The 134,620-nt window shown below is 39.1% G+C and overlaps 25 protein-coding genes, 5 long non-coding RNA genes, 1 other non-coding gene and 2 pseudogenes across 45 annotated transcripts in view; 19 read left to right on the forward strand and 14 right to left on the reverse strand.

The window, feature by feature from the left end:
* Window positions 1-259: 259 nt before the first annotated feature.
* LOC147918629 (uncharacterized) lies at window positions 260-1,488 on the reverse strand. Its single transcript, XR_015593656.1, has 4 exons — window positions 1,330-1,488; window positions 875-955; window positions 690-770; window positions 260-593 (listed from the first exon to the last, which is right to left on the reverse strand). It is a non-coding gene; the product is annotated as an uncharacterized LOC147918629 (long non-coding RNA).
* A 7,663-nt stretch (window positions 1,489-9,151) lies between these two features.
* On the reverse strand, window positions 9,152-10,402 carry LOC147918630 (uncharacterized). Its single transcript, XR_015593687.1, has 4 exons — window positions 10,221-10,402; window positions 9,766-9,846; window positions 9,582-9,662; window positions 9,152-9,485 (listed from the first exon to the last, which is right to left on the reverse strand). It is a non-coding gene; the product is annotated as an uncharacterized LOC147918630 (long non-coding RNA).
* A 4,435-nt stretch (window positions 10,403-14,837) lies between these two features.
* LOC147918631 (uncharacterized) lies at window positions 14,838-17,289 on the reverse strand. Its single transcript, XM_087503611.1, has 3 exons — window positions 16,310-17,289; window positions 15,973-16,155; window positions 14,838-15,909 (listed from the first exon to the last, which is right to left on the reverse strand). The coding sequence occupies exons 1-3, from the start codon at window positions 17,287-17,289 to the stop codon at window positions 14,838-14,840; spliced, it is 2,235 nt and encodes a 744-aa protein (XP_087359737.1).
* Window positions 17,290-18,070: 781 nt separating this feature from the next.
* LOC147918632 (uncharacterized) lies at window positions 18,071-19,343 on the reverse strand. The gene is made up of 4 exons (XR_015592537.1): window positions 19,140-19,343; window positions 18,685-18,765; window positions 18,501-18,581; window positions 18,071-18,404 (listed from the first exon to the last, which is right to left on the reverse strand). It is a non-coding gene; the product is annotated as an uncharacterized LOC147918632 (long non-coding RNA).
* Window positions 19,344-26,966: 7,623 nt separating this feature from the next.
* Window positions 26,967-28,188, reverse strand: LOC147918633 (uncharacterized). The gene is made up of 4 exons (XR_015593639.1): window positions 28,036-28,188; window positions 27,581-27,661; window positions 27,397-27,477; window positions 26,967-27,300 (listed from the first exon to the last, which is right to left on the reverse strand). It is a non-coding gene; the product is annotated as an uncharacterized LOC147918633 (long non-coding RNA).
* A 2,825-nt stretch (window positions 28,189-31,013) lies between these two features.
* On the reverse strand, window positions 31,014-31,427 carry LOC147918634 (uncharacterized). The gene has a single exon (XM_087503612.1). The coding sequence runs from the start codon at window positions 31,425-31,427 to the stop codon at window positions 31,014-31,016; it is 414 nt and encodes a 137-aa protein (XP_087359738.1).
* Window positions 31,428-33,306: 1,879 nt separating this feature from the next.
* On the reverse strand, window positions 33,307-33,995 carry LOC104770205 (classical arabinogalactan protein 25). Its single transcript, XM_010494595.2, has one exon. The coding sequence runs from the start codon at window positions 33,889-33,891 to the stop codon at window positions 33,529-33,531; it is 363 nt and encodes a 120-aa protein (XP_010492897.1). The 5' UTR covers window positions 33,892-33,995; the 3' UTR covers window positions 33,307-33,528.
* Window positions 33,996-34,961: 966 nt separating this feature from the next.
* Window positions 34,962-41,366, reverse strand: LOC104770206 (serine/threonine-protein kinase RUNKEL). Its single transcript, XM_010494596.3, has 11 exons — window positions 40,634-41,366; window positions 40,446-40,535; window positions 40,162-40,214; window positions 39,993-40,068; window positions 39,857-39,918; window positions 39,685-39,763; window positions 39,539-39,595; window positions 37,782-39,410; window positions 36,776-37,645; window positions 35,220-36,353; window positions 34,962-35,136 (listed from the first exon to the last, which is right to left on the reverse strand). Exons 1-10 carry the CDS (start codon window positions 40,679-40,681, stop codon window positions 35,226-35,228), a joined length of 4,092 nt encoding a protein of 1,363 aa, XP_010492898.2. The 5' UTR covers window positions 40,682-41,366; the 3' UTR covers window positions 34,962-35,136; window positions 35,220-35,225.
* A 1,420-nt stretch (window positions 41,367-42,786) lies between these two features.
* Window positions 42,787-43,688, forward strand: LOC104770208 (uncharacterized). The gene is given in 2 exon segments (XM_010494598.3): window positions 42,787-42,816; window positions 42,818-43,688. Coding segments are annotated over 2 exon segments (702 nt in total). The 3' UTR covers window positions 43,490-43,688.
* Window positions 43,689-43,938: 250 nt separating this feature from the next.
* Window positions 43,939-46,620, forward strand: LOC104770207 (uncharacterized; annotated as a pseudogene). Its single transcript, XR_015593148.1, has 2 exons — window positions 43,939-44,076; window positions 44,175-46,620. The product of XR_015593148.1 is annotated as an uncharacterized LOC104770207 (transcript).
* Window positions 46,621-48,045: 1,425 nt separating this feature from the next.
* LOC104770210 (uncharacterized) lies at window positions 48,046-50,659 on the forward strand. Its single transcript, XM_010494601.3, has 2 exons — window positions 48,046-48,225; window positions 48,637-50,659. The coding sequence occupies exon 2, from the start codon at window positions 48,701-48,703 to the stop codon at window positions 50,492-50,494; it is 1,794 nt and encodes a 597-aa protein (XP_010492903.2). The 5' UTR covers window positions 48,046-48,225; window positions 48,637-48,700; the 3' UTR covers window positions 50,495-50,659.
* LOC104770211 (uncharacterized) lies at window positions 49,486-54,842 on the forward strand. Its single transcript, XM_087506574.1, has 3 exons — window positions 49,486-50,612; window positions 50,903-51,023; window positions 51,246-54,842. The coding sequence occupies exon 3, from the start codon at window positions 51,292-51,294 to the stop codon at window positions 53,953-53,955; it is 2,664 nt and encodes an 887-aa protein (XP_087362700.1). The 5' UTR covers window positions 49,486-50,612; window positions 50,903-51,023; window positions 51,246-51,291; the 3' UTR covers window positions 53,956-54,842.
* On the forward strand, window positions 53,965-54,468 carry LOC147918635 (uncharacterized). Its single transcript, XM_087503613.1, has one exon. The coding sequence runs from the start codon at window positions 53,965-53,967 to the stop codon at window positions 54,466-54,468; it is 504 nt and encodes a 167-aa protein (XP_087359739.1).
* An 8,488-nt stretch (window positions 54,843-63,330) lies between the features above and the next one.
* LOC104770212 (uncharacterized) lies at window positions 63,331-66,001 on the forward strand. The gene is made up of 2 exons (XM_087505894.1): window positions 63,331-63,564; window positions 64,001-66,001. The coding sequence occupies exon 2, from the start codon at window positions 64,074-64,076 to the stop codon at window positions 65,763-65,765; it is 1,692 nt and encodes a 563-aa protein (XP_087362020.1). The 5' UTR covers window positions 63,331-63,564; window positions 64,001-64,073; the 3' UTR covers window positions 65,766-66,001.
* A 1,052-nt stretch (window positions 66,002-67,053) lies between these two features.
* LOC104772355 (uncharacterized) lies at window positions 67,054-67,410 on the forward strand. Its single transcript, XM_010496982.1, has one exon. The coding sequence runs from the start codon at window positions 67,054-67,056 to the stop codon at window positions 67,408-67,410; it is 357 nt and encodes a 118-aa protein (XP_010495284.1).
* Window positions 67,411-73,763: 6,353 nt separating this feature from the next.
* Window positions 73,764-80,882, forward strand: LOC104770213 (uncharacterized; annotated as a pseudogene). The gene is made up of 5 exons (XR_015592240.1): window positions 73,764-73,892; window positions 74,216-75,956; window positions 76,415-76,431; window positions 76,987-77,881; window positions 78,977-80,882. The product of XR_015592240.1 is annotated as an uncharacterized LOC104770213 (transcript).
* Window positions 80,883-81,048: 166 nt separating this feature from the next.
* LOC104772358 (uncharacterized) lies at window positions 81,049-88,691 on the forward strand. The gene is made up of 8 exons (XM_087503614.1): window positions 81,049-81,138; window positions 81,419-83,404; window positions 84,232-84,242; window positions 84,652-84,694; window positions 84,779-86,163; window positions 86,207-86,229; window positions 87,581-87,758; window positions 87,856-88,691. The coding sequence occupies exons 2-8, from the start codon at window positions 81,467-81,469 to the stop codon at window positions 88,475-88,477; spliced, it is 4,200 nt and encodes a 1,399-aa protein (XP_087359740.1). The 5' UTR covers window positions 81,049-81,138; window positions 81,419-81,466; the 3' UTR covers window positions 88,478-88,691.
* Window positions 88,692-88,890: 199 nt separating this feature from the next.
* LOC104770217 (uncharacterized) lies at window positions 88,891-92,469 on the forward strand. Its single transcript, XM_087505893.1, has 3 exons — window positions 88,891-88,952; window positions 89,271-90,704; window positions 91,821-92,469. Exons 2-3 carry the CDS (start codon window positions 89,320-89,322, stop codon window positions 92,467-92,469), a joined length of 2,034 nt encoding a protein of 677 aa, XP_087362019.1. The 5' UTR covers window positions 88,891-88,952; window positions 89,271-89,319.
* A 2,378-nt stretch (window positions 92,470-94,847) lies between these two features.
* LOC109131161 (uncharacterized) lies at window positions 94,848-94,995 on the reverse strand. The gene is given in 2 exon segments (XM_019241832.1): window positions 94,848-94,946; window positions 94,948-94,995. Coding segments are annotated over 2 exon segments (147 nt in total).
* Window positions 94,857-98,248, forward strand: LOC104770218 (DNAJ heat shock N-terminal domain-containing protein). The gene is made up of 2 exons (XM_010494610.3): window positions 94,857-95,006; window positions 95,285-98,248. The coding sequence occupies exon 2, from the start codon at window positions 95,333-95,335 to the stop codon at window positions 98,048-98,050; it is 2,718 nt and encodes a 905-aa protein (XP_010492912.1). The 5' UTR covers window positions 94,857-95,006; window positions 95,285-95,332; the 3' UTR covers window positions 98,051-98,248.
* Window positions 98,249-98,411: 163 nt separating this feature from the next.
* TRNAP-UGG (transfer RNA proline (anticodon UGG)) lies at window positions 98,412-98,483 on the forward strand. Its single transcript has one exon. It is a non-coding gene; the product is annotated as a tRNA-Pro (tRNA).
* Window positions 98,484-98,625: 142 nt separating this feature from the next.
* Window positions 98,626-101,489, reverse strand: LOC104770219 (uncharacterized). Its single transcript, XM_010494611.3, has 8 exons — window positions 100,965-101,489; window positions 100,365-100,730; window positions 100,156-100,276; window positions 99,636-99,948; window positions 99,487-99,559; window positions 99,236-99,326; window positions 99,049-99,128; window positions 98,626-98,955 (listed from the first exon to the last, which is right to left on the reverse strand). Exons 1-8 carry the CDS (start codon window positions 101,061-101,063, stop codon window positions 98,821-98,823), a joined length of 1,278 nt encoding a protein of 425 aa, XP_010492913.1. The 5' UTR covers window positions 101,064-101,489; the 3' UTR covers window positions 98,626-98,820.
* Window positions 101,490-103,353: 1,864 nt separating this feature from the next.
* On the forward strand, window positions 103,354-105,159 carry LOC104772361 (F-box/FBD/LRR-repeat protein At5g18770-like). The gene is made up of 4 exons (XM_087503615.1): window positions 103,354-103,752; window positions 104,099-104,485; window positions 104,595-104,729; window positions 104,860-105,159. Exons 1-4 carry the CDS (start codon window positions 103,354-103,356, stop codon window positions 105,157-105,159), a joined length of 1,221 nt encoding a protein of 406 aa, XP_087359741.1.
* Window positions 105,160-107,946: 2,787 nt separating this feature from the next.
* LOC104772362 (F-box/FBD/LRR-repeat protein At5g18770-like) lies at window positions 107,947-110,016 on the forward strand. The gene is made up of 3 exons (XM_019241833.2): window positions 107,947-109,175; window positions 109,286-109,429; window positions 109,563-110,016. The coding sequence occupies exons 1-3, from the start codon at window positions 108,282-108,284 to the stop codon at window positions 109,860-109,862; spliced, it is 1,338 nt and encodes a 445-aa protein (XP_019097378.2). The 5' UTR covers window positions 107,947-108,281; the 3' UTR covers window positions 109,863-110,016.
* Window positions 110,017-110,054: 38 nt separating this feature from the next.
* On the reverse strand, window positions 110,055-110,838 carry LOC104770220 (uncharacterized). Of its 2 annotated transcripts, XM_019242085.2 has the most exons (2): window positions 110,755-110,838; window positions 110,055-110,478 (listed from the first exon to the last, which is right to left on the reverse strand). In XM_019242085.2, the coding sequence occupies exon 2, from the start codon at window positions 110,420-110,422 to the stop codon at window positions 110,213-110,215; it is 210 nt and encodes a 69-aa protein (XP_019097630.1). In that variant the 5' UTR covers window positions 110,423-110,478; window positions 110,755-110,838; the 3' UTR covers window positions 110,055-110,212. The 2 variants fall into 2 exon arrangements, with proteins under 2 accessions (XP_019097630.1, XP_087359530.1); XM_087503404.1 differs by lacking the exon at window positions 110,755-110,838 and having other exon boundaries at window positions 110,055-110,389.
* LOC104770222 (Cox19-like CHCH family protein) lies at window positions 110,824-112,591 on the forward strand. The gene is made up of 3 exons (XM_010494613.3): window positions 110,824-111,036; window positions 111,178-111,392; window positions 112,236-112,591. The coding sequence occupies exons 2-3, from the start codon at window positions 111,205-111,207 to the stop codon at window positions 112,366-112,368; spliced, it is 321 nt and encodes a 106-aa protein (XP_010492915.1). The 5' UTR covers window positions 110,824-111,036; window positions 111,178-111,204; the 3' UTR covers window positions 112,369-112,591.
* A 65-nt stretch (window positions 112,592-112,656) lies between these two features.
* On the reverse strand, window positions 112,657-115,201 carry SCL28 (SC35-like splicing factor 28). Of its 3 annotated transcripts, XR_015592096.1 has the most exons (8): window positions 114,895-115,201; window positions 114,712-114,789; window positions 114,305-114,469; window positions 114,129-114,187; window positions 113,986-114,025; window positions 113,292-113,559; window positions 112,996-113,202; window positions 112,657-112,870 (listed from the first exon to the last, which is right to left on the reverse strand). XR_015592096.1 is itself a non-coding variant. In XM_010494612.3 (7 exons), exons 1-7 carry the CDS (start codon window positions 115,071-115,073, stop codon window positions 112,864-112,866), a joined length of 735 nt encoding a protein of 244 aa, XP_010492914.1. In that variant the 5' UTR covers window positions 115,074-115,201; the 3' UTR covers window positions 112,657-112,863. The 3 variants fall into 3 exon arrangements, 2 of the variants coding, with proteins under 2 accessions (XP_010492914.1, XP_087359529.1); XM_010494612.3 differs by lacking the exon at window positions 113,292-113,559; XM_087503403.1 differs by lacking the exons at window positions 112,657-112,870; window positions 113,292-113,559 and having other exon boundaries at window positions 112,992-113,202.
* A 143-nt stretch (window positions 115,202-115,344) lies between these two features.
* On the reverse strand, window positions 115,345-116,169 carry LOC147918636 (uncharacterized). The gene is made up of 2 exons (XR_015592565.1): window positions 115,917-116,169; window positions 115,345-115,641 (listed from the first exon to the last, which is right to left on the reverse strand). It is a non-coding gene; the product is annotated as an uncharacterized LOC147918636 (long non-coding RNA).
* A 305-nt stretch (window positions 116,170-116,474) lies between these two features.
* On the forward strand, window positions 116,475-117,651 carry LOC104770223 (glycine cleavage system H protein 2, mitochondrial-like). Its single transcript, XM_010494615.3, has 3 exons — window positions 116,475-116,772; window positions 116,914-117,176; window positions 117,367-117,651. The coding sequence occupies exons 1-3, from the start codon at window positions 116,691-116,693 to the stop codon at window positions 117,493-117,495; spliced, it is 474 nt and encodes a 157-aa protein (XP_010492917.1). The 5' UTR covers window positions 116,475-116,690; the 3' UTR covers window positions 117,496-117,651.
* Window positions 117,652-121,267: 3,616 nt separating this feature from the next.
* LOC147918637 (uncharacterized) lies at window positions 121,268-121,784 on the reverse strand. The gene is made up of 2 exons (XM_087503616.1): window positions 121,635-121,784; window positions 121,268-121,558 (listed from the first exon to the last, which is right to left on the reverse strand). Exons 1-2 carry the CDS (start codon window positions 121,782-121,784, stop codon window positions 121,268-121,270), a joined length of 441 nt encoding a protein of 146 aa, XP_087359742.1.
* Window positions 121,785-123,017: 1,233 nt separating this feature from the next.
* LOC104770224 (chaperonin 60 subunit alpha 2, chloroplastic) lies at window positions 123,018-126,008 on the forward strand. Of its 2 annotated transcripts, none has more exons than XM_010494616.3 (9): window positions 123,018-123,239; window positions 123,335-123,485; window positions 123,584-123,705; window positions 123,820-124,027; window positions 124,113-124,258; window positions 124,340-124,646; window positions 124,738-124,988; window positions 125,102-125,305; window positions 125,390-126,008. In XM_010494616.3, the coding sequence occupies exons 1-9, from the start codon at window positions 123,189-123,191 to the stop codon at window positions 125,678-125,680; spliced, it is 1,731 nt and encodes a 576-aa protein (XP_010492918.1). In that variant the 5' UTR covers window positions 123,018-123,188; the 3' UTR covers window positions 125,681-126,008. The 2 variants fall into 2 exon arrangements, with proteins under 2 accessions (XP_010492918.1, XP_010492919.1); XM_010494617.2 differs by having other exon boundaries at window positions 123,072-123,239; window positions 123,584-123,719.
* Window positions 126,009-127,059: 1,051 nt separating this feature from the next.
* On the forward strand, window positions 127,060-132,101 carry LOC104770225 (squamosa promoter-binding-like protein 7). Of its 9 annotated transcripts, none has more exons than XM_010494618.3 (10): window positions 127,060-128,156; window positions 128,620-128,795; window positions 128,929-129,158; window positions 129,232-129,306; window positions 129,408-129,515; window positions 129,783-129,900; window positions 130,020-130,155; window positions 130,376-130,529; window positions 130,605-131,180; window positions 131,397-132,101. In XM_010494618.3, the coding sequence occupies exons 1-10, from the start codon at window positions 127,561-127,563 to the stop codon at window positions 131,697-131,699; spliced, it is 2,472 nt and encodes an 823-aa protein (XP_010492920.2). In that variant the 5' UTR covers window positions 127,060-127,560; the 3' UTR covers window positions 131,700-132,101. The 9 variants fall into 9 exon arrangements, 7 of the variants coding, with proteins under 7 accessions (XP_010492920.2, XP_010492921.2, XP_087359533.1 ...); XM_010494619.3 differs by having other exon boundaries at window positions 127,062-128,156; window positions 128,932-129,158; XR_015592098.1 differs by having other exon boundaries at window positions 127,147-128,156; window positions 128,932-129,158; window positions 130,357-130,529.
* A 2,273-nt stretch (window positions 132,102-134,374) lies between these two features.
* The window catches only part of LOC104770226 (sugar transporter ERD6-like 16), a 3,489-nt gene continuing 3,243 nt past the window's right edge, over window positions 134,375-134,620 (forward strand). The window contains exon 1 of the mRNA XM_010494620.3: window positions 134,375-134,620. This exon is cut by the window's right edge and continues 24 nt beyond it. Coding sequence (XP_010492922.1) covers window positions 134,462-134,620 — 159 coding nt within the window. The 5' untranslated portion in view covers window positions 134,375-134,461.

The following is a 134,620-nucleotide window of genomic DNA, read 5'->3' on the forward strand; positions in this document are numbered from 1 at the left end:
TAGAAAAGCATTGTATAACAATTTTTATTGTTATTTTGTATTTTTTAATGGCTATTGTACGTTGCTATAACATCGTTAATAATAGCATATGGGAAATGCTGTTGAATATTGTTTGTTATTTTGTTTTCGTGATATGATATACATTGTACTGGCTTATGTAATATTTATCATGGCACTAAGAAAATGCTGTTTAACTTGCAATGGTATTTAGATCTATATTGAATTGCATCAAATATAATTTGTCATTTGAAACATTGAATAAAATGTAATTTGCTTTAATTTATGAAAGACAATGATATTATAAAATATCATATTACATAAAGTTTTAAAGTTAACAAAGTCTAAACATAACATGAACTCTAAGAGTGATTGCTACCATGCCATTATTCTTCAAGGAGCGTTGCCTCCTGAGGACCCTCCTTTTTCTACTTTTGGGCGTTTCATTGGAGTGGAGTTGAGTGCATTGTTTTGGAGGTTTCGGATGAACAGTGGATCTTCTTGATCTTGCTCACCTTGTTGTGTGAGTTTTGGTATAACGTTCATCGCGGGGATGCAGCATACAATTTCTTTAGCTTCCATTGAAACAACTGTTTCTGCATTAATAATAATGATAGTTGTTTAGATAGGTTTCTTTTTATTGATCAACAACAACAACAATTTTGGGTATAGATCTTCTTGATCATGCTCACCTTGTTGTGTGAGTTTTGGTATAACGTTTCTTGCGGGGATGCAGCATATGATTTCTTTAGCTTCCATTGAAACAACTGTTTCTGCATTGATAAATATGATAGTTTTTTTAGATAGGTTTCTTTTTATTGATCAACAACAACAATCAACAACAATTGTGGGTATAGATCTTCTTGATCTTGCTCACCTTGTTGTGTGAGTTTCGGTTTAGTGCTCATTGCGGGGATGCAGCATACGATTTCTTTAGCTTGCATTGAAATAACTGTTTCTGCATTGATAAATATGATAGTTGTTTAGATAGATTTCTTTTAATAAATCAACAACAACAACAATCAAAAGAAAATTGTTTCATTCAATCAAAAATTATAACTTTGGCTTGAATGAAAAAATGTGTTAGAACATGTTACTATGATTTTTAGCTCCTAACTTGAAAACGAGAAGATCTATTACAATTGATTATACAAAGAGGAAAACAAATGAAGATCTATACCCAAAATTAAACGATTGAACAAAAAGGGAAAAAAGAAAGATCTATACCCAAAAATTAAACGAGAAGATCTATACCCAAAATTAAACGATTTGGGACTACAATCGATTGAACAAAGATCTGATTCGGCAGAAAGAGAGAAAAAGGAAGAAAACCTTTAGATTCGGCAGAGATGATCAAAGGGATTCGAGTTTTGCAGTAGATTTAATTGGCGATTTGATACTTCAAGCGTCAATTAAGCTTCCTGAATCCAGAGTTTATTGGATTTGCATCGTCCTTATCGATTAAGTAGACAACAAAAAAGATATCGAGATGTATAGAAGTAAAAGGATAAGATTATTTAAGAGTTGATTGATGATCGTTAGATTTCTTCTAATCAACGATAGATATGAAGAATTTGGTGATCCGCACCTTAATGAATTAGCCAATGAAATAATTGTTTAAATATTTATATGTTAATAGTAGAATATTTTGTTATTTTTCTTTGTATTTATTTTGGAATATGGTGTAAAAATAATATAAAAATTGAAGTTTCATATTTAAGATTTTTTAGAGACTTGTCATTCTGAGAACTTGGACTTGCTGAGTTTGTCGAAGATACTTGAATATGAGGAGATTTAGAAATTACAGGAGACATTTCATTATGAGATCTTGTACTTGCTGCTTTAGATGGAGATGATTGACGAACAGGAGATTCATTCGTTGTTGTCTCAAACACAAATCTATTTACAGGCCATGCTACAAAACAAATTAAAGAATCATGCAAAGTTCTCATGTCTACTGTAGGCCTCCATAGGTATTGTAACTCCCCCGAACCGTTTTATGGCCAGACGGCCACAGACCGCCCCGGGATGCTACTATGGAGACGTTCACCAACGATCCGGTCGAGGTTCAAGAACACATCAAGATCCTTACCCAGTCCGTTGGTGGCGTTCCCGACCGCATGGAACATTTTTTAGGCTTTGCAACCCTTGAGACATCCGAGGCGTTGAGCCGACTCAGACAAAGTCTATATTAGTTATGACTCGTACGAATAAGAAATCCGAATATATTAAATACTTAAAGAGTTTATTACAAAACGGTAACCATAAGGTTTAAGGAGTTCGAGTTTAAGGCTTAGAGCCAAAGGTTGTTTACAAAATAACATACTTTATTTTACAATAGACACACAAACTACACCGGGTTCCTACTCGTTCACCACGCCCTCTAGTTCCCTCTAGGATTTCCTGCAAGGCAAACACAGTTCCGTAAGTAATCATAAAGATTACTTAGTGAGCTCAGGATTCCTGCATAATTATAATAAATCCCAAACCCCAAACCCCATCACAAACGATCAAGCAAGCATGCAAGCCACAAGCAATAAAGCAATCAAGCAGGCAAGCAAACAATCAAACAATCAGAGATAGCACGCGGAAGATAATTAGCTAAGCAAATTAATCTAGCGAGCAATCACAACAGCACAACAACAACAACAATAAACTTGAATAAAATCAAAGAGTTTTAGACAAGTTTTAATTTATGGGCCCGGTATGCTTCCTCTCCTCAACACCCTTTTTGAACAACCACACTGCAACCACAAAGGCATGCAACCGGACTTCACTTAGAGCTACACCGTCGTGTAGACAGCTTAGGCCAGGGTAGCGAGCCCAGTAACCTCCGGGCTCTTCGTTCCAGACCCCACAACTCACGACATGGGTTACATGCCGCGGCTGCATGCTGGTACGGAAATAGTCTGAGGACAGCCATACCCTAGTCTTACTACGCTAGCCGGACTTTGTCGCGGACTAAACGCATTAAGACTTCAACAAAGTTGATACTTAAGTTCTTATGGTTTTTAAGCACATAAATTTACAAGTATCCAACCTAGTTACCACCCTTGTTACTAGAACATTTTGAACTAGCAACCGGTGTAACCTCACAACACATGCATTTAGACAAGAAAATCAAACATGAAATTCAAGTAAATACAACTATATGCTCATGCAAATCGTGCACTAAATGGAAGTATTTAATCCCCATCTAGCCCGGCAAAATGTGCCTGAACTCACAGAAAATCGGCGATCTCTTGTAAGGAGTGGTCGGACTTTCTTGATAGCGTTCCTTTCGCGGCAACACTTTGGATCCTTTCCCTTGCTGCAATCGATTTCCTTCCCGATGCAACACTTGATGGTGGTCGATAGTCTTGTCTTGAACTCTACTTTCTTCATTCTCTCTTCCTCACCCTTTCTCTCCTTTCTCTCTTCCTCACCCTTTCTCTCCTTTCTTTCTTTTCTCTTCTTCTTCTTTTGGTTTTGCGAAAATGAGAAAGGGGGGTGAGCTTCTTTTATAGGGAGTTTGGGACGTTTGGCGAGCCAATGCGTGTGGAACGAGTGTTCCTCTTTGGTGCCACCAAATTGCTTGTTTTACACTTGTCCAACAAAATCTTCTTTGTTCCCACTTACTCGCGCATGAAACGTCATTGGCCGCTTTTAGAAAGGGGAAATGATGGTGTCTCCCACTCTCCCTTGCATGAGATGGGAATTCCCACACCCAAAAAGGTGATAGTGATTTTGTCTCCCACTATCTTGCATGAAATGCGATTGGTCAATTAGAGGAGACAAAAGCTCCCAAAAATCCGGAAGTTTGTCTGGTCGTGTCGGCGGTACCACGATACGGTCGGTGGTACGTGGCACGGTCCGTCTCATCCGTGACTTCTCTGTCCAGTCCTTACTTGGTCATTCTTCGGCCATCGTCCGAAATTTCTCGGTCCTTCGGTAATTCCTCGGACACACTTCGGCAATTCTCGGTCTTTCGTCATTGCCTTCTTTCCGAGATACTTCCCAGGCCTTTTGGTCCTGGGTTTTTATTTGGTTTCTACCTTGTAGTGAGGGTCACTACATTCCCCCCCCCCCCCTTAACAGAATTTGTCCCGAATTCCATAAGGATCTGACGGCCCTGCTTCATCTTCTTCGACAAACAACTAAGGATTTTTGGCTCGAATCCTATCCTCATCTTCTCAAGTGGTGATCTTGCAGTTCTGCTTTCCCCATAATACTTGTATTTGAGGAATGCTCCTGTTCTTTAACTTCCACGTTCTTCGTTCTCCGATTCAAAACGGTCCTTTGGGGTATGTGAGATTTGACTCCAATTCCTCGATAGGCTCGGGTATAATCATAGTAGGATCGTGTACATGCTTCCGTAGTTGTAAAACATAGAAGACTTTGTGTAATCGCATAACCTCTGGCATAGATAGCCGGTAGGCTATCTCTCAAACTCTCTTCTCAATCTGGTATGGTCCAATGAACCTTACCGCGAGCTTTCCCACTTTACCAAACCGATCCTTCCCTTTTTGTGGTGCGACCTTCAAGTACACCATGTCTCCAACTTCAAATTCCACTTCTCGCCTTTTACAATCTGCGTACTTCTTCTGGCGATATTGAGCTTTCTTCATGTTTTCTCGAATCAACTTGATCTTTTATGTGGTCTCATCAATGAACTTGTGATTGAAACTCGTCCTTTCCCCAACTTCCGTCCAACAGAATGGCGTTCGGCAAGGTCTTCCGTACATAGCTTCGAACGGTGACATGCCGATGCTTGAGTGATAACTGTTGTTATAGGCAAATTCAACCAACGGTAGATTCTTCTCCCAATCAGAAGACCACTCCAATGCACATAGTAAAGGCATATCTTCTATGGTTCGGATAGTTCTTTCTGTCTGTCCATCGGTCTCCAGGTGGAATGAGGTGCTCATGTGAACATCCGTTCCCAATGCTCTATGTAAATCCTGCCAAAACATCGATGCGGATTTTGGATCACGGACGGAGACGATGTTTGCTGGCACTCCATGCAGCTTCAAAATCTCATTGATATACTTTTCCGCTAAAATCGGTGCTTTATCTGTACTCACTGGAACCAAGTGGGCTACCTTTGTCAAACGATCGACCACTACCCATACTGTGTCGTTCATTCGTCATTTTCTTCTTGGTAGACCGGAGATGAAATCCATCGAGATAGAGTCCCATTTCCATGCTGGTATGGGCAAGTTGCGTGGTAAACCTGCTGGCACTTGATGCTCTACCTTGATTCTTTGACATGAGTCACATTGGCTTACCCATCTTGCTACTGCTCTCTTCAATCCAGGCCAATGGTAATACCTGCCCACGTCCTTGTACATCTTCGTGCTTACAGGGTGAATACTCAATGCTGAGCTGTGGGCTGCTCTTAGTATCTCCTCTCGCAGTCCACTCCGGTCAGGTATTGTGATTCTTCCATTAAGTAGTAAAGTGCCATCATCTGCTATGTGGTAACCACTAGCATTTGGTCCGTCTAAAATCTTCAACTCCCCAATGATCTTCTTCAGGTTCTCGTCCTTGGGCTGCTTTTCACGGATTCGTTGTACTAAACTAGCTTGAGTTACAGCTTGTAGACCCAACGGCTCACTAGATTCTCCTTCTAAGGCTAGAAGCCTTACCTTCTTCAGCTTCTCCATATAGATATAATCTCCATATCCTTAATGCAAACACCACGGCTTCCATCTCTAGGTCATGTGTGGGGTAATTCTCTTCATGCTTCCTTAACTGTCTGGAGGCATAGACAATTACTCTGTCTCCTTGCATCATAACGCATCCGACACCAACTCTTGATGCATCTGTGTACATGGTATATGGCTGATTTGGCTCTGGTAGAGCTAAAACTGGTGTCGTTGTCTGTGCTCCCTTTAACTTTCTAAAAGCTTCTTCCACCTCGTCACTCCAAATGAAAGGTACTCATTTACCGGTGAGTCGCGTCAAGGGTTTCGCAATGGATGAAAACCCCTTTACGAATTTCCGGTAATAGCCTGCGAGGCCTAAAAAACGTCTAACCTCTGACACGGATGTTGGCTTCCGCCAATCCTGAATCGCGATAATCTTCTCTGGGTCAGCGGACACGCCTTGCTCCGAGACTCGGTGTCCTAGGAACCCAATTTCCCTTTGCCAGAACTTGCACTTGCTAAACTTGGCGAACAGTTTCGTCTCCCTTAGTCTCTCTAACACCTTCCTCAAATGGTCTTCATGTTCTTTAGCACTCCGTGAATATATAAGGATGTCATCGGTGAATATTATCACGAATTGATCCAAATAATCATCAAATACCTCGTTCATTAGTCGCATGAATGCTGCTGGGGCGTTGGTAAGTCCAAACAGCATTACTACGAACTCATATTGGCCATATCTTGTTTGAAAGGCTGTCTTCATCACATCTGGTTCTGCAATCGAGATTTGGTGGTAGCCGAAGGCTAAGTCAATCTTCGAAAACAAGCTTGCTCCACTGAGTTGATCTAACAGCTCATCAATCCGTGGCAATGGATACTTGTCCTTGATGGTAATGTTATTGATTCCTCTGTAATGAATACACAAACGCATGCTCCCATCTTTCTTCTTAACAAATAGCACTGGGGCTCCCCAAGGCGAAGAACTTGGTTGAATAAACCCTTTTTCCAACAAGTCTTCTAGCCGAGTCTTAAGTTCAGCTAACTCGCCTGGTGCCATGCGATACGGTGCTTTAGCAATTGGGGTTGCTCTAGGCTCAAGACTTATGGTAAAAGGATGACTTCTCGGCGGAAGCAATCCTTCTAACGGCCTGAATACATCTTCGTAGTCCTTGACAACTGTGATGTCCTGAACTTCCAGATTTTCTTTGTCATCTCCTCCAGTGGCGGTAAGAGTGACTAGATAAACACTCCCTTCATCGAACGATCTCCCAATTCTTATCGTTGATGCGAAATATGCCTTTTTGCTTGGGCTAATTCCGTAGAAAACTAGAGGTGTCCTTCCACCATTTTCAAATATGACTCTGCTCCTACTGCAGTCTATATGGGCTTGGTGTTCCGATAACCAATCCATCCCTAATATAGCATCAAACCTCTCCATCGGCATTACAAGCTGATTTACTGGGAGATTTTCATCTTGCAAGATTATCGACACATCTCTGAACATTCTTCGATTCTTTAGAAGCGGTTGATTACCAGCAGTGTAAACGTTGATATTCACTTCCTCTTCTTCACACAAGTCTCCAAACTTGTCGGCCACTTCAGGAGTCACAAAACTATTGGACGCTCCCGAATCGAACAATACATGTGTGGGGTTACCACCAACAAGTAATGTTCCTAAACGCAAAACAATTATAAAAATGCAATGCAAAAAAAAAACTAAACACGCAATCACACAATCACACAATCAATCATAAGAGAGTTAGAACCCAATCAAACCTATTATAGGGCCTTTCGCAGGCTTTGGAGATTTGGGTGGCTCTACTCCTAAAGCAAAAACATTAGCTTGAGTCGCTTGTTTCTTTGTTGGGGCTTCCTTCACTTGCTGTACTGGTTGAGCACGGTTCAGAGTTTGGGCGTTCAGTTTGGTCGGCCTTAATGGACATGAGGTCGCATAGTGTCCTATTTCACCACAGTAGAAACATGTGACGAACGACAAATTGGAATTCTTAGCTTCTGCAACTGTTGGACAAGCTCGAGCAAAGTGTCTAAGTTGACCACACATAAAGCATCCTCTAGGATCAAGGTTGCTCATTGTACGTCCTCCTTTGTTGACAGTCATATTGACTTTACCATGGTTCGCACTCAGGTTCCGCCCTGCTACTTGGTTCACCCTCCGAAGATTCACGATCTTGTTCTGTTCTACTGGTTCCTTCTTTTTCTCTCGGGCCGTAACTTCTTTCTCCAACTCTATACCTTCCTCAACATTAACTGCTCTCTCCTCCACTTCAGCGACGCTTCTGTATGTCACGGCGTGTAACCTTCCTTTTATCTCTGGCCTAAGCCCGTTAAGGAATCTACGGACTATAGCCACTTCATCATCAATGCCTTGGTACAAATACCTCCTAAGTCGGGTAAAGATTTGTCCATAGGCTAGAACGCTCATATCTCCTTGCTCTAGACGCAGGAACTGATTCTCTAATCGATCACGAGACTCTGGTGGAAAGTACTTCTGCTCAAATTCTCTCTTAAAGATTTCCCATGTTATGGGCTAGTAGCGGTAGCGAGTAACTACGGTGTTCCACCACGCACGGACATCCTCTTCCAAGATGTTGATCGCGATTGCTCTCTTGAACTCTTCCGGGCATCTTGATGTTTCGAAATTTGTCTCCAATTCTCTTATCCATCTGTCTGCAAACACCGTGTTCTACTCTCCCTTGAACTTGCGGAGTCCTAAGTTTCACATCATTATTACCAACTTCAGAAAGTTATCTGATGGGGTTTCAGCTGGCTGGTTTCCTTGGTTCTATTGTTGTTGTTGGATCATGTGGTTTAAAAGGTTTTGTATCATCTTCAGTGTTTGCTGGGTCTCTGGTACACTCTGTTCATTCGGGTCTCCTCCACGACCTTGGTCTCTCCTTGGCATACTTGGATTCAGGTTGGTAGCAAACGGTCCAACTGGCGAATACTCTCTAAAAGGCTGGTACACGTACTCAGGTGTATTTTACCGAGTAGAACTTGTTGGTGAGTACCTCGGCATCGCACCAGGCACATCCCATTCAGGCATATACATGTTTGGTTCGTAAATGCCTGCAAACGACTCATCTCCTTGCTCATCTCCAAAACGCGGACCCCATTCCTCCGGACCCCATCTCCAAATATTTTAAGTTGTTTAATATATTATAATGACACACTCGATGTGTTGTTGGATATTGTTTCGTGACATTATGGTTCTCGAATTTAACCCTATAGTAGCACAAAAAGTTTGCTATAGAAAAGCATTGTATAACAATTTTTATTGTTATTTTGTATTTTTTAATGGCTATTGTACGTTGCTATAACATCGTTAATAATAGCATATGGGAAATGCTGTTGAATATTGTTTGTTATTTTGTTTTCGTGATATGATATACATTGTCCTGGCTTATGTAATATTTATCATGGCACTAAGAAAATACTGTTTAACTTGCAATGGTATTTAGATCTATATTGAATTGCATCAAATATAATTTGTCATTTGAAACATTGAATAAAATGTAATTTGCTTTAATTTATGAAAGACAATGATATCATAAAATATCATATTACATAAAGTTTTAAAGTTAACAAAGTCTAAACATAACATGAACTCTAAGAGTGATTGCTACCATGCCATTATTCTTCAAGGAGCGTTGCCTCCTGAGGACCCTCCTTTTTCTACTTTTGGGCGTTTCATTGGAGTGGAGTTGAGTGCATTGTTTTGGAGGTTTCGGATGAACAGTGGATCTTCTTGATCTTGCTCACCTTGTTGTGTGAGTTTTGGTATAACGTTCATCGCGGGGATGCAGCATACAATTTCTTTAGCTTCCATTGAAACAACTGTTTCTGCATTAATAATAATGATAGTTGTTTAGATAGGTTTCTTTTTATTGATCAACAACAACAACAATTTTGGGTATAGATCTTCTTGATCATGCTCACCTTGTTGTGTGAGTATTGGTATAACGTTTCTTGCGGGGATGCAGCATATGATTTCTTTAGCTTCCATTGAAACAACTGTTTCTGCATTGATAAATATGATAGCTTTTTAGATAGGTTTCTTTTTATTGATCAACAACAACAATCAACAACAATTGTGGGTATAGATCTTCATGATCTTGCTCACCTTGTTGTGTGAGTTTCGGTTTAGCGCTCATTGCGGGAATGCAGCATACAATTTGTTTAGCTTCCATTGAAATAATAGTTTCTGCATTGATAAATATGATAGTTGTTTAGATAGATTTCTTTTAATAAATCAACAACAACAACAATCAAAAGAAAATGGTTTCATTCAATCAAAAATTATAACTTTGGCTTGAATGAAAAAATGTGTTAGAACCTGTTACTATGATTTTTAGCTCCTAACTTGAAAATGAGAAGATCTATTACAATTGATTATACAAAGAGGAAAACAAATGAAGATCTATACCCAAAATTAAACGATTGAACAAAAAGGGAAAAAAGAAAGATCTATACCCAAAATTAAACGAGAAGATCTATACCCAAAATTAAACGATTTGGGACTACAATCGATTGAACAAAGATCTGATTCAGCAGAAAGAGAGAAAAAAGGAAGAAAACCTTTAGATTCGGCAGAGATGATCAAAGGGATTCGAGTTTTGCAGTAGATTTAATCGGCGATTTTTTTTTTTTTTTTGACGATCAATCGGCGATTTGATACTTCAAGCGTCAATGAAGCTTCCAGAATCCAGAGTTTATTGGATTTGCATCGTCCTTATCGATTAAGTAGACAAAAAAAAGATATCGAGATATGTAGAAGTAAAAGGATAAGATTATTTAATTGTTGATTGATGATCGTTAGATTACTTCTAATCAACGATAGATAAGAAGAATTTGGTGATCCGCACCTTAATGAATTAGCCAATGAAATAATTATTTAAATATTTATATGTTAATAGTAGAATATTTTGTTATTTTTATTTGTATTTATTTTGGAATATGGTGTAAAAATAATATAAAAATTGAAGTTTCATATTTAAGATTTTTTTAGAGACTTGTCATTCTGAGAATTTGGACTTGCTGAGTTTGTCGAAGATACTTGAATATGAGGAGATTTAGAAATTACAGAAGACATTTCATTATGAGATCTTGTACTTGCTGCTTTAGATGGAGATGATTGACGAACAGGAGATTCATTCGTTGTTGTCTCAAACACAAATCTATTTGCAGGCCATGCTACAAAACAATTTAAAGAATCATGCAAAGTTCTCATGTCTACTGTAGGCCTCCATAGGTATTGTAACTCCCCCGAACCGTCCTATGGCCAGACGGCCACGGACCGCCCCGGGATGCTACTATGGAAACGTTCACCAATGATCCGGTCGAGGTTCAAGAACACATCAGGATCCTTACCCAGTCTGTTGGTGGCGTTCCCGACCTCATGGAACATCTTTTAGGCTTTGCAACCCTTGAGACATCCGAGGCGTTGAGCCGACTCGGACAAAGTCTATATTAGTTATGACTCGTACGAATAAGAAATCCGAATATATTAGAGTTTATTACAAAACGGTAACCATAAGGTTTAAGGAGTTCGAGTTTAAGGCTTAGAGCCAAAGGTTGTTTACAAAATAACATACTTTATTTTACAATAGACACACAAACTACACCGGGTTCCTACTCGTTCACCACGCCCTCTAGTTCCCTCTAGGATTTCCTGCAAGGCAAACACAGTTCCGTAAGTAATCATAAAGATTACTTAGTGAGCTCAGGATTCCTGCAAAATTATAATAAATCCCAAACCCCAAACCTTATAACAAACGATCAAGCAAGCAAGCAAGCCACAAGCAATAAAGCAATCAAGCAGGCAAGCAAACAATCAAACAATCAGAGATAGCACGCGGAAGATAATTAGCTAAGCAAATTAATCTAGCGAGCAATCACAACAACACAACAATAACAACAATAAACTTGAATAAAATCAAATAGTTTTAGACAAGTTTTAATTTATGGGCCCGGTATGCTTCCTCTCCTCAACACCCTTTTTGAACAACCGCACTGCAACCACAAACGCTTGCAACCGGACTTCACTTAGAGCTACACCGTCGTGTAGACAGCTTCGGCCAGGGTAGCGAGCCCAGTAACCTCCGCGCTCTTTGTTCCAGACCCTACAACTCACGACATGGGTTACATGCCGCAGCTGCATGCTGGTACGGAAATAGTCTGAGGACAGCCATACCCTAGTCTTACTACGCTAGCCGGACTTTGTCGCGGACTAAACGCATTAAGACTTCAACAAAGTTGATACTTGAGTTCTTATGGTTTTTAAGCACATAAATTTACAAGTATCCAACCTAGTTACCACCCTTGTTACTAGAACATTTTGAACTAGCAACCGGTGTAACCTCACAACACATGCATTTAGACAAGAAAATAAAACATGAAATTCAAGTAAATGCAACTATATGCTCATGCAAATCGTGCACTAGATGGAAGTATTTAATCCCCATCTAGCCTGGCAAAATGTGCCTGAACTCACAGAAAACCGGCGATCTCTTATAAGGAGTGGTCGGACTTTCTTGATAGCGTTCCTTTCGCGGCTGCACTTCGGATCCTTTCCCTTGCTGCAATCAAGTTCCTTCCCGATGCAACACTTGATGGTGGTCGATAGTCTTTTCTTGAACTCTACTTTCTTCATTCTCTCTTCCTCACCCTTTCTCTCCTCTCTCTCTTCCTCACCCTTTCTCTCCTTTCTTTCTTTTCTCTTCTTCTTCTTTTGGTTTTGCGAAAATGAGAAAGGGGGGTGAGCTTCTTTTATAGGGAGTTTGGGATGTTTGGCGAGCCAATGCGTGTGGAACGAGTGTTCCTCTTTGGTGCCACCAAATTGCTTGTTTTACACTTGTCCAACAAAATCTTCTTTGTTCCCACTTACTCGCGCATGAAACGTCATTGGCCACTTTTAGAAAGGGAAATGATGGTGTCTTCCACTCTCCTTGCATGAGATGCGATTGCCCACACCCAAAATGGTGATAGTGATTTTGTCTCCCACTATCTTGCATGAAATTCGATTGGTCAATTAGAGGAGACAAAAGCTCCTTAAAATCCGGAAGTTTGTTTGGTCGTGTCGGCGGTACCACGATACGGTCGGTGGTACGTGGCACGGTCCGTCTCGTCCGTGACTTATCTGTCTGGTCCTTACTCGGTCGTTCTTCGGCCATCATCCGAAATTCCTCGATCCTTCGGTAATTCCTCGGACACACTTCGGCAATTCTCGGTCTTTCGTCCTTGCCTTCTTTCCGAGATACTTCCCTGGCCTTTTGGTCATGGGTTTTTATTTGGTTTCTACCATGTAGTGAGGGTCACTACATTCCCCCCCCCCCCCCCCCTTAATAGAATTTGTCCCGAATTCCATAAGGATCTGACGGCCCTGCTTCATCTTCTTCGACAAACAACTAAGGATACTTGGCTCGAATCCTATCCTCATCTTCTCAAGTGGTGATCTTGCGGTTCTGCTTTCCCCATAATACTTGTATTTGAGGAATGCTCCTGTTCTTTAACTTTCGCGTTCTTCGTTCTCCGATTCCAAACGGTCCTTCGGGGTATGTGAGATTTGACTCCAATTCCTCGATAGGCTTGGGTATAATCATAGTAGGATCGTGTACATGCTTCCGTAGTTGTGAAACGTGGAATTCTTTGTGTAATCGCATAACCTCTGGCATAGATAGACGGTAGGCTACCTCTCAAACTCTCTTCTCAATCTGGTATGGTCCAAAAGAACCTTACCGCGAGCTTTCCCACTTTACCAAACCGATCCTTCCCTTTTTGTGGTGCGACCTTCAAGTACACCATGTCTCCAACTTCAAATTCCACTTCTCGCCTTTTACGATCTGCGTACTTCTTATGGCGATCTTGAGCTTTCTTCATGCTTTCTCGAATCAACTTGATCTTTTATGTGGTCTCATCAATCAACTTGTGATTGAAACTCGTCCTTTCCCAAACTTCCCACCAACAGAATGGCGTTCGGCACGGTCTTCCCTACATAGCTTCGAACGGTGACATGCCGATGCTTGAGTGATAACTGTTGTTATAGGCAAATTCAACCAACGGTAGATTCTTCTCCCAATCAGAAGACCACTCCAATGCACATAGTCAAGGCATATCTTCTATGGTTCGGATAGTTCTTTCTGTCTGCCCATTGGTCTCCGGGTGGAATGAGGTGCTCATGTGAACATCTGTTCCCAATGCTCTATGTAAATCCTGCCAAAACATCGATGCAAATTTTGGATCACGGACGGAGACGATGTTTGCTGGCACTCCATGCAGCTTCAAAATCTCATTGATATACTTTTCCTCTAAAATCGGTTCTTTAACTATACTCCTCACTGAAACCAAGTGGGCTACCTTTGTCAAATGATCGACCACTACCCATACTGTGTCGTTGATTCGTCCTTTTCTTGTTGGTAGACCGGTGATGAAATCCATCGAGATAGAGTCCCATTTCCATGCTGGTATGGGCAAGTTGCAAGGTAAACCTGCTGGCACTTGATGCTCTACCTTGATTCTTTGACATGAGTCACATTGGCTTACCCATCTTGCTACTGCTCTCTTCAACAAGGCCAATGGTAATACCTGCGCACGTCCTTGTACATCTTTGTGCTTACAGGGTGAATACTCAATGCTGAGCTGTGGGCTGCTCTTAGTATCTCCTCTCGTAGTCCACTCCAGTCAGGTATTGTGATTCTTCCATTAAGTAGTAAAGTGCCATCATCTGCTATGTGGTAACCACTAGCATTTGGTCCGTCTAAACTCTTCAACTCCCCAATGATCTTCTTCAGGTTCTCGCCCTTGGGCTGCTTTTCACGGATTCGTTGTACTAAACTAGCTTGAGTTACAGCTTGTAGACCCAACGGCTCACTAGATTCTCCTTCTAAGGCTAGAAGCCTTACCTTCTTCAGCTTCTCCATACAGATATGATCTCCATATCCTTAATGCAAACACCACGGCTGCCATCTATAGGTCATGTGTGGAGTGATTCTTTTCATGCTTCCTTAACTGTCTGGAGGCATTGACAATTACTCTGTCTCCTTGCATCATAACGCATCCGACACCAACTCTTGATGCATCTGTGTACACGGCATACGGCTGATTTGGCTCTGGTAGAGCTAAAACTGGTGTCGTTGTCAGTGCTCTCTTTACCTTTCTAAAAGCTTCTTCCACCTCTTCACTCCAAATGAAAGGTACTCATTTACCGGTGAGTCGAATCAAGGGTTTCGTAATGGATGAAAACCCCTTTACGAATTTCCGGTAATAGCATGCGAGGTCTAAGAAACTTCTAACCTCTGACACGGATGTTGGCTTCGGCCAATCCTGAATCGCGACAATCTTCTCTGGGTCGGCGGACACGCCTTGCTCCGAGACTCGGTGTCCTAGGAACCCAATTTCCCTTTGCCAGAACTTGCACTTGCTGAACTTGGCGAACAGTTTCTTCTCCCTTAGTCTCTCTAACACCTTCCTCAAATCGTCTTCATGTTCTTCAGCACTCCGTGAATATATAAGGATGTCATCGGTGAATATTATCACGAATTGATCCAAATAATCATCAAATACCTCGTTCATTAGTCGCATGAATGCTGCTGGCATGTTGGTAAGTCCAAACAGCATTACTACGAACTCATATTGGCCATATCTTGTTTGAAAGGCTGTCTTCATCACATCTGGTTCTGCAATCGAGATTTGGTGGTAGCCGGAGGCTAAGTCAATCTTCGAAAACAAGCTTGCTCCTCTGAATTGATCTAACAGCTCATCAATCCGTGGCAATGGATACTTGTCCTTGATGGTTATGTTATTGATTCCTCGGTAATGAATACACCAACGCATGCTCCCATCTTTCTTCTTAACAAATAGCACTGGGGCTCCCCATGGCGAAGAACTTGGTTGAATAAACCCTTTTTCCAACAAGTCTTCTAGCTGAGTCTTAAGTTCAGCTAACTCGCCTGGTGCCATGCGATACGGCGTTTTAGCAATTAGGGTTGCTCTAGGCTCAAGACTTATGGTAAAAGGATGACTTCTCGGCGGAGGCAATCCTTCTAACGGCCTGAATACATCTTCGTAGTCCTTGACAACTGTGATGTCCTGAACTTCCAGATTTTCCTTGTCATCTCCTCCAGTGGTGGTAAGAGTGACTAGATAAACACTCTCTTCATCGAACGATCTCCCAATTCTTATCGTTGATGCGAAATATGCCTTTTTGCTTGGGCTAATTCCGTAGAAAACTAGAGGTGTCCTTCCTCCATTTTCAAATATGACTCTGCTCCTACTGCAGTCTATATGGGCTTAGTGTTCCGATAACCAATCCATCCCTAATATAGCATCAAACCTCTCCATCGGCATTACAAGTGGATTTACTGGGAGATTTTCATCTTGCAAGATTATCGACACATCTTTGAACATTCTTCGATTCTTTAGAAGCGGTTGATTACCAGCGGTGTAAACGTTGATATTCACTTCCTCTTCTTCACACAAGTCTCCAAACTTGTCGGTCACTTCAGGAGTCACAAAACTATTGGACGCTCCCGAATCGAACAATACATGTGTGGGGTTACCACCAACAAGTAATGTTTGTAAATGCAAAACAGTTATAAAAATGCAATGCAAAAAAAAAAACTAAACACGCAATCACACAATCACACAATCAATCATAAGAGAGTTAGAACCCAATGAAACCTATTATAGGGCCTTTCGCAGGCTTTGGAGATTTGGGTGGCTCTACTCCTAAAGCAAAAACATTAGCTTGAGTCGCTTGTTTATTTGTTGGGGCTTCCTTCACTTGCTGTACTGGTTGAGCATGGTTCACAGTTTGGGCGTTCAGTTTGGTCGGCCTTGATGGACATGAGGTCGCATAGTTTCCTATTTCACCACAGTAGAAACATGTGACGAACGACAAATTGGAATTCTTAGCTTCTGCAACTGTTGGACAAGCTCGAGCAAAGTGTCTAAGTTGACCACACATAAAGCATCCTCTAGGATCAAGGTTGCTCATTGTACGTCCTCCTTTGTTGACAGTCATATTGACTTTACCATGGTTCGCACTCAGGTTCCGCCCTGCTACTTGGTTCACCCTCCGAAGATTCATGATCTTGTTCTGTTCTACTGGTTCCTTCTTTTTCTCTCGGGGCGTAACTTCTTTCTCCAACTCTATACCTTCCTCAACATTAACTGCTCTCTCCTCCACTTCAGCGACGCTTCTGTATGTCACGGCGTGTAACCTTCCTTTTATCTCTGGCCTAAGCTCGTTAAGGAATCTACGGACTATAGCCACTTCATCATCATTGCCTTGGTACAAATACCTCCTAAGTCGGGTAAAGATTTGTCCATAGGCTCGAACGCTCATATCTCCTTGCTCTAGACGCAGGAACTGATTCTCTAATCGATCACGAGACTCTGGTGGAAAGTACTTCTGCTCAAATTCTCTCTTAAAGATTTCCCATGTTATGGGCTGGTAGCGGTAGCGAGTAACTACGCTGTCCCACCACGCACGGGCATCCTCTTCCAAGAAGCTGATCGCGATTGCTCTCTTAAACTCTTCCGGGCATCTTGATGTTTCGAAATTTGTCTCCAATTCCCTTATCCATCTGTCTGCTAACACCGTGTTCTGCTCTCCCTTGAACTTGCAGAGTCCTAAGTTTCTGATCATTATTACCGACTTCAGAAAGTTATCTGATGGAGTTTCAGCTGGCTAGTTTCCTTGGTTTTGTTGTTGTTGTTGGATCATGTGGTTTAAAAGGTTTTGTATCATCTTTAGTCTTTGTTGGGTCTCTGGTACACTCTGTTCATTCGGGTCTCCTCCACGACCTTGGTCTCTCCTTGGCATACTTAGATTCGGGTTGGTAGCGAACGGTCCAATTGGCGAATACTCTCTAAAAGGCGGGTACATGTACTCAGGTGTACTTTACCGATTAGAACTTGTTGGTGAGTACCTCGGCGTCACACCTTGCACATCCCATTCAGGCATATACATGTTTGGTTCGTAAATGCCTGCAAACGACTCATCTCCTTGCTCATCTCCAAAACGCGGATCCCATTCTTCTGGACCCCATCTCCAAATATTTTAAGTTGTTTAATATATTATAATGACACATTCGATGTGTTGTTGGATATTGTTTCGTGACATTATGGTTCTCGAATTTAACCCTATAGTAGCACAAAAAGTTTGCTATAGAAAAGCATTGTATAACAATTTTTATTGTTATTTTGTATTTTTTAATGGCTATTGTACGTTGCTATAACATCGTTAATAATAGCATATGGGAAATGCTGTTGAATATTGTTTGTTATTTTGTTTTCGTGATATGATATACATTGTCCTGGCTTATGTAATATTTATCATGGCACTAAGAAAATACTGTTTAACTTGCAATGGTATTTAGATCTATATTGAATTGCATCAAATATAATTTGTCATTTGAAACATTGAATAAAATGTAATTTGCTTTAATTTATGAAAGACAATGATATCATAAAATATCATATTACATAAAGTTTTAAAGTTAACAAAGTCTAAACATAACATGAACTCTAAGAGTGATTGCTACCATGCCATTATTCTTCAAGGAGCGTTGCCTCCTGAGGACCCTCCTTTTTCTACTTTTGGGCGTTTCATTGGAGTGGAGTTGAGTGCATTGTTTTGGAGGTTTCGGATGAACAGTGGATCTTCTTGATCTTGCTCACCTTGTTGTGTGAGTTTTGGTATAACGTTCATCGCGGGGATGCAGCATACAATTTCTTTAGCTTCCATTGAAACAACTGTTTCTGCATTAATAATAATGATAGTTGTTTAGATAGGTTTCTTTTTATTGATCAACAACAACAACAATTTTGGGTATAGATCTTCTTGATCATGCTCACCTTGTTGTGTGAGTTTTGGTATAACGTTTCTTGCGGGGATGCAGCATATGATTTCTTTAGCTTCCATTGAAACAACTGTTTCTGCATTGATAAATATGATAGTTTTTTAGATAGGTTTCTTTTTATTGATCAACAACAATAATCAACAACAATTGTGGGTATAGATCTTCTTGATCTTGCTCACCTTGTTGTGTGAGTTTCGGTTTAGCGCTCATTGCGGGGATGCAGCATACGATTTCTTTAGCTTCCATTGAAATAACTGTTTCTGCATTGATAAATATGATAGTTGTTTAGATAGATTTCTTTTAATAAATCAACAACAACAACAATCAAAAGAAAACAGTTTCATTCAATCAAAAATTATAACTTTGGCTTGAATGAAAAAATGTGTTAGAACCTGTTACTATGATTTTGAGCTCCTAACTTGAAAACGAGAAGATCTATTACAATTGATTATACAAAGAGGAAAACAAATGAAGATCTATACCCAAAATTAAACGATTGAACAAAAAGGGAAAAAAGAAAGATCTATACCCAAAATTAAACGAGAAGATCTATACCCAAAATTAAACGATTTGGGACTACAATCGATTGAACAAAGATCTGATTCAGCAGAAAGAGAGAAAAAAGGACGAAAACCTTTAAATTCGGCAGAGATGATCAAAGGGATTCGAGTTTTGCAGTAGATTTAATCGGTGATTTGATACTTCAAGCGTCAATGAAGCTTCCAGAATCCAGAGTTTATTGGATTTGCATCGTCCTTATCGATTAAGTAGACAAAAAAAAGATATCGAGATGTACAGAAGTAAAAGGATAAGATTATTTAAGAGTTGATTGATGATCGTTAGATTTCTTCTAATCAACGGTAGATATGAAGAATTTGGTGATCCGCACCTTAATGAATTAGCCAATGAAATAATTGTTTAAATATTTATAGGTTAAAAGTAGAATATTTTGTTATTTTTATTTGTAATTATTTTGGAATATGGTGTAAAAATAATATAAAAATTGAAGTTTCATATTTAAGATTTTTTAGAGACTTGTCATTCTGAGAACTTGGACTTGTTAAGTTTGTCGAAGATACTTGAATATGAGGAGATTTAGAAATTACAGGAGACATTTCATTATGAGATCTTGTACTTGCTGCTTTAGATGGAGATGATTGACGAACAGGAGATTCATTCGTTGTTGTCTCAGACACAAATCTATTTGCAGGCCATGCTACAAAACAAATTAAAAAATCATGCAAAGTTCTCATGTCTACTGTAGGCCTCCATAGGTATTGTAACTCCCCCAAACCGTCCTATGGCCAGATGGCCACAGACCGCCCCGGGATGCTACTATGGAAACGTTCACCAACGATCCGGTCGAGGTTCAAGAACACATCAGGATCCGTACCCAGTTCGTCGGTGGCGTTCCCGACCGCATGGAACATCTTTTAGGCTTTGCAACCCTTGAGACATCCGAGGCGTTGAGCCGACTCGGACAAAGTCTATATTAGTTATGACTCTTACGAATAAGAAATCCGAATATATTAAATACTTAAAGAGTTTCTTACAAAACGGTAACCATAAGGTTTAAGGAGTTCGAGTTTAAGGCTTAGAGCCAAAGGTTGTTTACAAAATAACATACTTTATTTTACAATAGACACACAAACTACACCGGGTTCCTACTCGTTCACCACGCCCTCTAGTTCCCTCTAGGATTTCCTGCAAGGCAAACACAGTTCCGTAAGTAATCATAAAGATTACTTAGTGAGCTCAGGATTCCTGCATAATTATAATAAATCCCAAACCCCAAACCCCATCACAAACGATCAAGCAAGCATGCAAGCCACAAGCAATAAAGCAATCAAGCAGGCAAGCAAACAATCAAACAATCAGAGATAGCACGCGGAAGATAATTCGCTAAGCAAATTAATCTAGCGAGCAATCACAACAGCACAACAACAACAACAATAAACTTGAATAAAATCAAAGAGTTTTAGACAAGTTTTAATTTATGGGCCCGGTATGCTTCCTCTCCTCAACACCCTTTTTGAACAACCGCACTGCAACCACAAAGGCATGCAACCGGACTTCACTTAGAGCTACACCGTCGTGTAGACAGCTTAGGCCAGGGTAGCGAGCCCAGTAACCTCCGGGCTCTTCGTTCCAGACCCTACAACTTACGACATGGGTTACATGCCGCGGCTGCATGCTGGTACGAAAATAGTCTGAGGACAGCCATACCCTAGTCTTACTACGCTAGCCGGACTTTGTCGCGGACTAAACGCATTAAGACTTCAACAAAGTTGATACTTAAGTTCTTATGGTTTTTAAGCACATAAATTTACAAGTATCCAACCTAGTTACCACCCTTGTTACTAGAACATTTTGAACTAGCAACCGGTGTAACCTCACAACACATGCATTTAGACAAGAAAATCAAACATGAAATTCAAGTAAATGCAACTATATGCTCATGCAAATCGTGCACTAGATGGAAGTATTTAATCCCCATCTAGCCCGGCAAAATGTGCCTGAACTCACAGAAAACCGGCGATCTCTTGTAAGGAGTGGTCGGACTTTCTTGATAGCGTTCCTTTCGCGGCAGCACTTTGGATCCTTTCCCTTGCTGCAATCGAGTTCCTTCCCGATGCAACACTTGATGGTGGTCGATAGTCTTGTCTTGAACTCTACTTTCTTCATTCTCTCTTCCTCACCCTTTCTCTCCTTTCTCTCTTCCTCACCCTTTCTCTCCTTTCTTTCTTTTCTCTTCTTCTTCTTTTGGTTTTGCGAAAATGAGAAAGGGGGGTGAGCTTCTTTTATAGGGAGTTTGGGACGTTTGGCGAGCCAATGCGTGTGGAACGAGTGTTCCTCTTTGGTGCCACCAAATTGCTTGTTTTACACTTGTCCAACAAAATCTTCTTTGTTCCCACTTACTCGCGCATGAAACGTCATTGGCCGCTTTTAGAAAGGGGAAATGATGGTGTCTTCCACTCTCCCTTGCATGAGATGGGATTTCCCACACCCAAAAAGGTGATAGTGATATTGTCTCCCACTATCTTGCATGAAATGCGATTGGTCAATTAAAGGAGACAAAAGCTCCCAAAAATCCGGAAGTTTGTCTGGTCGTGTCGGCGGTACCACGATACGGTCTGTGGTACGTGGCACGGTCCGTCTCGTCTGTGACTTATCTGTCTGGTCCTTACTCTGTCGTTCTTCGGCCATCATCAAAAATTCCTCGATTCTTCGGTAATTCCTCGGACACACTTCGGCAATTCTCGGTCTTTCGTCCTTGCCTTCTTTCCGAGATACTTCCCTGGCCTTTTGGTCATGGGTTTTTATTTGGTTTCTACCTTGTAGTGAGGGTCACTACATTCCCCCCCCCCCCCCCCCCTTAATAGAATTTGTCCCGAATTCCATAAGGATCTGACGGCCCTGCTTCATCTTCTTCGACAAACAACTGAGGATACTTGGCTCGAATCCTATCCTCATCTTCTCAAGTGGTGATCTTGCAGTTCTGCTTTCCCCATAATACTTGTATTTGAGGAATGCTCATGTTCTTTAACTTCCACGTTCTTCGTTCTCCGATTCAAAACGGTCCTTCGGGGTATGTGAGATTTGACTCCAATTCCTCGATAGGCTCGGGTATAATCATAGTAGGATCGTGTACATGCTTCCGTAGTTGTAAAACATAGAAGACTTTGTGTAATCGCATAACCTCTGGCATAGATAGCCGGTAGGCTACCTCTCAAACTCTCTTCTCAATATGGTATGGTCCAATGAACCTTACCGCGAGCTTTCCCACTTTACCAAACCGATCCTTCCCTTTTTGTGGTGCGACCTTCAAGTACACCATGTCTCCAACTTCAAATTCCACTTTTCGCCTTTTACAATCTGCGTACTTCTTCTGGCGATATTGAGCTTTCTTCATGTTTTCTCGAATCAACTTGATCTTTTATGTGGTCTCATCAATGAACTTGTGATTGAAACTCGTCCTTTCCCCAACTTCCGTCCAACAGAATGGCGTTCGGCAAGGTCTTCCGTACATAGCTTCGAACGGTGACATGCCGATGCTTGAGTGATAACTGTTGTTATAGGCAAATTCAACCAACGGTAGATTCTTCTCCCAATCAGAAGACCACTCCAATGCACATAGTCAAGGCATATCTTCTATGGTTCGGATAGTTCTTTCTGTCTGCCCATCGGTCTCCGGGTGGAATGAGGTGCTCATGTGAACATCCGTTCCCAATGCTCTATGTAAATCCTGCCAAAACATCGATGCGGATTTTGGATCACGGACGGAGACGATGTTGCTGGCACTCCATGCAGCTTCAAAATCTCATTTATATACTTTTCCGCTAAAATCGGTGCTTTATCTGTACTCACTGGAACCAAGTGGGCTACCTTTGTCAAACGATCGACCACTACCCATACTGTGTCGTTGATTCGTCATTTTCTTCTTGGTAGACCGGAGATGAAATCCATCGAGATAGAGTCCCATTTCCATGCTGGTATGGGCAAGTTGCGAGGTAAACCTGCTGGCACTTGATGCTCTACCTTGATTCTTTGACATGAGTCACATTGGCTTACCCATCTTGCTACTGCTCTCTTCAATCCAGGCCAATGGTAATACCTGCCCACGTCCTTGTACATCTTCGTGCTTACAGGGTGAATACTCAATGCTGAGCTGTGGGCTGCTCTTAGTATCTCCTCTCGCAGTCCACTCCGGTCAGGTATTGTGATTCTTCCATTAAGTAGTAAAGTGCCATCATCTGCTATGTGGTAACCACTAGCATTTGGTCCGTCTAAACTCTTCAACTCCCCAATGATCTTCTTCAGGTTCTCGTCCTTGGGCTGCTTTTCACGGATTCGTTATACTAAACTAGCTTGAGTTACAGCTTGTAGACCCAACGGCTCACTAGATTCTCGTTCTAAGGCTAGAAGCCTTACCTTCTTCAGCTTCTCCATACAGATATAATCTCCATATCCTTAATGCAAACACCACGGCTTCCATCTCTAGGTCATGTGTTGGGTAATTCTCTCCATGCTTCCTTAACTGTCTGGAGGCATAGACAATTACTCTGTCTCCTTGCATCATAACGCATCCGACACCAACTCTTGATGCATCTGTGTACATGGTATATGGCTGATTTGGCTCTGGTAGAGCTAAAACTGGTGTCGTTGTCAGTGCTCCCTTTAACTTTCTAAAAGCTTCTTCCACCTCGTCACTCCAAATGAAAGGTACTCATTTACCGGTGAGTCGCGTCAAGGGTTTCGCAATGGATGAAAACCCCTTTACGAATTTCCGGTAATAGCCTGCGAGGCCAAAAAAACTTCTAACCTCTGACACGGATGTTGGCTTCGGCCAATCCTGAATCGCGATAATCTTCTCTGGGTCGGCGGACACGCCTTGCTCCGAGACTCGGTGTCCTAGGAACCCAATTTCCCTTTGCCAGAACTTGCACTTGCTGAACTTGGCGAACAGTTTCTTCTCCCTTAGTCTCTCTAACACCTTCCTCAAATGGTCTTCATGTTCTTCATCACTCCGTGAATATATAAGGATGTCATCGGTGAATATTATCACGAATTGATCCAAATAATCATCAAATACCTCGTTCATTAGTCGCATGAATGCTGCTGGCGCGTTGGTAAGTCCAAACAGCATTACTACGAACTCATATTGGCCATATCTTGTTTGAAAGGCTGTCTTCATCACATCTGGTTCTGCAATCGAGATTTGGTGGTAGCCGAAGGCTAAGTCAATCTTCGAAAACAAGCTTGCTCCTCTGAGTTGATCTAACAGCTCATCAATCCGTGGCAATGGATACTTGTCCTTGATGGTAATGTTATTGATTCCTCGGTAATGAATACACAAACGCATGCTCCCATCTTTCTTCTTAACAAATAGCACCGGGGCTCCCCAAGGCGAAGAACTTGGTTGAATAAACCCTTTTTCCAACAAGTCTTCTAGCTGAGTCTTAAGTTCAGCTAACTCGCCTGGTGCCATGCGATGCGACGCTTTAGCAATTGGGGTTGCTCTAGGCTCAAGTTTTATGGTAAAAGGATGACTTATGGTAAAAGGATGACTTCTCGGCGGAGGCAATCCTTCTAACGGCCTGAATACATCTTCGTAGTCCTTGACAACTGTGATGTCCTGAACTTCCAGATTTTCTTTGTCATCTCCTCCAGTGACTAGATAAACACTCCCTTCATCGAACGATCTCCCAATTCTTATCGTTGATGCGAAATATGCATTTTTGCTTGGGCTAATTCCGTAGAAAACTAGAGGTGTCCTTCCTCCATTTTCAAATATGACTCTGCTCCTACTGCAGTCTATATGGGCTTAGTGTTCCGATAACCAATCCATCCCTAATATAGCATCAAACCTCTCCATCGGCATTACAAGTGGATTTACTGGGAGATTTTCATCTTGCAAGATTATCGACACATCTCTGAACATTCTTCGATTCTTTAGAAGCGGTTGATTACCAGCGGTGTAAACGTTGATATTCACTTCCTCTTCTTCACACAAGTCTCCAAACTTGTCGGCCACTTCAGGAGTCACAAAACTATTGGACGCTCCCGAATCGAACAATACATGTGTGGGGTTACCACCAACAAGTAATGTTCGTAAATGCAAAACAATTATAAAAATGCAATGCAAAAAAAACACGCAATCACACAATCACACAATCAATCATAAGAGAGTTAGAACCCAATGAAACCTATTATAGGGCCTTTCACATTCTTTGGAGATTTGGGTGGCTCTACTCCTAAAGCAAAAACATTAGCTTGAGTCGCTTGTTTATTTGTTGGGGCTTCCTTCACTTGCTGTACTGGTTGAGCATGGTTCACAGTTTGGGCGTTCAGTTTGGTCGGCCTTGATGGACATGAGGTCGCATAGTTTCCTATTTCACCACAGTAGAAACATGTGACGAACGACAAATTGGAATTCTTAGCTTCTGCAACTGTTGGACAAGCTCAAGCAAAGTGTCTAAGTTGACCACACATAAAGCATCCTCTAGGATCAAGGTTGCTCATTGTACGTCCTCCTTTGTTGACAGTCATATTGACTTTACCATGGTTCGCACTCAGGTTCCCGCCCTGCTACTTGGTTCACCCTCCGAAGATTCACGATCTTGTTCTGTTCTACTGGTTCCTTCTTTTTCTCTCGGGCCGTAACTTCTTTCTCCAACTCTATACCTTCCTCAACATTAACTGCTCTCTCCTCCACTTCAGCGACGCTTATGTATGTCACGGCGTGTAACCTTCCTTTTATCTCTGGCCTAAGCCCGTTAAGGAATCTACGGACTATAGCCACTTCATCATCATTGCCTTGGTACAAATACCTCCTAAGTCGGGTAAATATTTGTCCATAGGCTCGAACGCTTATATCTCTTTGCTCTAGACGCAAGAACTGATTCTCTAATCGATCACGAGACTCTGGTGGAAAGTACTTCTGCTCAAATTCTCTCTTAAAGATTTCCCATGTTATGGGCTGGTAGCGGTAGCGAGTAACTATGCTGTCCCACCACGCACGGGCATCCTCTTCCAAGAAGCTGATCGCGATTGCTCTCTTGAACTCTTCCGGGCATCTTGATGTTTCGAAATTTGTCTCCAATTCCCTTATCCATCTGTCTGCTAACACCGTGTTCTGCTCTCCCTTGAACTTGCCGAGTCCTAAGTTTCTAATCATTATTACCAACTTCAGAAAGTTATCTGATGGAGTTTCAGCTGGCTGGTTTCCTTGGTTCTGTTGTTGTTGTTGGATCATGTGGTTTAAAAGGTTTTGTATCATCTTCAGTGTTTGTTGGGTCTCTGGTACACTCTGTTCATTCAGGTCTCCTCCACGACCTTGGTCTCTCCTTGGCATACTTGGATTCGGGTTGGTAGCGAACGGTCCAACTGGCGAATACTCTCTAAAAGGCGGGTACACGTACCCAGGTGTACTTTACCGAGTAGAACTTGTTGGTGAGTACCTCGGCGTCACACCGGGCACATCCCATTCAGGCATATACATGTTTCGTTCGTAAATGCTTGCAAACGACTCATCTCCTTGCTCATCTCCAAAACGCGGACCCCATTCCTCCGGACCCCATCTCCAAATTTTTTTAAGTTGTTTAATATATTATAATGACACATTCGATGTGTTGTTGGATATTGTTTCGTGACATTATGGTTCTCGAATTTAACCCTATAGTAGCACAAAAAGTTTGCTATAGAAAAGTATTGTATAACAATTTTTATTGTTATTTTGTAATTTTTAAAGGCTATTGTACGTTGCTATAACATCGTTAATAATAGCATATGGGAAATGCTGTTGAATATTGTTTCTTATTTTTGTTTTTGTGATATGATATACATTGTCCTGGCTTATGTAATATTTATCATGGCACTAAGAAAATGCTGTTTAACTTGCAATGGTATTTAGATCTATATTAAATTGCATCAAATATAATTTGTCATTTGAAACATTGAATAAAATGTAATTTGCTTTAATTTATGAAAGACAATGATATCATAAAATATCATATTACATAAAGTTTTAAAGTTAACAAAGTCTAAACATAACATGAACTCTAAGAGTGATTGCTACCATGCCATTATTCTTCAAGGAGCGTTGCCTCCTGAGGACCCTCCTTTTTCTACTTTTGGGCGTTTCATAGGAGTGAAGTTGAGTGCATTGTTTTGGAGGTTTCGGATGAACAGTGGATCTTCTTGATCTTGCTCACCTTGTTGTGTGAGTTTTGGTATAACGTTCATCGCGGGGATGTAGCATACAATTTCTTTAGCTTCCATTGAAACAACTGTTTCTGCATTGATAAATATGATAGCTGTTTAGATAGGTTTCTTTTTATTGATCAACAACAACAACAATTTTGGGTATAGATCTTCTTGATCTTGCTCACCTTGTTGTGTGAGTTTTGGTATAACGTTTCTTGCGGGGATGCAACATATGATTTCTTTAGCTTCCATTGAAACAACTGTTTCTGCATTGATAAATATGATAGTTTTTTAGATAGGTTTCTTTTTATTGATCAACAACAATAATCAACAACAATTGTGGGTATAGATCTTCTTGATCTTGCTCACCTTGTTGTGTGAGTTTCGGTTTAGCGCTCATTGCGGGGATGCAGCATACGATTTCTTTAGCTTCCATTGAAATAACTGTTTCTGCATTGATAAATATGATAGTTGTTTAGATAGATTTCTTTTAATAAATCAACAACAACAACAATCAAAAGAAAACAGTTTCATTCAATCAAAAATTATAACTTTGGCTTGAATGAAAAAATGTGTTAGAACCTGTTACTATGATTTTGAGCTCCTAACTTGAAAACGAGAAGATCTATTACAATTGATTATACAAAGAGGAAAACAAATGAAGATCTATACCCAAAATTAAACGATTGAACAAAAAGGGAAAAAAGAAAGATCTATACCCAAAATTAAACGAGAAGATCTATACCCAAAATTAAACGATTTGGGACTACAATCGATTGAACAAAGATCTGATTCAGCAGAAAGAGAGAAAAAAGGACGAAAACCTTTAAATTCGGCAGAGATGATCAAAGGGATTCGAGTTTTGCAGTAGATTTAATCGGTGATTTGATACTTCAAGCGTCAATGAAGCTTCCAGAATCCAGAGTTTATTGGATTTGCATCGTCCTTATCGATTAAGTAGACAAAAAAAAGATATCGAGATGTACAGAAGTAAAAGGATAAGATTATTTAAGAGTTGATTGATGATCGTTAGATTTCTTCTAATCAACGGTAGATATGAAGAATTTGGTGATCCGCACCTTAATGAATTAGCCAATGAAATAATTGTTTAAATATTTATAGGTTAAAAGTAGAATATTTTGTTATTTTTATTTGTATTTATTTTGGAATATGGTGTAAAAATAATATAAAAATTGAAGTTTCATATTTAAGATTTGTTAGAGACTTGTCATTCTGAGAACTTGGACTTGTTAAGTTTGTCGAAGATACTTGAATATGAGGAGATTTAGAAATTACAGGAGACATTTCATTATGAGATCTTGTACTTGCTGCTTTAGATGGAGATGATTGACGAACAGGAGATTCATTCGTTGTTGTCTCAAACACAAATCTATTTGCAGGCCATGCTACAAAACAATTTAAAGAATCATGCAAAGTTCTCATGTCTACTGTAGGCCTCCATAGGTATTGTAACGCCCCCGAACCGTCCTATGGCCAACCGGCCACGGACCGCCCCGGGATGCTACTATGGAAACGTTCACCAACGATCCGGTCGAGGTTCAAGAACACATCAGGATCCTTAGCCAGTCCGTCGGTGGTGTTCCTGACCGCATGGAACATCTTTTAGGCTTTGCAAACCTTGAGACATTCCAGGCGTTGAGCCGACTCGGACAAAGTCTATATCAGTTATGACTCGTACGAATAAGAAATCCGAATATATTAAATACTTAAAGAGTTTATTACAAAACGGTAACCATAAGGTTTAAGGAGTTCGAGTTTAAGGCTTAGAGCCAAAGGTTGTTTCCAAATAACATACTTTATTTTACAATAGACACACAAACTACACCGGGTTCCTACTCGTTCACCACGCCCTCTAGTTCCCTCTAGGGTTTCCTGCAATGCAAACACAATTCTGTAAGTAATCATAAAGATTACTTAGTGAGCTCAGGATTCCTGCAAATTATAATAAATCCCAAACCCCATAACAAACGATCAAGCAAGCATGCAAGCCACAAGCAATAAAGCAATCAAGCAGGCAAGCAAACAATCAAACAATCAGAGATAGCACGCGGAAGATAATTAGCTAAGCAAATTAATCTAGCGAGCAATCACAACAGCACAACAACAACAATAAACTTGAATAATATCAAAGAGTTCTAGACAAGTTTTAATTTATGGGCCCGATATGCTTCCTCTCCTCAACACCCTTTTTGAACAACCGCGCTGCAACCACAAAGGCATGCAACCAGACTTCACTTAGAGCCACACCATCGTGTAGACAGCTTCGGCCAGGGTAGCGAGCTCAGTAACCTCCGCGCTCTTCGTTCCAGATCTACAACTCACGACATGAGTTACATGTCGTGGCTGCATACTGGTACGGAAATAGTCTGAGGACAGCCATACCCTAGTCTTACTACGGTAGTTGGACTTTGTCGTGGACTAAACGCATTAAGACTTCAACAAAGTTGATACTTGAGTTCTTATGGTTTTTAAGCACATAAATTTACAAGTATCCAACCTAGTTACCACCCTTGTTACTAGAACATTTCGAACTAGCAACCGGTGTAACCTCACATCACATGCATTTAAACAAGAAAATCAAACATGAAATTCAAGTAAATGCAACTATATGCTCATGCAAACCGTGCACTAGACGGAAGTCTTTAATCCCCATCTAGCCCGGTGAAATGTGCCTGAACTCACAGAAAACCGGTGATCTCTTTTAAGGAGTGGTCGGATTTTCTTGATAGCGTTCCTTTCAAGGCAGCACTTCGGATCCTTTCCCTTGTTGCAATCGAGTTCCTTCTCGATGCAACACTTGATGGTGGTCGATAGTCTTGTCTTGAACTCTACTTCCTTCTTTCTCTCTTCCTCACCCTTTCTCTCTTCCTCACCCTTTCTCTCCTTTCTTTCTTTTATCTTCTTCTTCTTTTGGTTTTGCGAAAATGAGAAAGAGGGGTGAACTTCTTTTATAGGGAGTTTTGGCAGTTTGGCTAGCCAATGCATGTGGAACAAGTGTTCCTCTTTGGTGCCACCAAAATTGCTTGTTTTACACTTGTCCAACAAAATCTTCTTTGTTCCCACTTACTTGCGCATGAAACGTCATTGGCCGCTTTTAGAAAGGGAAAATGATGGTGTCTTCCACTCTCCCTTGCATGAGATGCGATTGGCCACGTCCAAAAATGTGATAGTGATTTTGTCTCCCACTATCTTGCATGAAATTCGATTGGTCAATTAGAGGAGACAATAGCTCCTTAAAATCCGGAACTTTGTCTGGTCGTGTCGGTGGTACCGCGGTACGATCGGTGGTACGCGGCACGGTCCGTCTCGTCCGTGACTTCTCTGTCCGGTCCTTACTCGGTCATTCTTCGGCCATCGTCCAAAATTCCTCGGTCCTTCGGTAATTCCTCGGACACAGTTCGGCAATTCTCAGTCTTTCGTCCTTACCTTCTTTCGAGATACTTCCCAGGCCTTTTGGTCATGGATTTTCATTTGGTTTCTACCCTGTAGTGAGGGTCACTACATTCTCTCTCCCCCGCTCCCCCTTAATAGAATTCGTCCCGAATTCCATAAGGATCTAACGGCCCTACTTTATCTTCTTCGACAAACAGCTGAGGATACTTGGCTCGAATCCTATTCTCATATTCCCAAGTGGTGACCTTGCGGTTCTGCTTTCCCTAGAATACTTGTATTTGAGGAATGCTCATGTTCTTTAACTTCCGCGTTCTTTGTTCTCCGATTCCAAACGGTCCTTCAGGGTATGTGAGATTTGACTCCAATTCCTAGATAGGCTCGGGTATAATCATAGTAGGATCGGGTACATACTTCGTAGTTGTGAAACGTGGAAGACTTTGTGTAATCGCATAACCTCTAGCATAGATAGTCGGTAGGCTACCTCTCTAACTCTCTTCTCAATCCGGTATGGTCCAATGAACTTTACCGCGAGCTTTCCCACTTTACCAAACCAATCCTTCCCTTTTTGTGGTGCGACCTTCAAGTACACCATGTCTCCAACTTCAAATTCCACTTCTCGCCTTTTACGTTCTACGTACTTCTTCTGGCGATCTTGAGCTTTCTTCATGCTTTCTCGAATAAACTTGATCTTTTCTGTGGTCTCATCAATAACCTTGTGATTGAAACTCGTCCTTTCCCCAAATTCCGTCCAACAGAATGGCGTTCGACAAGGTCTTCCGTACATAGCTTCGAACGGTGACATGCGGATGCTTGCGTGATAACTGTTATAATAGGCAAATTCAACCAACGGTAGATTCTTCTCCCAATCAGAAGACCACTCCAATGCACATAGTCAAAGCATATCTTCTATGGTTCGGATAGTTCTTTCTGTCTGCCCATCGATCTCCGGGTGGAATGAGGTGCTCATGTGAATATCCGTTCCCAATGCTCTATGTAAATCCTGCCAAAACATCGATGGGAATATTGGATCACGGTCGGAGACGATGTTTGCTGGCACTTCATGCAGCTTCAAAATCTCGTTGATATACTTTTCCGCTAAGCAGAAGATCTGGCTGATGAGATGTGATTACCTTTTAATGTTTGAAACAATCAAGAAATCAAATACTAGTAAACAGTCAAGAAATCAAATACATCAATTGAATGTCGTATACCTTTCAGGTGGACAAGATCGGCTGAGTTTGAAGCTACTGAGATAGATATTGGCTGAGTTCGAGGCTACTGAGACAGAGACGGCAAGAGACGGAGATCGGCTGAGCTACTGAGACAGAGATGGCAAAAAACAGAGATCAACTGAGCTATTGAGACAAAGACATAGGTGGAGAGAAAGAAAGATAGATAGACAGAGAGTGATGGAGAATCGAGTTTTCGTCAATGGTAATTTTAGGAAATGAGTATTGAGATTTCACGATGGGAATCAAAAACTTGAGATTGCGATATAGAATTGATGTAATCGGATGAGAATTTTAAAAAGCTTTTTTTATTTATTTTGGCAAAATGTAAAATCCCCAAACAACTTTCCGACAATGTATTGAGAATCGATATTTTTTTTGGTTGGTCAGAAAAACCCAAATATTTTGCTTTCAAACAACTTTTCAGCTACAATCGTTATTTTTATATTTCCGCATAGTAAAAAATATTTGTTAGCGTTAATCTAATGCTACAAAATATTTGACATCCAATTTTTGTACTTTTAATTGCAGTTAGTAAATTCATGGTACAACAATCTGCTATCGAAGCTCATATTTTTTTTGTAGTGTATACATGTTTATACCTTTCATATTGCTCCCACAAAGGACAAACCAAGTGGGCATCAACACGACATTTTAGCTAGTGATTATACAATCTGTCACGCACAAACCTTAAATTATAAAACTCTTATGTATATATACATCAATCAAATTAATAGTATAGTGTGATTTGACAACGAGGTTTAAAAAGCAACTCAAAGTGTGAGACAGGATAATAAACACTTTTATGCTTTGGAATCGTCAGGACAGGAGCTACTCACATGCATACTCGCTCTAACCCGAAAAATGCAATTAGTTGATTATTTTTGTATGGTTAAATCTCATATATGATATTTTTGTTAATAAAAGCGCACATTCTTTACCAATTATCATCAATATGCATTTCCATATTCTTTTTCCATTTTCATGTGAATCATATTAGTACACATATATCTTATTAACTAACTTTACAAGAGTAGTTAATCTATGTACGTATAGAGATTCTCATTTGTCTCAAAGAATTTATCATATGAACAAGATCTTATCTTTATAATTTATATAGTTTAATGCACTCATCACGTCGTAGTTAGGTATTCAAATCCTTAAAGTATGGATTATTTTAAAACATGATTTAAACTTTTTAAAAAGGTAAAAAGCAAACATCAGAAACAGACAAATGAAGTTCACCTAAAACATAAGATTCTCTTACTTAATATCATAAATTAATTCTGTTTATATAGGTAAATAAATATATTAGTACATACTTCATACGATCATAAAATTCATCTAAATAAGAAATAATTGGTTGATTTCTGATATAAAATTTCGTCCGTCAAATCAATTAATTGGTTGACAAAACGTTAGCACATTGTGAACTATCAAATGATATCATCGTTGTTATAAATACATGCATATTATTATTGTTTAATGGAGATGATTAAAATCGACTCACATTGTCAAGACTCAAGAGGGGCAACACAAAAAGATGAAGAACTATAGTTTACAACGAACTAACATTTTTAATTATTCGAGAATGATATACATTTGGACAAACACACACGTGGAAACCAAAACGTTCGTTTGATGTATATAAGTGAAGTGAACTCTATAGTAGTGTTACAACGCCACGTAGGCGGAGGAGAGGATAACGGTGAGGAGTAAAACTCCGGCGGAAGGATAAGACGACGGAGGAGCTGGAGAAGAAACCGGCGGAGACGCGAAGGGAGCAAAGGCCAAAGGGTCAGGGTAGGAGCCGTCGTTAGTGTCGGGATCAGGAGGGCTTGGAGAAGCTGGGATTGTGCCGCCGCCGTCGTCGGAAGGCAGAGAGTCACCCGGGGAAGGAAGGAGAGGGGCGATATCCGGAGAAAGCTGTTGGAAGGGAGAGATGGTCGGAGAAGATGGCAAAGAAGAAGAGAGACAAGAAGAGGAGAGTGAGATCAAAAAGATGATGAGAAGTGTTTTGAGAAAAGAGAAAGCCATTTTTTTTTGTTTTGTTTAAATGATGAAGGAAATCAAAGTTGAGTTCTTTTTTGTTGTTGGATGTGTCTTTCTCTATCTACTGATCGGAGTGCAATTTGAGTTGTAATGATGATGTCTCTATATAAAAGAAGCTTTTACTCTTTTGTAAAATAATAATATAAAACTTTTGGATGAAAAAGAAGACTAATAAAGAGAAGAAGACCTTCTTTGCAAAACTAAATAGTAAATACTGTATATCAATTTTCAATTTCTAATCCTAATCAAGTACTTTTTTTTTTGGTTCACACCACCAATTGAGAACTACATTTTTTTTTTTTTTCAATCATGATGTATTAATAGAATTTAGTTTTGGTTTTGTTGCTCTCTGTAATAGCCAATAATAGAATATTTTTTTTTCTTTTTTTTGCTTCCAGATCCCTGGCCTATATTTTTTTTAAATCCCAATTTTCTTCTACATTTTATTTTAAAATATTTTAAATTTAGCTATTACTTACAGACATTGAACATATATATGCAGAAACATATATAGCGACTGGATTCTTACACAAAGGATTGTAAAGTTTCACAATAATGCAGCTAATAGTACTGTGTAAAAGAGCATTTGAGTTGTAACTCTATAGTCTATAGTATTGGTCATTGGAGTTGGTTCAGTGGGAAGGGAAGTGGTTTCTTTTTTTTGTTAACTAGGTGTCGAGATGTAAATGGTTGATGTGTTTGGAGGCTATAATTGAAGACTTGAGAGGTTTTTTTTTTTTAAAGAAAAGCTAAGGGCTTTCCACAAGGATTGATTGTGATTTCATTTGGTTTATTCTTTTACTGTAAAGAATACAGACACCATGATATTATAATTGAACTATTTTTTCTATCAACACATAAAAGTCATACTAATAATTAAGCAATATCTAAGAATAGGACCCTAAGATTTCACTCAAACGAATATCTCACTTTTTCTTAGATCAGCACATGTTTTTCTTCTTCTTCTATAATTGTCAGTCTATTCTAATCTTTTTTAACCATGCATTAGTTTCTAGAATGTAGAGTTGCTTACTATATCTCAAACATTCAATAAATGGTAAATCTAAAAGAAGATAATATTAAGGAAGTAGTGGTACAAATATTGTAATTGAGAGAAATATACACATTACAAAGAGACAAATAGATATTGATTCTCAATGTCACATGGTTTTGAGTTTGTTTACCTCGTACATACTGAAAATCTACAGCTCAACGTCATTGTCGTTAATCCTGGTTCAACAACAAGAGATTACGAACATGTAATAAGACTTACCAATGATGAAAAAAACTTAAATTATCATTAAGCTTGTTACCTTAGTTCAACGAGGTAATCTCTGCAACTCCATAGCAACGAGGGAAGCGACGCTATTAAGACCAGCCGCATCTGAGTTCTTGATCTCAGAGACAATGGCGTTGATCTTAGAGACATCGTGTCCTGATATCGACAAAATCATCGCCTGCGATAGATACTGCTTGCAAGCGTAACCTAAACAATGCAAGATCCTTTTCAGAACCAACGAGTGTTCCTCCGTGCTCTTCCTCCTGTGCCACGAGTCAAGAATCTGTGTGATCTTCGGAAGATTGGTTAAAAATCCCGTCGTGGCTTCTCTCGATGCCGCTTTAAGTAGCAACACCACGCATTCAGAGGCAATATCTGCAACTCCGATGTCATCATCTGAAGTCGCTAGGTGCAAGAATAGGCCAATGTTGCTGCCGAAATCTGCAATATCTCTTATACATTCCTGTGGATCGACCTCGAATGTAAAAAATGTCTCTGATAACAGCGTTGGCTCTTTCGTGTAGTTGGAGCTGAGACCTTTCTTGTTCCCAAGTGACCGTAGCAAAAAAGCTCTGCAGAGACTTAAAGTGGGTTCAAGAAAATCTTCCATGTCTTTGGCATTCACGAATTCCAACAGATTTCCGATTCTCCTCACTACTTTGAGCTGAGAGAGCAATTTACTTTCCATCTCTGGAGCTGAGGCTAAGGCAAGACAGAGCTTGACGTTGTTCACACTCGCGCTTGATAAGTCTCCGAGAAGAAACTCGAAGCATTGTGAAACTGTATTATGATGCAATAAGTTGGAGATTTTGATGTAGTCAAACTCAACGAGCATGACGAGGAGCTTTTGTGCGTAAGCTGGGATTGGATCTTCGTCTTGGATCAATGCAGGGTAGAGTGGGAGGAAATGAGAGTTGGATATTGATTTCAAATCCTCAGATGTTTGTTGCTCGATTTCAGTGCACTCGGTTAAGAGAATTGTCATTGAATCAAACCAGATCTTCAAACAGAGAAACCGAGCATCCCCGTCTTTGTTCCCATTGTAGATGCCAGCTAGAGACGGGAGAATCTCACGAATAATGATCTCAGCATTTTGTGTAACCAGAAGAGCATCTTCCGCTATGCATTCTAGAACTTGAAGAAGGGTTATGCGGAAGTCATCTCTTCCCTGCAAATTGTTAACAAGTCATCAGAATTATTTTATGAACGATTAATGAATGAAGCTTTTAACATCTTAAGCAATCTCAGAGTGAAAAGAAGAGATGAGTATCTATGAAGTATTTAGCAACTTAAACAATCTCTATATTAGAAAAAGAGGATATGAGTATCTTCAAGCATCTTAAACATATATCTAGAGTGAACAGAGGAATGAAGTAATTTAGTAGGAAGTTCCGGAATCAGCTGTATGAAAATCTTCATCTTATACTATAAGAAGCACCACTAACCATATAATTCTATCATAACGAAGTAAGAAATTTAAAGGCTGACGAGCAATTGACCAGTCCTATTAATGCAAAATAAAATAGCAGAGCATTTCGTTTGAGCTAGAGTAATAATGTAAAAGGGGATCGTAAAGTTGCAAATACTGACCTGAAACGATGCTTCCACAAGTTTTGTAAGATTTGCCAACTGCCTTAGGACTTGTGGAGTTACCATCTTGTTCTTAAACGAAGAGCTTCCGAGAAGATGAAGAACCACAGGGAACAGGTGTACATTAGTCTTTAAAGGAGCTCGACTGTTAAGGGGGGAGACAGGTCCATGGCGTCTTCCTGTCATCAGTTGTTGGATATCACTGGTTATTGTATCCAGCAAGCCTGGTATTATGGAGGCGATGACATTCACAAATGCCTCAAGACATTGTTGCACATAACTGTCTTTTTCTTTAGCTAATCTGTCCACCACAGGGAGAAATCTTGCATTGCAGAAGAAATTTGTCAGCCAACGCCTACTGTGTTTGCAGAGAAATGCAACAAAGAGAAGAGCTTTGCCCCTCAGCACTTCCGTTCCTTGCTCTATGATGGAGAGTAAACTAGGGAAAAGATTTTTCTCCTCTGTCAATGTCACGAGATGCCTTCCAAAGCTTGTGAATGTATGACTTCCAATCATAGCCATGTTCAGAAGATTTAAGCAGACTTGCTGCTCTCTTGCGCTGCCTTTGACAAAAGATGAAGCTAGTTCCTTCAATGAAAGCTTCTCCACAACCGTCTGAATGCAAGGAGGGTTAAAGCGAGCAAGACGAACTAAACATGATCCAGCAGTCTGCCTCATGCTCTCCTGTTTCCCAGTTGCCCTGTAGATATAGCAGAGGTTACTAATCAAATCTTGGCTGGAGAAACGAGTGGCCCAATAAGCTCCTTGGCTGCAGATGTTTTCTATCGTCCTTAACGCATAGAGCTGAGTCAGGTCGTCTTCTCCTTTTCGTAAGACAGATGACACAAGAGAGATCAGGGCATTTGAAACCTAGTTTAAGAAAATAAGAATCTGTTTAGATAGGAAACAATGGTAAAATAAACCATTCAGATTAAGCAATGGAATACCAGAAACATTAAAAGTCAAATGATCAACAATTTAAGAGTAATAATTCAGAGATGCTGACCTGCCAACCCGATGCAGACCGGATTTCTTTTGAAGGGGATTCTGGTGGTTTGAAATCCTTATGCTCATTTTGAGTTGAGATGTAGAATAGCAATTCACCTAGAGCTGCCATAGAGAACCTTCTCACTTTTTCATGCTTGTCTCTGAGGCCGTTCGTAAGAGAGTCTAAAATACCAGAATTTGCCAAGTCATCTTCGATTGAGGTAGAATGCCGAATTAACAAACCAATTAGTGAAGCAATTTGTACACGAAACGCTGGGGTCTTGGATAATCTCAAAACTTTAACAAGCACAAGCATTATTGGCCCGTTTGTCAGGATGTTGGCTGCATCAGCATTGCTACTCAATGTTTCGAGGTATCTGATCAAATTCTGTTTCTCTGACAGGCCAGAACTGCTCCCACTTAGCACCGTTATGATCTTATTGTTAAGCGGTTCTAATTCTTGCTTTCCCATCTTACCAAAATCAGAAGGCTGTGGTGTTTCGAATGAGAGAGAATGCACAGCTTCTTTGTCAGTTTTTTTGCTGGGCATGACAGGCCTAACAGAAAGATCAGATAAATGCCAAAGGACGTCAGTGAGGCTAGTAGGTGTTTTAGATGAGTCATGATTAACAGCAACTCCAGAAACTTCTCTTCCTCGGTGAGTTTTAAGTTGAGGACTAGCACTAGGTGGCGCAGCTGACACGTCCATTGGCTCAGACTGCTCTTCATGGCAATCTCTTGCTTCAACCGAGGTTAGTGTTTCATTTGCAGACGAGTTCTCATCAGGCACATTACTGCTTATAACTCCTTGTCTTCTGTGACTCTCATTTTGGTTCATAGCTCTTTCATCTTGTGCACAAGAGGCGTTCTCGGTTCCTTCTGATTCATCAGGTCCCTCATCGTCATTGTTTTCATCAAAATCAAGTTCCATATCAGTGTTCTCAATCTTCACTTCAGCACAATTCTCGTTGCTATTAGGTAAGGGTCTCCTGTAGTTTTCCTTCTCATTTTCCTTTTGGAGATTAGCCTTTGCTATCCTTGACAATCTTAAAATATTCACCTGTCTGTTAGCACCAGGACGACCTCCATGCTTTTCCTCACTTGCTTTACTAGGAAGCTTTTGAGCTTTAGAACCACCAGGCGTTCCCTTTACAGGCGTCTCATGGCCTTTTGAACCTTGAATGGAGTTCTCATTGTGCTTTGTACCTCCTTTTGGATCTTTCTCCCGATATTTCGGAGGGGTCTTATTTGGTCTGTCTCCGTTACGCTCAGAAAGGCATGGCTTTGTGTATATGCCAATCATATTATCAAAAGCAGGCTGAGTAGGCAACTGAATTAAGTTAATCTTACTCTTCCAAAAGGCATGACCACAGAGGTCTGCCCATTGTATTCTTTGAGCTGGGTCTTTGATAAGAAGAGACTCAATGAGATTGACAAATGAACGGCTTGCATTTCCAGGGAGTGGAGGAGTTGGATCTGAATGAATCGATTTCACAAGCTGGGTAAACTCTCTTGCCACAAAAGGAGGTCTTCCTGTGAAACATTCGTATAGAACACAGCCAAGTGCCCATAAATCAGAAGCAAAAGAATGGATCCCCCCATCTTCATATAACTCTGGAGCCATATAATACGGGGTACCACGTTTTCCCTGATACAAATTATCACAAGAGATATAAGTACCAACGACATACAGTTGCCAGTGTAATTTAAGATCATAAAATTTCACTATTACTGTAAAGCTTATATAGAAAAAGGAAAACGGACAAAACTGTTTACCGTGGACGGAGATTTAGAAATATCATCTAGCTTCCTTGACAACCCAAAATCGCACAACTGCAACACAGTGATATGAGTCCATTAAAACGAAATAAACAATCATCATAAACTAGACACCTTCATAGAAACCACAACAACAGACGTACCTTAATATGACCGTTTTCATCGAGTAAGATGTTTGATGGTTTCAGATCACAATAGATAATTCCCTTCGAATGTAAATATCTGAGAAATTCAAGCAAAGAAAAGTCCATAAGAGAAAACATTTTCTACATGCACCTAGAAGTCCTGCCAAAATGGTTAAAAAAAGGATCTTACAGCAGGGCTATAACAAGATCATAGGCAAGACCATAGATCGATTCTTCTGGCAGTTTACAGTCCTACAGAACGAGTGACTTTCAGAAAACCTGTGACCATATATAATCTAATAATATAGCCACAGTACAAACGGTACCTGCTGCAATAACGTCCTGAGATCACCCCCAACACAATATTCCAGAACTAACCACATGTGAGCAGAAGTTTCATACCTGAGACATCATTAAGAAGACGATAATTAATTAGAAGCAAACAAAATATAGAGATTCAGATAATTGTTTACAAATTAGCTAGTAAAGTTTTACCAAGCATGGAACTTGAGTACGTTTGGATGATTTAGCGAGTGGAGAATCCTGACCTGAAAAGGAAGTGAATAATTACCAAATTTGTCCTTACCCAAATCACCTCAAACATCAATTCGACCTTTCAACTCACAAACATCATACAGAAATAGAAACCTAAAAGCATCGATTTGACAAATCTAGAGTGAATCCGTCACAATCCCAGAGAGAAACTCCTTTAAATCAAGCGGTTTAAAGGTAACCCAAGCATAAATCGCTAATTTCACAGATCTGATGATTATTGTTACCTCTTGAAGAACCTTGTTCTTCCGCGACTTATCAACACTCTTGCAAGCAAAATACTCAATCGTCTTCTTCTTCCTTCCTTTATACACAGTCTGCGAACCGATTTGAACAAAAAATTTACTAAACAAACCACTTCCGAAACAAACAAAAAAAATCTCGGGGAAAATGCCAAAGCAGATTCAAACTTTACCGAGCATTTGCCATGTCCAATAGCTTCGTAGATGTGGTACTGATTCATCGTCGGAGCTTTCAAGTCGTCTGAGATCCGATTCGGATATCTCGAAGCTCTAATGAGAATCAATGGCCGTTGCTGAACGGATTTGGGAAGAGAGAGAAACAGAGAGGGGGAAAATGGTAGAGAGAGAAGGAACTGAACAATTTCAAAATTCAAACCCTAAGGAAGAAGACCGGACAAATTTAGGATAATTATTATATTTTGATTTTGACTATAAGGAAACTATTTTTTTATTTGTTTATTTATTTATCAAAGGAGGTAGCATATGAAATTTAAAAGTGATAAGCTGGGCTTATTGGGCCTGTAATGATCGTTTGGCCCATTTATCCTCTTCTCGGTGAAACGTTTTCCCGCCTAAACTAATTAGCAAAATAGGGCTTTTTACCGCCTGGGAAAGGTAAGCGGGGTAAATTTGGCAGAGTAAAGTGAAAAAGAGTTGTCGTTTTGTGTTCGTTCTCTTACAGAGAGAGAGAGAGACGACGTAACCTTCGCCGGAACCACAATTCTCTCCGACGTCGGTCTCTTAGACTGAGTAAGCTTCCTGATCGGCTCTAATTTTGTTTTCCTTATCCGGCTAAACTCGCTGTATCTGATTATCTTTGGGTATTGTTCTCTCTATCATGATACATAGCTAGGGATTTGGTGGGGTTTTGGGAATTTTTTTTTTTTTTTTTCTTCTTTCAAATGTGTTTCAAACTATGATAAAAGTGGGTTTTCTATAAAAAAAATTTAAAAAGGGCTCTTTGTTGTTTCCACCTGATTTTGGAAATTTTGAGTTGTTAACTTTATTATATCTTGGATTTTTGAAAGTCTTGCCTCTTTTAATCTCTTCGTTGATGTTTGATTGTTTGAAAATGTGACCGATGTATTAATGCTTAGAGCAGTTAATCTTGTGCAAACTATTTTGACGTTTGCTTGGTTTTGAGCTTTATTTGTTCATTGTTGTTGATGTAAAAGGACTGACCCTGATCAATTTGAGATCATATTGGAGGAGGCACCCAAGAGTAAAGCTGTGATGGAAGAGACTAACCCTGATGGTGCTCGAAAGCTTACTCCATCTGACAATCAGAAGTCTGTTCTTCAGACATTCTCTTCTGCTGCAAACACTGGTGAGAAGAGAAAGAGGGAAGGATTAGTGAGAAGTGAAGGAGAAAGCAGAAACAGCAGCGATAGTGAAGAAGTTATTATTGTTGGTAACACTACAGCTATAAAAGATCTTGGTTTTGATGGAGGAGAGCAGTCTCAGGGGTTTGTGTTTAGCAAGCGACAGGCTTCCGATGTACAAAGCAACATAAATGGTAACAGGTCTTTGGAGAAGGAGGAGGCAGGAGAAAAACTAGAGAGAGCGAAACAGGTTTTAAAATTTAATGAATTTGATAAGCTGAGGGAAGTAAGCAAGTTTGCAGTTGGCCAGACCTGGGCTCTCTATGATTCAGTGGATGGGATGCCTAGATTGTATGCTCAGATCAGAGAAGTTTCAGTTTCTGGTTTTGATGTTAGTGTCACATGGCTTGAGCCTGATCCATATGAGGAGGAGCCAATTCAGAGGTACGAACAAGACTTGCCTGTTTCTGTTGGTAGGTTTAAACTTGGGAAAGATGAGACTATTAAAGATCACTCAAGGTTTTCTCACGTGGTTCATTGCAACGAAGGAAGTAGCGTGGGTACATTCAGTATTTATCCAAGAAAAGGAGAGACATGGGCTGTCTTCAAGGGTCGCTACAAGGCTCTTCTCACGAACTGGGACATCAACTGGTTAGCTGATCCCGATTCTCCCTGGAAATATCAGTACGCATTTGTCGAAATAGTGTCAGAGGATGCTGGATCAAGTGATCCTTTATCTGCTGGATTCTTGCATAAAGCAAAAGGCTTCTTAAGCTTGTTCTGTCGCTTTAATGAGGAAATTGTTACAACTTATATTCGTAATCACGATGAATATCAATTCTCCCATCGTGTTCCATCATTTAAGACGACTGGAAAAGAAGCAGAAGGTGTGCCTCGAGGTGCTTATGAGCTGGATCCCGCTGCTTTACCAGCAAATATCAAAGAGATAGACGTCCCTTTGCATTACTAGCAGAGCCAAAGTCCGAGAATAATACACTTTCGCAATGTGTGCACTTTGCTAGCAAGGGAAGGACTTTTGAAACTGGCCAAATCTGGGCGTTTTGCAGTGGTGAGGATAACTTGCCTCGGTACTATGGCAAGATTCAGAAAATCACCTTTATTCAGTCATTTGAGCAAGATCCGGTAGTTAAATTGCATGTTGGTCGGCTGAAGGCTACATCAAATAAAGCCATCATCCAGTGGATCGACAAGAGCATGCCCATTGGCTGTGGGAACTTCCGAGCAACAAAATCTTCCGAAATATTCACCGACCTTGATGTGTTTTCACGTCAGCTAAGCGCGGACTCATCCGGAGATGGAAATAATTACAGTATCATGCCAAAGATAGGTGATATCTGGGCTATCTACAGAAACTGGAGTAATAACATTGAGGTCTCTGATCTTCAATCCCAGACTTATGATCTTGTAGAAGTTCTTGATGACAAAGCGGCGGATTACAAGGTTTTGCTGTTGGCACCTGATGGTGGCTTTAAGTTAGTTGACCGTGCAGGTTTTGGTTCAGTATATTTGGCTGCTACAGAACACTGGATTGATGGTGCTGATGTGAGATTCACAATCCCCAAATCCGAACTGCTCAGATTCTCGCATCAAGTTCCTACATTGAAAGTAACAAGAGAGATACATGGAGCTTTGCAAGAGGTCTATGAACCTAATATTGATGCACTGCCTGTTAATTTGATTCTATGACTCTGGAGCTGAAACAACACAATGTGATCGAAAGATTACTCTTTTGCTTACTTTTTGCTGTTTTGGGTCCAAAGGGTAATTTAGTGGTTTTTAGATTAAGATGCAAAATCCACTAAGAGTTCTTCACGGTTACTAGTCCCTTGATCATTGTAAGTTCTCCATATATGTGAAATATCAGTATTTTGCAGTTTGGTCTGAAGCTCTCTTCTTGCATATCATAAAACGCAACCTATATCATGATATTAAAAATCAAGTATTGATAATTTTAAAGCTTACTTAAGTTGGACACAGTTATACAATCAGATAATACTGTTTCCCGCGCATTGCCAACAAACTTTTCCCGCTAAAAGCAGATTATTTGTTTAATATAGTTTATTTACATTTTCCTTTGGGTGTTTAACTGTTTATCGCAGCACGACGAAATCGTCTCCCTTTTCCGGCGAGAGAGTCTCCGCCACTTACGGCTAGCTGCGTTTTGCTTTTGTTGCTGCTGTTACGTGAACAGGTTGCTGCTGGGTTTATGCTTTCTCCCATTTTCCCCTTGTTGTGAGATTTGGGTTTCTTAAGTTAAAGACGCTTGCTTTAAGGTTCTTACTACTTTGTTTTGATTTAAAATGCTTTCAAAGAATACCCACAAACTCGCCAGATCCTTATTTTGATGGTCATAATCTGTATCCTTCTGCAGGTCCTAACCAATAGGAGGAAGTCATCTTCTCGAGGTCTGGTTTCAAAGTTTGGTTAGATGATGGTTATCACCATTGACGAGCGTAATACTTCAGAGACGTCGACTACAGCTCAATCCCAAGCTCAATCTCCAAATCCTTCCAGTGACATTCCACAGTTTTGGACCATGTGTCCATTTTGTACCCTGAGGTACATATTATTTACGAGGTACTCTCTCAACAAACTGACCAAGTGTCAGTCTTGCAAGATGACATTCACTGCACTTGAATCCCCTGTTCAAGGCCCTACACCAGGGAAGAAGTCATCTTTGTCTACTCAAGAGAAGAAGGTACTGATTCAGAAGCTCCGCGACTTACAATTTAAGCATCCAGTTGCCTCCAATTGCCGTCCAAGCTTTTGGACTATGTGTCAACACTGTGAGTGTAGGTATCATTATCTGAAGATATATATAAACAAATGGTTCGTTTGTCAGATTTGTAAGAAGGATAACATTGCAGTGGAAATCTTTGCAAGCCCAGGTGTGATGACAGTCTCCTCACTCCAACCTAAAATAGTCCCCAGTAAGAATCCAAGCACACATGTCTCTGGAAAGGAAAGTTCCCCTGGTTTGAGCTGTGCTGTGATGGTTGGTGAGAAGAGAAAGAGAAACGAGAATGGTGAAAATTGCACTACTGAAAATCAAAGCAAATCTGAAGAAGATTTGATTGGCAGGTCTGTACAATTAAAGACTTCTGAATGCGTTGGTGTAAAGTTTAACGACTTTGATAAGCTGAGGGAAGAAGTAAACTTTGCAGCTGGTCAGACCTGGGCTCTTTATGGTAATGCAGATGGAATGCCTAGACTGTATGCTCAGATCAGAAAAGTTTTAGTTCCTACTTTTGGGCTTAGGATCACATACTTAGAGCCAGATCCAGATGATGAGAAAGAGACACAATGGTTTGAAGAAGACTTGCCTGTTTCTGTTGGTAAGTTCAGGTTTGGGAAAAATCAGAACACAGAAGATCGTTCCATGTTCTCTCATGTAATCCACTGCATACACGTATACAATGAAGAAAGCAAAATTGGTCATTTTAGTGTCTCCCCCAAAAAAGGCGAGACTTGGGCTCTGTTCAAGAACTGGGACATTGACTGGTCTTCAGAGCCAGATTCTCACCGCGAATTTGAGTATGAGTTTGTTGAGATTTTGACAAATTACACTGACGGAGCTGGTGTATCTGTTGCATTCTTGCATAAAGCAAAAGGCTTTGCAAGTGTGTTCTTTCGAATGAGAACTGGGGATGCAGACATATTTCAGATTCTACCTCACAGTTTATTCCGGTTCTCCCACAGGATTCCTTCCTTCAAACTGACTGGAATGGAAGGAAAAGTTGTACCAAAAGATGCTTACGAGCTGGACCAAGCTGCATTACCAGAAACTATAGAAGAGAAAATTGTCCCTTCTCATCTATTAGCGAAGCCTAAGTCTAAACCCGAAGAACCTGAAAAGCCTGAAGCTCTTTGCTTTCCGAGGAAGGGAAAGGTTTTTCAAACTGGTCAGATTTGGTCATTTTACAGTGGTCACGATAACTTCCTCTGTACTACTGTAGGATTCAGAAGATCACTTTAACTCAGTCATTCGAGCAGGAAGCAGAATTTAAACTATCTGTAAGTCGGCTAAAGGCTAATCCTTTCCCTGAGAATGTCATGTCGTGGGAGGACAAGAAAATGCCTGTTGGTTGTGGAACTTACTCGGTGAGGAACTGTTTCGAAATAATCACTCCAGGTGATGTTTTACATCAGATAGCGCCTCAAACCTCCATGGATGGAAATGAATATACAATTCTTCCCAAGATTGGGGATGTTTGGGCCATATACAGAAGCTGGACTTGTGACAAGCAGTTCAAGGACATGGGTTCCTGCAGGTATGACATTGTTGAAGTTCTTGATGACACCTTGGACTATAAGGTTTTAGTGTTGGAGCCTGCGTTGTTACCTAATGAAGAGGAAGGTAAAAAGACATTCTTGAGAGCAGCTGAGAGTAGGCGTGCTGATTGTGACGATGAGGATGGCTCAGACGTGATGGTTACAATCCCCAAGTCAAAAATGCTCAGATTTTCGTATCAGATTCCTGCTTCCCGGGTAACCAAGGAGATAGACGGAGAACTGAAAGAGCTTTTTGAAGTTAACTCTAGGGCATTACCTAAAAACGTAAGGTTTCAAGATCATTGAGCAAAGGGGAAGTGAGGAAGGGCAGAGAAGGAGGATCACATTTCGTTAGCTTTTGGTGCTCAATTTGTCAAAAAGGTTTGTTTTTTTTTTTTTGGTTTTAAGATCTAGGAACTGCAACTTATTTAGAATTTCTCCATGGTTTAAAGCATTTGCTTCTTTTATTGGTTCGAACTCTGTGGAAAAATCATGTATTTTGAGAAGGTGAGAGAAGCTGCTGGCTCTCATTTATTTGGTCAGAAGGGTAACCAGTGGTTTTTAGATTAGGATGGGAAAATGTGTTGAGCATTTTCAATGTGTTAAGCTGCTGGCTCTGATCCGTTGGCAGTTTATCTATGAATGATGTAGCAGGGTTTAAAACTCTCTGGCATGTATGTGCGTTTGAACTAAAGTAATCTCAAAGAGCATATGGATCTTACAATGATTTCAGCCGTTCACTGCTCCACATCAAGTTCGAAACTTTCTATCGACTGAAACTGCCCAAAAGCTTCACACACTGACTGATGACACAGGTCATCCATCTTCTAATCATGCAATGCAAGACAGTGTGCCAATATGTACAAAATACTAGTGAACTCGATATTATTTATAGAATAATACTCAATTGAAAAATCCAATTTATTCTAAGTTTATTCAAAAAAAAAAAAAAAAAAAAACAAATTGAAAAATCCAATTTATTCACACAGGTATGCGTATTATGTTTTCTCAAAAAAAATTTTAACGAATCTACCACATTGGAAACTTGTTCTTTTCTAATGTACCACATTTGAAAATCTCTTTCAAGGACTACCACAAGTGTCTTTCACAATGACCATTATAGCTTTACAAACAATGACCATTGTTTTATTATTAATAAAAAAAACTTTATTCTTCTCCGTTACTTGTATCTCCTCTTCAGCAATTCAATGTTTCTTCGAATCTTTGTGGTGGTGACGCTGCTCAAGAACCCAATCCGCCGCCGGAGTAAAAAGATAGCGACAAGTTATCCGCGGGAGCTATTGCCGGAATCGTAATTGAATGTGTTGTTGGTTTGTTGTTGCTTCTCCTGATTGTGTTCTATCTATGTAGAAAGAGAAAGAAGAAGGAAGAGAATGCTCAAGCGAGAAACGTTGAAGCTCCTGTAACTGCTCCGGCCTCCGCCGCTGCTATACCTAAAGAAAGGGCGGCTATTGTCCCGTCGGAGGCTTATTCGCCGATGGTTTAGCGTTGTTGTTGTTGTTGCTGTTGCCACCGACAATCTTCAATGGCCGTGAATCTTCATTGAAACCGAAGGAGATGGACCAGATCTAATGATACGTCTATGAAAGACGTTGTCCACAATCCAACCAGTTCCTGTGGACCAAATCTCTTCTCTTTTTTTGGTAGACAAGTTGGTTTTGTTGTTTGTGGACAAGTTATACCTGTATAGTACTAGTTTCACGACTTGTCCATTGACCCAATAAATTGGAACTTGTCTATCTCAATAAATTTGATAAGTTATCTATATGCTCAACTTGTCTACAGAAATAGTTTTTGTCTACAGCCTCAACAAATCGGAACTTGTCTACCCATAAAAAATCAAACATGATTTTTTTTTTGTTCAGCGCTACAGTATTATAAGGGTATTTTCGACATTTGTAATGCCACTTGTGGTAGAATAGAAAATGAGTTTATGATTGTGGTAGAATTGGAAAGTTTTATATTAAAGGTGGTAGATTAGACTAAATTCCCTTCTCAAAAAGTTATCATTTTTGTAATTAAAAAAAGTTATCGATTTGAGTAAGCTCCCTACAGAGAGAGAGAGACGACGTAACCTTCGCCGGAGCCCGGAACCACAATTCTCTCCGACGTCGGCCTCTTTCGACAGAGTAAGCTCCCTTATTTTTTTTGTTCCTTTGTCCGGCTAAACTCGCTGTATATGATTCTCTTACTACTTGGGTATCGTTCTCTCTCTATATACATATCTAGGGATTTAGCGGGGGTTTAGTTTAGGCTTTTATGATTTTTTTTTTTCTTTTCTCTTTTCAAATGTGTTTCAAACTATAATGAAATGGGGGTTTTAATTTAAAAAGGGTTTCTTTGTTGTTTCATCCGATTTTCGAATTTTTCAGTTTATGTCTTGGATTTTTGATAGTTTTACTCTTTTTTTTTTTTTATGTTCTCTTTGTTGATGTTTAAACATATGACCGAGGAACTAATGCTTAGTGAAGTTAATCGTGTGCAAACTATTTTGACGATTGCTTGGTTTTGATTATTTAATTTGTTCATTGTTGTTGAAGAAAAAGGGCTGACCCTGATCGAGTTGAGATCATATTAGAGGAGCCACTGAAGGGTAAAGCTGTAATGGAAAAGACTAACCTTGATGGTGCCCGAGAGCTACTTCATCACGATCAGAAGTCTGTTCCTCAGACATTCTCTTCTGCGGCAAACACTGGTGAGAAGAGAAAGAGGGAAGGATTGGTGAGAAGAGAAGGAGAAAGTTGTAACATCAGCGATAATGAAGAAGTTATTATAGTTGGTGATGCTAAAGCTATTAAAGATTTTTATTTGGATGGAGGAGAGCAGTCTCAGAGGTATGTGTTTAGCAAGCGAAATGCTTTCGATGTACAAAACGGTTCTTTGGAAAAGGAAGAAGCAGGAGAAGAACCAGACAGAGCAAAGCAGGTTTCAAATTTTAATGATTTTAATAAGCTGAGGGAAGAAGGCAAAGTTTCAGTTGGCCAGATCTGGGCTCTTTATGATGATACAGTGGATGGCATGCCTAGATTGTATGCTCAGATCAGAAAAATTTCAGTTCCTGGTTTTGATGTTAGTGTCACATGGCTTGAGCCTGATCCATATGAGGAGGAACTAATACAGAAGTATGAAAAAGACTTGCCTGTTTCTGTTGGTAGGTTTAAACTTGGGAAAGATGAGACTATTAAAGATCACACAAGGTTCTCTCACGTGGTTCATTGCAATGAAGGAACTGGCGCAGGTAAATTCAGTGTATACCCAAGAAAAGGAGAGACATGGGCTTTGTTTAAGGGTCGTCACAAGACTAGCTACAGTTACCGGGACATAAACTGGTTAGCTGATCCCAGTTCTCCCAATAAATATCAGTATGCATTTGTGGAAATCGTGTCAGAGGCTACTGTACCAAATGAACCAGAACCATCTACTGGATTCTTGCATAAAGCAAAAGGCTTTTCAAGTTTGTTCTGTCTCTTTACTGAGGAAATTGTTACATCTTACATTTCTCGTCACTATGATTATCAGTTCTCTCACCAAGTTCCATCGTTTAAGACGACTGGAGAAGAAGCAGAAGGTGTGCCTCGAGGTGCTTATGAGCTGGATCCCGCTGCGTTACCTGCAAATCTCAAAGAGATAGACGTCCCTTTGCATCTACTAGCAGAGCCTACAGAGCCAAAGTCCGAGAATAATACACTTTCGCAATGCGTGCACTTTGCTAGCAAGGGTAGGACTTTTGAAACTGGCCAAATCTGGGCGTTTTGCGGTGGCGAGGATTACTTGCCCCGGTACTATGGCAAGATTCAGAAAATCACCTTTATTCAGGCATTTGAGCAGGATCCGGTAGTTAAACTGCATGTTGGTCGGCTGAAGTCTACATCAAATAAAGGCATCCTCCAATGGAATGACAAGAGCATGCCCATCGGCTGTGGGAACTTCCGAGCAACAAAATCTCTCGAAATATTCACCGATCTTGATGTATTCTTACGTCAGCTAAGCCTAGACTCATCCGGAGATGGAAATAATTACAGTATCATGCCAAGGACTGGTGATATCTGGGTTATCTACAGAAACTGGAGTAGTGACATTGAGGTCTCTCATCTTAAATCCCAGACTTATGATCTTATAGAAGTTCTTGATGACAAAGCGGCGGATTACAAGGTTTTGCTGTTGGCACCTGATGGTGGCTTTAAGCTAGCTGGCCATGGAGGTTATGATTCAGTATATTTGGCTGCTAAAGAACACTGGATTGATGGCGCTGATGTTAGATTCACAATCCCGAAATCCGAACTGCTCAGATTCTCGCATCAAGTTCCTACTTTGAAAGTAACAAGAGAGATACATGGAGCTTTGCAAGAGGTCTATGAACCTAATACTGATGCACTGCCTGCTAATTTGATTGTATAATCTCTGGGAGCTGAAACAACAGTGGATCAAAAGATTACTCTTTTGCTTACTTTTTGCTTTTTTTTGGGTCCAAAATCCACTAAGAGTTCTTCATGGTTTACTAATCCCTTGATCTATTGTAAGTTCTCCATCTATGAAATAGCAGTATTTGCAGTTTGGTCTGAAGCTCTCTTCTTGCATATTATAAGAACATAAACTAAATCATGAAACGTAGCATTTTCATATCATATATGAAGTATTGATTATATATATATATTAATATATATATATATATATTGTTTTTAATTACTTAAGTTAGACACAGTTTTGCAATAAGATACACACATAATAATCAGATAATTAGTTTCCCGCGCATTGCCAATGAACTTTTCCCGCTAAAATCAGATTATTTGCTTAATTTTTCTTTAGTTACATTTGCCAAACGTGTTTATCGCACGAGCACGACGAATCGTCTTTTCCCTTTTCCGGCGAGAGTCTCCGGTACTTACGACTGCGGTTTGCTTTTCTTGCGCTGCTGTTACGTGAACCGGTACGTGGATTGTAACTAAATGTTTTGTTTTTGTTAATCTAATCTAGAGTTTAAGCTTTCTCCGATGTTTCTCTTATTGTGAGATTTGGGATTCTTAGTGTAAAGTAAAGACGCTTGCTTTATGGTTCTTATTGCTTTGTTTTGATCTAAATTGCTTTTAAAGAACAGTCACAAACTCGCCAGAACCTTATTTTGATGGCCATAATCTGTATTCTTCTGCAGGAAACCAATAGGAGGAAGTCATCTTCTGGTCTCAAAGTTTGGTTAGATGATGGGTATCACCATTGACGAGCTTCGGATAGAGAAAGATGCTTCAGAGACTTCGACTACAGCTCAATCTCAAGCTCCTTGCAATGATGACCGTCCCATGTTTTGGACTATATGTCCGTTTTGTGCTGTTAGGTACAGATCCCATAGAAGCTTTCTCAACAAACCGAGCCGGTGTCAATCTTGTTACATCAAATTCTTTGGGGAGGAGGAAGTCACTGTTAAAGGCGCTACACCAGAGATTAAACCAAGTCAGATAACTATGCAGAAAAGTGCATCGAGTCAGAACCATGTTGCTAGGAGCAATTTAGTTGCATTGACACCCAAGAACCAGCTTCAGCCTCAAAAAGCTCAGTCCCCAGATCCTTTCAGTGGCATACCAAAGTTTTGGACCATGTGCCCATTCTGTACTGTGAGGTTCAGGTTACCTAGGCGGGACTTTCTCAACAAGCCTACCAGTTGTCAGTCTTGCAAGATGAAATTCACTGCGACTGAATCCCCTGTTCAATTCCTTCTACCAGGGAAAAAATCAAGTCAGACAACTTTGCCTACTATGGAGAAAACTAGGTTGAGTCAAAACCATGTCAGTAGGAGCAATTTGGCTAAATCAACACCCAAGTACCTGCTTCAGCCGCAAAAAGCTCAACCTCAAACAGTTCCAGTCAGATCTCGTCCAAGCTTTTGGACTATGTGTCCATTCTGTGAGCACAAGTATCTTTTTATGAGAAAATATATCAACAAATGGCTCAATTGTCAGATATGCAAGAAGAAGTTCAATGCGGTTGAAGGGAATTTCTCCTTGGTCCAACCAAAAACAGTCCCAACTAAGAATCCAGGCACACATGTCTCTGGAAAGGAAAGTTTCCCCCCAGCTTTGAGCTGTACTGTGAAGGTTGGTGAGAAGAGAGCGAGGAATGAGTATGGTGAAAGTTGCAATACTGTAACTCGCAGCAAGTCTGATAAAGTAATTGTAAAATTAAGTGAAGATGGCAGTAGAAGAGTGTCAGATGATAATGGAGATGCAGGAGAAGAGTCTGGAATTGCAAAGGAACTCCATGAGGTTCATCTTTTCAAAGAAACATTGCCAAATGCCATTAATAGGAATGCTCAGGTGGGACCTACAATGGGGATCTCTCAGAATCTCAAGGTAGAAAAAAACTCTGTTTTTTGTGATACAAGTTCAGAATTTGCAGTACAACTAAAGACTTCTGAATGTGCTGGCCCAAATTGTAACGACATTAGGAGCGATTTGCTTGCGTTAACATCCAAGAATCAGCAAGAAAAAGCTCAAGCTTTCTCCTTACAACAACAGAATAAAGTCCTAAGTAAGAATCCAGGCACACATGTCTCTGGAAAGGAAAGTTCCCTTGGTTTGAGTTGTGCTGTGATGGTTGGTGAGAAGAGAAAGAGGAACGAGTATGGTGAAAGTTGCACCACTGAAGATCAAAACAAATCTGAAGATGTTATTGGCAGCGCTGTAGACAATAGTAGAAGAGGATTCAGTGATAATGGGGATGTAAGAAGGCAAGAAGAGCCGGGACGGGGGAAGCAACTCCATGAGGCTGTTCGTTCTGAAGAAACATCCACGGATCATAAGTTGAATGAGAACCAAGATGCTGCAGGGAACTCCGGACATCTTGAGGTGGATGAAAAGTCTAATTTATGTGATTCAGCTTCAGAAGATGCAGTACAACTGAAAACTTCTGAATGTGGTGGTCTAAAGTTTAACGACTTTGATAAGCTGAGGGAAGAAGTAAACTTTGCGGTTGGTCAAACCTGGGCTCTCTATGATAAAGCGGATGGAATGCCTAGAGTGTATGCTGATATCAGAAAAGTTTCAGTTCCTTCTTTTGGGCTTAGGATTACATACCTAGAGCCAGATCCGGATGGTGAGAAAGAGATACAATGGTTTGAAGAAGACTTGCCTATTTCTGTTGGCAAGATCAGGTTTGGGAAAAGTCAGAACACAAAAGATCGTTCCATGTTCTCTCATTTAACCCACTACATATGCAAATACGATGAAAAAAACGACAATGGTCGTTTCGACAATGGTCGTTTAAGTATCTCCCCAAGAAAAGGCGAGACTTGGGCTCTATTTAAGAACTGGGACATTAACTGGTCTTCGGAGCCAGATTCTCACCGCAAATTTGAGTATGAGTTTGTTGAGGTTTTGTCAGATTACACTGACGGAGCTGGTGTATCTGTTGCATTCTTGCATAAAGCAAAAGGATATGCAAGTGTGTTCTTTCGAATGGGGACTGGGGGTGCAGACATATCTCAGATTCTACCTCACAGTTTGTATCGGTTCTCCCACAGGATTCCTTCCTTGAAACTGACTGGAATGGAAGGAAAAGTTGTACCAAAAGATGCTTTCGAGCTGGACCAAGCTGCGTTACCAGAAAGAATTGAAGAGAAGACTGTCCCTTCTCATCTATTAGCGGGGCCTAAGTCGAAACCTGAAGCACTTTGCTTTTCTAGGAAGGGAAAGGTTTTTCAAACTGGTCAGATTTGGTCATTTTACAGGGGTAACGGTAACTTGCCTCTGTACTATTGTAGGATTCAGAGGATAGATTTATCTCGGGAAATCGAGCAGGAAGCAGAGTTTAAACTATCTGTAAGTCGGTTAAAGGCTAATCCTTTCCCCTGGAATGTCATTCCGTGGTAGGACAAGAGAATGCCTGTTGGTTGTGGAACTTACTCGGTGAGGAACTGTTTCGAAATTCTCTCTCCAGATGATGTTTTACATCAGATAAGGCCTCAAACCTCCATGGATGGAGATGGGTATACCATTATTCCCAAGATTGGGGATGTTTGGGCCATATACAGATGTTGGACTTGTGATAAGGAGTTCAAGGACATGGGTTCATACGAGTATGACATTGTTGAAGTTCTTGATGACACCTTGGACTATAAGGTTTTAGCGTTGGAGCCTGCGTTGTTTGCTAATGAAGAGGAAGGTAAAAAGACATTCTTCAGAGCAGCTGAGAGTAGGCATGCTGATTGTGACGATGAGGATGGGTCAGAAGCGATATTTACAATCCCAAAGTCGAAAAGGCTCAGCTTCTCACATCAGATTCCTGCTTCCCGGGTAACCAAGGAGATAGACGGAGATTTGAAAGAGCTTTTTGAAGTTAACTCTAGAGCGTTACCTACAAACGTGAGGTATCAAGACCATTGAGCAAAGGGGAGAAAAGGGTTACATTTCGTTAGCTTTTGGTGCTCAATTTGTCAAAAAGGTTTGTTCTTTGTTGTAAGATCTAGGAACTGGAACTTATTTAGAGTTTCTCCATGGTTTAAAGCATTTGCTTCTTTTGTTGGTTCGAAATCTAAGGAAAATCATGTATTTTGAGTAGAAGGTGAGAAGGTGGCTCTCATTTATTTTTGGGTCAAAAGGGTAACTAACCAATGGTTTGTATAATAGGATGAGAAATGTGCTGAACATTCTCAATGGTTTGCATCTGATTCGTTGGTAAATTATCCATCAATATTAATGTAGCAGTACCAGAGAGTTTAAAACTCGCTGGCATGGCATGTGAGTGCGTTTGAACTAAAGTTATCTCAAGAGCATATAATGGCCTTAGGGCATCTCCATTGGGAGACTATTATTTTGAGACTCTTATATTTTTGTAATATTAGAAAATGTATTTTTACAAAATAAGAAGTTTTGGTTTGTTAATTAAATTTATACTCCTCCAATGGTAAGCTCTAATAATTGATCAGTAGTTTGATTCGAGATTTGTTAATCAATCAACAAGATAAAAAATGAAGCAAAATTTCTCTCCGTTGGGAGAAATATCGCGAAGTCGAAGAGATGGAAGAGATGGAGAAAGAAGAGGAAAAAAAATAAATTATTTTTTTATATAATAAATTTGACCAATTAAATACAGACAGCACACTAACTCTTCCCAACAAGAGTCGATGTTAAAACTTACTAAACAAGAGCCAACTCTTGTTGTTTTATCATTTTTGATTTATTTTTAATCTCAAATAAAATAAGAGTCTTGCTAAAAATCCTGCTAAAGTCACCAATGGACTTGCTCTTACATGATTTCAGCCGTTCACTGCTTCGCATCAAGTTCAAAACTAAAAGCTAATAAACCTGAAACTGCCCAAAAGCTCTACACAAACTAGTGGAATCGGTATTTACAAAAAAATGTTTAGACCAGTTTATTCATAGTCATAGAGTAATTTTTTGGTAAAATATGTTCTCTCAATAATATATTGTACATCATTTTTTTATATAACTAGGAGATATCCCGTGCTGGTCAATATTTTAAAAAAAATTATAATATAATAATAAAATTTATTGTTATATTTTTTTAAAAATGTTATTTTATTTGAGATAATATTTATTTTTAATTCTTCTGTATATTGTTTGAGCTGATAGTAGGGTTTCGTCATTGTGAATGTTCTAAAGTCTTGATTCGCAAGTTTGGAATATATTTTTCTCAATTTGGTTTGTTTTGATTTATGGAAGGTTGTTAAGGTATATTAATCTAATTTGCTCGATTAATGGTAATTGTATTTACACCATTATTGCCACAATCATTTAGGAGTTTAATTTCGTAAGGTGAATGAGTATAATAGAAACCTGGTATAAATCTTAATAATGCATATTACTCTTCAATCTAATAAGATCTTAGCAAATATGTAATAGTTTATTAAATGCAAATTAGATCTTTCCTAAAAAACAATCGACTATAATTGTTTGCTATATTATAGGGATGTAAATAAGTAGAGTATAATTAAAATAGAAGATATGTGTCATTAAGAGGATGTTAAACCCGGCCAAAAATATTTGGCAATATTAGGGAGGATCCGATTAGTTGAATCGGTTATAATTTTAAGTAAAAACCCGACCCAAAATAAACAAAAAGTGATGGCACAAATTTGTACTTAAAAAATGTTAAGATAGATAGGTTAAATCGAGACATGAAAGCTCTTCTCATCATGTTTCCGCGCATCTGGCAACTTGAGGGGAAGGTGGTTGGTGCAGACCTGGGAATGGGTAAATTTCAGTTCGATTTTGACGAGGAAGAAGACATTGCCAAGGTGTTGAAGCTGACTCCTTTTCACTTCGACCATTGGATGGTCTCGATGGTCCGATGGACTCCTACGGTGGATCCCTTGTATCCCTCCTAGCTTACTTTCTGGATTCGGATCATGGGGGTGCCTTTCCAATTTTGGGCTGAGCCAACCTTCCGTGGGATTGCTGCGGATCTGGGTCGGGTGGAGGCTGTGGACATTGACGGTGGTCGAGTCCAGGTCACACTCAATGGTCTCAAACCGCTGAGTTTCGAAACGGAGGTCGAGTTTTACAATGGTGAGGAGACCACCGTCTCACTTCGGTATGAGAGGTTGTTTGGTTACTGCCGGCATTGCTTCAGCTTGTGTCACGATGAGGAGCAGTGCCCGTTGTTGAAGCCACCTCCGGTCCCTGCTGTTCCGGCTCTCCATCGGGATGAGCCTGAAGACCGTCAGGCTAAAAGTTACAAAGGGGCTATTGTTTCGGAGTGGAGGAAGGGTACGAGTTATGAGGGAGGTTCCAAGGGTGCGTCCAAAGGACGACATACTGGTAATGGTTCTCAAGGTGAGGGGAAGCGTTCAAAATCGAGGTCTGACACAGTGGCAGGAGAACCGGTTGCTAAGCAATGGCGTTTTCAGTCATATGTCCAGTACAACGAGTATCGCCATTCTCGGGCGGTTGCCAAGGAGACTGCGGTCAAGGAATCTGCTATATTGACGGAGGTGAGGGAAGAAGGGGAGATGTCTAATTCCCAGGAGATGAGTGCAGTTGCTATTCCGGCCAAGGTGGTTCGCAAGGCGCTGTTCCAGGAGGAGGGAGCTGATGTGAATGTGGCCATGGATAAGGAGAGGTCTCAGGTTCTAGAGGAGCCTTATTTGGTGACTGGTATGGAGATTTCCGAGCAAACTGGGGAAGGTGTGTTGCCACAATCGGTGGAGGAGGTGGTGAGTCCCAGTAAGGGAGGCGGTGGAGATGGTGCTATTATGTTGGTTGCGGGACTAGTGGGGGAGGTTTCCCTGGGAACCGAGGAGCCCACTGATGCTGATACCACGTTGCCTGTTGAGGATATGGTGGTTGGGGAGCAGGTCAACACTGAAGTCGCTGATGAGGCTACGGAAGCCGGTTTCACAAGCGAGGTTGATCAGGCTGCAATAGAAGATGACCAGCAAGGAATGGAAGGACCTACCTTGCCCAAGCAGCGCAAGGGTAAGGGAATCATGGGATCAAAGGGTTTGGGGTCTAAGAAGTTAAATGTGTACGTTCGCACTCCTAGGAAGCGTCCTGCGCCAAGGAGTACTGCTTCCTCCGGGGTTCCTAATAACCCGAAGCCACAGGCGATGGAGAAGGAGGTGGTTGGTGGTGCCAAACCACCTATTCCAAAGACCGATAAATGAAGATCCTTAGCTGGAATTGTCAGGGTTTGGGTAATAATGCGACTATTGGTTATCTCAGGGATCTGTGGGGTAGACATCGTCCTGATTTCTTGTTTCTTTCTGAAACTAAACAATCTTTTTCTTTTTTAGAACCTTTTGTTGGTCATTTTGGTTATTCCTTTTTAAAAACAGTTGAGCCTGTTGGTTGTAGTGGCGGTTTAGCCCTATTTTATAATAATACTTATAATGTTTCAGTTTTATTTGAATCCAATCGATTAATTGATGTGGAAGTAGATTTCAAAGGACAACTTGTTTATTTGTCTTTTATTTATGGTGACCCGGTACCTAAGACACGGGATGCGGTGTGGGAACGGTTAACGCGAATTGGCCTAAACCGGAATTCACCCTGGTTTTTAATTGGTGATTTTAATGAAATAAAAAATAATCATGAGAAACGCAGGGGAAAGCTGCGACATGCCTCTTCCTTTGTGTCTTTGATATGTCTATATTTTGTCTCTCCTTAGCCTATTTTTATCATGCATTTAGCTAGGATAACTCATTGGTTTGCATCGTTTTCTAGTTTTTTCTATACACTTTGCACGTCTAGGTAGCTCTTGCATCATCCTTGCATACATTGTGCATTTTGGAGTATTTCAGGTATTTAGGAAACGTTGGAAGCTATTCTCGTCCGAGCCATGGTCACCATCTTCATTCTCGTCCGAGCCATGGTCACCATCTTCATTCTCGTCCGAGCCATGGTCACCATCTTCGTTTCGTCCGAGCCATGGTCACCATCTTCATTCTCGTCCGAGCCATGGTCACCATCTTCATTCTCGTCCGAGCCATGGTCACCATCTTCATTCTCGTCCGAGCCATGGTCACCATCTCCGTCTCGTCCGAGCCATTGTCACCATCTCCGTTCCGTCCGAGCTATCCGTCCAAGCCATGCTCCTCAGCCTTCCATCCGAGCTATGATGACATTGGATTCCATTCGACGCACATGGACTTGATCGCACATGTCGGGAAGAAAGACGTTTGGTTTCACATGCTTCAGGAGATTACCGAACCGACGCTTTACCTTGTCGTTTTAAGTTTTAGGGCTTTCCATGTTGGACTACTATATATACATTTTGTTAAGTCTTTGCGGAGACATCTTATCTTTTAATCTCGTTTTCGTTCCCAGAAGGTTTTTAACCTAGCATCCAAAACACGTTCTCAGACTTGTATTCCGATATCGTTGAGATTTATTGAGATTTTGCATTTGATTCCTTCTACAAAGTTGTTAATCTTATTTTTATCTATCTTATTATGCTTGATTCAATGATTTCGGTGTTTGCATCCTTGACTATGATTTTCGGATCTGAGTAGTGTGGTAGTTCCTGAGGATGGGATAGATTAGGTGGAGGATCTTAGGATGTAGAGTGTTTAAGCTTTGATTGTAAAATTCCCTTCTGGACTAGAGTTAGAATTACTTGTTTCTCTCTGATCAATTGGAACTAGGTTCGAGACATTTCCGCACCCAAAAGGTGTTTGATGAAATGTCTGACCAACTAGTGCCAGAGACTTACGTTCCTAGCCTAAGAGATTAGTTGTCTAGGATGTTTGTTGACACGAATGAACTTGTCTGTCATGCCTGCTCGACCACGTTTCTCTAGCGAGAGCTAGGTATGGAAGTGGTTGCGTCTGAGTAGCTTTTGCCAAGAGATTGGATTAGCTAAGTTGTGATGTTCATTGTTTAGGGATACTTTGCTTATGGTATGTTAAACACTCCTTAGACTAGAATACTCCACCGACATCAATTACCCCATCCTTAGGACTTCTTTCTTTCTGATTTTTATTACATTCCTGGAACTGTTTCGTTTGTTCATGCTTAGAATCGTTTGCGTTTTTATTCACTTTCGCTTCTTGTCATGCATTCTTGTTTCTTGTTCTGTGACTCATTTCCATTTCGCATTTTGATCATTCTAGGACTCTTAGATAAAAACACTCTTTGAATTGGCTTAACTTGTGATTCCTTGATTGCATCTTGATTGCTAGCAACATCCCATTTGGATTGACACCTTAAATACTACAACACTTAAGGTTAATTGAACCTGCTAGGAGACACAAAAATCTTAGTATCAGTCTTTTAACACGATGATTCGACATTGTGGTTTACTGGAATTCCCTTCTGTTGGCGATAGCCTTTCTTGGAGAGGTTGGCGGGATAAGAAGCCGATTCGGTGCCGCCTCGATAGAGCCTTGGCTAATGAGGAGTGGCATGATATGTTCAGTAACTCCTTCACGGAATATCTGCCGATGATTGCATCCGATCATAAACCGGTTTTAGCTTCTCTGGATGATAAGGTCAGACGTGGTAAAAGTGTGTTTCGGTTTGATAGACGATGGTTGGAAAAAGACGGTTTGTTCGGGGCAATTGCCTCGGGTTGGGGGGCTGAGTCGGGTGCGGCAATGTCCACGGTGGCTGATAAGATTATCACTTGTCGTGCTGCGATATCTCGGTGGCGGAAGGAGCAGAAGCCCTATGGGCGGGAAACAATTGAAGAGTTGAAAGTTTGATTAGCGGCGGCTCAGTCAAATGATGCCACTACGGTTGAAGAGATTGCAGAGTTGACGTGGACTCTGCGGGAGGCTTATCGAGATGAGGAAATTTATTGGTATCAGAAGAGTAGAAGCCTTTGGATGAAAGTTGGGGATCAAAATACTAGTTATTTTCATGCTCAGATGAAGCAACGGTAGGCCAGGAATCGGATTATTGGGCTCCATGATGAGGCTGGTAATTGGTCAACAGAGGAGGTCGCTATCCAAAATATGGCGGTATCTTATTTTGAGGATTTATTTACATCTTCGGATCCGGCAGGATTCCAAGAGGCTTTAACTGAGGTTCAGTCCGTGATCATAGGGGATATGAATGTTTTTCTGACTAAAGAGGTCACCGAAAATGAGGTTAAGGAGGTGTTGTTTATGATGCACCCGGACAAGGCCCCAGGGCCGGATGGGATGACTGCTTTGTTTTATCAAAAGGCGTGGGCAACTGTTAAGGCAGATTTGGTACTTTTGGTCAATTCTTTTTTACGGGAAGGGATTTTTGATAAACGGTTGAATATGACAAATATTTGTCTTATTCCGAAGGTAGACAAGCCGACCAGGATGATGGAATTGAGGCCTATTAGTCTGTGTAATGTTGGGTATAAGATTATTTCAAAGGTTTTGTGCCAGCGGCTGCGCGGTTTTCTGCCATCTCTGGTCTCTGAGACGCAGTCGGCCTTTGTAGGAGGTCGGTTAATCTCTGACAATATTTTGATTGCTCAAGAGATGTTCCATGGGCTACGGACTAATCCCTCATGCAAAGGGAAATTCATGGCTATTAAAACGGATATGAGTAAAGCTTATGATCGGGTGGAGTGGGCTTTTATTGAACATTTATTGCGGAAGTTCGGTTTCTGTGAGAAATGGATAACTTGGATTATGTGGTGTGTGTCGTCGGTACAATACAAAGTCCTAATAAATGGACAACCCCATGGTTCTATTGTGCCTCATCGGGGCCTACGTCAGGGGGACCCTTTGTCGCCTTATCTTTTTATTCTCTGCACAGAGGTGCTTATCGCCAACTTCCGTAAGGCGGAGGAGGCTAAGCTTATATCAGGAATTCGGGTGTCGACAGCGAGTCCGGCGATCTCCCATCTGTTGTTCGCGGGTGACAGTCTTTTCTTCTGTCGTGCTTCAAAGGATCAGTGTGAGGTTATCCTAGGGATTCTTCAACATTATGAGCGGGTTTCGGGTCAACAGATTAATTTTCAAAAGTTATCGGTCCAATTTGGTCACACGGTTGATGCAACTCTTCGAGAGAAGCTTAAAGTGACCTTGGGAATTACGAATTTATGGGGTATGAGCTCCTACCTAGGCATTCCAGAGAGTTTGGGTGGTTCTAAGACGAAGATATTTTCCTTCATCCAGGATAGATTACAAGCGCGAGCTGGGGGGTGGCCTGCTCGGCTTCTATCCAAAGGTGGAAAGGAGGTAATGATTAAATCGGTGGTCACAGCGGTTCCTACTTTCGTAATGTCTTGCTTTCGCCTGCCGAAAACGGTAACGAGGAAGTTGACGAGTTCAATATCTAATTTTTGGTGGAGTTCGTCGGGGGAGTCGCGGGGGTTACATTGGGTGGCGTGGGAAAAGTTGTGTTTCAGCAAGTTAGAGGAGGGTCTGGGTTTCCGATGTTTGGATGACTGTAATACCGCGTTGCTGGCCAAGCAACTCTGGCGGTTAATTACAGTCCCGGATTCTCTTTTTGCTCGGGTTTTTAAAGGCCGGTATTATAGACATTCTGATCCTATGGATCCGATAAAGTCTTACTCCCCATCTTATGGTTGGCGGAGTATAGTTTCTGCTCGCTCTCTGGTTAGTAAAGGACTCATTAAACGAGTAGGATCCGGTGATTCGATTTCTGTTTGGAATGATCCTTGGATTCCCGCCCAATCCCCGAGACCAGCATTAAGCAATGGGTTGCCTCTAGATCCTCTGCTTCGAGTTAAATTTTTCGTTGACAGGAACACCAATTCCTGGAATATGGCTCAGCTCACGGCCACTTTTGTGCCGGAAGATGTTGCCATAATTTCGGCCTTACCTATCGGAAGGACGGCTTCGCCAGACTTGTTGGGCTGGCATTTCACAAAAACGGGTCATTATACAGTCAAATCCGGATACAATATTTTACAACAGCAGAAGGTGATCAGATCCGGGGGGTGGTCATGGGCCCACATATTACACAATTACAGGCTTTTGTCTGGAAGGTTAGGTGTCCCCCTAAGATTAGGCACTTCATGTGGCAAGTGCTCACCGGGTGTATGGCAGTTTCCACTAATCTTCGGAGGCGTGGTTTGGATTGCGAGGTCCAGTGTGCACTCTGTGGATTTCAGGACGAAACAATTAATCATGTTCTGTTTGAATGTCCACCGGCGCGGCAGGTGTGGGCTTTATCGCAGTTTCCGACAAGGCCAGGGGTTTTCCCTGCGGAGTCGGTCTATACGAATATGGATTTTCTTTTTTGGTGGTTCTTGGAGACACCAACTCAAGAGATTTATCCATGGGTTTTGTGGTATCTTTGGAAGGCGCGGAATGATAAATTTTTTAGTAACCTGGATCCTCATCCGGAAGCGATTTTGCGGATAGCTGAGGATGAATCCAAAGCTTGGTTTTTAGCACAGCTGGAGGAGGGAGTAGAGCCGGATTTCTCGGTTCCCAGGGCCTCTGGCGGGGTTAGTGGTTTCATGCGGGACAGATACCCAACCCACTGTGTATGTTTTATAGATGGTTCCTGGAAGGTGACTGATCCGTTTGCAGGCCGAGGTTGGTTTTGCTCTCCTCCTTTGGGAGGGGTCCCCACTATGGGAGCAGCCAATCTTCGTCATAGTCTTTCCCCGCTTCATGCAGAAGTCGAAGCTCTCGTCTGGGCGATGCGTTGTACGATTGGGGCGGATAATCAGGATGTTGTTTTCCTTACCGACTGCTCCGACTTAGTGAATATGGTGTCTTTACCTTCAGAGTGGCCAGCGTTTGCGACTTACTTGGAGGATATTCAAGAAGATAGGGAGGAATTCTCTTCCTTCTCTTTGCTTTTGATCCCACGCGCACAGAACGGAAAAGCTGATAATCTGACACGACGTGTTCGTACCGAAGCATATCTTACTACCTATGTAAATGATGTCCCGTCCCATTGGCTATAAGCCTCTTTCCTTTCTGTTGTTAAATCGTTTCCCCGCCAAAAGATTTAGTCTCGGGGAAAGTGGGATATTTTTAAGTAGCACGACGATGCTTCCATACTAGAATCCACTTTTCTCTTTTCCGGCCGTAGCCTTCGCCGCCGGCGAAAGAGGTCAGCTTTGGTTGAGTATAATGATCGAATTCGATTCGTTGATTGTATCTGTATGTTTTGTGATTTTCTTTTTTGTTAATTTCTGAATCTCTATGTCGCATCCGAATTTAGGGTTATCGCTCAATTTAGGGTTTAGCCGTTTAGATTTTTTCTCTCATTTTCCTTGATCATGACTCGTGAGATTTGGGTTTTATATCTACAAAAAAGGCTTAATTGAGTAGGGTTCTTATCACTTTTGTCTTTCAGGCACTTGGAAAATTTAGCCCCTTTTTTAACCTGATCAGTGTCAGTGTCACTGTGTGATTTTAGAACTTATATGCTTGTCCAATACTTAAGCCATTCATCTTATGCAAACATAGATTTACGTCTATGTGTGTTATTATCTTTACCATCGTTAAAGTATCTGATGTCCATATATGATTTGTAACTTCTGCAGGGACTTGTCTACTTGTATGCTTATTGTCTACTGCAAACGAGCTTCTTAGAAGAAAAGCTGTTTCACAGACTTGATGAAAGGAACATTTTCTTCAGCTTGTGCTGCTATGAATGTTGGTGAGAAGAGAAAGAGGAACGAATATGGTGAAAGTTGCAATAGTGTTGGACATAACAGTAGAAGAGGGTCTAATGATAATGGAGATGCAGGCAGGGGAGAAGAGTCGCCACAACCAAAATTATCTGACTGTGGTGCTGGTCCAAAGTTTAACGACTTTGATAAGCTGAGGGATGAAGTGAACTTTGCCGTTGGTCAGACCTGGTCACTTTATGATACATCAGATGGGATGCCTAGACTGTATGCTCAGATCAGGAAAGTTTCAGCTCCGTCCTTTGGGCTTAGGATCACATATCTAGAGCCAGATCCAGATGATGAGAAAGAGATACTATGGTTTGAAGAAGACTTGCCTGTTTCTGTTGGTAAGTTCAGGCTTGGACAAAACCAGAACACCAAAGATCGTTCCAAATTCTCTCATGTAATCCATTGTAATGGAGAAAGCAACTCTGCTCATTTCACTGTTTTACCAAGAAAAGGTGAAACTTGGGCGCTTTACAAGAACTGGGACATTAACTGGTCTTCAGAGCCAGATTCTCACCGCAGCTATGAGTATGACTTTGTTGAGGTTTTATCAGATTACGCTGATGGAGAGGGTGTATCTGTTGCGTTCTTGCATAAAGCAAAAGGGTTTTCAAGTGTGTTCTTTTGGATGGGAACCGGTGATGCAGAGATATCTCATATTCTACCTCACAGTTTGTATCGATTCTCCCACAGGGTTCCTTCCTTTAAATTGACAGGAATAGAAGTAATAGGTGTGCCAAAGGATGCTTACGAGCTGGACCAAGCTGCATTACCAGACAGAATTGAAGAGAAGACTTTCCCTTCTCATCTATTAGGAGAGCCCAATGCTTCAAACTGTGAGAGTGGTAGAAAGTCTAAACCTCAAACCATCTACTTTGCTAGGAAGGGGAAGGTTTTTCAAACTGGCCAGATTTGGTCATATTGCGGCCAGTATCAGGAGTTTCCTCTGTACTACGGTAGGATTCAGAAGATCACTTTTACTCAGGCACTGAATCAGAAGGCAGTTTGTAAACTACACATGAGTCAGTTAAAGGCTACTCGTTTCCCTGAGGATGTGATCCAGTATGACGACAAGAAAATGCCTGTTGGTTGTGGAACATTCTACGCTAGAAAAGTTCTCGAAATAATCAGTCCAGATGATGTCTCGCAACAGATAGTGCCTGAAATCTCCGAGAATGGGAATGAATACACCATTCTGCCCAAGATTGGAGAAGTTTGGGTGGTATACAGATTCTGGACTCAATACAGGGAATTCGACAAGGTTGGTTTATGCAGCTATGACATTGTTGAGGTTCTTGATGACACGTTGGATTATAAGGTTCAACTGCTGGAGCGCCAGCACGGTCTTGATGAATATGAAGATATAGATGAAGATGAAGATGAGGATAAAAAAAAGATCTTACGTTTACTCAAAAGGAAAAAAAAGTACTTTACGGAAGTTAAGGAGTACAAGTATAACGAAATTGAAGGGTCAGAACCAATATTTACGATCACGAAGTCAGAAAGGCTCAAATTCTCGCATAAGGTTCCTGCCTCCCGTGTTACCAAAGAGATACACGGAGAGATTAAAGACCTTATATTGGTTGATTCAGTAGCATTGCCTGATCACATGAGCCCTTCATACCATTGACTTTGAGCAAAGTGCCAAATGATTCCTTTTTTTTGTTAGATTTACCCGATTGCATGAGGTTTCCACATCATTTGGTGCATGCTTTTTTGCGGGGTTTGTTTTTTGGTTAAGAATCTTTAACAGTTACTCTGTGATGCAAGAATGTTATATGTATATGGATATGATTCAGCAAGAGGTATTTGCCAGCTTGGTCTGAAATTATTTTTTGAGTTAATATTTCTTACATTTGTTGCTCATTTCATTTGGTTGCATCAAGAGATAATGGCTCAAGCTCTCTCCTTGCAACTTCAGACAGACCCAAGTGTACATTCTGAAGAAGAGGAGCTCACGGTTTTGGCAATACAATAGTTAATTTTTGTATCTCTCTTTGTCGCATCAGAATCTGAGGTTTTAGGTGTTCTCCCATTTATTTATTTACCAGAGAGTAGGCATGCTGATTGTGACGGTGATGATGGGTCAGAAGCGATTTTTACAATCCCAAAGTCGAAAAGGCTCAGCTTCTCACATCAGATTTCTGCTTCCCGGGTAACGAAGGTGATAGACGGAGATTTGAAAGAGCTTTTTGAAGTTAATTCTAGAGCATTACCTAAAAACGTGAGGTATCAAGACCATTGAGCAAAGGGGAAGTGAGGGAAGGGCAGAGAAGGGTTACATTTCGTTAGCTTTTGGTGCTGAATTTGTCCAAATGTTTGTTCTTTGTTTTAAGATGTAGGAACTGGAACTTATTTAGAATGGTTTAAAGCATTTGCTTCTTTTGTTGGTTCGAAATCTATGGAAAAATAATGTATTCTGAGTAGAAGGTGATGGCTCTCATTTATTTTTGGGTCAAAAGGGTAACTAACCAGTGGTTTGTATGAAGACATGACAAAACTCTCAAGCTTCATTGTCCTGCTTCTGAACACACAATTACGCGACTTAACATTGGACGATGACACTGGTTTCGTAAAAAAACGCAAAGGTTTTAAACTTGGCCCCCAAGCAAACACATGTAATTTGATCGATTAGAACATATATAAATTTTTTTTCAAACAATCATTTATTTTGGTTTTAGTTAATATTAAAGTAAAAGGAAATATGTGGCGATGTCAAAAAAACCACAACAAAAATAAAAAGTTATATTTCCTTTTTCCTTAAGATACATTCCATCTCAAATTTGGAAAACTTCTCTATATAATCAACTAAAGGAGTATCATCGCCCAACATTATTTCATAAGTCTCCTTATTTTCTCTCTCTATATAATCACCGACTAGTCTTATCTTTGACTTTGTTTTTCTTACCCTAAAAACAATGGCTGTTTCCGATGATCTCCCACCACCATGTGTGAACAATCATCACGTGAAGAGAAGAAGCACAAAAAAAAAGAGAACGATAAGAAGGAAGGAACTTGAAGAATTGATCAGCGCAGCCATAAGAGCCGCTCATGTTGCAAGAGACAAAGAGTTTTACATCGTCTCTCCCGAAGCCATACGATGCGTTGGGATCCTTAGACAGATACGAAGCTTACCTCTAAACGCTCGGCTTATCACCAAGACCGACGGCTTTCGTACTCTTCTATTCATCTCTAAGAATGGTAACCCTAAAATCCGGTCCGAGTCGCAGTCCGTCATTGATCACTGGAAGGGCATACTCCAAAACAAAACTTAATAATGGAAGGAAGAGATTCACAACGAAGATTTCATCATCGATGGGAGAGTATAAACTAGGGTTTTTTTTTGTGAAAAAAGGGTTTAACCAAATTTGTAAGAAACTAATGTCTTTGTGTTTCTTCTATTTCCAAAGTTTTTTACATGTTTGCAGAAGAACCAAATCAATAATCGTTAATAAAACGAAAGTAGCATGCCATGTAACTAAAGAAAGCAGAGCAAGGGGGTAATATGATCAAACTGATAATAATGGGCTAATAAAGAGATGATTAGTTAATACGAGGTCAGAAAACATAAAAAGAGTAAAGCTTGTCCTGGTTTATCTGATAGTGCCTCAATTCTTCAAGTTCCTTCCTTCTTGAAGAATCTCTCGTGCCTCAGCTTTGGTTTATATATAGTGGATGGGAATGAATACACCATTCTGCCCAAGATTGGAGAAGTTTGGGTGATATGCAGATTCTGGAGTGAGTACAGGGAATTCGACAAGGTTGGTTTATGCAGCTATGACATTGTACTTGTACATATTGAGATTCTTGATGACAGCTTGGATTATAAGGTCCAACTGCTGGAGCGCCAGCACGGTCTTCGTGAATATGAAGATATAGATGAAGATGAAATTGAAGAGAAAAAAAGAGATCTTACGTTTACTCAAAAGGAAAAAAAAGTACTTTACGGAAGTTAAAGAGTATTTACGATCAATAAGTCGGAAAGGCTCAAATTTTCTCGCATAAGGTTCCTGCCTTTCGTGTTACCAAAGAGATATACGGAGAGATTAAAGACCTTATATTGGTTGATTCAGTAGCATTGCCTGATCACATGAGCTAGGTCTTGATAGTTCATCATAAAATTGAGCAAAGAAAGCGAGGGAAGCCAATTATGATTCCTTTTTTTTTTTGTTAGCCTAATGAGGTTTCCACAATGTGTGTATGGATATGAAGCAGCAAGAGGTTGGTCTGAAATTACTTTTGAGTTAAAAACTACTTCTCTTACATTTGTTGCTCATTTGGTTGCATCAAGAAATAATGGCTCAAGCTATCCCTTTGCAACTACAAAAAACAGACCCCAAGTGTACATATGTATTAATCTGAAGAGAGGAGCTCACGGTTTTGGCAATTAGTTTGTGTTTCTTTCTTTCTGTAACGCAGAAGTAACACAAAAAAAAAACTAGATTGACTCAAATTAAGAGGTTAATTACTAAAGTAACTCATAATTGTGAGGGTTAGATGAGTTATTTTTTACCTAAAATATTATTTTTTTCCTTTATTAGGAAAAAAAATAAAGTCAAATTTAACCTCTCCAGTATTGGTAATAGACTGTCGTGGGCCGGTAAACGCAATAATATGTGGATCCAGTGCTGTTTGGATAGAGCCCTTGGGAATGAAGCATGGTTTCAGCTGTTTCCACGGGTGCAGGGTGAATATATGGAAAGGATTGGCTCGGATCACAGGGCATTACTGCTACGCTTGGCTAATGATAATGTTTCTAGATCAGGAAGGTTCATTTTTAACAAAAGATGGATCTCTAAACCGGATTTCGCTGCGGTGGTTCAATCAGGTTGGAACAAAGGCGTGACTACGGGACAAACATCTGTGATGAGTCGGATTGCGGAGTGTAGAAGAACTATTTCTGGATAGAAAAGATCACAAAATCTGAATTCCAAAGTGCGGATACAGCAGGTTAGAGAGCAACTGGATGCAGAGGGTACCAAAATACATCCTAACTTTCAGCTTATGCGGGATCTGCGCTGGGAACTGGCTGAGAATTATCGAGCAGAAGAGCTTTATTGGAAGGAAAGGAGTCGAGAACAATGGTTGCAGGGGGGTGACCGCAACACGAAGTTTTTTCACGGTAGTGTTCAACGGCGTAGGATTCAGAATCAGATTTTATCTCTTTTTGATGAAAATGGTGTAGAGCAGTTCTCTGAGGGGTCTAAAGGAGAGGTGGCCGTGGCATATTTCCGCAAGATGTTTACTAGCTCAAATCCTAGTGCCATAATGGAAGCTCTAGATGGGATGGTGCCTCGTGTCAGTGATAGTATGAATGCAGAACTAATTCGCCCGGTTTCTGTATTGGAAATAAAGAATGCAGTTTTTAGCATCAAAGGGGAGAAGACGCCAGGGGCGGATGGTATGTCGAGTCAATTCTTTAAGGAATATTGGGATGTTGTTGGACCTCAGGTGGTGCAGGAGGTGCAACAGTTTTTTGCATCTGGTCATCTTCCATCTGATTGGAATTTTACGCAGATATATCTAATCCCGAAGGTGCAGAATCCTACTCGCATGACCAACCTAAGGCCTATCAGTCTGTGTTCTGTATTATACAAAACAGTGTCTAAAGTTTTATGTCAGCGTTTGAAGCGGTTCCTGCCTAAAATAGTATCATACACTCAAGGTACCTTTGTGTCGGGTCGCCTCATAACTGATAACATACTTTTAGCACACGAATTGGTCCATGCGCTTCAGACGAAAGCAGGTTGTAATGAGGAATTTCTAGCCATTAAGACAGATATGTCTAAAGCCTACGACAGAGTAGAGTGGAATTTTCTTGAAGAACTGCTTATTAGGCTTGGTTTTGATATTAAATGGGTTAACTGGATTATGAGCTGTGTGCGTTCAGTTACCTTCTCGGTTCTCATTAACGGGAAGGAACATGGCTTCATTAAACCAGAGAGGGGGATTAGACAAGGGGATCCTTTGTCCCCCTTTCTCTTTATTCTCTGTGCGGAGGCACTAGTCCATGTGATGAACAAGGCAGAGCAAGAGGGTAGACTCACGGGGCTGAAACTTACACCGGAGTGTCCTTCGATCCAGCACCTCCTTTTTGCTGATGACAGCCTATTTCTGTGTCGTGCTAGTCTTTTGGAATGCTCAAACCTGTTACAGTGTTTAAGGTTGTATGGAGATGCGTCTGGTCAAGAGATAAATCTCCAAAAATCATCGATAACCTTTGGAAAGAAGTTAGATCCGTACATGAGGAGGGTTCTCGGTTTGTTTACGGGTATTGAACAAGAGGGAGGGGCTGGTAAGTACTTAGGCCTCCCTGAATGCTTTAGTGGCTCCAAGAAGGACATGTTAGCGTATATAACAGATAGATTAACATCTCGATTACGCGGTTGGTTCGAGAAAACATTGTCCTTGGGGGGAAAAGAAGTTTTGCTTAAAGCAGTGGCGCTTGCTCTTCCGGTGTATGCGATGTCCTGCTTTAGGCTATCGAAACACCAATGTAAGAAGATAACGAGTGCGATGGCTAACTTTTGGTGGAATGCAGTGGAGGAGAAGCAGAAGATGCATTGGGTTTCTTGGGAGAAAATGTGTAAGTCAAAGGATCAGGGTGGCTTAGGATTCAGGGATATAGGCCGTTTTAATCAAGCTCTTCTTGCGAAGCAAGCTTGGCGCCTCCTGGATGCACCATCTTCGTTACTGGCACGGTTTATAAAGCGAGATATTTTCCCTCGACATCGTTTATGGAGGCTAATCTTGGTCCGCGACCGTCTTATGCTTGGAGAAGTATATTATTTGGGAGAGAGTTGTTGGAAAAGGGCCTCATGAAGTCCATAGGTGATGGTTTGGATACCAACGTTTGGCTGGATAAGTGGGTTTTTGATGAGCTTCCACGGAGACCATGTAATAAGGAGCAGATGATAAATTTGAATCTCCGAGTGTCTGAACTTATCACTAATCAAGGGGACTGGAATCTGCAGGCTCTTCAGGAACTTTTTCCCCCCTGTGATGTTATCAAAATAAGATCATTTCCCCCGGATACGCGGCTTCAAGATAGGTTGGTATGGGCGTATACGAATAATGGACACTACTCAGTAAAGAGTGGTTATTGGTTGAGCTCTAAAGCTATGGAGGTCCCGGGTGGCGAATCAGAGGGCTCACGAGTGTTGAATGAACTAAAACAAAAGGTTTGGACAGTTGAGACAGCTCCAAAAATAAGAATGTTTCTATGGAGAGTCCTCTCAGGTGCTATAGCAGTTGCGGACTGCATGAGGAATCATGGTCTACAAGTTAATCCGATATGTCAGGTGTGCAGATCTGCTGACGAAACTGTGTCACATGCTCTGTTCCTTTGTCCTGTGGCGTCAACGGTTTGGTCAGCTACTGCTCTACTTTTGCCTGTCCAAGGTTTCTCTACTTCGGTCTCGGAGAACATTGGTCATTGTTTGAGGCTTATTACTAATACTGATCTACCATCGTCCCTACGCCTTGCTATACCTTGGATTTTATGGGAGATATGGAAGGCTCGTAATGGGATGGTTTTCAATAACAAGCTGCAGGACCATCATGTGTTAATTGCAGGTGCGGTGGCGGATGCTGAGGAATGGTTAAAACTGAATGAGTTGCAGAAGCAAGAGCAAAGGTCAGTTGTGGGTATTATGCGAGGGGGTATGTCACAGAAGAGGTGGACTAAACCAGCGTTTGGAATACTGAAATGTAATATTAACGCATCTTGGGCTAGTAGTCAGCACTATGCGGGGGGAGCTTGGATTCTTAGGAATCATGTAGGTGATGTTCTGTTCCATTCCCGGCATGCGTTTCTACCGACAGTGAATAGAATTGCTGCAGAACTACAATGTTTGCTTTGGTGTTTGGAGAGTTTACAGATCTTACAAATCCTCTCGTTTGAAGTCTGGACAGATTGTGATGCAGTAATTCAGGCGCTTGAAAAACCGCAGGCTTGGCCTAAGTATCGTTCACTGCTTCATAAGATAAGCCAAGTTATGGTGCATTTGCAGAATGTATCAATACACCTTGCGTCACCTAAGTCGAATGGAGTGGTGCGATCGCTTGCTAATAGTGTTACACGAGACGGCAGGTTGAACTCGTATTTGGCTATGGGAGGTCCTGCTTGGTTACATGAGCAGATTGCACGTGACAGCTATACTTAATATCGGGTGTTGTTTTCCCGTTTTGCTTGGTTTTTGGTTTGCTTTCTCTATTTGAAACATTGTAATTCAACTTTTCTTTATATATCACAGACGATTAAAAAAAAAAACCTCCCAGATTTTTTTTAAGAAAATCAAAATATTTTCAAAAGTCTGCTAGAATAGTTGTGACAGATTTATTTGTGTATAACAGATTTGTTTTTGCACAACCGATTTATTTTTGTATGACAGATTTTTTATGACAGACTTATTTTGGACGACAAATTTTTTTAACTACAGTTATGACAGATTTATAATTGATGACAGATTTATTTTTCACGACATACTTATTTATAATTATACCACAAACTTTCACAACATATGATAGATTTGTAAAATATCTGGCAGATTTATTTTCCAAAGTTATTTCATATTAATTTTCTTGATTAAAAGTCTGTCATAACATGACATATTTTTTTACAGAAAAATAATTACTAGGTTGACCTTTAGTGATAACAGATTTGTTTTAAGTTACGACAGATTTTTTAATTTAACAAAAAATATGTTGTTTGATAACATATTTATAATGTTTTTTAAAATTGCTAAAATGACCTACGTGAATACCATATGTTATGGCAGATCTATTTACATTATGACATTTTTTTTGTTTCTTTCCAAAAATCTGGTTTTGATAACAAATTTATTAGATGTAAAATGTAAATATAGTGACAACAGATTTGTTTTAAGTTATATTTTTCAGTCATATTTTTATTAATTATATATTTTTTTTTATAAATCATATTTTTAAACTCATATATTTAAAGCATATTTTATACATTTAATTTTCCTAATCATATTAGAAATTTAACATCATATTTTAAAATCATATTTTTATATATTAGATTATATTTTCATAAATCTTATTTTAGTACTTTTTATATGCATTATTTCTTAGTTATAATTTCATACATTTTATTTTTAATAAAACTTATTTAAACTATATAATATTAAACTTCATATTTTAAAATCACATCATACATAATATTTTTATAAACATCTTTTTTAATATTACTTTTATACATTATATTTTAAATCATATTTTATTTTTATAAATTATATCAAAAAAATAAACATCATATTTTAATCATTTTCTAGTTTTCATTAATTATATTTTTAATTCAAAATATTAAATACTATATTGTTATTTCGTTTTTTGAAAAAAAAAAAATTTTAATAAAAATTTCTGGATTTTATTTTTTTTACTTAAAGTTGTGTCATCCTAGTTATTGGATAGGATGAAGTGTTAAAACTAATAATTAATTGCTAAATTTGTGTCAAACTAGTATATTTTCACTTTTTTTATTTTACTATTTACAAAATAATAAATATATAAAAATTTATCTGATCAAGTTAAAAATTTATAAATAGGGCCAAGTCATTTTCCCGCCAATAGATGAAAGGGCTAAATCATTTTTCCCGCCAAACAAATTGATACAATTCTCGAGAAAAAATGTGATATTTTTCTCTTTAGTACTAAATCCCACTTGCCTACTTTGATCGTCTCTCCTTCCCTTTTCCGGCAAAAGCCTTCGCCACCGCCGACGCCGACGATTGAGGTTAGCTTTGCTTGCGTAAACTGCACTATTTCGGTTAGTTGATAGTTGTATCTCTCTGTGTTGCATTAGAATCTGAGGGTTTAGGTGTTTTCCCATTTATTTGTTTCCCAGGGTTTCAGATATACAGTGAGGCTCAGTTAGTTTAGGCGTCTGAATCTGATTACTTTCTTGTGTGTTTTAGATGCTTCACACTTTCGACGTACACTTTGTGTTTTTAGCGGTTTCAAAGTTTAGCCCTTTTTGAAATTTTAAATTCTGCAGGAACCCTAGAGGAGTTAGTTGTCTTCTCAGTTGCTAATTGTTACTTTTTTTTTGATAATTAGATAACACTTCAAACAAGCTTCTTAGAGGGAAATCTGTTTCAGAGACTTTGATGACAGGGACTTCTTCTTCTTCTGACGATGAGACTGCATTTTCTTCAGCTTGTGCTGTTGTGAGGGTTGGTGAGAAGAGAAAGATGAACGATTTTGCTACAGGTAGCAATACTAGAGATCGTAGTGTTTTACATAACAATAGATTAGGGTCAAGTGATAATGAAGATGCAGGCAGGGGAGAAGAGCCGGCACAACCAAAGACTACTGAATCTGTTGGTTCAAAGTTTAATGATTTTGGTAAGCTGAAGGAAGAAGCTACCTTTGCGGTTGGCCAGACTTGGGCTCTTTATGATACAGCGGATGGGATGCCTAGACTGTATGCTCAGATCAGGAAAGTTTCAGCTCCTTCCTTTGGGCTTAGGATCACATATCTTGAGCCAGATCCAGATGATGAGAAAGAGATCCAATGGTTTGAAGAAGACTTGCCTGTTTCTGTTGGTAAGTTCAGGCTTGGACAAAACCAGAACACCAAAGATCGTTCCAGGTTCTCTCATCTAATCCATTGCGATGAAGGAAGCAACTCTGCTCATTTCACTGTTTTCCCAAGAAAAGGCGAGACTTGGGCGCTTTACAAGAACTGGGACATTAGCTGGTCTTCAGAGCCGGATTCTCACCGTAGCTATGAGTATGACTTTGTTGAGATTTTGTCAGATTACGCTGATGGAGCTGGTGTATATGTTGCGTTCTTGCATAAAGCAAAAGGCTTTGCAAGTGTGTTCTTTCGAATGGGAACTGGTGAGGCAGACATATCTCAGATTCTGCCTCACAGTTTGTACCGGTTCTCCCATAGGGTTCCTTCCTTCAAACTGACTGGATATGAAGGACAAGGTGTGCCAAAGGATGCTTATGAGCTGGACCAAGCTGCGTTGCCAGAAGCAATCGAAGAGATACTTGTCCCTTCTCAGCTTACCGTTTTAAAGTCTAAACCAGAAGCTCTCTGCTTTCCTATCGATGGAACGGATTTTCAAACTGGGCAGATTTGGTCTTATTATAAGTGGGACATACGATTCCCTGTGTTCTACGGTAGAATTGAAAAGATCACATTAACTCAAGCATTCGAGCAGCCTGCAGAATATACACTACGCATGAGTCAGTTAAAGGCCACTCCTTTCCCTGAGGATGTCATCCCATGGGATGACAAGAAAATGCCTGTTGGTTGTGGAACTTTCTCGGTGATGAAAGGTACCAAAATATTCTCTCCTCATGAACTTGCGCAAGAGATGTCGCCTGAAATCTCCATGGATGGAAAGGAATATACCATTCTTCCCCAGATTGGCGATGTTTGGGCCATATACACCGACTGGACTCCTCACTATGAGGCTCATTTCTTGAATAGATACTATGACTATGATATCGTGGAAGTTCTTGATGACACCTCGGACTATAAGGTTATGGAGTTGGAGCCTGTGTCGATCTCTGGTAAAGATGATAGAACATTCTTTAAAGCAACTAAGATTAGGCAGCGTGAAACTGATTCGGAAGAAGATGGGTCAGAAGTGATATTTACTATCCCAAAGTCGAAAAGGCTCACATTCTCGCATCAGATTCCTGCCTCCATTGTAACCAAGGAGATAGACGGAGATCTGAAAGAGCTTTTTGAAGTTGATTGTAGAGGTCTTTGTGTAATGAACTTGTCTTCAGACTATAGACGTGAGCGTTTGAATCAAGCAGCGAAGGAAGTGAGGGAAGGGTAGGGAAGCTTTCCTTTTTGTTAGCTTTTGGTGCATTGTTGTCCAAAAGGTTTGTTCTTTGGTTTAAGATCTAAAAGACCTGAAACTTACTTAAGACTTTCTCCATGTTCTTTGCATGTTCTTCTTAAGTCGGATCAAATATATGGAAAATCATGTATTTTGAGGACGTAGTTTGTCCAAAACAGAACTTAAAGAAAGTTTTATATCTAAATCAGACGAGTCAACCTGTGGCTGTGACAGATGCATATTTTCATATGGGTATTGACATGATTTCATGTTTACTAGCTTAACCAAAGTCCTAATTTTTTAAAAAATGTTTAAGCTCAATTTGTAAAAAAGGTTACTTTGCTTGATGACCACACTGCTACAGTGCTACCACCAAATAAATGACCAACCTATGATCATTCAGTAGTGCGTACTGCGTACGCTTTTGTCTAAAATGTGAAATGAAATTCAGTATCCCATCTCTTAAACGTAACTAGATATGGCTGATTAATGTGCCCCAATTGTATTTGATTAAACATTATTTAATTTTGTCACAGTAGGATGATATATGATCCTTGGGATCTTTGGGGGTTTTAACTTTTTATAAACAAGTTAAATTAACAGAGAGGTCGTCATTATAGCTGAAACGGGGGTGCGAGCACAAACTTGACAGAAGTAGTATAGATACTTGTCTTCATCGAGCGCTGAGATTTTCTTCGACCCGTGTGCTTAATTAGTATTTGTCTTCACTCTCCCTTTTCCGGTAAAAGTTTCCGCCGCCGACGCCTGAGGTTTGTTTCTGTTCCGTTAACTGATCTAATCAGTTCCTTGATTTGTACCTACTATGTAGTCCCTGAATCTAGGGTTATTGCTCATTCTATGGTTTAGGTGAGATTAGGGTTTTTTTTAATTACTTCCTTCTAGGTTTGAGATGCTTCACATTTATGCTTGTCTTTCATCTTATACACAACATAGATTTAAGTCTCCATGTCTATTCTCTTACCAATGTTTTAGTATCTTATGGCCATTTTGAATCTTCTGCAGAACCTACAAGAAGAAGAAGAAGTTGCCTTCTTTTAAGTGCTTATCAGTTCTTTGTTTTGACGATGTATGTCACTTCTTCTGACGGTGCTACAACATTTTCTTCATCTCGTACTGGTAATTTTCTCTCCCCTGGTTTGAGCTGTGCTGCGAGTAGAGAGAGGAACGAGGATGGTGAAAAATCCAATACTAGTAAAGTGAAGGACTTTCAAACTGGACAGATCTGGTCATATTACAGTGGCAAAGATGACTTGCCTCTGTACTACTGTAGGATTGAGAAGATCACTGTTACTCAAGTATTCGAGCAGGAAGCAGTAGTCAAAATATGTGTACATCGGTTAAAGGCTACTCCTTTCCCTGATAATGTCATTCAGTGGGAGGACAAGAAAATGCCTGTTGGTTGTGGAACTTTCGTGGTGTCTAACTCATTCGAAAAATTCACTACAGATGATGTCTCACTTCAGGTAGTGCCTCAAACCTCCATGGATGGAAAGGAATATACCATTCTTCCCAAGATTGGGGATGTTTGGGCCATATACAGATTCTGGACTTGTCACAAGGAGTTCGAGGACATGGGTTCCTGCAGCTATGCCATTGTGGAAGTTCTTGATGACACCTTGGACTATAAGGTTTTAGCGTTGGAGCCTGCGTTGTTTTCTAATGAAGAGACAGGTAAAAATAGAATCTTCAGAGCAGCTGAGAGTAGGAATCCTGATTGGGACGGTGAGGATGGGTTGGAAGTGAGATTTACAATCCCCAAGTCAAAAATGCTCAGGTTCTCACATCAGATTCCTGCTACTCGAGTTACCAAGGTGATAAACGGAGATGTGAAAGAGCTTTTTGAAGTTGATGCTAGAGCAATACCTTCAAACGTGAGGTTCCAAGACCATGGAGCATAGGGGGAAGTGAAGGAAGGGTAGACAGAGAAGGATTACTTTTTGTTAAGCTTTCGGTGCATTTTGTCAAAAAAAGTTTGTTCTTTGGTTTAAGATCTGAGACCTGAAAAACTTATCTAGACTTTCGTCATGGTTTAAAAACTCATGCTTCTTTTGTTGGTTCAATGTCAATCTAGCATTTGCTCTCTTATTATTTTGAAGGTTTAAAAATCTCTTGTATAAATGTGCGATTGAGCTAAATTAGTAATCAAGAGCAAGTAGCCTTAAGGTGATTTCAGCCGTTGACAACTTCACATCAGTTCAAAACTTAAAGCTAGTAAACTTGAAAAAGTTTAAAACTTTCTCATACTGATTTTGCATACAAATAAAGTTGGTCCGTAGCGGTTCGTAGTCCGCCTTAAAAATAAAGCGATCGAGATCACAGATGGATTTGGCCGCCCTCACCGCAAGTTACCATTCAAACCCACACTGATGATGATCCACTGATTCTCGTCCACTGAAACTAATCCATTGAAATTAATTATTTTTATAATCAGGAAATTAATAATTTTCCCGCCAAATGGACCATTCTCGGGGAAAGTGGGATATTTTTCCCACGATTTACTTCACTAGTCTCTGATAAATTCACTTCACTCTTTTTCCGGCAAAAGCCACCGCCGACGACGACGACTGAAGTTTGCTCTGATTGCCTAAATTGATCGAATCGGTTCGTTGACTGTATCTAGAATTTTTCATTTTGTTTAATTTCTAGGGTTATTGCTCAATTTAGGGTTTAGGTGTGTTCTTGCATTTTCCCCAATCCTTGAGTTTTGGGTTTCATACAAAGAAGCTAAATTTAGGGTTCTTATTACTCTCTTCTAGTTTCCAGATGCTTCACACTTCGTGTCTTGGGCGAAAGTTTAGCCTCACTTTTGATAAATGCGTGATTTTAGAAGTACCTGTTCGCTAATTACCTAAGTCATATTCATCTTATACAAACATAGATTTATGTCTGTCTCTGTCTATTATCCCTTACCATTGTTAAAGTATCTGACAGCCATGGCTGTAATTATATTTTTTTCAGGTTACCCTAGAAGAGGAAGTTGACTTCTTGATTGTTTGATGATGGGTATCACTTCTTCTGACGATTCTGTAACATTTTCTTCAGCTTGTGCTGCTGTGAGTGTTGGTGAGAAGAGAAAGAGGGAAGAACATGGTGCATGTAGCAATCCTGGAAATGGTGGTGTTGTACATAACAATAGAAGAGGGTCAGATGCAGGCAGGGGAGAAGAATCGGCACAACCAAAATTATCTGACTGTGGTGCTGGTCCAAAGTTTAACGACTTTGATAAGCTGCGGGAAGAAGTGAACTTTGCCGTTGGTCAGACCTGGTCACTTTATGATGCAAAGGATGGGATGCCTAGATTGTATGCTCAGATCAGAAAAGTTTCAGCTCCTTCATTCGGGCTTAGGATCACATATCTTGAGCCAGATCCAGATGATGAGAAAGAGATCCAATGGTTTGAAGAAGACTTGCCTGTTTCTGTTGGTAAGTTCAGGCTTGGACAAAACCAGAACACCAAAGATCGTTCCAGATTCTCTCATGTAATCCATTGCAGTGAAGGAAGCACCTCTGGTCATTTCACTGTTTTCCCAAGAAAAGGCGAGACTTGGGCTCTGTTCAAGGACTGGGACATTAAATGGTCTTCAGAGCCAGATTCTCACCGCAGCTATGAGTATGACCTTGTTGTGGTTTTACCAGATTACGCTGATGGAGCTGGTGTATCAGTTGCGTTCTTGCATAAAGCAAAAGGGTTTTCAAGTGTGTTCTTTCGGATGGGAACCGGTGATGCAGACATATCTCAGATTCTGCCTCACAATTTGTACCGCTTCTCCCATAGGGTTCCTTCCTTCAAACTGACTGGAACTGAAGGACAAGGTGTGCCAAAAGACGCTTACGAGCTGGACCAAGCTGTATTACCTGAAACAATCAAAGATATAATCGTCCCTTCACATCTATTAGGGAAGTCAATACCAGAAGCTCTCTGCTTTCGTAGTGGGGGAAAGGTTTTTCAAACTGGCCAGATCTGGTCATATTACAACAAATATTATTGGGACTTTCCTCTGTACTATGGTAGGATTCAGAAGATCACTTCAACTCAGGCATTCGAGCAGGCAGCAGTATTTAAACTACACGTAGCTCGGTTAAAGGCTGCTCCGTTCCCTGAGAATGTTCCGTCGGAGTTAAAGAGAATGCCTGTTGGTTGTGGAACTTTCTCGGTGAAGAAAGGTATAGAGATACTCAGTCCAAAAGATGTTTCACATCAGATAGTGCCTGAAATCTCCATGGATGGAAAGGAATATACCATTCTTCCCAAGATTGGCGATGTTTGGGCCATATACACACGGTCTAATAGCATTGATGCTGAGGACTTGGGAAAGATGGTACGATTATGACATTGTGGAAGTTCTTGATGACGCCTTGGTCTATAAGGTCTTAGCGTTGGAGCCGGCATTGTTTGTTAATGAAAATGAAGATAAAACAAAATTCTTGCGTAGGCAACATGATTGGGACAAGAAGCCAGAAGTGACATTTAGAATCCCCAAGTCAAAAAGGCTAAGATTCTCGCATCAGATTCCTGTTTCCCGAGTAACCAAGGAGATAGACGGAGAATTGAAAGAACTATTTGAAGTACTTTACTCTGATGCATTACCTTCAATGGCAAAGGGGAAGTGAGGGAAAGGATTAGTTTTTGGTAGCTTTGTTGGTGCATTTTGATGCAAGTATGTTTTTATTTATCTATATGATGTCAAGAAATAGATAAATAGTTTTTGGTAGCTTTGGTCTGGAATTGTCTCTCACTAAATGTCTTACATGTGCAAGTTTGTTGCAGCAATGTGTTGTTGTCGACTTTATCTATCTGTTTTTTTTTTCTTTTCAGACTTGAGTTGATCTCTCTCTCTGCTGATCACATATTTCGACCTTGTTGAATTTTCAATTTTCTCGTTTACGGTTTTATATAAGAGAAGCCTTTGGGTCTTTGTGTAATAGTACTTGGATTTTGTTTCCCGCCAAATGTTATTGTCAATGAACTTTATTTACCGCGAAAAGAATATTAGATTTTTTTTTTTTTTTTTTTTTGGTCTTAAATCGAGAAAGAAGAACACTGAATATAATTTATTATTAATCCGCTCGCGTTCACTTTCATTCACTCTGTACTTAGCCTGACAAAGGTCTCCGCCGCCGACGATTGCGATTCCCTTTTTTTCGCCGTTGTTGGTAAATTGATCGAACCTTTTCGTGAATTACATAACTCTTTATTTGTTGTCGTCTGTGTCGTAGCCTGAATCTAGGTTCTCGGGTGCCGTTTAGGTTTCTCATTGTATATCGAATTTGATTTATTAGGGTTCTTATTCTTTAGATTTTAATTGCTTCAACTTTTTGTTTCTACAAGTATACATCTCTATTATCAATAGGCGTTTTGTATATTCGCATCTCTGTTTACATTATAGTTTATGTGTCATATAGTATCTGATAACCAGAAATTGTATTTATGTAGGAACCCGTAGAGGTGGAATTTGTGTTTCCTTGAGTGTTTACTTGTTTGATGATGGATACCACTGTAAATGAGCTTCTTACAAGGAAAAAAGCTGTTCAGAGCCATCAGATTAGGAGTGGTTTGGTTGCATCGGTACCTACGAATCAGCAAGAAAAGGCTCAGGATTTCTCTTCGCAGCAACAGCAACATTTTCCAAGTAAGAATCTTGAATCTGGTTTGAGCTTTGCTGACAAAGTTGGTGAGAAGAGAAAGAGGAATGATGAGTCTGGTGTAATGGTTAACACTGAGACTGGAAGTAAGTCTGAAGATATTATTGTGAATCTTAGTAAAATTGGCAATAGAATTGTGGCGGAGAATTTTGGAGGTGCAAGAGAAGAGTCTGGAAGCGGAAAGCAACTCCTTGAGGTAGAAACATTGCCAAATGCCATGAAAAAGAATGGTCAAGTGAGAGCTGCATTGGGGAACTCTCAGAATCTTGAGGCAGATAACAAGTCTGGTTTATGTCATACAAGTTCAACAGTTGCAGTACAACCAAAGACTTCTGGTCCAAAGTTTAACGACTTTGAAAAGCTCCGGGAACAAGTTAACTTTGCTGTTGGTCAGACCTGGGCTCTTTATGACACAGCGGATGGACTGCCTAGATTGTATGCTCAGATCAAGAAAGTTTCAGCTCCTTCCTTTGGGCTTCGGATCACATATCTAGAGCCAGATCCAGATGATGAGAAAGAGATCCAATGGTTTGAAGAAGACTTGCCTGTTTCTGTTGGTAAGTTCAGGCTTGGGGAAAATCAGAACACCAAAGATCGTTCCATATTTTCACATGTTATTCATTGCAATGAACTAAGCAACATTCGTTGTTTCAGCAGAAGTTGTTATTCCTTCAACAATCGTCATTTTAGTGTATCCCCTAGAAAAGGCGAGACTTGGGCACTATTCAAGAACTGGGATATTAAGTGGTGTTCAGAGCCAGATTTTCACCGCAAAAATGAGTATGAGTTTGTCCAGATTCTGTCAGATTACGCTGATGAAGTTGGTGTATATGTTGCATACTTGCATAAAGCCAAAGGGTTTGCTAGTGTGTTTTTCCGAATGGGAACTGGTTATGAAGGCATATTTCGTATATTACCTCGCAGCTTGTATCGGTTCTCCCACAGAGTTCCTTCCTTCAAACTGACTGGAGTTGAAGGAAATGGTGTGCCAAAAGATGCTTACGAGCTGGACCAAGCTGCGTTACCAGAAGAAGCAATCGAGGAGATTATCGTGCCTTCAAACTCTGAGAGTGATATAAAGTCTAAACGTCAAGCCATCTACTTTGCTAGCAAGGGGAAGGTTTTTCAGACTGGCCAGATTTGGTCATTTTACAGTGGTTATGATGATTTGCCTCTGTACTATGGTAGGATTCAGAAGATCACTTTTACTCAGGCATTTAAGCAGGATCCACAAATCAAACTACACATAGGTCGGCTAAAGAGTACAAGGTTTCCTAAGGATGTTATCGCCTGGGAAGATGGGCAAATGCCTGTTGGTTGTGGAACATTCTACGCAAGAAAAGTTCTAGAAATAATCACCCCAAAAGAGGTTTCACATCAGATGATTCCTTCAACCTCCATGGATGGCACTGAGTATACCATTCTCCCCAAGATTGGTGAAGTTTGGGTGATATACAGATACTGGAGTTGTCACATTGATGTTGAAGACTTGGAATTTGGTCTTTATGACATGGTTGAAATTCTTGATGACAGTTTGGACTATAAGGTCCAACTGCTGGAGTACGAATCCTTTTTTGATGATGATGAAAATGGGAATAGGATGTTTAAGGCATGTACGGAGTATACTGATAACGAGGATGAAGGGTCGGAGCCAATATTTACGATCCCAAAGTCGGAAAGGATCAGATTCTCGAATCAGGTTCCTGCTTCGCGTGTAAGGAGAGAGATGGACGGAGAGTTAAAAGAGTTTTTAAGTGTTGATTATAGGGCAACACCTGTTAACGTTATACACTGTCGAAGTTGAACAGAGGACTTGAGAAAAGAAAAGGGACGGAAAGCGCCAAGGATTACCTTTTTGCTAGCTTAGCTTTTGGTGCATTTTTTGGGGAAAAAGGCTTATGTATAAGAATCTTAAGACTTCCCTCTCATGATGTTTTAGTATGATGTTATGTGATGTGATGAGACACAGCAAGTATTTGCAGCTTGGTATGTAGTAATCTATCTCGGTTATTGTGTAGTTTGATAAAACGGAGAGGTGAAAAAGCTTTTTGAAGTTGATTCTAGAGTTCAAACGCTAGGTTTCAAGACTATGAAGCTAAAGTAGTAATCACAAGAGCATTGTTGTGGCCTTTTGGTGTGATTCTAGCCGTTTGCAGCTTCACATCAGTTCAGAATAAGAAAGTAGTAAACTTGAAAGTTGAAAACTAAAAGCTTCACACATACAAATTTCATCTTTTATTAATCATGTAAAATAGTGTGAGATCCGTAAAATAAATTAAAAATTGGAATTATTAACAAGAATTATTAAAGTGATTAAACTACACAACAGTCTCTGATGATTTTCCCGCCCAATGGACTAATCTCGGGAAAAGTGGGATATTTTTTCTTTGGAGGAGCTAGGGGAACCTGCTACAAGCTAGCCGACGACGACTGAAGTTTTGCTCTGGTTTCGTATTGATCCAATCGGTTCGTTGGTTTCATGTTTTTAATTTCTGCATCTCTCTATGTCCCACTCCGAATCTAGGGTTTAGGTGTTCTCGCATTTTCCCCAATCGCGAATTTTGGGTTTCTTCATAACTACAAAGACGCTTCATTTACATTTAGGGTTTGAGATGTTTCACACTTTGTGTTTTGGGGGCACTTGACTATTTAGCCTCACTTTTGATTTTTGAATTACCTGGTCGTTTGTCTAAAACCTAACTACCTAAGTCATCCTCATCTTATACAATCATAGATTTATCTTTACCAATCGTGAGTTTTAGGTTTTATATCTACAAAGAAGCTAAATTTAGGGTTCTTATTACTTTCTTCTTGTGTCAGATACTTGATTTTGGATTTACCTGTTAGCTTGTCCATTACCTAACTAGCTAAGTCATTCATCTTATACAAACATAGTTCTGACGGCAATGTCTATAATTGTCTTTTCTGCAGGGTTAGCCCTAGAAGAGGAAGTTGTCTTCTTGATTGTTTGATGATGGGTATCACTTCTTCTGACGATTCTTTAACATTTTCTTCATCTTGTGCTGCTACGAGTGTTGGTGAGAAGAGAAAGAGGAACGAATATGGTGCAAGTAGTAGCAATCCTGGAAATGGCGGTATTTTACATAACAATAGAGATGCAGGCAGGGGAGCAGAGTCGGCACAACCAAAGATTTCTGACTCTGTTGGTGGGCCAAAGTTTAACGACTTTAGTAAGCTGCGGGAAGAAGTGAACTTTGCTGTTGGTCAGACCTGGGCTCTTTATGACACAACGAATGGGATGCCTAGACTGTATGCTCAGATCAGGAAAGTTTCAGCTCCTTCCTTTGGGCTTAGGATCACATATCTTGAGCCAGATCCAGATGATGAGAAAGAGATACTATGGTTTGAGCAAGACTTGCCTGTTTCTGTTGGTAAGTTCAGGTTTGGGAAAAGTCAGAACACAAAAGATCGTTCCAGATTCTCTCATCTTATCCACTGCAATGGAGGAAGCAACACTGATCATTTCACTGTTTTCCCAAGAAAAGGCGAGACTTGGGCTTTGTTCAAGAACTGGGACATTAACTGGTCTTCAGAGCCAGATTCTCACCGCAAATATGAGTATGACTTTGTTGAGATTTTGTCAGATTACGCTGATGGAGCTGGTGTATCTGTTGCGTTCTTGCATAAAGCAAAAGGGTTTGCAAGTGTGTTCTTTCAAAAGGGAACTGGGGATGCAGACATATCTCAGATTCTGCCTCACAGTTTGTACCGGTTCTCCCATAGAATGCCTTCCTTTAAACTGACTGGAGCTGAAGGACAAGGTGTGCCAAAAAACGCTTACGAGCTGGACCAAGCTGTATTACCCAAACCAGAAGCTCTCTGCTTTCGTAGTGGGGGAAAGGTTTTTCAAACTGGTCAGATCTGGTCATATTACAGTTATTACTGGAACTTTGCTGTGTATTATGGTAGGATTCATAAGATCACTTTTACTCAGGCATTCGGGAAGGCAGCAGAATTTAAGTTACACCTAACTCGGTTAAATCCTACTCCTTTCTCTAAGGATGTGATCAAGTATAAAGACAAGTATATGCCTGTTGGTTGTGGAACATTCTTTGTGAGGAAAGGTATCGATGTCATCGATCCTGATATTGTTTCACGTCAGATAGTGCCTGAAACCTCTATGGATGGAAAGGAATATACCATTCTTCCCAAGATTGGCGATGTTTGGGCCATATACACATACTGGTCCGAAAACATTGATGCTGTGGCCTTGGAAAAATGGTTTGAGTATGACATTGTGGAAGTTCTTGATGACGCTTTGGGCTATAAAGTTTTGGCGTTGTCGCCCGCATCATTTGGTAATGAAAATGAAGGAGAGAAACATTTCTTGCGAGCAGCTGAGCATAGGCAACGTGATTGGGAGAATGAGTCAGAATTGATATTCACAATCCCCAAGTCAAAAATTCTAAGATTCTCGCATCAGATTCCTGTTACCCGAGTAACCAAGGAGATAGACGGAGATTTGAAAGAGCTTTTTGAAGTCCTTGATTCTAAAGCATTACCTTCAATGACATAGCCCAAAGGGGAAGAAGTGAGGGGAAGGATTACTTTTTGTTAGCTTCTGGTGCGTTATGTCAAAAGGTTTGTTTTTTTTTTGGTATAAGGTGACCTGAAAACTTATCTAGAATTGCTCCATGGTTTAGAAGCATGCGCTTCTTTTGTTGGTTGGAAAATCTATGGAAAATCATGTATTTTGAGAAGGTAGGAGGATACTGTTTCTTTTGTTGGTCAAAACTCAAAAGGTTAAGTAGTGGTTTTGATGAGAAGGAATGGATCCATGTTTACTAGTCACTTGATCCGTCGGTAGTTTTCTATCTATATGACGTGGTAGTGAGCAATCTGAATGATTATATTTATCTTTTAGAAGAGAAAAATCTAATTTACATGCAACATATGAAGTTACAATGCATTACTCTGAAAACGATTTCACCATGATCACATATAGGATTCACGATATATGTCTCCCATAAGTTTGTATCTATAATTTGAGTATCTCGGAATTAAACCTTAAGCATGAGATCTTTTTATCAATTAGAGGACCAATTGGACTCAACAATAAATTGACACTTTTTGGGGATTTAGAAATTGTTTTTTATTAAGAGAATACGGATATCACTGTAGCTGGGAAGGGTTTAGGGAACAAACTTGACAGGAGTAGATATATACTCTTGATGCTTCATCGAGCGCCGTGTTTTGCATTAACCAATGTGCATAGTGTTCGTCTTTAGTGCATGCAATGATGATTCTCGAGTAAAGTAGGATAAATCTTTTAGAGTAGACAAAGTAGAAGATGAACATTTATTTAGTTTTGACCTGGTCATTTAATTGTAATATTGCATATATATATTTAATAGTTATGTATTGTAAAAGTAAAATCATTAAATAGTTATTTGATTTTGAAAATAAAAATGCATTAACTACGCTAAAAAAATCATCGTTTTCTACTCAATCTAAATAATATATAAGTTACAGGAGGACCATGTTTTCCTACTCAATCTATTTATCTACGACTTAAGGTTTGTTCTTGGTTGCGTAAATTGATCGAATTGGTTTGTTGATTGTATTGTATCTATTTAAACATGTTTTATTGTTAACTTCTGTATCGCTATGTAGCGTCTGAATCTAGGGTTTAGGTGATGTTTGAGTTTCATAACTACAAAGAGGCTTGTTTTAGGATGTTCATATTACTACTCTCTTCTAGTTTGAGATGCTTCTCATTTTCTTTTTATAAACTCAGGTTCTGCGTGATTTAAGGAATAAACGCTTGTTCACTTATGCTTGTTCACTTATGCTAAGTCATTCATCTTATATTTAAGCATAAATTTATGCTTGTTTCAATATGTACTATCTTACCAATGTTGAAGTATATGATTCTGACGGCCATTTATGAATTTGTGCAGGAACCTTAGAAGAGGAAGTTGCCTTCTTTGAGTGCATTCGTCCCTTTGTTTGATGATGGATCATGTCAATTCTTCTAACGGTGCTTCATCTTGTGCTGATAATTTTCTCTCCCCTGGTTTGAGTCCTGCTATGAGTGTTGTTGGTGATAAGAGAGAGGGGAAGGAGTGTAGTGGCGAAAGTAGCAACAACACTAGTGTTATACATAATGGGTAGGTCTTTCAAATAGGCCAGATTTGGTCATTTTCCGGCGATGATAGTGATTTGCCTCTGTACTACGGTCTTATCAAGAAGATCTCTTTTATTCAGGCAATTGAGCAGGAGGCAGGAGGCAGCATGTAAGCTACACGTAAGTGAGTTAAAGTCTACTCCTTTCCCTGAGGATGTGATCCAGTGGGACGACAGGAGAATGCCTGTTGGCTGTGGAACTTTCTATGCGAAAAAGGCCCTCAGAAAGATCACTCCAGGTGATGTTTGGCAGCAGATAGCACCTCAGATGTCTGTGGATGGAACAGAATATACCATTCTTCCCAAGATTGGGGAAGTTTGGGTGATATACAGATACTGGCATCAATTCATGGAGTTCGACAAAGTTGGTTTATGTAGCTACGACACTGTTGAAATTCTTGACGACACCTTGGACTACAAGGTCTTGCTGCTGGAGCACGAGCCCACTTCCGATGGAGTTCTTGACGATGTTCTGCATTTGCCGGAAAATATGCATTTTCAGGCGGTTAAGGAGTATACGTATAACCTGATTGATGGGTCGGAACCGATATTTACGATCCCAAAATCAGAAAGGCTTAGGTTCTCACACAAGGTTCCTGCCTCTCGTGTTACCAGAGAGATACACGGTGAGCTAAAAGACCTTATCAAAGTTGTTTCAGCAGCATTGCCTAGTAATCTGCAGGGGACTTCAGACTTTGATTGAACAAAGACAAGTGAGGGTCACAGAAGCCCAAGGGTTCCTTTTCCGTTAGCTTTTGTTACATTTTGTTGCAAGTATCTTTTTATTTATCTATCTGTATGATGTGAAATACTAGCAAAGTAGTTGTAGTGCAACTGTGCAAGTATGTTGCTGTAAGTGTAACGTGGTGTTGTAAACTTTATCTACCTGTTGTTTTTTTAAGACTTAATGTTATCTCTACCTTGTTAAGTTTTGTTTTCATTTACGATTATAAAAATCATTGGTTCTTTGTAGGGTCAAATTATAAAATATTTGATGTGTTTCCCGCCAAATAAATGTCACTGTTGATGAACATTTACCGCCAAAAGAGAAATTAACACTTTGACTGAATATATTTACTTTTTCATCCGTTCACTTTCACTACTCTTTAGTCTTCCCGACAAAAGTCTCCGCCGCGGACGACTGCGATTTGCTTCTGTCGCCGCCGATACCATTGTTGGTAAAATTAATCGAACCCATTCGTGGATTGTTTTTTTTTTTTTACTTGATGTCGTCTCTGTGCTATAGCTGAATTCTAGAGGGTTTATTAGAATTTTCTAGCTTTTTTCGCACATTGGGTTTTCTCGTTGTTGTAGAGAGAAGTTGATTTTAGGGTTCTTACTACGTTCTTTAGACTTGATGAAACGCTTCTTTTTAATTTGAACTTTCTTCTTGTGCGTGAGATGTTCTGCAAACACACATCTTCTTGTCTATTCGGCGCCTGTGTTTTCGTGTTTCTGTTTAGACCGATTCTAACCAGATGCTGTATTTTCTGTAGGAACCCGTTAGAGGTGGAATTTGTCTTCCCTTGAGTGTTTAATAGTTTGATGATGGATACCACTGTAAATGAATTTCTTAGAAGGCAAAAGGCTGTTCAGAACCATCAGATTAGGAGTGATTTGGTTGCATCGACACCTATGAATCAGCAAGAAAAGGTTCAAGCTTTCTCTTTGCAGCAACAGATAACAATCCCAACTAAGAAGAATCCAGGCATACATTTCTCTGGAAATGAAAGTTCCCCTGGTTTGAGCTGTGCTGGCAAGGTTGGTGAGAAGAGAAAAAGGAATGATGAGTCTGGTGAAATGGTTAACACTGAGAATGGAAGTAAGTCTGAAGATATCATTGTCAATCTAAGTAAAGTTGGCAATAGAATTGTGGCGGATGGTTTTGGAGGTGCAAGAGAAGTGTCTGGAAGCGGAAAGCAACTCCTTGAGGTTGATCTTTGCAAAGAAACATTGCCAAATGCCATTAACAAGAATGTTCAAGTGGGAGCTGCATTGGGGAGCTATCAGAATCATGAGGCAGAGAATAACTTTGGTTTATGTGATACAAGTTCAGAAGTTGCAGTACAACCAAACACTTCTGAATGTGCTGGTCCAAAGTTTAACGACTTTGATAAGCTGCGGGAAGAAGTGAACTTTGCTGTTGGTCAGACTTGGGCTCTTTATAATTCAAAGGATGGGATGCCTAGACTGTATGCTCAGATCAGAAAAGTTTCAGCTCCTTCATCCGGGCTTAGGATCACATATCTTGAGCCAGATCCACATGATGAGAAAGAGATGCTATGGTTTGAAGAAGACTTGCCTGTTTCTGTTGGTAAGTTCAGGCTTGGGGAAAATAAGAACACAAAAGATCGTTCCATGTTTTCACATGTTATCCATTGCAATGAACTAAGCAACACTCGTTGTTTCGACAACACTTGTCGTTTCATCAACACTTGTCATTTTAGTGTATCTCCTAGAAAAGGCGAGACATGGGCGCTTTTCAAGAACTGGGATATGAAGTGGTCTTCAGAGCCAGATTCTCACCGCAAATATGAGTTTGAATTTGTCGAGATTCTGTCAGATAACGCTGATGAAGGTGGGGTATATGTTGCATACTTGCATAAAGCCAAAGGGTTTGCTAGTGTGTTCTTCCGAATGGGAACTGGTTATGGAGGTATATTTCGTATTTTACCTCACAGTTTGTATCGGTTCTCCCATAGGGTTCCTTCCTTCAAACTGACTGGAGTTGAAGGAAATGGTGTGCCAAAAGATGCTTACGAGCTGGACCAAGCTGCGTTACCAGAGAAAATCGAAGAGATTATCGTGCCTTCAAACTCTGAGAGTAGTATAATGTCTAAACGCCAAGCCATCCATTACACTAGCAAGGGGAAGGTTTTTCAGACTGGCCAGATTTGGTCATTTTACAGTGGTTATGATGATTTGCCTCTGTATTATGGTAAGATTCAGAAGGTCACTTTTACTCAGGCATTTAAGCACGATCCGGTAATCAAACTACACATAGGTCGGCTAAAGGCCACGCGTTTCCCTGCGGATGTTGTCGAGTGGGAGAACAAGGGAATGCCTGTTGGTTGTGGAACGTTCTACGCAAGGAAAGTTCTAGAAATAATCACCCCAAGTGAGCTTTCACTTCAGATAAAACCTCAAACATCTATGGATGGCACTGAATATACCATTCTGCCCAAGATTGGCGAAGTTTGGGTGATATACAGAAACTGGAGTCGTGACATGGATGAGGAGGACTTTGATTATGGTCTGTATAACATTGTTGAAATTCTTGGTGACACCTTGGACTACTATAAGGTCCAACAGCTGAAGCAAGACTCCAGAGAGTTTGATCGTAAAAAAGAGAATACGTTGTTAAGGGCAGTTAGAAAGAATGAGTCTTACGAACTAGAAGGGTCGGAACCAATATATACGATCTCAAAAAAGGAAAGGATCAGATTCTCCAATAAGGTTCCTGCTTCACGTGTAACCAAAGAGCTATACGGAGAGTTAATAGAGATTTTATGTGTTGATTCTAGAGCATTACCTTCACACCTAAGTGCTCCAGACCACTGAGCGAAGATAATGAGGGAAGCCTATGACTACTTTTGTTTGTAGATTTTGGTGCATTTCGTGAGAAATGGTTTTGTTTTTTTTTCCGGTTAAGAATCTTAAGACTCTCCATGATGATGTAAGAATCTTCTTATCTATGATAATGTAATAGCAAGTATTTGCAAGTTGGTCTGAAATTATCTGTAAGTAGATTAGTTTTTTTGAGTTGAAAGTAGTTAACTCTTTCTTGCATTTGTTGCTCCAATGTGATGAGGTTTTTGTTGATCTGCTCTTTCAGACTTAAGTGATGGGTCGGAACCAATATTTACGATCCCAAATCGGAAGAATCAGATTCTCGAATAAGGTCCCTGCTTCGCGTGTAACAAAAGAGATGCATGGAGAGTTGAAAGAGTTCTTAAGTGTTGATCATAGGGCAACACCTTTTAATGTTGTAAACTGTTGAACAGAGGAATTAAGAGAACTGTTGGCCAGATTTGGTCATTTTACAGTGGTAACGATGAATTGCCTCTGTACTATGGTAGGATTCAGAAGATCACTTATACTCAGGCACTTGAGCAGGATCCTGTAATTAAACTACACGTAGGTAGGCTAAAGGCTACTAGGTGCCCTAAGGATGTTATCGAATGGGTGGACAAGCAAATGCCTGTTGGTTGTGGAACATTCTACGCAAGGAAAGTACTCGAAATAATCAGCCCAAGTGAGGTTTCACATCAGATAATTCCTCGAACCTCCATGGATGGCACTGAGTATACCATTCTCCCCAAGATTGGTGAAGTTTGGGTGATATACAGATACTGGAGTAGTCACACTGATGTTGAAGACTTGGAATTTGGTCTTTATGACATGGTTGAAATTCTTGATGACGCTTTGGATTATAAGGTCCAACTGCTGAAGTATGAATCCGTTCATGATGTTGATGATTTTGAATGTGAGAATATGTTGTTTAAGGCATGTACGGAGTATACTTATAACGAGGCGGATGGGTCGGAGCCAATATTTACGATCCCCAAGTCGGAAAGAATCAGATTCTCGAATAAGGTTCCTGCTTCGCGTGTAACAAAAGAGATGCATGGAGAGTTGAAAGAGTTCTTAAGTGTTGATCATAGGGCAACACCTTTTAACGTTGTAAACTGTTGAACAGAGGAATTAAGAGAAGAAAAGGGACGGGAAGCGCCAAGGTCCCTTGGGCCCAAGGTTTCCTTTTTGTTAGATTTTCTGGTGCGTTTAGTGAAAAGGGGTTTGTTGTTTTTGGTTTTTAGAACCTTAAGACTTTCACCATGATGTAGAGTATGTTCTTATCTGTAATTTGAACAACAAGTATTTGCAGGTTTGTTTAACTATTTCTTGCATTTTACCTTTTTAAGACTTAAGTGATCTCTCTGCTCTGCAGATTGCAGTTTCAACCTTGTCAAGTATTCTCATTTACGAGTATTATCTTGTCAAGTATTCTCGTAAAAATCATTGGCTCATCTTTGGTATTTATAGAAGCAATACCTACAAACGAGCTGATTCAAGACAAATGTGACTCGAAAACAAAGAAGCGAGGGAGGTTAGCAAAGGGTTCCTTTTTATGCTTAGCTTTTTGGTCACTTTTAGTCAAAACTCGTTTGTGTTGTAAATTGACCTCTTTCTACAGGTTTCTCTAATTTTTCTCACTTACCATATGCGCTTTGAGTATATTAATTAGAAGAACATTTGGTGGAAGTAGCTTAAGTTAATTAATTATTCTTGAGTATGGTTTTAATACGTTTCAGGTGTTAAAGCCTTAGCTGATCTCAGCAGCTTACTGATTTCGACCCTTCTTGTTATATATTTCTCATCAGGATTTAAATTGATCGAAAGCGGCTTGGTCAGACGGTTAGCTCATGCTCGTTTTTCCGAAAGGAGATAGCTCAAGTTTTTTTAGTTAATAAATAGTTCATGGCCTAGATTAATAAATTTTTTTTTATTAATTTGTTAGTTTTAAGCATATATTAAACAATCTTTCTAAAAAATAATTTTGATATGAATTTTGTTTAGATTTTATAGTGGAAACATAAAAATGGATATTCTTAAAAAAAAAGAATCCAAAATACATATTTTTGAAGGAAAATCATCAAAAATTAGAGGGGTATATTCAATCTAATATTTCGAGTGATATGTATTTTCATGAGATTTTAAATGATTTATTTTAGGTAAGTCATATGATTGTTGCACAAAAAAAAAAAAAAAAAAAAAGGTAAGTCATATGATTTATTGTAAAATTCTTTCAAATCCCAGGTAAAACTAATACAAAGTACTATAAAACTTAAAAAATTGCAAGTTCAAGTTCATGCTTATGAAACTGAATTTTGGAAAGTATGAAATTTAAAAACATAAGCCATTAAGAACTAAACTCAAACTCTTCGTTTAGAACTTGTAGGAGTTGGTGTTGTAGATGTTGGAGAGAAAATACATGTTGATTTGAATTTTGATCTCAAACACACAGAAATTAAACTAAGTGAAGAACACTACTAAAAAAAATTACATTGAGTAGTGGTGACGAAATAGACTAAGGTGAACAAATTAATATGGAATAAGCATTCATCTACATAATTAGAAGTCTAGATTACAATTGGTTTAATTGACAAAATAGTTTGAAATTGACTCTACAATCAACCATACATTGTTTTCCCTTTACATACATATCTTGGTTAAGCTGATCAAAGATCAAACGAATGTTTTCAAATCATTTAACAATGCAAAATTAATGACCGATGATGTACATAATCTGGACACTTACTCACAATTTTTGCCAAAATAATTGTAACATTTCTTTAAATATTAATTTAACTTGCATATTATAGATACAAGGATGTTTGACCAAAAGAAAAGATACAAGGATTTAATTAATTATTTTTATATTGACATATTATTGAGTTTTGAGATTTTGGATAATAATGTCTCTAAGCAATGTAAAAGATATTGAGTTCTTTAATCCTTGTTATTTTTTCTTAAATCTATGTTAATTTTTGTTAGAGTTTATTTCAACAAAAAATATAATTATTATTCTGGTGTCCTCTTCAAGACATTATTATTCTTGTTTTTTTTGTAACTGATTTAATAAAATATTAATTAAATCTTATTTTAAACTAATTTTGAAACAAAAAAATATTTAAATTAACAAATTCTCTCTATGAATTAATAATTATTATTTTATCGATAACTGAATAGATTTTCACGGTCTCGACATTGTTAATTTATAAAGTGTTTCTTGTAGATGTTAAATATTTTTGTTCTAAAATATTTTAAAATAAATTTATTTCAATTTTTTATATATATATAAATCAGAATTTTACTCAAAACCCTAAAACTACAACATCAAACTTTTATTAGAAAATGACATTTATATCCAAAATTGGATATAAAAGTCTTTTTCAGTGTAAAGAAAATTACCAAATTATCCTTTTATTCACAAATTAGTAGTAAATTAGCTATATTTGAGGGGCTTTTACGCAAATATAGAAGAATAAAAAGTTATAATGACCTTAAAATTGCTAAAAATTACAGTAAAACCAAAGAAGCATATAAACTGTGAGGTGTTCCCCCACAAACGAAGACGACGACAGATTTCAGTCAAAGAGGCAGTTGGGCATCCGACGTGAGCTCTGACGGTGCCCTATCTCTCTCTCTCCCTTTCTCCATACTCCGGTCCGGTGAGTCTTTCTCTCTCTCTCTCACTCTGTGTTATTCTCTCACTCTTCAGTTGTCGTTTTGATACCTGAAATCGTTTAGTCTTCTCTATAATGTAGTCTTTGGTTTTGTCAAATGCTCATTATTTCACCTTCGTCTCGGAAAAATTCGTTGTGTTCCTCATGTCTGAATTGAACGTGTTCGTGTTTTTTTGTTGGAAAACTTTGTTTTGTCTGTTTCATTTTTTTTAGTTTTTTTTTTTTATGTTCTTACAGTGCTGAATTCGAATTTGTGTATGTAGGGTTTTAGCAAGAGACTAGATTTTGAAATCTGGGTTGTTTTTTGAAGTATGAGTAACAAAGATGAGGCTCTTCGAGCCAAAGAACTAGCAGAAACTTACATGAGCAAGTCAGATTTCACAACTGCTCGTAGAATTGCAATAAAGGCTCAGAAGATGGATGCAACTCTTGAGAGTGTAGTTTCTCGAATGATTATGGTGTGCGATGTGCATTGTGCAGCATTGGAGAAATCTGGGGATGAGACTGATTGGTACAAGATTCTTCAAGTCGAGCAAAGTGCAGATAACATAACCATCAAGAAACAGTTTAAGAATCTCGCCCTTAATCTCCATCCTGACAAAAACAAATTCCCTGGTGCTGAATCTGCTTTCAAGATCATCGGGCAAGCTCAGACGCTTCTTTTGGACAAAACTAGTAGGAAGATTCATGACATGAGACGAAAACCCGTTTTCAGAAGGCCTGCACCAGCACCTTCGTTTCAACCCCAACAAGCCCAGGCCAGACCTTTTCCCACTCAGCGTGTTTTCCAGACCAATGTTAATAATGCCACAGCAACTAGGAAGATGCCTGAACACCAGAAAAAACCACCTCAAGCTCAACCTCAACCAACTGGGTTTGATGCTAGCTCGACCTTTTGTACCTCGTGCCCCTTTTGTAGCAGGAAGTATGAATTACAGAGGGAATTTCTCGACAAACTAATGAGTTGTTTGTGTTGCAGTAAGCAATTCACTGCTTTTCAAGAAACGTTCCCTGGTCCACCAGTTCAGACGACTTTTGCATCTTTCCAAAAGAGCAAGGCTCCAACTCAAGAGGCAACCAAGGCACCGGAGAAGCAGCCGGAGAACTCTGCCAAGGTTTCCTCAAGTAAAGAGAATGCTACAGCAAAAAACTCGGGTACTTCTGCTGAGAACACCAATGGAAAGAGAAAGAGGAAGAAGATGGTCCAATCCAGTGACAGCTCTTGCAGTGAGAGTAGCATTGAGTGCAACGAAGGTCCAGCTGGTGGACAAAATTCAGGGTCTACCGATGGACAGCATTCACGGAGGTCAGTCCGTAACAAGCAGCAGGTTTCATATAAAGAGAATAAGAGCGATAAAGAAGAGGATGCAGAAAGTGCTGAGGAGTCTGATGTCAGAAAGAAGTCACCTGAGAACCAACGGCCTACAGAAACCTTACCAAACGGTATAAACAGGAAGAAGAAGATAAAAGAAGACCAAGTGGGAAGCTCTCGTGTTTCTGATGCCTGTAATGTAGCAAAGGATTCAAGTTCAGGGAGTGCATCAGATGCAGAGATTTTTGAGTGTGAAGATCCTGATTTCACTAACTTTGAGCTGTCGAGGGAAGTGATGTGTTTCAAAGCTGGTCAGACATGGGCAATGTATGATGACATGGGTCGAATGCCTCGTTTCTATGCCATCATCAAAAAAGTCATAAGGAAACCTAGTTTCATGCTCAGAATACAATGGCTAGAGGCTACACCAGATGATGAGAAAGCAATAGAGTGGGTTCGCAAAAACTTGCCCATCTCTGTTGGTAAGTTCAAACTTGGTGACAAAATGGACACAAGTGAAACTCCATCGTTCTCTCATCTGATTCACTGCAGAATAGGAAGCAGGAATGATAGTGTCATGGTATACCCAAGAGTAGGAGAAACATGGGCTCTCTTCAAGAACTGGAACATCAATTGGTCTTCTGGTAACCCGCGTTCTTCCCATGAGCATGAGTATGAGTATGAGTTTGTTGAGATTCTGTCAGAATACGTTGAAGGCGTTGCAATAGAGGTTGCGTTCTTGCGTAAAATAAAAGGCTTTGCAAGTGTCTTTTGTCGAGTTGCACCGGGTGGTGGTGGTGGATCATACACATTTAAGATTTCTCCTCATGAGTTGCTTAGATTCTCCCACAGAGTTCCTTCAACCAAATTGACTGGCAAAGAACGAGATGGAGTTCCCGTTGGTTCCTATGAGCTCGATACAGCTGCAGTACCACATAAGATTGAAGAAGAACCTGTCCCTGTCTTACGACAAGCTGCCAAGTCTAACCAAGTACATTGCTCTCCGCCTTCATCTGAGCCAGACTGTATGGTCATTCCTAATTTTCAGTTCCACAACTTCAGCGCTGATAGATTAGAGGGGAAGTTTGCACCTGGCCAGATATGGTCATTGAACAGAAAAGAGAATGACTTGCCCAAGTGTTACGCCAAGATTCAGCACATAGTATGGAGGCCGGTATTCAAATTGCAGATCAGCCTGCTAGAGCCAAAACCACTTCTTGAGAACGTTGCACACTGGCGAGACAAACAAATGCCAGTCAGTTGCGGGAATTTTATTTTGAAGGAAGGCCGGGACGAGACACTCACTGAAGTGACTGGTTTTTCACAGCAGATTAAGGCAGAACAACATCATTTCAGGAAAGACGAGTACATTGTCCTCCCCAAGACCGGCGAGATTTGGGCATTGTACAAGAACTGGAGTGTGACAATCAAGGCCGCAAGCTTGAAGAAGTGTGAATACGAGGTTGTTGAAGTTCTTGATGAGAATGAGAGCAACATAGAGGTTATGATGTTGGAACGGGTGGATGGATTAATTTCGGTATTCAAGGAAAAACTGGAAGGAGGCATCGATGTGAAGAAGAAGATCCCGAGGTGTGAATTGTTGAGATTCTCTCATTGTGTTCCTGCATTCCGCTTAACTGGAGAGAGAGATGGTACTCTTAGAGGCTATCTTGAGCTCGATCCAAGTGCGTTGCCCCTTCACTTGCGCAGATCTTAGACTAATTCTCGTAGGAAGGTTTATTTCTTTGTTAGTAGTTGGTACTTGGTAGTAATGGCTTTTACATTTTGTCGAAATGTGTAGTCGTAGTCTTCAGTTCCAGATTCAGACTTTAATATCCATCCAAAACATGTGTCTAATTCCAGTTTTAGTCAACTTAAAACTGTGGAACATTATGTTGAAAACCCCCTTTTCACATATTTGTGCCTCTTGCTTTTGTTTCATCAGTTTGTGTAAAATACAGCATTAATGTCTGTTGACTTCTCTCTCAACTTTCGTTCTTTCTCGTTTAGGCTGATGGAAAACGCAAGTCAGGGACAGTGAAGATATATATTCGTTTAATGCTACTATGAAGCAATAAGGGCGTTTGGTCTAGTGGTATGATTCTCGCTTTGGGTGCGAGAGGTCCCGAGTTCGATTCTCGGAACGCCCCATTTTTTTTTGAACAGTTTAAAGATATCTGGTAAGAAACACTTCTCACAAGCCAATCTCGAAAGATTTTTGAACCAAGAGACATTCAAAAAGAAGTAAAATCTGATCTCCTCATTCACAAAAAATGTATCTTCACATACAAAAGTACAAAGTAAAATTCTATTAGATGTATCTTCACATACAAAAGTACGACAAAGTCATATGATACAGTCTCCTATTACAAAGATATACAGGTCTCAATGTTTCAGGTGAAACCAATCTATCTATTCAGCAATGTGCCCTTCAATATCCAACTATCTTTAAGAATAGAAGAAATTAAAGAAAGGAAGACACTTTCTTTACACCAAGTTTGGATTCTGCGGAAACCGCACACGATGAGAGGAATAACAAATGCACAACAAGTTTAATCCCATTGCCATCCCGAAACCCATAATCCCCGCGAAAAGCATTGCATAGATAACCGGCACCTCAAGCTGGAAAAAAAAAGAGATCTTTCCATGAGTAATTTGTTTCAATAGGGAGGTTTAAGAATTTTGCTTAAAACATATGGTTTTAGTATTACTTACTGTAGCATATAACAGATGAACAAGTAAGGCCACTAATGCAAACTCGAGAGCGGCGTATGTCCATATGTATTCTCTGATCGCTGTGAGTCCGGAGGTAACAATCAACAGTATATATTTGTGTTAGCCTGTTCTATTAGGAGACGAATAGAAAATATTTGGAAATTTTCTATAGGGAGTAGTATCATACCGAGGATGACGGCAAAAGTTGAGGCTAAGAGAGCAAAGGTGAATGAAAATGGCGCTGCTACAAAGATTGCCTGTGACTTCAAGTCACGAATCTACAGAACAAACAGTTCCATGTTATGTTGTTTTCGTAATGAAAGGTAAGATCTTTGAAATGAAAGGTACGATCTTTGTGATGAAAGATAGGATCTCTGTAATGATATACCTAAAAGTCTGTGTTTTTGAATACTCAGGGTAAGAAAAAGGAAGCATTACCAGTAAATGTTCAAGGAAGAAGAAGTAGCAGACGGTGCTAATGAGTACAAGTACTACAAACTCTTGCCCGACACTGCACCACTTATTCGATCCTCAATTGTTAGATTGATTCAAGGAAAACAAATAAAATCTTAAAGCATCTGATTTACCTTATGGTTTGTGGATGCGAACTCTGCTGAGTGAGTTCCCGTCTATTGGTGAGTTGATTAATTGTTGGGACACGAAGTAAAATCACTGGTAAGTTTCGGACTTCTTGTCTGCAAACATCGCACATTCGCGTTCCCTTTGTACTAAACCACTTAATGGCACAATGTTCGTGAACGAGTCTGAGGTCACCTTTGCAACTGCATTCCATTTTCAGTGTGTTACCTTCTTCACACACATCAAGACAAATCCTGCAAACAGCTTCTTCTTCAGGGATTTCTTCTTCTGTTTCTTCAGCGGGAACCGGAGTGATTTGATCTGCCAGTGAAAACAGACGAAAGAAAGAAACATAAGAATGTGAACTTGCCGGTCCACTAATCAAAAGAAAATTGGAAGTATTTGGAACTGATAAAGCTTCTATAGTGACACAATCTATTCCTCGTGTCATTATCCAACACTCAGCCTTCCCATAAATTCATAAAGCAACCACCAAAAGAAAACAAAAATGAGCTCAATAGAACATACCGCCACTTGCTTCGTTCGAAATGTGATTCTTGCTGTCGTCAAAAGAAACAGCTCGTACAATGACTTTGTTTCTCCCGGGCATGGACAAGGATCTTGAAACTGGTGCATGAACACTATCTTTCTGCACCAAACAAACTCCAATCTTTACATTCTTGAAAAGAAAAACAAACATTTCAAATCCTTCAACACACTACAGGTAAAGAACTCACATTAGATTTAAGTTGTTCACTATGAACAACCACAGCTGAAACAGGAGGAGTAGATGCAGCCATTGACAATCTAGCAGCATTAGTAGAAGGAAGTGACAAACACCTTTTCCAATAAGGCGAAGTGATGGAACTAGCAACAAGAGGCTTTTCACTGCTGGTTTCTGAAACATTAGGACTTAGTAACAGTCTTCTCTCATAGTTTGGTAGAGAAGATTTCCTTTTAAGACTCAAATTACGCAAGATTCCTAAAGTGGGCATAGCTCCTTTTGGTGGTATTTGGATTGCAACATCCAATTGGCTTCCAGTACTTGGTTGAGATCTGGAGACACCATCATCACCTTCAGTAGGAGATTCTTGTTCTTTAACCTGGTGATTAAAAAAATCTCTCAAGACTGGTACAATACAGAACCTTTTCTAACAATTCTACAATGAAGCATAAGTTTTGAAGAAACCAATCTCATCCTAACCACAAACGAAACGAAACAAGTTGAGCTAAGAAAATGTAAAACCCCAAGAGCCAAGATAGGGTTTTTTAAATAGCGATTCAGCAAAATACACAAATACAATCAAAACCCAATAAAAACTCAAAATTTCGAATACCTGAGAAGAAGAAGTAGGAGGAGGAGGAGAAGATGACGATGAAGAACCATTAGCGGGAACACAAGTTCTGGGGGGTGGTTGAATTGAAGATCCTTCCATTATTATAATCGAAACCCAAGTTTGATCGAACTCCAAAATAGATTCAGAGCCAAGGGGGAGAAGAAGCAAATCTTAGAAAAGGGATTTAAGAAAAATTTTGTCGTTTATTTTCTGGTAAAGATTGAAGTGTGTGTGTGTGTGCATGCTTCTTCAGAGAATCTAGCATTTACTGCTCTTTCCATTGAATTCTATTAAGAAAAAAAAAAAAAGTAAAAAGGTAAAAATCAGTCAAACTTAACTCAATGGGAAATTACTTTTTTTTTTTTTTTTTTTCGGTAATTTTAACTAAACAAAAAAATTAGTCAAACCAAACTTTTATTATGGAATGAAACAAACAATGCAATGTGAGACAGTCTTCTTCTTGGCAAACAAAGCTTTCTCTAGGAAACTTCAAAGTAGAGAGACACGATATAACCAAAAACAATTGGTTGATCATTGTAAAATTCTGCTTCTTAAATAGCCTAGGCTAAAATTAAGCATCGATAAAACAAGAATGATCAAAGCTTTTGATTCTATACATTACAGCTTCCTTACAAATACTGTAAGCACCCAAATAGATGAGATGCGTTTCACACAATCCAGTTTGTATCTCTCAACGCATGATAGAAGAACAGGCTGCTCAACTGCGGAGGCATGATGCAGAAACAGCTGTGCGTGAAGCTGAGCAATCCAAACTTATTGCTGCCCAAGCTGAGCAATCCAAAGTTATTGCTGCCCAGAAGGACAAGATTGACCATTTATCAGTCGTCGAGGATTTTCTGAGGGAATGTGATCCGCGGTTTGAGAATTTCGTTGCAAGGAAACAGACAACCACAGAACCTCTTCTCCAAGATGATCCAACTCCAACTCCATCAACCGCTGCTTCATAGGTTTCTTCTATGTCTTAACTCTTTTTGGATGAACTCTATCTCACTCTACTCGGATGAACTCTGTCTCTCGCTCTTTTGTATGAACTCATTGCCACTTTTGTATGAACTCTATCTCATCCTCTTTTGATTTCTGTAACTTGAACATGTAGTGTATTTCAATATTTCGATATTATGTCTTTCTTAATTCGAATCTCTCAATTAAAATTGGTATACAAGAATGAAAAGAAGAGGATAATGGGAATGAAAAGAAGAGGATAATAGGAAATTAGTATATGAAACTTTCAAATAATGAAATCAATAGCAGTGGCTAAATAGTCGTAACATACAGATTCTGAAATCAAAATCAGTGGCCAAATAGTCGTAATGTAGTTTCTAAATAGTCACTACGGTAAGTGACTATATAGCGACTATAAACACTCAGTTACTAATTAATCACACTATAGTCACCCCTTAGTCGTATTTTAACGACTATATTACGACTACTTACTGACCATATAACGACTACATTATATGGTCGTACCGTAGTCGCTAAAAGGCGACTATAAATACGACTAAATAAATTAGCGACTATCGATCTCCGACTGCTTGAGTTAGTCGCTATTTGGTCGTAAACACAGTTTATGCGACTACAAACCGACTAATAGTGTAGTCGCTAACCGCCTGTTTTCTTGTAGTGTATATATATATATATATATATATATATATATATATATATATATATATATTTTGAGGTCTAAAGCTTATAAAGATTAAGTTATATGCCATCCACACAATTAAATTTGTTTTTTTTTTTTAATTGTCAAAGTTTGTACGAGGAAATTATGTCCTCACACTATCACTTACCAACACACAAAGAAGAAAAGAAGAGAGAGTATCAATGGTTATCAATTAGGTTGACCCCGTCTGAGTCCAAATAGCACATTTGTAATAGATTTGGATTGGACTAAAAATATTTGCCTAGAGAAAAAAAAAAAGATAGACAAAAAAAAAAAAAAAAAGAGTCGGAGCTTACGAGAACATCAAATACCAAATTAATTTTTTTTTTTCTAATTTACTAACATTATTTTATGAAATAAAACCATAAATTATACAACCTAATATTTATTTATATATATATATATATAATGTACATATTTGATAAATCTCTATATGCAAAGTGACAATACTAATCTTTTATTGTTATTACTTACACGCAGTAAAATTGCTAGGTCTGTAGCGTCTGTCGCTAGTAATCTCTCCGACGAAATTTACGATCGCCAGTAAATTAGTACCTAACAAAAGCTCCGTCGCTGAACCCTGTATTCATATAAGACTGATCTTGTTATACGTGTTTCCTTTTTGGTTCGGAATTCTATAGTTAAATCCTGAGAAATTGCTTAGGGTTTATAAAATCGATAGACTTCAACCAAAAACAAAAATCTATGGAAGGCGGAGTTGGTATATCAAGTGGGGAAGACAGGATAAGCTCATTACCTGAAGAGTTACTATGCCTGATACTTGACTCGCTTACGCTTAAGGATGTTGTTAGGACAAGTGTTTTGTCTTCTAGATGGAGAAATGTTTGGCTACGGGTTTCTAGGTTAGAGTTGAACATCTCTGACTTCCCAAATCAGGATACATGTGTGAGTTTTCTCGATAAGTTCCATAACGGATCAAACTTGTCTGAATTCAAGTTAAACGTTGAGACACATGTCCTTGGTTTTAAGGAATCTGTGCTTGAGCCGTGTCTTAGTCGATTTCTTAAGCACAAGATTCAACGTTTCGAATTTGTGAATGGCATGTATTTGATACCATTAACCCTTTCTGTGTGTGAGGCATTGGTATGCATAAGGCTCTATATGGTTCGATTGAATGATTTCGAGTCTCTTTCCTTACCATGTCTCAAGATTATGCACTTAGACCATCAGCATCGGAGAAACCACACCTCGTTTCTCTGTATAATGTATTTTAATTAGTTTTGTTTTAATATTATTATATATTTAAATAAAAAATCTGGAAAAAAAAATTGACTAATAATAAGTTAACACGTGGCAAGAGAAACGATTCTCTGGTTACTCTGCGAAGTGTTTCTCAACTGTTGTCTCTCTTTATTATTATTTTTTAATTTTTTATTAAGAGTATCCCTGAGAAAAATTGCCACTAATGATGCCCTTAGAGTATGTTCAGTTTCCCACCAATGACGCTGTAGTAATGCTAGTCTCATGCTCTCCGGTTCTTGAAGAACTAGTAATAACATCAAACAAGACAACTGATGCTGTAGGAGACATTCGCGTCAATTCGAAGTCATTAAAGAGCTTATCTCTAAAACTTTTTGGTTTTATTAGTAACATTTCATACGGAGAAGCAGTTGTGATCGATGCTCCTAGACTCAAATATCTGAGTCTCAATGGATGCAATTGCAGAAACTGCAAAATAACCAATATGGGTGCTTCCATCAAGGTTGATATTGATGTGACCTTTGATTCTACTGATTGGCAAAGGAATATCGTCCATAATTTTTTCAACAATTTTTCATGTGCTGGGGAGATGACCATCTCATGGAATTCTCTTAGGGTATAATATTTATACACAATTTACATCATATTTTAGTCACTTCATATATCTCTCTTTATGTTAGTCTCTTACTTGCTTATTTTTTCTTCTTTTTTTGGTTGTTTGGCAGTGCATCCAAATTAACAGGGACTTACCCAAATTTCATGACATGTCCCGTTTGTGCGTTACTATACGCCCAGAAGCCTCTCCGAAACTGGTGCCATTCTTTCTTGAATGCTGCCCAAATCTGAAATACCTTACCGTGGTGATGACTTTGTTTAAACTTTGCAACTTTATAACTTAAGTTCTTAAAGAAGTTTTTTTTTTTGTTTTTTGTATATAAAATTTACTGATTTATGGTTTGAACTTTTGTCGATTTCTTTTTTTAATTGCAGAAACTGTTTCCTGGTAGTATACTGGCAGAGGAAACTACACCTCCGGTTCTGTTACCTTGTTGTATGAATTCGTCCCTTGAATGCGTTGGCATCAAATGCTGGATCACGGAGAGAGCAACTGAACTGAAACTAGTTAGATACTTTCTGGAAAACTCATCAACAATTAAGAATCTTGCGCTACATTTGAAACATGAGTCTGGAGGAAGGATGAAACACGAGCCTGGTGTCTTGAAACAACTCTTTGAAATACCAAGACGTTCTAGTTTGTGTCAATTTGTCATTCTTGAAACAGCTCTTTGAATATTTCAAGACGCTCTAGAAAAACTCACCACTTTCGAAATAGAAAATTCCGAGTCCTAGCAGCAAAAAAAAGTGTCTCTCACCTTACTTGAAGATTCATTTGATTCGAATTCGTTGATGTTATATAATAACATAGATATGATGATTTATATAAGTTATTGTATCAATTAGTCATTCTTTGACAGCAAGATTTTGATGATAGAGTCTTCTGCTTTTTATAAACCCTGAGACAGTAATGAAAACATGAAACTTACAAAGTCTTAAACCTCAAGACTTAACCTGACAAGTTATTTGATTTGATAAGATGTAAAACTACTATTGGAATGTAGAGTTTTTTTTCCCTGTCACTTCATCTTCTGCTAAGTGAAGAAGACATGACGATTGACTCGAGGATCGTACTTATGGAACTCGAGCTTCTCAAGAAGTCCCTTGGTACTATTCCTCTTGACATAGAAGAACCCAGTTCCATCAGCTGAGACAAGACGAATGAACATGAACGTCTTCTTCCTCTTGTCCCCCATTTTTTTCTTCACTTTAAAACACTCTAGAGTCTAAACCTGAATGAAACTTTTACTATGGAATGAAGACCACCACCAACAAACAAACAATGCAATTTGAGAGAGTCTTCTTGGCCTACAAAGCTTTCCAGGAAACTTCAAATTAGAGACAAGATATTACCAAAAAAACATCCATTTCCAAAGTTACGTACGTTGACGGTTGATCATTAGTTGTAAATTCTGCTTCTTAAATAGCCTAGGGTATAAATAAGCATCGATAAACAAGAATGATTAAAGCAAAAGATAATTAATGCATGGATCGATGACTCTACATTACATAATTCCTTACAAATACTGTAAGTGTCTTCTTAATGATGATGATAATTAAGAGATCTCACACCCAAATAGATGAGATGCGATTACACAATGCAGTTTGTATTATTTTTTTTATTTTTTTTTAAGGTCAATATAAAGATTATCTCTATATACTCTATGTTACAAATATATTCTTTATCACCACCTAGAAAATGTCTATATGAACACATTAAGCTAACTATTTTACTTTCACTTTTGCATAGTTTTTTTAACTACTGAAATTGTTGACTCAAAAAATATTTTGAATAAAAATTATATTACATAATATACTAATCAATGTTGTATCATCATAATAATGTATGGCCACTATAGAGAAAATCTTTGCTCCGCCGTTATCCGTTATGGAGAAAACATTGCGTCCAATCTCTTCCACCATGGAGAGAACCTTGGCTCCGCCTTCCTCCCTTTGAGAGATAACCTTGCGTACAATCTCCTTCACATTCCTCCCTTGGGGAGATAACCTTGTGTCCAACCTTTTCCACCATAGAGAGAACCTCGGCTCTGCCCTCCTCCTGTGTGGAGAGAACATGTTCACGTCTTCTTGCTATCTCAAAATGGCTTGTTCCGAACCTCAGACAACCAGTGGGAAGTAAAAACCTTCTTCTAACGTCACAAAATCTTTTGATAGTAACTAATGTTAAATTTCTTAGTGTATTCGTGGAAGTGTCTTTGACACACCATGATGTAGCCCATGTCTCTGTAACGGCTCAACCACCACCTTGCTTAGTGAGCCCATGTCCACTTTCAATTCATAGGCCCACCTATCTAAGTGGTCCCTACATCTATTCCCAGCCCATGGACCCGCTCATATTCGATAGCAGGTTTGTTTCTGGGAGGCTTTAAAAACTTGTTTACCGACCCTACAAATCAACAATTTATTTTTTCATGTGTTTTTTCCTCAGTTGCACAGTTCCGACAATTAATAATTAATTGTATATTTTTCCTAATCCCTTTTTTTATTTATTTGTATTTTAATAACTTAAAAATTAAAAATAAGTAAATAATATTATAATTTCGAATTTTATGAAATATATTTATATATATAATCTCCTTATAATTATTTAAAAAAAAAACTTTGTATGTTTTTATATATTCTGTAATTTTTGATAATTATCTTTTTACATTATTAATATTTTTTAAAACATCAAATTTCTCCTATTAAATAATAATTTTTACACATGTCAAAATCTAAGATTGATAACTTGACACATGTCAAAATCTTGTTAATGACTAACTTTCAAAACCCAAGTTTATATAATAAGATTTTTCTATTTATTTGTATTTTAATAACTTAAAATTAAAAATAAGTAAATAATATTATAATTTCAAATTTTATGAAATATATCTATATATATAATCTCCTTATAATTATTTTTAAAAATTTTTGTATGTTTTTATAAATTCTGTAATTTTTGATAATTATCTTTTTACATTATTAATATTTTTTAAACATCAAATTTCTCCTATTAAATAATAATTTTTACACATGCCAAAATCTAAGATTGATAACTTGACACATGTCAAAATCTTGTTAATGACTAACTTTCAAAATCCAACTTTATATAATAAGATTTTTCTATTTATTTGTATTTTAATAACTTAAAAATAAAAATAAGTAAATAATATTATAATTTCGAATTTTATGAAATATATCTATATATATAATCTCCTTATAATTATTTTAAAAAAAAACTTTGTATGTTTTTATAAATTATGTAATTTTTGATAATTATTTTTTTACATTATTAATATTTTTTAAAACATCATATTTTTTCTATTAAATACTAATTTTTACACATGTCAAAATCTAAGATTGATAACTTGACACATGTCAAAATCTTGTTAATGGTTAACTTTCGAAACCCAACTTTATTATTATTAGTTTTTAAATGTACATATTTGTATAAACCTCTATATGCAAAGAGACAAATACTAATCTTTTATTATTTACTTAGCACGCAGTAAATTTGCTAGGTCTGTGGCGTCTGTCGCTAGTAGTCTCTCCGACAAAATTTACGATCGCCGGTAAATTAGTACCTAATTAACAAAAGATCCGTCGCTGAACCCTGTATACATAAGACTCTTGTTGTTCGTGTTTCCTTTTGATTCTTTCTGATCTACGTAACACTGCTACGTTTAGTGTAAACGATCAAACTAAGGGTTAGGATTGGTTCGGAATTCTATAGTTAAATTCTGAGAAATTGCTTAGGGTTTATAAAATCGATAGACTTGAACCAACAACAAAAATCTATGGAAGGCGGAGTTGATAGATTAAGTGGGGAAGACAGGATAAGCTCATTACCTGAAGAGTTGCTATGCCTGATACTTGACTCGCTTACGCTTAAGGATGTTGTTAGGACAAGTGTTTTGTCTTCTAGATGGAGATATTTTTGGCTACGGGTTCCTAGATTAGAGTTGAACATCTCTGACTTCCCAAATTACGATACATGTGTGAGTTTTCTCGATAAGTTCCACAACGGATCAAACTTGTCTGAATTCAACTTAAACGTTGAGAGACATGTCCTTGGCTTTAAGGATTCTGTGTTTGAGCCTTGTCTTAGTCGAGTTCTGAAGCACAAGATTCAACGTTTCGAAGTTGTGAATCGCATGTATCGGATACAGAAAATACCATTAACCCTTTCTGTGTGTGAGGCATTGGTATCCATAAGGCTCCATATGGTTCGGTTGAATGATTTCGAGTCTCTTTCCTTACCATGTCTCAAGATTATGCACTTAGAGCATGTTCAGTTTCCCACAAATGACGCTGTAGTAATGCTAGTCTCATGCTCTCCGGTTCTTGAAGAACTAGTAATAATATTAAACTGGACAACTGATGATGTAGGAGACATTCGCGTCTATTCAAAGTCATTAAAGATCTTATCTCTAACACTTTTTGGTTTGACTAGTAACGTTCCATACGGAGAAGCAGTTGTGATCGATGCTCCTAGACTCAAATATCTGAGTCTCAATGGAAACCATTGCAGAAACTGCAAAATAACCAATATGGGTGCTTCCATCAAGGTTGATATTGATGTGACCTTTGATTCTACTGATAACTTGTGGCGGCATAGGGATATCGTCCATAATTTTTTCAACAATTTTTCATGTGCTGTGGAGATGACCATCGCATGGGGTACTCTTTGGGTATAATATTTATACACAGTTTACATCATATTTTAGTCACTCCATATACTCTCTTTATGTTAGTCTCTTACTTGCTTATTTTTTCTTCTTTTTTTTTGTTTGTTTGGCAGTGCATCCAAATTAATAGGGACTTCAACCCATTACCCAAATTTCATGACATGTCCCGTTTGCGCGTTTCTATGCCCTCAGAGGCCACTCCGAAATTGGTGCCATCAATTCTTGAAAGCTGCCCAAATCTGAAATACCTTACCATGGTGATGATTTTGTTTAAACTTTGCAACTTTTTTAACTTGAGTTCTTAAAGAATTACTGGTTTTTTTTGTATATAAAAATTACTGATTTATGGTTTGGACTTTTGTCGATTTTTTATTTATTTATTTATTGCAGGAACTGTTTCCTTATAGTATAGAGGCAGAGAAATCTGGACCTCCGCCGGCTGTGTTACCTCGTTGTTTGGTATCGTCCCTTGAATCTGTTGACATCGAAAGCCCGATCACGCGGAAAGCAACTGAACTGAAACTGGTTAGATACTTTCTGGAGAACTCAGCAACACTCAAGAAGCTTGCGCTACGTTTGGATCATGAGTGTACTCGATACAAACACAAGCCTGGTGTCTTGAAACAACTCTTTGAAATACCAAGACGCTCTAATTTGTGTCAATTTGTCATTCTTAAAACAACTCATTAGACACTCCAAAGACACTCTAGAAAAACTCACCATTCGAGTCCTAGCAGCAAAAAAGTGTCTCTCACCTGTACCTTGAAGATTCATTTGATTCGAATTCTTTGATGTGATATATAATAACATAGATATGATGATTTAATTTATATAAGTTATTCTATATAGTTTGTGTCAATTAGTCATTCTTTGACAGCAAGATTTTGATGATAAGAGTCTTTTGCTTTTTTAATAAACCCTGAGACAGTAAATGAAAACATGAAACTTACAAAGTCTAAACCTCAAAACTCAACCTGACAAGTTCTTTGATCTGATAAGAAGTAACTACTAGTATTGGAATGTAGAGTTTTTAATCCCTGTCACTTCATCTTCTGCTCAGTGAAGAGGACATGACGGTTGACTCTAGGATCGTACTTACGGAATTCGAGCTTCTCAAGAAGTCCCTTAGTACTCTTCCTCTTCACATAAAAGAACCCAGTTCCAGCAGCTGACACAAGACGGATGAACATGAACGTCTTCTTCCTCTTGTCTCCCATTTTTTTCTTCACTTCAAAACACTCTACAACCATAGATGAGTTCCATCATTAACGATCACAATCTCAATTCAATATTTACATCATGCGACCTAAAAAAAACCAAGACCAAACCTTTTCAAAATTTATACATTTGTTTTTTTTCCAGATTTTCAAAGCAAAATGACCAAAATTGATTTATCCCACAATAGCATTCGAGATGTTCCGGTGAACTAACTAAAAAGATGCAAAGACGTTGTTTTTTCAAAGGCCTTAGATCATTCAATCAAATCGAAGAAATGGTGCAAGAAAGCTTTGCGCTAATCACAAAATGAAACATCAAAACTCACAGATGATCAAATATAGAGGTGAAGCATCGGGAAACTTACCGATGAAAGAAGGCGACCAGCGGCGGCGATACGATACGACGGCAGAGAGATGAAACGGGAGTGAAAAATTAGGAACACTCTTTCAGTCTTTCTGACGATGAAAGATAGTTTTATTCTCGGCCCATTACTTTATTAGGCTCTAACTAGGCCCATTGTGGCCCATTGTTGTTTCAGCTACTCACCTGGTTTTGTCTTCTCTCTCTCACGCTCGCTCGCTCGCTCGCTCGTATTCCGATTGTACTCAGTGGAGAAGAAGAAGATCCAAATCGATCCGTTGAAAAGGTATGACAGTGTTCTTTCTCTGCTCATTTTAATCCTCTTTAGCTTGTTGTTTGATTCTGATTCTGATTTTTTTTTTTTCTTCTCGGGATTGCGATTAGATTGGATTTAATTTTGGTTTCTGCATTTCGGATTTTTGTTTAGGGATTTCGAATTTTTTTTTGTTGAGCCATGTCGAGTGCGGTGGACGCGACGGGGAACCCGATCCCTACTTCTGCGGTGTTGACGGCGTCAGCGAAGCATATAGGTATGCGATGTATGCCTGAGAACGTTGCTTTCCTCAAATGCAAGAAGAATGATCCTAACCCCGAGAAGTGCCTCGACAAAGGTCGTGATGTCACTCGCTGCGTTCTTGGCTTGTACGTTTTCTCTCAGCGCTCTCTCTTTTTTTTTTTTTTGGCTTTCTTTGTTTGTTGATTGTGATTAGGTAGCCTTACGTTTATTTTGACTGAAGATTGTGATTGAGTGATCAAATGGTTAGATTTATAGTGTTCTCTAGTCATAGAGGGTAAGCTTCGAAACTTCACGAAATTAAGACCTGTAGGGATTGGATTAGTTCTATTCATCAACACTGTAAACTAATTGATTGAGCATAAGTATGTGATTTACAGTTTTGTGGAATCTCTTTCCAACATGGTTTAGTTATCCTTTAGCCACGAGCATGGGATGATGGGATCATTATGGAGGTTAAAGGGTCATTGATGATATCATCCATCAATTTTTAAAAATACTTTTTCATAGAGCTCAGGTAGTTTTGAACCCGATAAAATCAATGTGTGTTTTGTATACGATTTTAGAGTTTAGAAGAGCTATACATGCCAGGCATGCTCGGCATTGTGATATGCTTGAATTGTGTGTAATTTATGCAGCATGCCATGTATTTTCTGAATTTCACAATGGGCTATTTAGTATATCGCTCTCTAATGTTGGCCAAGTAGAGACAGATCATACGACACTTCTGTTCACAGCTTGTCATGGTTTTCCTTAATTAAAAGCGATGAAGAAACCATTTGCTTCCGTTGGAATGTTGGTCTAAAACATAGCTTTATCGTTGAGAACCATAAAACTTTTTTGAACCCATCAAGCATAGTGACCATCAATCTGCACCACTGGGACCTTAGATTATGATGCTAAGTCCATATTCAGACTTATATGGTTTCTTCTGTGAAGCGTTAATTTTGGTTTTAATATGGACTTTGCAGGCTGAAGGATCTTCACCAGAAGTGCCAAAAGGAGATGGATGATTATGTTGGGTGTATGTATTACTACACAAACGAGTTTGATCTGTGTAGGAAAGAGCAAGAAGCCTTCGAGAAAGTTTGTCCCTTGAAATGAGAATCACAACAAGGTCTCTTGTTATGTTTTTAATTTGTATCTTCTAATAAAGCAAAGGTGTTCATTTTTGAACGAGCTTTTACTCACTCTCTCTTGTTTGTTGTCATCCCATTTTTTTCTCTCAAATGCTTTTGTAGCGACTTCTCAAAGACAACCGAATGACTCAATTTCGTTGTTCAATGGTTCTTTAATCAATCAGCACAGAATGATTGTTGGAAAGTAATGCAGTTATCTTGGTAATTAGGCTTGTGGATTATTAAGACGCCTATTGATCAACTTACACAGAGAAAGGCAAAGTACTTTCATATTGAAGACTTCTTTACAAATGAAATTGAGCTGTGTTATATAAGAACGAAACAAGCAAACAAAGAAAATAGCAAAAAGGTAGTGAAACACATAAAACTTAAAATTCTAGTGTTTCAGTGTTTCACTAATAAGAAAGCTGTCTTCTTCAAAGCCAGAAGACCATCATAGAAGCCCACTTCTTGTTATTTATCAACGACTGCAAAGAAACACCATAACGTCATCACACATGTTATTAGAGATAAACAGATTGCAATGATGCTGGCTCTAGTCCTAGGACCAGAGAGGCATCTTGATTATACATAAATGCAGCTATTTCTTTACCTCAAGGATCGAGAACGGGACCTTGACAGACTACGAGACCTTATTGGAGTAAGCACCCTCTCCTCGCCACGACTTCTACGGTTTCTCCTTGGGCTTTGGGACACATTATAAGACTTGTCTTTCTTCTCCTTGCGGGGCAAAGGAGAACGAGAAATAGATCTTGACCTTTGAGGAGAGTACAAGTCATCTTCTCTTCCTTTACTGTGTCTGCCAAAGAAAAGAAGGATTATAATCTCTTACATACAGAGAAAACTAATCTTTCCTAATCAGAGAATACACGAAGAATGCAAACATACTACTAATGTTCTTCATATGGCTTTTGTTCCTTCTCACACTATAACTGATTAGACACTGCTTCTTTATCTAACGTCTACCTTCAACACATTTCTGGAAGATAAGATCGATAACTTGAGAGATCTCTTATGGGCCAAAAACACTCCAAATATCCCATTTCTCCAATTCAATCTTGTGAACCTTCTCTACTGTCCACAATATTGAATGGCCCCATCTCTCCAAATATCATTCTTTCTTTGGCCAATAAAAGACTATTCATTCATTATTTGACTGGATGACAAAATGACATACGCAAAACAAAACAGAAGTCAAGCTCAATTCAGTATGGATAGTACGTACAAAATCTCTTGGTCAAATTATAGATAACCAGTTGACCAAGTGGTATCCAAGCTTCAGCTAACCAAAACTGGTGAGTGATGAAGATGATATTTGGTGAAATAACTATCCAGGTTAAGGTTTTAAGAGGAAAACATCCAAGATAAACATGTTTCTACAAGACTTATCAACTTATATGTCACTAGTTTGTGCCCTCTCATTGTATCATCCACACACAACTAGCAGACAAAACAAGTGACTAGGAATGAGCGCCATTTGCATTCACATTTTCACATTAACGAGTTCCAAAAACAAGAGAGATCTTATCAGACAGAAAGTGAGCACACATAATAATAAACGTGTAATAGATGAGAATCAAACCTTGAATCTCGCCTTGGAGGAGAACGCGAACGTGAATGAGCTGATAAACGAAAAAGGACTGGTCAGGTATTTATCTAACGATAAACAGCAGTCGTCCTGAGACATATAAAGAAAAGTTAAAAGCAGGTCAAGAAGCTACTTACAACGATATCTGCGCCTTGGTGATCTGTGTGAAGTCCTCTTGTAGTCCCCATGTCGACCACTATATTAAACCAAATAGAAGTTGTAAGTAACTACGTACAACGCAGTGACGCATTCACATTTACAGGGGAAAAAATTGATATAGCTACAAGAAAAGAAAAAAAAACAGAGCTTCTACCTAGAATGGTTAGTTGTACGCATTTCTTGTGGAGTTTTACGGTTCTCCTCAGCAAAAACAATGGTTATCTCACGCCCACCAATAACTTTGTGATTCATTCGCTTCATCGCCTCAGCAGCATCTTCAGCATAACGGTACTTAACAAATCCAAACCCTCTCGGCTCCCTAAAACCACAAAACATCATCAAAATCAAAGTTAAAAGCACCTGCTCAAACAACACCACTTACTTGAGAAACACCAACAATTCCCAATTAAAACTAGTTTTATCTATAGCCATAAGGTTATGAACATCATCCTTTGTAATGTGAATTCTCAGAATCCGTTTACATTGTTCAAAGAAATAAGTATTTGAAAATTAACTATAAGCATCTACTGATTACAATTAGAGACAAAGGTTGAAACATACCCAGTATAATAATTCCTCGGCAGGTATATGTCTTTGAGCGGACCAAACCGCTCAAACGAATCCCTAAGATCGTTCGGTCTGAAAAACAAAAAAAACGAGTTAACATTTCAGAAATTTGAGCCGATGAAACAATATCATTTAAAATCCACACACATGTCGATGAACAATAGAGAGAGAGGAGACCTAGCATCGAGAGGGAGATTACGGATAAGCAAACCAGAAGGATCAGAAGATTCGTGGTCGCGAGATGACAAGCGTTCACGGTGGCGATTATCGTCGTAGGTGGTTTTACGGTCGCGCGGTGGTGACCTGTGACGAGGACGGGGACTATAGCTTCTGCTTAGGCTCCTCGCTCTAGCCATCTCGAGAGATTTCTTCAAAAACAAACCCTAACCCTATTCTCTCTGTGGCAGCACGAAATGTGAATTAGGAAGTGAAATTTGGAGGGAGAGAGGATGCAATCGACGACACTGTCGGAGAGTTTCAAATCAACAACAACACTTGCCGGAAGCTGCTTTGCCTACGGTATTTGGGCTTTTTGTTATGGGCTTACAAATTTGAAATACTATGGGCTTGCAGAATTTTAAATATAATGGGCTTAATATATTTGAGGGAACTGATGAATAATTCAAAAGTCAAAAAAATTTGAATGATACAAATGATTTGGGAGTTAGTTACACTTTTAGAAAGATAAAATACTCTTAGAAGAAAACTGGTGGTGAGGTAATTTTTAAGCTACTACAAGTAATCTTTATCGTGAAAACTGCGGTGGCAGCCACATGCGGAACAAGATAGAGCCTCTGGGGTACCTTCTACGCCGGCTGCCATGAATTCGCCGCAACCATCTAGTGAGCAACGACCTCCCATGTGAGCCATATGGTTTTTCAAACATTTTCCGTATTTTACTATCGCAGTTGACATATCAATCTCCTGTCCAAGTATTCAACGTGTTAGCACATTATCAAATTTGTGGATCATGTGACTTTGCTCTCTTTGCACTAAGTTGGAATCGGGCTTGTAAGTACATCATATGATCAATCAGTTCGGTGCAAGTTTGATTAAACCAAAAAATATATTGATCCAATCTATTCCTAATTCATAGTACTGTAAAGTGATTTTAAGAAGATTTAAGATCTACAAAATCTTATTGTAAAGTCCAAAATTATCTACAATCAAGTTAACAAATATGTGATCGGTGGACCAACCTTTTTAACATATTTCCAATGGAAGCATACATGGCAACCGCAGCCACCACATAAGAAAGCCTCAGGCGTTCCTTCCTCCCCGCCGGCAACAAAATGCCTACAATGGTCTTTTGGCTCTCCATTGATCCTATTTACGCACATTCCATAAGTAACAATTTCTCTCCACTTACTCATTATACCTCGAAAATATTTATCTGATCGGAATATCTCAACTTTTCTCCTTTTGATCGGTTGAGAGATTTGACATCTCAATGACTTGATCTTAGAAACAAAGAATCTCATTTATGAATCATAAAAATGTTGGTTGACATATTTTTCCTTTGACTGTGTCAATTCGATTATGATACACACGTTAATGTTTTTGAATAAAAGAAAGAAGTGAGAATCTAGATGAAGTATATATAACTCAACACAATTTAGTACCCTGCTGTTTAAGAACTTGTCAATTAATTAAGGGATAGGATAATAATTATGGCGACAACAACCCTCTAACTACAACAAGCTTATGCATCTCCGCCTTAAACTAAATTAATTTTAGAGTTTTGCCCCTATGTTCACAAACTTAGTAGTACATGTTAAATTTTACTTTCATTATCATTAGTACCAATGCACTATAATAATGTTTTATAAGCCAAAAAGCAATTCCACCAACCCCTTTTTGTCGAATAATAGAATATTACTAATCACCGGTTCTGTGACTGCACTCTCAGTATTTGTGTATCAGCTCTTTGTACACCATTTCACCAGCCGACGAAACCAAAAGTTTTTTAAAAAATGGCTTTGAGATTGATGTTGGCTTCTTCTAGGATTGCTTCTCATCTCAGGATCTCCGTGTCCCATCGAGCGTTTTCTTCCGGTGATGACTCCCGATCTCTCTTTTCTTTTTTTATCGGTTTTGATTGTGTGCCTTTATTGATTTGATCGGATTATCTGATCTTGAAGAAGTGTGTTAAAATATTCCTGCTGAGTGTTAGTTTTATATTTCTGGTGTAAATAGTGGTATTGAAGGATCTGAAATACGCGGATTCACATGAATGGGTGAAGATTGAAGGGAATAAAGCGACGGTTGGTATAACGGATCACGCTCAAGAACATTTAGGAGATGTTGTCTATGTAAAGTTGCCTGATGTGGGACGTTCTGTGTCACAAGGTGAGAGTTTTGGAGCTGTCGAAAGCGTCAAAGCTACTAGTGATATCAATTCACCTATCTCCGGTAAGGTCCTTCAAGTCAATAAGGACCTTTCCGAGTCCCCTGCTTTGGTGAGTTCTTTTCTACTTTCCTCGTTAGCATTATTATCAGATTCGATTTAAACTTGGAATGCATATGGCTAAGGCTAAGTATAAATTCGTTTCTTGAATCTTGAGTGACCTTCGTTGATTCTTGATTCCGTTGATGTACGTAGTAAAAGCATTTTAAGTGGTGAGATTCTCTGTTATGTTGGATTGACAGGTGAACTCGAGCCCATATGAAGAAGGATGGATCATGAAAGTGGAGCTTAGTGATGCAGGGGAAGTGAAGAAACTGATGGATTCAGACAAGTACTCCAAGTTCTGCGAAGAAGAAGATTCCAAACACTGAGCCTTCTTCTAGTTTTGTTCTTTTTGTCTAAGCATTTCACTGTCAGCAACATGGTCGGAAAAATCCATTTGTGTCAATACATGAAACCAAGAGAGAAGTCTCTCTCTTCTCTTTGATGTTTTTTTTTCTTGGCCTTAATAACAAAAAGCTTTGGCATTCAGATTGGTTTTATCAAATTATTGGCCTTCTTTGAACTATACAATAATGAAATCAGATTAAATCAAGAACATTTTGGCATATATTTTTAATTATTTTACTAAGTAATTATACTTTGGTTAACCTTAATAAATCAAAGAAGATTAACCTTTGCTTAAAATAAACAAATAGTTAACTCACAAGTATGATGTGAATTTGTGAATATGTCTCTTTTAAAAAAATTTCTAATATATTTATCAAAAAATTTCATTTTTGTTACGAAAGTAAAAAATAGGAGAAACTCGCAAAGTCACAAAAGGATGCGTGCATGTGATAAATATTACGTAAATTTGTGGAACTCATTGTCACTATGCAATCATTGTAACTTCTCTTTTTATCTCTATAAATAGATCGATGAATATTGTAAACACACCAATACAATTTAAAAACCTCAATTATAGAAGAAGTAAAAATTCTCTCTTGTCTCTTTTTTATTCAGTACTAGCAATTGATCCGCGCTACGCGCGGAAGTTTCATGAGGTTCTTTTTATTTTCGTTGTTTTGTTAGTTTGATATTTTGTATGTTTTTTCTCATTTTTCTGTGTGGTTATGGTGTTCTTATATTGTTCTTTGTTTTTTACTGGTTTTTTTTGGGTCTTTTTTTTTCAAGTTTGTATTTTGTTTTCTATTTTAGAAATCTAAAATTTACTAAAATCATGATGATCTTTTTTTGGATTCATAAAATATAGAATTTGAAGTTAAGTTTTGTATAGTTATTGTTTTTTTTATTGGTTTAGTCTTTCGTTTTGGTTTATTAATTTAATTTCTCATTTTCTCGTTCCATATTTTTTTACTTTTCTTAGATGTTGTTGTAGGTAATGTTTTTTGTTTTTTAAAAGAAAATAATTAACCTGTGGTAGTTGTTTTTTTCAAAATGCTTTTGTTTTTGGAGTAATGTGTTTGTGGTTTTTGATGTCAAATGTTTTACCAGTTCAATTACTTACAATTCTGTAATTTTAATTTGGTTCTTTTTCTGTTAGACATTGGGCCTTAATTTCTTTAATAATTAGAATTATGTTGGGCCGTTACGTTGTTACTGGTTTGTCCTTGATGTGGGAATGGCTTTCTTCCCTTTCAAAACATGAGGTCGTGTGAACGGATAGCGGAGCGGAGAAGTAATTTTCCCGATCTACAGTATTATTAGAGTTTTGAAAGTATTTCCTTCATCATGCTAATCTTTCTTCATTCAGCCCTTTCAGTGATGAATAATTTACCTCTCTGCGCTTTGCATCCGTACGGGTTAATTGGCTCTTCTCTGCTGGTTTTGTTCCAGTTAAGTGTTTGTTGGTCTTCAAATCTGGCGTTTATTGATTTTTTTTTTACGGTTTCATTTCAGAATTAATTTGTGAATTGTAATGCCGATTTTTTTTTTAATTTTGTTTCGTTTGGTCTCCAGAGTCTGTGTTTCGATCGGATGTGAATTGTGTGTTGTTAAATTAATGAATAGAATTTCTAACTTATTTATTTGTGTTTTGTTGTTTACGTTATTAAATTTTATTTTCTTATGTTTGTTTTGTTTGTTTGGCAAGTGATTCCTGCGAGAGGTGGGCAGGATAGAAAGATTCAGTGAAGCATTTCTCACTTAGCCATGGTTGGTTTTGTTTTCCATCTGCAACATGTGATTATTTAAACATATGAAGATCACGCATGTGAAACTTGACACAAGCTTTAACATGTTTTTTTTGATTTACAAGCTTTAACATATTAAGATGAGCATATTAGAGTTTACTTCTCTTGAATTTTGTTCTGTCTTTTACTTTTCTGCATTTCGTTTTCTGCTTCTTGCTTCCTTCACCACTCACTCTTTCTTTCAGGTCAGGTTTTATATTTTTCAGGAATCCTTACTTTGTGAAATGTTTGGCAATGCCGAAGACTGCAGCTGGAAGGTTATCTTACACAATAACATACACGTTTCAGTGTTACGAATGCGTGGATGGTTGTAATAAGAGCATGAGCGTAATAATAAAGTGGATCTTAGTTATAGAATTTGGAAAATGCACATGTGGGTTCGTTCATCAATGTATACATGTTCAATCTTCTGTATACCATGATATGGTTGACCAAATATGGAATATTTGATCTTCAAACTTGGTCAAATAACGGTTCAGAAATCTTCTCCTCTTTTCAGGAAGATCGAACTTGTTTTATAATTAACATGTCTTTAAATACATTGTAATCTTGATTGTAAAGACTTAGAGAAATACAAAGACTTTCAATGGTTCTGTAGAGTTGAGACATTTAGCATGTTTGATAGTCCAATTTTGGGTACGTGTAGACAAAGATTTTAGGAATATGAAAATTAAATGGATTAAAAAGAGAGCCGGTTATTACATTTCTACAAAGTCCCTTGTTGTCACAAACTCCCCATCAAAATTTAGTCCCTGATGTAAATTAAGTTAAAGTTCACCGGGAGAGAAATAATTGGTAAGTGTGTTGCAAGGTTGACAGATCATAATATTTGAGAAGACCATGCACATAGTATTGACTACACATAATCAAGAATAGGTAGAATATGACCTCCGATTCTCTGAATATCTTGGGGTTGATATTGGTGGGTAAATTATACAACTCCCTCCATCTTTCTCGCTATAAATAACCTCAAGCGTGGTCGCGTGTTTGTTCATCAAATGCGCTAACTCGAACTTTCTCACCGCTGCTTCTCATTGCAGCAGTAGTATTGAAACATGTGGTGATGTAATATGGGTAAGTCATGGGGGAGGGAGAGTGTATGTTTAATTAAACAACTCTAAACATATGTGGTTTGCTAAGAACTCAAACCTTTCAAGATGTATAACGACTAACATCCTCTCCAACGTTTGTGTGACTCCATTATGATACGCATGTGTTAAACAAACTTGGCCCATGTGAAGAGAAGGTTAGTTTTTGAAAGTATAAAAATATCGGAACTGTTCAATATATTAGGTTCCAATAAGAAGACGTACCCGAGAGTTTTGGAATTTGTGTTTCCAAGAGAGAGTAATTGTTTATAGAGATATAGAAATCAGTGAGTTTAAAACGTGGGTTGCTTCTTGTGACTTCAAGACCATATATAATGTAGATTTCCCCATGGCCTCCATCGATCAAAGATCTCTCAAAATTTAGAAGGTGGAGAATGTTAATCGACCCCTGCATCATAGTAGTCTGCAACACACATTACTATTAAAATAGGAGGAATAGGTGATTGAGAGTCAAACATGAGGAGCATGAGGATATCTTTTCGTCAATGAGAGAATGAAGTCAACACCCATGAGTTGGCTGACGCCGGATTTTTAGCATTACGGGCAGGCCAATAAAATGGAGCAATCTACCCACTACATGTTGCTCTAAACAGCGAGGTTTGAGCTATGCAAATGAAATGTAAGGAAATAATCATTAGGCTATAAATTCATGAATAGAATAAAATAACAACACTGTTAATCAACATAATATAGAAAAGTAGAACAAAGACGCCCTGTACATCATATAGAAAATTTGTCTATTTCTTTTTCTAAATTAAACGAAGTCATGAGCGCTTAATAATGGAAGTTTTACTTTTAAGAGATGAACACAATATAGGAGACGGGCAATATTGAAAGAGTTAAATCCTCGGCTCACCTGGAAGATCTGTATTGGTATTGGCAAGAGAAACCAACTGCTGATAAGTAATGAACCTGTAAAACTCTTCCGGAAAAATACCGAAAGACTCGTGGACCTGATGAAAAGCAGTGGTTGCTATGAAACGTATGGAGAAAGGGGAATCAGTTAGTTTAAAACGGGTGTTGCTTTTGGTGACTTCAAAATCCGATAGAATATATATTGCCCCATCAGACAGCGACTTTTCGTGTTTTGAAAGATGAGTGACATTGATGGATCCTTGGATGAAACAACTCTGAAAAGAAGAAAGTTAAATTAGAGAAAGAGATTATAATCGAGTAACTGAAAAATGTAGTTGAGATCGATACAACCTTTTGATCTATTAGCAGGAAATCTACTCCCATTAGTTGGCCTCCTTTTTTGACGTTGCGGGCAGTCCAGTGACGAAGCAATCTTCCAACGATCTGCTGGTGTAGGCGGCCAGCTTTGAGATTTTCGAATGAAACAACAGTGGAATCCATGTTAGTAAAGAAAAAATTTAGAGAGAAAGAAATTGTGAGAGGCATGAAGTTGGAGGAGAAGGCATTATATAGGACTTGACCTTGCACGCATTGAAGAAAAATTAGTGCGGCTTCAATTGAATGACAAAGCATTGAAAGAACTTGAGTAACAGTTGTAGAGGAAAACTATCCGATGGAGATAGAGAAAGGGTTTGAAGGATAAGCGAGTAAAGAAACAATGAAGAAGATGAGGGACGTGTGAGGTGATAGAAGGGAATCAAGATGGGGGGACGGTTGAGGTCGCACATTAATGGCGGCGGAGTCAAGCTACCAGGAAAAGAGTTTTCTTCGATGAGCAGATTGAACAGGTAATAGAGATGGATTCGAAATGGGCTTAGAAATTCAAATTAAAGAATGAAATAAGAATTGCTTACTGTGTTGTCTCCTAAAATTGGGCTTCAAGAAAATGGCCTAATTTAATTGAGAGAGATGATGACGTGGCAGCACCAGGAGTGAGAAAACTAGACTTTATATATATAGATCCCAATTCTTCTACAGTATAAAATTTTCTCTATTCTTTATATTATATTCACCACAAAATCAAACACTTATTTATAACAATTTTCAATGTATACATTTCTGTTTTGCTTTCCCTGAAAAAAACAAGGGGAATTGGGTTGTATGACCAAAAAAAATTCTATAATTTAATAACTAACTATACTAACTATGTATTGATTATATACTCTATATTATATGTATAATACCAATTTTTACCTCTTCACTATCTTTCATCACCACCACCATCTTCTGACCACCGGCCATCGCCACCACCTCCGGCGTCACCACCACCGGCCACCACCTCCGGCGGTTCTTCGGCGGCCACCACCTCTTTACCATTATCACCACTAGGGTTCTCAATGTACTATCCCTTAGGGTTTAGATTTCCTCCAACCACTACCGCCGGGCCACCGCCAGAGACCGTCGAAGAACCGCCGGAGAACCGCCGGGCCATCGCCGGAGACCGCCGGACCACCGCCGGAACACCGCCGGGGGACCGCCGGACCGTCACCGGACCACCGCCGAAGTACCGTCGGACCGCCACCGGACCACCGTCAACCATTACCGCCGGCCATCACCTTCACCCCTACCTTTAAACCAAAAAACCCAAAATAGTAATTTACCCTACCCTTGATCCTACTTTTCTAATTTTTTTAATAGATGGTTATATTATTCTATAGTTTTTTTTGGCTACTCAGCTAATTCACCCAAAAAACAAACTTATATTAAAAAAAAAAAAAAAAAAAAATTGACTCGTCGCTTGACTCGTCCGGGTAATCGAATTTACAAAACTCGCTCACCTAAACCCCAAACATCAATTAAAACCCCTTCCGTCGCATCCTATTCCCATAAAACGGAAGAGACGAAATGTTAGCCGCCGTATCACCGTCGTCTTTCTCGCCGACAATCATTTCTCCGGTAAGTCCCCAATTCCTCTCTTCGCCCACCATTTCGTTCCCCCAAGAATCTTATTTTTTTTTCTTAACCGAACAAGTTTCCTCTCGGTCATGTAGAGCCGTAATAGTCAGAGGAACAACCCAAGAAAATTCTCAGTGGTGAGAGCAGGATCCAAGAGAATACTCTACGGTAAAGATAGCAGAGAAGCACTACAAGCCGGTATTGATAAGTTAGCTGATGCTGTTTCCGTTACTTTAGGCCCTAGAGGTGAGAGACTCATTGAATCCGAATTTAGAATTGCTTCATTTTGGAATTGATAAAGAAACTGAGTCTTGAAAATGTTTTTGTTTTTTTTGAATATGAAGGGCGTAATGTAGTGTTAGCTGAAAAAGACACAATCAAAGTTATTAACGATGGTGTTACCATTGCTAAATCTATTGAGCTTCCTGATACGATTGAGAACGCTGGAGCAACGTTAATTCAAGAGGTTATTCATTCATGGTGGCTAAATGATTCGTTCCCCTCTTTCTCCTTGTTTCGTTCATTGTTTTAATGAATTAGCAGCAAACCTGAAACTTTGGGGGGATACTTTGTAATGTAGGTTGCGGTTAAGATGAATGAATCAGCGGGTGATGGGACAACAACTGCAATCATTTTGGCTAGAGAAATGATCAAGGCTGGATCTTTGGCTATTGCTTTTGGAGCTAATGCTGTTTCTGTGAAGAATGGGATGAACAAGACTGTTAAAGAGTTGGTCAGGGTGTTGATGGTGAAAAGTGTTCCTGTCAAAGGGAAGAGTGATGTTAAAGGTTACTTACTACTTATTTACCATAGCTAAGTTTGGATTGATCTCATTTTTCGTAATAATTTAAAAGGGATTCTTGTGTTCTGTAGCCGTGGCGTCAATCTCTGCTGGCAACGATGAATTTGTGGGGAACTTGATTGCTGAAACTGTGGAAAAGATTGGCCCTGATGGCGTCATCTCCATTGAATCATCTTCCACATCAGAAACGTCTGTTATAGTTGAGGAAGGGATGAAGGTTAGTTTCACACTTTTGCATAGTTAAGATTATCAAACCATTGGGTTACTGTGACTCATGAGGAAAATTTATTTTGTACAGTTTGACAAGGGCTATATGTCGCCTCATTTCATCACAAATCAGGAGAAATCTACTGTGGAATTCGACAAAGCTAAAATCCTTGTGACGGATCAGAAAATCACTTCAGCCAAGGAATTAGTTCCGTTACTGGAGAAAACTTCACAACTCAGTGTTCCACTCCTTATAATTGCAGAAGATATATCCGCGGAAGTGCTTGAGATACTGGTGGTGAACAAGAAGCAAGGTTTGATTAATGTTGCTGTTGTGAAATGTCCAGGAATGTTGGATGGGAAAAAGGCTTTGCTACAAGACATTGCACTCATGACAGGTCCCGGTTTTTTCTCAATCAACTGTACTTTCCATGTTGATTTTCACACGACATAGTTCACTTGCTAAACATGACAAATGATATAAAACAGGAGCTGATTATCTTTCCGGAGATTTAGGCATGTCTCTCATGGGTGCAACTTCAGATCAGCTAGGTGTTTCTCGGAGAGTAATAATTACAGCTAATTCGACAACTATAGTCGCAGACGATTCAACTAAACCGGAGATTCAGGCAAGAATTGCTCAGATGAAGAAGGATCTAGCTGAGACAGATAATTCATATCTTTCAAAAAAGATCGCAGAGAGAATTGCTAAGCTCACAGGAGGTGTGGCTGTAATTAAGGTCCAATTTTACCATAACCCTTCTTTTGTTTATAATATGCTGCAACAACTTGGGATGTCAACAGAACTTAATTTCTACCGTGAAGATATCAGGTTAACCCTGTCTTGATTCAGGTGGGAGGTCACACTGAAACAGAACTTGAGGACAGAAAACTTAGAATAGAGGATGCGAAGAACGCTACATTTGCAGCCATGAGAGAAGGTATAGTTCCAGGTGGTGGTGCCACATATATTCATCTTTTAGATGAGATCCCGAGAATCAAGAAGAATATACTGGAAGATTCATATGAACAGATAGGTGCAGACATTGTAGCGACGGTATGAAAACTGAATGACGAAACCAAAACCTGTTTCCTAACCATTCTGGTTTCGTTAAAAATTCGCTTCTCTTTTTGTTTGCAGGCGCTCACAGCACCTGCAATGGCCATAGCAACCAATGCCGGGGTTGATGGATTAGTTGTAGTGGAGAAAACCAGAGAGCTCGAATGGAGAAGTGGTTACAACGCAATGTCTGGAAGGTATGAAGATCTTCTGAACTCTGGAATAGCAGATCCTTGTCGGGTTTCAAGATTCGCCCTCCAAAATGCGGTTTCTGTTGCCGGCATAGTTCTCACGACTCAAGCTGTGCTTGTGGATAAGATCAAACAGCCTAAACCTGCCGTTCCTCAAGTTCCAGGCATACCTACCACATAACATAACCACCACCATAGGTAACAAGCACAAAGACCAAACTCTTTCAGCAGAATTTTGTCTGGATCGAAACTTCCGCTCGCAAAATGGCGTTTGATTTTGTTGTTGTTAAATTAAAACATCAAAATCTGGTGATGCAATGATATGTGCACAGTATGAAAAAAAAAAAAGATTATTGGAATCATTGTGGCTTAATCTGGAAGCCAAACTTGTTCTCTCGACTCAATTAATTATCAGACAAAGCAAGAAGTTTGCCTTGTAAAGCAAGATTCCTACGTTGTAAAACCTGATTCCTTAATTTTAAACAATATACAGATATGTTTTATATCCATTTCATTTTGTGCTTATAAAGCGACATGTCTTCTATTTAATGTATATGCAAATGTTTTCAATCATCCAATAAGCCAGCGATTAAGTCAAATAAGCAATTTCAATGGTACTCAAATGTCACCTCCAACTCCAATATTAAGTAACCCATAAATTGTTGGTAACTTTCTCTCCAGTTGTATAAGTATTCACTTATTCTAGAGATCGAACTCGGGTTCACAATATCACCTAACCCTCGAATTCAAGTCTCTGTTGGTGGTTTTTTTTTTTTTTTTTTTTTGGCAATCAATTTCTGTTGGTGGTTCATTTGGTCATGGTGTCAACATTAAACATTTATTCCAAGGCCCAGACTGGGCCATAATATTCACATTCCCCCAAGTCATTTGTTTAATCATGTCATATAAAGTTTCTCAACACAATAAAGAAATAAAGTAAGCTATATGATTATTATAGTACAAAAGGGGGTATATAAAAATCACATGGCGAATGAGACGCGTGTCTATAATCTGGTGGTGTAATATTATTGTAATGACTTGGAGAAATCAGAAGACCAAAATCCACCGTTATTTGTTGGAGAAGGGAGAAGAAAAAAAGAGGCACTTTGGTGGGTCGCTCACGTCCCAAGTAACACTGATCCGGCGTCGTTATCGATAACGATAGATGAACAGTTTGGTTTCCTCAAATTCGCGTAGCTTACACGCGACACTCCTTTCAACCAATCACGTGCTGCCACCATACAACGCGTTTCTCTCACGCCCCGACACACTCCCACGCAGCTCATTTTTTTTCTTTCTCGGTGTCCCAAATTTTTTAAAAAATATTATTCTACGATTTTTAATCCTAGTAACGTTTTAATGTTTTAGTAGTAAAATTAATTGTATAGAAGTATTTTTTATTCGTATGGTGTTCAAAAAAACAAAAAAACTTTATAAGCATTTTAACTGTATTGAAACCTATTGGTTAACTAAAAACATAATGCATCTACATCGGATTTAGAATTTGATGTAACACCTCCTACTGTACTATATAAAATCAACCAGTCCAAAAATAGCACTACATAAAACAAAAAAGAAAGTGATTGGTACAAAACAAAAGTGCTTGTCTATTTATAAGACAACAAAAAAAATGATTCTTAAAATCATATAGTAGTCTTTTCAAGATGAATGAGTTTTCAGCTTTTTCAAAGAATTTGTGAATCAATTAGGTGAAAAAAAAAAAGGAATAGTTATGTGAATACATTATGATAGCACGATTAACAAACTAATAATGATTGTGTTTATTAGTTCAACGAGTTGATTGTTCATTGAGTCATTTCATATACGAAGAATGTAGTAGTAGACTAATCATATTTTTAGATAATTTATTTTATCTTTAGAAATTAGTACAATATTTTATTGTATAATCTGTTTCTCTTTTTTTTTTTCCCCAAAATTTGATGACTTTGTGGAAATTTGTTTACCTAAAACCTTAGAACCAAAATCACCAACTTCCTCCTCTAACAACCAATGGACCTTTCTCTGAGAATTTTATGAAATTGAATTGAAGACTCTCCTCAGATGTCTTCTCTGTCGCAATCTCAATCACCTACGCCTCCGGAGATGGAGATTCAACCTCCTCCTGCATTGGTTAACGATGATCCTTCAACCTATCCCTCCGCTCTCTGGGATTGGGGAGATCTCCTTGACTTCGCCGCCGACGAACGCCTTCTCGTTTCTTTCGATTCTTCCGATCATCTTACTCCTTTCCCTCCCGTTCCTTCTCCTCCTCCTCTTCCTCCTCATCCGCAGCCCCAGCTGATTCCGACTCAGCCTCTCGCGGAATCTGAATCGTATCCTTCTCCTGATGAATCTGGTTCAGGTTCCGATCGGGTTAGGAAGCGAGACCCGAGGTTGATTTGTTCCAATTTCGTTGAAGGTTTGCTTCCTTGTTCGTGTCCTGAGCTTGATCAGAAATTGGAGGAGGCTGAGCTTCCGAAGAAGAAGCGTGTTCGCGGCGGTTCTGGTGTTGCTCGTTGTCAGGTTCCAGGTTGTGAAGTGGATATAAGCGAGCTTAAAGGTTACCATAGGAGGCATAGGGTTTGTCTCCGGTGTGCTAATGCTACCTTTGTTGTGCTTGACGGAGATAATAAGAGATACTGTCAACAGTGTGGCAAGTATGTTTTCCTTTATCCTTCTCTTTCTGTTTATTTGCAAATCTAAGCTTTGATATTTTGAAATGGATTTGATAGCTGAATCCGGGGGTGAGTTGTCTCAGTTTATCGCCTACGCTCTCTCGTGGGCTTTGTGGTTGACTTAGGTGACTATCTTCTGTATTGAATTGAAGTCATTTATTGAGATTTGATTTGCAACATGAAATCATCTAAAAGATCGAATAGAAACTGTTGAATCTTTCATTAGGAAATTGAATAACTTGAGGGAGAGAGACCGTTGATCAGTTTGAAATGATTCCACTGATTTCTCATATCATTTAACCAAGCCTCTTTCTTTAGCATAGGCTGAGCTTAACTGATTTTGCCTCTACCAGCTGTCTACTAGTCAGTATTATTGTTTATGTATGTATGTATTTGCTCCATCTATGCTGTTTCCGTCGTTACAGAGAGTAAACCTATGTGGCAGGTTTCATGTGCTCCCGGACTTTGATGAGGGAAAGCGCAGCTGTCGGAGAAAGCTAGAGCGTCACAACAACAGACGGAAAAGAAAACCTGTAGATAAAGGAGGCGTTGCTACAAAACAACAGCAAGTGCCGCCATCACATAATGATAACAGTGTAATTGATGTTGAGGATGGAAAAGGTATAAGTGAACAGCACAAATCATATTTCACCATGCGGTTTCTTTGTTTTATTTGTTTGCTTTGCATATCAATGTTTAAGCTCTCTCTTGGAAATTCAAGCTGATTTTGCTTTCCTATGTTATTATCTTAAAGCAGATAATACATGCTCTAGTGACCAGAGACCAGAACAAGAGGCTTCATTGATTTTTGAAGATGGGCATATTCCCGCTCAGGGTTCTGTACCCTTTACCCATAGCATCAACGCAGACAACTTTGTCTCTGTTACAGGTTCGGGTGAACCTCAGCCAGATGAAGGAATGAATGATACAAAATTTGAACTTTCACCTTCCGGTGGTGACAACAAAAGCGCTTATTCAACTGTGGTGGGTCCTCTTCTCCCACTCTTACATCAAAAAGTTTTGTGCGCTTTATGAACTAATTTTCAATTCATTGTAGTGCCCAACGGGTCGGATCTCATTCAAGCTCTACGACTGGAATCCAGCAGAGTTCCCTCGGAGACTACGTCATCAAGTATTCTCAAGAATTATATATTACAGTTTAGTGTTCGGAGACTATGTTTACATTTACAGTATCTCAAAGAACTAATATCATGTGATGAACTGAATTTGCAGATATTCCAATGGTTGTCCACCATGCCTGTTGAGCTGGAGGGTTATATCCGTCCAGGATGTACAATTTTGACCGTCTTTATAGCAATGCCAGAGATTATGTGGGCGAAGGTACATTCTTTTATCTTTTTTCTCATCAATTCTATGTTCTTGGTGCCGCACACAACATAAAGAAAATCTGTCTCTATGCACCTGTTTCTCTCTTAAGTACCATTATACCGTCTATGTTTTTGTGTGACCTGGAGCTCTTTTTTTCTAAAATTTGTGCATATTTGTAAGCTTGTGGCATGTAGAGAGAAAATCCAGACTGATTATCTCTTCATATGAGCTCTCACCTTGATTTTACACTGTAATAATTTTTCCTTTCTGTTCCTTCAGTTGTCTAAAGATCCTGTGGCATATCTGGATGAATTTATTCTTAAACCTGGAAAGATGCTATTTGGAAGAGGCTCGATGACTGTCTATTTGAACAACATGATTTTCCGTCTTATTAAAGGCAAGTTGATGTGCTCTACTTGTTTTCTCTGTTTTTCTTTCTCCCTGTCGTACTGGATAATCATTAATTGTGATCTAGACACTTTTGGTATGAGTGCTTATTTATTTTGGTTTTGATAGGTGGAACATCATTAAAGAGAGTCGATGTAAAATTAGAGTCACCGAAACTACAGTTTGTGTATCCTACATGTTTTGAAGCTGGAAAACCAATAGAACTTGTTGTTTGTGGACAAAACCTTCTGCAACCCAAATGCCGGTATGTATGTCAACCTAATTTTGATCTATGCTTGGGGTCTTTCGCGTTTTTAGTTCTGTCGTATACCTCATATGATCATGCTGATATTGCAAGAAACTTCAAAATGTTGCATTTGGATTACTACTATCATTTGTTGGTTTGATTTCTTTCACTTGTGACCACTAAGATATTCTAGATATGAAATAATAATGCAGCTTACAGATAACTATTTTTGTTGTAGGTTTCTCGTGTCTTTTTCTGGGAAGTACTTACCACATAATTATTCTGTTGTACCTACACCGGCGCAGGATGAGAAACGTTCTTGTAATAACAAGTTCTACAAGATCAATATTGTGAATTCTGACCCTAATCTCTTTGGCCCTGCTTTTGTCGAGGTACTCATTTTTTTAATGATAAACATTTTTACAAGTAGCTTTCTTTAATACGGTCCTCCTCCAATCCTTTTGTAGGTTGAAAATGAATCTGGCTTATCAAATTTCATACCTCTAATTATTGGAGATGAATCTATCTGCTCCGAAATGAAACAAATAGAGCAGAAGTTCAATGCTACTCTAGTTCCAGAGGGACAAGAAGTCACCGCTTGCTGCTCTTCGACTTGCTGTTGCAGTGATTTTGGGGAGAGACAGAGCACTTTTAGTGGCCTCTTGTTAGATATTGCATGGTCAGTTAAGGTGCCCTCTGCAGAATGCACTGAGAAAAGAATAAACCGATGTCAGATTAAAAGATACAATAGAGTTTTGAATTATCTAATACAAAATAACTCGTCGTCAATCTTGGGAAACGTACTGCACAATCTGGAAGCTTTGGTGAAAAAAATGGAGCCAGACAGTCTTGTTCACTGTACCTGTGACTGCGACGTGAAGCTTCTACATGAAAATATGAATTTGGCGAGTGACGCTAACAGAAAGCATCAAATCCATGAAGAGTCAAAGGTGACCCCAGGGAATGTTCTTCCTTCATCAGGTTGCTGTTGTAAGAGCAGTTTCCAGAAGGATAAACCATCAACAATAGTAAACTTCAATCAGGTTTTTCACTAATATCTGATTATCCCTTTTCTCCTGTTTGATCGATACTAGACTCTGCCCACAATCTTCACTTGTCTTGCACATTTTGTTTTCTTGCTCCACTTCTGATAATTAAGTTTGTGTTTCCTGATATCTTTGGCACGATATGACGATATTACTAGAGTCTGCGCAGTCTTGTGTTTGTTTCTTAATGCCCTCCATTCGTTATGTTGACAGGATCCGGAAGCAGGATTAGATTGTAAAGAGAGGATACAGGCAGACTGTTCACCAGATATTGGTGGAAAAGAGACTGATCCTCTTTTAAACAAAGAGGTTGTCATGAACGTAAAAGACATAGGAGACTGGCCAAGGAAGTCATGTATACCATTACACTCCACCCTAACATACAGGTCCCGTCAAACTGTTTTCTTAATCGCTACATTCGCTGTCTGTTTTGCGGTATGTGCGGTTCTCTATCATCCAAACAAGGTCACACAGCTTGCAGTGGCAATCCGGACAAGATTGGCACACAAACTTTGAATAAAATTTCAATTAAAGAGACTCTCATTTTAACCATACTAAGGTGTGTTCATCAAAAGCTTGAAGAGGGAAAGTTGTCTCAGCTTTCAACAGAGCTCAGCTACAGCTTCTCAGAGAGATTCCTCTTTGGAAAGAGACAAGATGGCTCATGATCAGATGAGTACTTGACTCTTTCTCTGTGTTCTTCTTCCCAATTTCTTAAAAGACTGGTGATGCTGCTGCAGTTGTAATAACAGGAAATGGTCTGATCAGTGATTGATTATATCCCTCATCGAATAGTGTATATTAGGGTTTGCTTTCGCTCACTGTAACCTCTTTTTTTTTTTTTTTTTTTGTTACTTGGTCAAAGAAATGATTCTTGAACAAACCCTAATCGTAATCTTGTGCATTTTTCTGCTTCAAGCAATGGCTCGGCTCCTGAGACTTCTCCCTTATTTATATTTGGCCAACTCTAGGATCACGATTTAACTTTGTCTTTGATTATATTCAATCCAAATAAACTAACATGTAGCAATCTTTGTGAAAGCCTAACGTCTTGCACTCTTGCTGCTGCGTTGTTCTGTAAACGATGCCGTTTGTTCTTTTTGCAATGTAAGAATATCGATCGTTCTAAATCTTAAAAAATCAAGAATATTCTGCTTTTGTTTGCATAAAATATCATTGTCTACAGAAAGCTTTTTAATAACTAACTGATAAATAATTGTGTGTAGGAAGATAGTTGAGATAGTATCATAGTAGTTCTGTTTCTAAGTGCTACTGTATTCAAATGCATGTTGGATTGAGAAATCGGCACTGAGATGATCACTTGCAACATGGAACGCAAATGGGGTAGAAAAAGACAAAGGATGTTAGATTTGAAAACAGTGAAGAGAGACACACATATGGAAATGCGTCAGTTCTGAGTCATATATTTTGGTAAACGACAACATTCTAACTATTTATTAAAGGTGAATTTGCTGTATAACCAAATAAAAAAAAACTATAAAAAGATATACTCTCTCCGTTCTAGTTTAACTGTCGTTTAAGGTTTTTGCACACAAATTAAGAAAACTATTAAATTTTATATTTTGTCCTTCATTAATATATTTTATAATTTTTTCATTGGTTCAAACTTTAAAACAGCAGGGATAAGATTGAATATTCATCAAACATCTGTATTGAAAATCTAAAACGACAACTAATATGAAACAAAAATTAAATCTTAGAACGACAACTAAATTAGAACGGAGGGAGTAGCATACTATTTGAAAAAATTAAAAAAATAATAAATAGAACAATTAAAATTACCATTTTAATGTTGGCTTGGTGGTAGACTGGTAGTGATGATAATGGGGTGGTGGTCAGAGGTGGATAGGGTGGTAGACGGTGGTGGTGGCCGGAGGTGGGACGGTGGCCAGAGGTGGGGTGGTGGTTGTGGCCGGAGTTTGGCCGGAGTTTGGATGGAGGTTGGCCGAAAGTTGGCCATAGGTTGACCCAAGGTTGGCCAGAAGCTGGCCATAGGTTGACCGGAGGTTGGCCGGAGGATGGGTGGTGGCCAGAAGTCGGAGATGATAGAAGAAGTGGTGGTGGTTAGAAAAAAATAAATAAAAAAAGAAAACAAAAAGGCATAACCTGTCATTAATACATAAATATAGAGAATATAATTGATTAGTGGTTAGTTTGTGAATTATAGTTTTTTTTGGGTTATTAATTGGCTTTAGATGTATACACCTTTCTTCAAACGCTAGCTTTAACGTGCTAATTTTAACATAAACTAACTTATTTTTTTGGTTGAAAAACTAATTTATTTTGCCTTGAGAAGTTTGCGCAAACGTAGAAGCCTTTCTCTTGAACAAAATAAAATTATTAGAGATTACTTGGACGTATGCAAGACATGTTTGTATAAAGTTTTTTTTTTTTTTTTTTTGTAAAGTATAAAGTTCATTATACTTTTGCCGTTAATAATTAGGTTAGTACGTATTTCTTTCTCCCTAGATAAATATATGCATGCATTTGTTCAACAATTTTAATCACGTCTCGTCATTAAAATAGAAGGATATACTAAAACGTCGGATTAGAAAAGTCCATGATACCTCAAATCGACGGCATGAATAGAACGGGGCAACAAATATCTGTGGAAAGACTAATTTTGATGAGATTTTTATCTTTCTTCCGAACAATTGAGAAGGTTGAAAGCTGACAATTAATTAGTAATTCTATCTATTACAAAATTACATAAAGCTTAACCATTAAACACCAACAAAAGCTAAGATAAAATAAAAATATCTTAAACTTAGCTATGTAAGATTAGAAGAACATATGGACAAATTTAGCTGATACGCGTACCCTGGTCGCAATCAGCCAATCACTATGGCTAGTTAAGTAAAACTGAGACCCACATGGTAATATATCAACATAAAAATCAAGAAATCATTTTCAAAACAATTTTGATAGAGAATGACAAGGTTCAACGAAAATAAGAAACTTAAATAGTAAAAAAAGATCAGAGCCATGTAAGTGACAGCTTCAATCCCACATGAGCACTCTTTTTTTTGTCAGTACTAATCTCAATCATTATCGCATTTTTAATATTTTATTTATCTAATTTGCCGTCGAAGGACAAATATCTTAAATATCTTCGTCCCATGTCGAGACTTTACATACATGTATTACCTATAAATACCCATTTCACGAACCTGACTCTTCACATCTCTCTCTCTAACTCTTCCCTTGAATATTTTCTCCTCTCAAAGAGTTAAGAGTTAGAGAGAGAGAGAGATAGGATGGCAATTAGGGAAATCAAAGATGTAGAGAGGGGTGACATAGCAAATAATGTTGAGGATCTAGGGAAACCATTTTTGACTGATCGAGATGATGAAAAAGAGAGTGAGGTTAATGAATCCTACTTGATGGTTATCTTCAGCACTTTTGTTGCTGTCTGT

Source organism: Camelina sativa, chromosome 20, assembly GCF_030686135.1.
Source record: "Camelina sativa cultivar CO46 ecotype springtype chromosome 20, ASM3068613v1".
NCBI classification, from domain to species: domain Eukaryota; kingdom Viridiplantae; phylum Streptophyta; class Magnoliopsida; order Brassicales; family Brassicaceae; genus Camelina; species Camelina sativa.

Bases quoted from the DNA above. Each gene is read 5' to 3' on its own strand.
- LOC104770223 (XM_010494615.3), top strand. From the start codon at position 116,691: ATGGCTTTGAGATTGATGTTGGCTTCTTCTAGGATTGCTTCTCATCTC. The intron at 116,773-116,913 runs GTGATGACTCCC...TGGTGTAAATAG, and splicing joins CCATCGAGCGTTTTCTTCCG to TGGTATTGAAGGATCTGAAA. The intron at 117,177-117,366 runs GTGAGTTCTTTT...TTGGATTGACAG, and splicing joins TTTCCGAGTCCCCTGCTTTG to GTGAACTCGAGCCCATATGA.
- LOC104772362 (XM_019241833.2), top strand. From the start codon at position 108,282: ATGGAAGGCGGAGTTGATAGATTAAGTGGGGAAGACAGGATAAGCTCA. The intron at 109,176-109,285 runs GTATAATATTTA...TTTGTTTGGCAG, and splicing joins TCGCATGGGGTACTCTTTGG to TGCATCCAAATTAATAGGGA. The intron at 109,430-109,562 runs GTGATGATTTTG...TATTTATTGCAG, and splicing joins ATCTGAAATACCTTACCATG to GAACTGTTTCCTTATAGTAT.
- LOC104772358 (XM_087503614.1), top strand. From the start codon at position 81,467: ATGATGGATACCACTGTAAATGAGCTTCTTACAAGGAAAAAAGCTGTT. The intron at 86,230-87,580 runs GTTTGTTTTTTT...GCCTTCTTTGAG, and splicing joins CTGGTGCGTTATGTCAAAAG to TGCATTCGTCCCTTTGTTTG. The intron at 87,759-87,855 runs GTAGGTCTTTCA...TCTTTTATTCAG, and splicing joins ACTAGTGTTATACATAATGG to GCAATTGAGCAGGAGGCAGG.
- LOC104770224 (XM_010494616.3), top strand. From the start codon at position 123,189: ATGTTAGCCGCCGTATCACCGTCGTCTTTCTCGCCGACAATCATTTCT. The intron at 123,240-123,334 runs GTAAGTCCCCAA...TCGGTCATGTAG, and splicing joins CGCCGACAATCATTTCTCCG to AGCCGTAATAGTCAGAGGAA. The intron at 125,306-125,389 runs GTATGAAAACTG...TTTTGTTTGCAG, and splicing joins GTGCAGACATTGTAGCGACG to GCGCTCACAGCACCTGCAAT.
- LOC147918635 (XM_087503613.1), top strand. From the start codon at position 53,965: ATGCCTGTTGGTTGTGGAACTTACTCGGTGAGGAACTGTTTCGAAATT.
- LOC104770225 (XM_010494618.3), top strand. From the start codon at position 127,561: ATGTCTTCTCTGTCGCAATCTCAATCACCTACGCCTCCGGAGATGGAG. The intron at 128,796-128,928 runs GTATAAGTGAAC...ATTATCTTAAAG, and splicing joins TGATGTTGAGGATGGAAAAG to CAGATAATACATGCTCTAGT. The intron at 129,516-129,782 runs GTACATTCTTTT...CTGTTCCTTCAG, and splicing joins CAGAGATTATGTGGGCGAAG to TTGTCTAAAGATCCTGTGGC.
- LOC147918631 (XM_087503611.1), bottom strand. From the start codon at position 17,289: ATGATCAGAAACTTAGGACTCTGCAAGTTCAAGGGAGAGCAGAACACG. The intron at 16,156-16,309 runs GTTCTAACTCTC...AGCGTCCAATAG, and splicing joins CCTATAATAGGTTTCATTGG to TTTTGTGACTCCTGAAGTGA. The intron at 15,910-15,972 runs GTTTGATGCTAT...AGACTGCAGTAG, and splicing joins CTTGTAATGCCGATGGAGAG to GAGCAGAGTCATATTTGAAA.
- LOC104770219 (XM_010494611.3), bottom strand. From the start codon at position 101,063: ATGGAAGGATCTTCAATTCAACCACCCCCCAGAACTTGTGTTCCCGCT. The intron at 99,949-100,155 runs GTATGTTCTATT...TTTCACTGGCAG, and splicing joins TTCGAACGAAGCAAGTGGCG to ATCAAATCACTCCGGTTCCC. The intron at 99,129-99,235 runs GTATGATACTAC...CCGGACTCACAG, and splicing joins AACTTTTGCCGTCATCCTCG to CGATCAGAGAATACATATGG.
- SCL28 (XM_010494612.3), bottom strand. From the start codon at position 115,073: ATGGCTAGAGCGAGGAGCCTAAGCAGAAGCTATAGTCCCCGTCCTCGT. The intron at 114,188-114,304 runs GTAGAAGCTCTG...GGTTTAATATAG, and splicing joins CGTACAACTAACCATTCTAG to TGGTCGACATGGGGACTACA. The intron at 113,203-113,985 runs GTTTGATTCTCA...TTTCTTTGGCAG, and splicing joins CCTCCAAGGCGAGATTCAAG to ACACAGTAAAGGAAGAGAAG.
- LOC104770205 (XM_010494595.2), bottom strand. From the start codon at position 33,891: ATGGCTTTCTCTTTTCTCAAAACACTTCTCATCATCTTTTTGATCTCA.
- LOC104770210 (XM_010494601.3), top strand. From the start codon at position 48,701: ATGGAAAAGACTAACCTTGATGGTGCCCGAGAGCTACTTCATCACGAT.
- LOC104772355 (XM_010496982.1), top strand. From the start codon at position 67,054: ATGGCTGTTTCCGATGATCTCCCACCACCATGTGTGAACAATCATCAC.
- LOC104770206 (XM_010494596.3), bottom strand. From the start codon at position 40,681: ATGAATCAGTACCACATCTACGAAGCTATTGGACATGGCAAATGCTCG. The intron at 37,646-37,781 runs GTCAGCATCTCT...TTCTTAAACTAG, and splicing joins GGTCTGCATCGGGTTGGCAG to GTTTCAAATGCCCTGATCTC. The intron at 36,354-36,775 runs GTCAGTATTTGC...AACAATTTGCAG, and splicing joins TTGTGGAAGCATCGTTTCAG to GGAAGAGATGACTTCCGCAT.
- LOC104770212 (XM_087505894.1), top strand. From the start codon at position 64,074: ATGAAAGGAACATTTTCTTCAGCTTGTGCTGCTATGAATGTTGGTGAG.
- LOC104770220 (XM_019242085.2), bottom strand. From the start codon at position 110,422: ATGGTTGTAGAGTGTTTTGAAGTGAAGAAAAAAATGGGAGACAAGAGG.
- LOC104770211 (XM_087506574.1), top strand. From the start codon at position 51,292: ATGATGGGTATCACCATTGACGAGCTTCGGATAGAGAAAGATGCTTCA.
- LOC104772361 (XM_087503615.1), top strand. From the start codon at position 103,354: ATGGAAGGCGGAGTTGGTATATCAAGTGGGGAAGACAGGATAAGCTCA. The intron at 103,753-104,098 runs GTATGCATAAGG...GAGTATGTTCAG, and splicing joins TTTCTGTGTGTGAGGCATTG to TTTCCCACCAATGACGCTGT. The intron at 104,730-104,859 runs GTGATGACTTTG...TTTTAATTGCAG, and splicing joins ATCTGAAATACCTTACCGTG to AAACTGTTTCCTGGTAGTAT.
- LOC104770218 (XM_010494610.3), top strand. From the start codon at position 95,333: ATGAGTAACAAAGATGAGGCTCTTCGAGCCAAAGAACTAGCAGAAACT.
- LOC104770222 (XM_010494613.3), top strand. From the start codon at position 111,205: ATGTCGAGTGCGGTGGACGCGACGGGGAACCCGATCCCTACTTCTGCG. The intron at 111,393-112,235 runs GTACGTTTTCTC...TGGACTTTGCAG, and splicing joins ACTCGCTGCGTTCTTGGCTT to GCTGAAGGATCTTCACCAGA.
- LOC147918634 (XM_087503612.1), bottom strand. From the start codon at position 31,427: ATGTCACCGTTCGAAGCTATGTACGGAAGACCTTGTCGAACGCCATTC.
- LOC104770217 (XM_087505893.1), top strand. From the start codon at position 89,320: ATGATGGATACCACTGTAAATGAATTTCTTAGAAGGCAAAAGGCTGTT. The intron at 90,705-91,820 runs GTATTATGGTAA...GTCATTTTACAG, and splicing joins GGTTATGATGATTTGCCTCT to TGGTAACGATGAATTGCCTC.
- LOC147918637 (XM_087503616.1), bottom strand. From the start codon at position 121,784: ATGGATTCCACTGTTGTTTCATTCGAAAATCTCAAAGCTGGCCGCCTA. The intron at 121,559-121,634 runs GTTGTATCGATC...TCTTCTTTTCAG, and splicing joins TCCTGCTAATAGATCAAAAG to AGTTGTTTCATCCAAGGATC.